Source organism: Vulpes lagopus, chromosome 8 (assembly GCF_018345385.1).
Source record: "Vulpes lagopus strain Blue_001 chromosome 8, ASM1834538v1, whole genome shotgun sequence".
In the NCBI taxonomy this organism is placed as follows: domain Eukaryota; kingdom Metazoa; phylum Chordata; class Mammalia; order Carnivora; family Canidae; genus Vulpes; species Vulpes lagopus.
In genome coordinates this window covers 41,998,363-42,142,541 of record NC_054831.1, presented here as the reverse complement: position 1 = coordinate 42,142,541, position 144,179 = coordinate 41,998,363, and the positions used below count along the sequence as shown (strand labels likewise).

General features: G+C 42.6%; 2 protein-coding genes and 1 long non-coding RNA gene across 3 annotated transcripts; all 3 read right to left on the bottom strand.

The window, feature by feature from the left end:
- Window positions 1–47,276: 47,276 nt before the first annotated feature.
- TEX26 (testis expressed 26) lies at window positions 47,277–78,575 on the bottom strand. Its single transcript, XM_041767444.1, has 7 exons — window positions 78,515–78,575; window positions 72,523–72,604; window positions 67,588–67,753; window positions 61,695–61,851; window positions 54,649–54,825; window positions 52,566–52,727; window positions 47,277–47,353 (listed from the first exon to the last, which is right to left on the bottom strand). The coding sequence occupies exons 1-7, from the start codon at window positions 78,573–78,575 to the stop codon at window positions 47,277–47,279; spliced, it is 882 nt and encodes a 293-aa protein (XP_041623378.1).
- Window positions 78,576–84,261: 5,686 nt separating this feature from the next.
- MEDAG (mesenteric estrogen dependent adipogenesis) lies at window positions 84,262–102,032 on the bottom strand. The gene is made up of 5 exons (XM_041767941.1): window positions 101,283–102,032; window positions 91,187–91,296; window positions 87,937–88,049; window positions 87,254–87,539; window positions 84,262–85,459 (listed from the first exon to the last, which is right to left on the bottom strand). Exons 1-5 carry the CDS (start codon window positions 101,804–101,806, stop codon window positions 85,335–85,337), a joined length of 1,158 nt encoding a protein of 385 aa, XP_041623875.1. The 5' UTR covers window positions 101,807–102,032; the 3' UTR covers window positions 84,262–85,334.
- An 18,929-nt stretch (window positions 102,033–120,961) lies between these two features.
- LOC121498186 lies at window positions 120,962–131,468 on the bottom strand. The gene is made up of 3 exons (XR_005989631.1): window positions 131,355–131,468; window positions 129,625–129,778; window positions 120,962–121,809 (listed from the first exon to the last, which is right to left on the bottom strand). It is a non-coding gene; the product is annotated as an uncharacterized LOC121498186 (long non-coding RNA).
- Between the last annotated feature and the right edge of the window lie 12,711 nt (window positions 131,469–144,179).

The window sequence follows — 144,179 nt, the reverse complement described above, 5'->3', positions numbered from 1 at the left end:
CTCGTAACTAGCTTTCATTGTACTTACCAGAACGCTACTCTCCCAGGATATTATGATAAATACCATGTTGGTTCTAATATTGCTTGAAGCGATTAGGTCTGGGTGTGAGGGGGTGGTGAAATGAAATGGAGATAAAATGTTTATGTTCTGGTTGCTTAGCAAGAAATCTGCAAGGAATCAAGCCAGCAACTCTTAAGTGAGGTTTTAGGGTAACATAGGGTCATTTCCCTCCAATACCCAGTCTGTGGAGGTTATAATGAGTTACAAGTGCTATTGCATATTGGCTTTCTGTTGGGTGTGTCCGGAAGCTAAACATAATAAGATGAAATAAAGAAAGGGAAAACTAGTCTCCATATCACAGGAGCAAAGAAGTATCTGAAACACCTATCTCACCCCTACTCTCCTAGGATAGCCCTTCAACAGAGGAGGGGCTCTAAGAGAATGACATCATCAACAGAAAACCCCATTAGTTGATGGGATGGGTGTGTGGCCAATACTGCTGACTCTATCCTAGATAAACAACTCAGTAAGGAACAGATAACATGATTAGAGAGCACCACCTATGTCAGTAAATATTCACTGTTGTTGGCTGCATGTTTATGTCTCCCAGAATTCATATGGTGAAGCCCTAACTCCCAGTGTGATGGTATTTGGGGGCAAGACTTTTAGGAGTTAATTAGAATAGGTGAAATTAGGATGGTAGGATTCTCATGATAGGATTAGTGCTCTTATAAGAAGAGACACTAGACAGCACTTGCTCTGTCTTGCTCTCTCTCTCTCTCTCTCCATGTATACATATCATGGGAAGGTCACTTGAGGACACCGTGAGAATGCAGCCATCTGTGAGCCAGGAAGGCAGGCATCACCAGAAACAGAACAGACCCACATCTTGATCTTGGATTTCCCATCCTCTAGAACTGTGAGAAGATTAGTTTCTGTTGTCTAAGCCACCCAGTCTATGATATTTCATTATGGCAGCCCAAGCAGACTAATATATTCACAGCTACCAGACTGTATTCCTCTTGAGGACTAGGTGTCCTGTGTGTTAAATTCCTGAACCTCTAGCCCATAGCAAAGGACTCCCTTCACACACACACACACACAAACACACACACTCACACAGAAGATAAAGGAAAAGTGGGGAGAGAAAGACAAAATAAAACTAGAGCCTCCTTTTGTCCACTTACCTAAGATTTTTCTGACTTGGCCATTCAACAAACATTTCTTGAGAGCCTGAATGAGCCTGCCAGTCAGTATGCAGGAACTCACAGCATAGACTAAGGCACCGGTGCTGCCTGTGAGTTACTCAGGACCTGAATCCTATGATATGCAGGACCACCAATGAATGCCAAAGGTTGGGGAAGCTTCTAGGAGACATTGACTTTTGGGTATGGAGGAGATTCAGAGGAAACCACGGAAGTTTGGGCCATGAAGAATGTCAGGATTTCAGCATGAAGCACCCACTCTGTAGGACTGTGAGAGCCCCTAGGAATCTTGTCTCATTCATGCATATGTCCCACATCCAACAATGAGGGTGCATCTACGTGCTCAAGAAACATGGTGGGGTGGATGGTTGGGGAAGGGGGCAACATTGGGAACAGCATGGTGGTGACAATGCCTGATCCAAGTTGGGAGTCTCTGTTCAGCTATGTTGGTGCTTGGGAGGCCTGAAGGCTCAGAGGGGATTAAAGCTGAAGAGACAGAGAGGGGTTTGGATGTTCTCTGAAGGTGTGAAAATTTTGGGAGCAGGAACCATTAAAAGCAGAGTAACATGATCAAAGTCAAGTTTCAAGAAAATTAATCCAGTTGCATTTAAAACAGATGAATTCATAATTGCATGACTCCAAAAATCATTTCATCTCTCTGGGCTTCCCTTTCATTATCAGATGTAGGAAGGTCCCCTCCATTCTGGGTAGTACTATGATGCGTGGCATGGTCATGACAGGCTGCATGAAGCCCTGACATTTACTGATTGAACACAACTGAATGTAACTGCCCAAGGAGAGAGGAGAGAAGGCCCCAGTGCCCTGGAAAGAGTGTACCCCCATGAGGCCCTGCTGGTCCTGGAGATGCTCTTACCAGTAGTCCAGTTTCAGAGGAACACCTTCTAAGCCACTGATCTGACAGTAAGGCTCCAGTTTGGAGAATTCATATAGCTGGATTTCACGGTTTCTGTTCAAAGATCAAGCACAATTGTAGTAAACTTAAATTCCCCACTTCACTTTTATAGAATATTTTTTATATTTCACGGACTCCACCAAGTAGAGACACCTAGTCAGTGGAAACACCTGCCTTACTGAGCAGCCCTTTTGGCTGAACCTAAGTTCTTCCTCCCTTGTTATACCATTTGGGGATGTTTCTTCTGCCTGTTTCTAAACCAGCCTGGCCTATCCTTCTCCATCAGGAGGCTGGCACAGCTTTCAACAATATGAGCTCTGGATGTTAGTAGTTGAGGTGTCAGATCCCAGTTCATTGCTCGGTCCCCTCATCTGTTGAATGTGGATCTCCTATCACTAGGAGAGTTATGAGGATTGAATGAAAGGATGTGTGGGAAAGTCATTAGTCCAGGATGTAGGACTTGCTAAGGGCTCAAAACTGTGAGCTGTTGTTTATTGCAGATACTAAAGATGGTAAGATCTGCAAAATGAAGAGCTGAGACCTCTTTTAGAAACTAAGGGGTTAACTCAGTGCCCCCTAATTTCCCACCTTTCCAACCTGCACTTTTGACCCCATTCTCCTGTGTTATCTTGTCTACCTTGGAGCTGACTGAGAGAAGAACAAGTTTGTGGGTATAAGAAACACAACTTACTGCTTTGATCTGTTGGCATAGAACAAATAGGGGTCACTCTCTAAATTCCAAGACTTGGGATCCCTGGGTGGCGCAGCGGTTTGGCGCCTGCCTTTGGCCCAGGGCGCGATCCTGGAGACCCGGGATCCAATCCCACGTCGGGCTCCTGGTGCATGGAGCCTGCTTCTCCCTCTGCCTGTGTCTCTGCCTCTCTCTCTCTCTCTCACTGTGTGCCTATCATAAATAAATAAAAATTAAAAAAAAAATTAAAAAAAAATAAAAAAAATAAATAAATAAATTCCAAGACTTGTCTTTTCTTCAGTGTGAATGTCTTTTTTTCTATCTCCTTTTCACCTGTCATACAGCACGAGTGGTTCTCTGCCTCTAGGTGTCATAAATCTTGCCTCATCTTCTGATTTGTCATCTCAGGGAGTCTCTAGTAGGTTACTGTGCAATCTCTGAACTGCTATGTATGCAAAATACACAATAATTAAATTCTTGAGCATGGTGTTTAAAACCATACTGGGCTGAAGGTATATACCCAAGCTTGTTCCTTTTTAGTAGCTAATATTAATTATAATAATACATTTTAATATATTAACAAATATGTTTTAATTATTAGATTCAATCTTAAACTGCATTGTATTTAATAGCCTCGATTATTTGAGGTTGTATTAACCATTGATTCATTAAAGTGGTTGAAGCCTAGGGAACCAGAGGCCTCTGGATGAGGCCAGGTAGAGAAACCTCTAGCTTGGGGGTAGCCAGGGGGAGCCCCAGTAGGCAGGGTCATGGGAATCCCCTACAAGCTCTGCCCCTTCCCTTAGCCATGCCTCCAGAGCCCTGTGGTTTGCAGCTTGACTCCTCAGTCTCCCAGCCCTGAATCACAATTCACACCTCTGCCCTCACACTTCCTCCTCTCCCCCACCCACCCACCCACCCTGTCTCATGTTGAACTTTTTGCTTTGCCCTTGACTTAAAATTTTCCAAATTTCCCACACATCAAGCCGCACCCTCTTCTCCGTGGCCCATTAGTGAGGTTAACCAAGCAGCCTAGGATGGTGCCTGTTCATTTTCGTTGTGCTACCAAGATCAGAATCTTCAGGATCTTTCTTCCCAGGCTCAGGATCATTTTTCTGAGGTTCTTCAGCAGTGCGGATTACCTTTTTACTGTGGATTTTATTTTTTGAACAAAGATCTTTGGATTGAATTTTGGTGGATAATAAAATAGGAATATTATTTTGAATCTAAAATAAAATGTGCTAAAAGGTCACAAGACTGATCCTTTCCCCATCTGGCCCATACTTTCATTCTGGAAGTATTCCAAAACAGGGCCTCTGTTGGTGTTTGAGGCAATGACATCATTGCAATGAACCAAACAAGGCCAGAACTTTGCAAAATAGTTTTGATTGTTATTAGGAGTTCTAGTATTTTTTTAAAAAGGCTTCATGACTTTTAAATACAACAAATGCATATGTGTCTGTGTAAGCTCACACATGGAAATGAATTTCATAACACAATGCCTGTTTACTTCCAATTGACGAGCTGCAGGCACTTACCCAGTCCCTATGATCAGTTTGTTGTACTGTGGCATGCCGATGACATCTGTCATCCACCTGGGCTTCCGACTCATGGACTTGTCCTAACATGTTAAAGAGTGGAAATAAACAAAAATATGCCTTTTTAATTATAAGGCAGTTTGACAATGGGTATGCTTAAAATTATAGCTTTTTAAAAATTAATATTCTTAAAGTTATAGTTTTTAAAAATTAATATGCTCCTTCAAGTATAAAGAACTTGCTACATAGACTAGAAGAGCCACCTTTATTCCCTCTCTCTAGGGAAGGTTTATTTGGCAGCCTGAGGGATTTAGGATAGCTGTAACTTCTAGTATAGATGATAAGTTTCTGGAATGCTGAGATGGGTTTCTATGTCTGCAGTACCTAGCAGAGAGCCTCGGCTATGTCAGGGGCTCAACTATTGTTGAATGAGATAATAATAAAAAAATGACTTTAAAGACAGGATATATTCTGGAATCAGTCAGGCATTTTTATTCCTAAGTCTACTTCCCAAATGCCTTTTGCCTTCTGAATTTCTGATTGAAGAAGACAAACCTAGCATGGCTGCCTAAATTGAAATAATTATTAACAGGAAAAAAAAACAACAGAAAATTCTCTTCCATTTGTCATTCATTAAGACATATGATAAATTACATGATAGAGTCATATGTAGTTCATTACTCCATCTGATTTGAGGAGCAAAATGAAGCATTATCTTGTACTACATATAGAGATCATATTTTATTTGCATTCTATAGACTAGCAAAAGGCAACATGAATATATTACATTCAAGGACACAATTTCTGTAATCATGCCACTTGAAGAGCAGTTTAAAATAGCAAATAAAATCAAACTGGAGCACTCAGCATCCTTATCAAATGAAAATCACATACAAAAACTCTCTTTCTTCTTTTCAACTTCAGCTGCAGGGACCAGAAATAAATCGCTCCATCTTCTCTGATCATGATTACGGTGTCGTCAGGCATAGAGAGAATGCGCAGCACGGGACCCCCATATGACAGCCCTTGCGGCGCAGCAAGCAGCTGGAAGGAAACCTCTTTCTCTTGGGCCAAAGCATCCACTTGCTCTGAATACTCTAGCTGCAAATACGTGCAGAAGCCGTCCTGCAGGATAAAGGAAAATTCATTAAACATCTACTATGTTCCTTTCTTTGAAAATTTCTCTCTACCATCGGAGTGTATGGATAATTCCTTCCCTGGACATGACATAATTATTAGTACTCACTAGTTCATTAGTATGCCAAAAGTGCAAGGGTCATAACTGGGATGTGCCTGTTCAGCTGGGGTTGGAAGTCTCTTACCCAGCTTGGGCTCCCTTCCCCGTGCTCAGTCTCTCTCTCTCTCTAAAGAAGATGGTGGTAATCATGATGATGACGGTGGTGGCGGTGGTGGTGGTGGTGGTGGTGGTGGTTGTGATTGACGGTATATTATGTTCCATGCAACATAGACCTTCCTTTCCATTCTCATGATAACTGAATGAGAAAGATGCTATTGTTCTTCCCTTTAACAAGTTTGAAAATCCAAGTTTTGAAAGATTGCATTGCTTGCCTAAGATCAAAAAACTAGCAAGTGGCTGGCCTGAGTCCTTATTGGTCAGACTGCACAGTTCTCACCCACCAGGATACATGCCTCATTTAAAATCTCAGCAGTATACCTAGGGAAAAGAAGCCTGAGATCAGAGGGATGGGGTGGGGGTACTACAGAGTCTGGGAACATCTCTTCTCTCCACTTTCCCCAAAGCCCCACTTCATTAGAGCTTCCCCTTCTCTTCTCTGGAATCCTGATTTCCTATTCAAGTCAGATGACAATGTAAACACTTGCGTTTGATTTGGTTAGGGAATTGGCCCAGGGTCTGAAAAGAGGTGCCTTATTGCTCAAGTTGTCGTTTTAGAACTTAATTCATCCTGGAACAATAGAAGGGCACTGACAGACACAATGGCAGAGAATGTTTAAAGCCGATCTTTCAACTCCTTATTATTCTACAGCTCAAATTGGGTAATATTAATAATGATGATGGTGATAATATTTGTTGAGAATTTACTTTGTGACTGACCCTGTTCTAAATACTTTACATGTGTTAACTGATCAGATTTTCATCGGGTGTTTTTTGCTCACAGAATTTCTTGCTCACTGGTGTTTGTTTCACTTTTGCTTTGGGATAAGGTGACAAACGCATCCTTTATTACCTGGTTTTAGGAAACCCTTCTTGGAACTTGCCTTAGCTATTGAAATCCCTCGTGAAACCATTCCAAGTATAATCTGCCATTACAAAATTTGAAAATTGTGAACATGCATATCTCCTTGGTTCAGTTTCAAGTTGACAAAAGCACTGAGGGCCATAGCGTACCCCACAAAGGAAGAGGCCCAGAAGTAACATTTTATGTGTTTTCCTCACTAATTTCAAATTTGATTTAAAAAACATAAACCAACTTACCCATTGAATTCTGCCCATTGATTCATAGTCTATTTTCATGAAAAGTTGTTCTATTTGTTCAGTATTCTGGAAAGAAAAAAAATAAATCTACATATAGACTGCACAAGAGTAAACTCTTCACTAGGTTGTTAGGGGAGAAGATGCAAAAGGAGGGGAAATCTTAATTTTTCCAATTTATCAATTTCATATAAAAATGCATAATACTCAAAGATGTCTGGAATGCCTGCCCCAAAACATTAAGAGGACTAGGGCTGTTAGTTGGAAGTCAGTATGCTGACCCTAAAACTCTTCCCCCATGAGAGACTAGGGCTTCTAGAACTTCTGATTTTGAAATGAAGCCCTAATTAGCATGAAGGGCTTTGTGTCTCTCAGTCTATGTGCTCCTAAGAGGTCTCACTCCACCCTAGTCAGTTCCAGCCAAAAGACTGGACTGTGTTTAGGGACCCCACTTTAGAAAACAGCAAAACATGTTCTGAGTACAATGGCTGAGTGGTAAGGATGTGCCCTTAGGTGTATCTTAAAACAAGAGGACATGCAAGTCGTGAAAATTATTTTTGAGTTTCTTAGAAAGATTATTCTATGAGAGGGAGAGTAAATTTCTTCTGTGTGTCTGTAGTAAGCAGATTATAAAATGGACTCAATGATCCCTGCCTCTTGGTATTCATGGCCTATGTAATCATCCCTTGAGTAACTTAGCTTGCTTGTTGCCAATAGAATACCTAATGCAGAGGGTAATGCCATTTCTGTGATTACATTACATGAGATCCTAACTTTGGCCTTGCTTCACAGACTCTCTCTCTGTCTGGCTTTGATGAGACAAGCTGCTCTGTTGTGAGCTGCCCTAAAGAGAGACCCACATGGCAAGGAATGGAGGGCAGCCTCTGGCCAACAGTCAGCAAGGAACTGAACCCTGGCACCAACAGTATGTGCTTGGAAGTAGATCCTTCCCCCAGTCAAGCCTTCAGATGATACCCCAGTCAAAGCTACCACCTTTTTGCAGCCTCATGAGACACCCTAAAACAGAGAACCCACCTAAGCCTTGACTGGATTCCTAACTTATAAAAACAGTGAGAAATTAATATGTATTTGTTTTAAGCTACTAAGTTTGTGGTAATTTGTTTTAGTGGTAATTGTTATGGTAATTTCTTATTTCAAAACAATAGAAATTGAGCTAATGGGTAGAATGTCAGGAAAGATCAATTTCAGCTCATTAAAGGGAGAAAAAGTGTCTAAGGTCAGAAGCTCTGTAGCCTTGAAATAAGCTGCCTTGTAAGACATTCTGTTTTCTTTAGCTGAGGGTATTCAAGCATATGTTGACTCATGGCTTGGCAGAGAAGAAAATTTGAACATTAAGGGGCTATATACTAAGTGACCTCTAAGGCCCTTTCAAACCCCAAGATTCCATAATCTAAGAAATATATGTAGAAGGTACCTTCAGAAATAGTAAGGTTATATGTCTCTTTGAGGGAGTGAGATGTTGGGTTTTCTAAGTCCCAGGTGTGTTTGCCATTCTGTAGTAATGGCAGTAAAAGGGAGAAAATAAAATGATGCCTGGTGTTCAAAACACCAAGGCTTTGCTGTTTGTGAATCAACACTCAGTGCCAGTGTAGAAGTTGTGAGGAAAGGCCCTGGCTGTGGGTCTCAGCTCAGCTCCACTTCTCTCTAAGTCACGCTCAGATGGAGACATATCACATTCCTGTGTGTGGCTGACAGTGCAGATTTCACCATGGCAACTAGACAATACCATGCACATAATACAAAACAAATGTCTTTGAAATGAATGTCCAAACAAACCAAAACACTCAGAGGGATGGCCTCAAGAAAATCATAGGGCCACAGATGGAACTAGAAATAGAAAGGCTCACCTTGTCACCATAAAGCAGAGCATGGGAAAGCTGTGGGTATGCCTTGGCATCTTGGAGCTCCAGACAAAGTGCATCAGGCAAGGGTTATGCAGTGTCCTAAGCCATGACAAGACTTGACCCTCAGGCAGGGAGGGCATGGGCCATCAGATGGTCTCTCTTGGGTTGGGAGTGTCTATACATAAAAGGCTCTGCTCAAGGCACTGCCTTCTCAGTGTGATTATGTGGAATCCTGAAGGACATTGGACAACTTGCTCCACACATTGATTTACTCATGGAAGAAATACAGGTTGAGCACCAGTGGTATTCCAAGTCCTATGGTGACGCTGAGACCTCAGAGCTAAAAGATGTATTACTTGCCCTCACAGTGTTCACCATATCTTGGGGTCACAAACAAGCAAAGTGTGTAATGCAAAATGATTAGTTCTATTCTACAGGTAACTACAGACCACTCTCAGGTTAAAAGGAGAAGCCTATATTAATTTCTAGGAAAGTTAGGACAGACCCCTTTGATTCCATGATGGCTGCACTGCCTTAAACTCATTCATTCATTCAATATCTATTGGGGAGCTGCATGTGCCACACATGCTGCTAGATTCTGGGAATATAAAAAAAAAAATTTGAATTCAGAGAGAGTCATTACTTAAGCAAAATGGGGGAGGAGAGCATTCTAGGCAGAGGGAACAATACATATAAAGGTACAAAATAAGAAAATAGGGCATTACTTTCTCTGCTCCTCCCCAAGATCAAGGGTTTGGTGGACTTTGGGACTAAGACTCCTGTTCCTTTAGATGCCACCTCTGTCTAAAGTGCTCACCCTATACGTTGCCCTCTTCCTAAATGTTCTTTTTAGTGCCTCCTCCCCTTGTTAGCATTGAATTTTGAATAAGTCAACATTTCCTAGAAAGAGAGATACTTACTGGTTTTTAGCCAGTACTAGAATATGAAACCCTAGAATAGTGGAGAAGACACAGGTTGTTCCTCTTAGCCATTCTTCCTTACTAAAGAACACACAGCTTCTAACTAGATATATGCTGTCTCAGAAGAAAAGACTACATTTACCTGTCAACCTTTGCAACTAGGTATGACACATGACTAATTTCTGACCAAAAAGTTAAAAATGTCACAAGCAGCTTCTGGGAATTATCCTTGAAAGGAAAGAGTGGATCTGTTTGCCCTTTATCCCTTCCTGCTGCCTGGAATGAGAACATGTTGGCTAAAGTCCAAGTAGTCATCTTGAACCATGAAGAGGAATCGTGTGCTGAAGGTAGGAGAGCAGCAAAGCAGGATAAGTCTATCCTGATAATTTCATGTAGCCCTTTGACCACCTGACTTTCTACATGAGAGAGAAAAAAACTTTATCTTGCTTCAGTCTTGGTGGCTTAGCATTTTCTGTCCATTTGTAGGTGTACTTAATCTTAACTGACTTATTAAGCATTAGTTCCAATCCAGATTTTGAATCCCACATGCTTTCCCTAGTAGCTGAGGGGCTTCAGGCAAGTTATTCAGACTCTCTAAACTTCTGTCTGTTCAGCTACAAAATAAGAATAAAAATGCCTTCAAAATGAAGCCATTCTGATATTGTGGAAGCTAATGAAATAAAATATGTAAAGAACCTAAGAAAGTGTGGTCACATTATCAAAAATCTATTGTTTGCTGAATAAGTGAAGAAAGACATGGTTTCATGGTTCCTCAGTGATATACTGGATGAAATTAAGCTTACTACAAATGGTCACAAATAATCTGATCCTTTTCCTACATTCCTTTGCATGCATTCCCCTAGATGTATATAACAGGCATCACGTTGGCTCTTGCTTTTGTGCTTCTAGGAAGGCTGTTCCCTCTTCTCAAAGGCCTGCCTATCTGTCCCTCCTTTATGGAGCGATTCCCTTCGTCCCTCAAAACTCAGGTCAAGATTTATCTCCTTCAGGCCTGACTTCCTGGTCTAGTTGACCTGCCCCCATGGCACCCATGTTTAATTCTAGAGTGGCTCTAGTCCATATCTTGACTGACTGTGTGCCGCAGGGGCTAAAACAAAGCCCCTTAGTAAATAGATACTAAGTGAATATTTCCCCAGTAAAGATGTATTGAATGAATGTATGAGTGAGTGAGTGAATGAATGAATGAATGAGAGGATATGAGTGAATATGAATAAGAGGATATAAGAGAAATGAGTGGTTAACTAGGCAGACAAGTATTCTAAAAATATAAATAATTAGACTGCTTTGGTTAAAAAGATCTAGTATGTTGGTAAAACACCCAATAATTTATCCATTTAAAACACCCCTCTCTCTTCCCAACAGAAGTTCTTTGTATAGTATTGCACAAATAGAGGAAAACTGTTTAAAAATAGGTTCCATTTAATGATCATTTCTCATTGTAGAAGAAATTTTAAACACATCTAAACTTCTACTGTTGCCATTGAAACTCTGGGCTTTGCACTTAGAAGGAGTATGTTTTTGTTCAAATTCCAGATCAAAGATATTTACCTCAATTGTTTTTATATAATTTAAGATGTAATCAGGAAACTTTAGCAAGTAGTGCTTTCAGAACTTCTCCTTTTATATGTATTTTATCAAGGAATATAACCTTATTTATTACTGTGGACTGAATGTATCCCCCACACCCAATTCATATGTTGAAGTCTTAATGCCTGATGTGATGATATTAGGAGGTGGGGCCTGTGGGAGGTGCTTAGGTCATGAGGATGGAGACTTTGTGAATGATATCTGTGCTCTTATGAAAGAGATCCCACAGAGCTCCCAAGATTCCTTCTGCCACATGAGAACACAAGAAGATGTCTATAACCTGGAAGACAGCCCTCATCTGACCCTGATCTCAGACTTCCAGCCTCTAGAACTGTGAGGAATAAATGTTTGTTATTTATAAGCCACCCAGTTTGTGGTATTTTGTTATAGGAGCCTGAATGGCCATTCATTAAGATTTCATATTCTGAGCTAACAACTGGGCTAACCAATACAGCAGAGGGAATGTTTAAATTCAGCATATTGGGTGTGGAAAGGATGTCTACACTCTTTGGAAACAACAGATATGCAGATCTTCCTCAACTTTTGATGTGGTATTTCCTGACAATCCCATCATAAATTGAAAATAACATAAGTGGAAAATGCATTTAATACACCTAACCAACCAAACATCATAGCTTAGCCTAGCCCACCTTAAACGTGAACACTTTTATATTAGTCACCAGTTGGGCAAAATTATCTAACACAAAGTCTATTTTATAATAAAATGTTGAATACTATACTGAAAGTGACAAACAGAATGGTTGCCTATGTAGAGAATGGTTGTCAGTGTATTGTCAGCTGTTGACCCTTGTGAAACATGGTTGACTGGGTGCTGTAGCTGCTGCCTAGCCTCATGAGAGAGGATCAGACTGCATATTGCTAGCTCTGGAGAAAAAATAAAGTCAAAGTATGGTTTCTACTAACCATCTAACACCATCTTAAAGTCAAACCATCATAAGTTGAGGACTGTCTAAGAAATAATTAGTGACGGAACAAGAGCCTTTCTCTTCTTTTCAATACAAGTCTCTAAATATCTTGTTGGTCTAGGATCTTTTAAGTAATTTAAAAACATTTTCCCAAATAAACTGTTCTTTGAATTAGGTAGACATTAGCAGAAATCACAGTTCAGAACTGAGAGTGATCTTACTGATAGGACATCAAGCTTAACTAGTTCATTCAGGTAAAGTTTTAACTTGGTTGGTTTCAATGATCCAACATTTATAAAATCCATTTACTTTATTTTGTGACCTCATACTCTGCTGCATTATGCATTTAAAAGTTTCCATGTCCAGCAGCTGTCTTCCTCTCTTTTCATACTCCTAAGAGGAAAAAAGAATAATTAATGATGAACATAGCTGCATTTTGTTTAGTCTAGGAGCAAGAGCCCAAAGGATTGAATGTCTAATTACACTTACTTAAACCCTGTCAACTTCTAACATGGTATCCCTTTTGTTCATTTCTCTGATGCATTCACAATTTGTTTCTAATTCCATTAAGAAATTACAATTAAAGTGAATTTATTCTTCATTGCTATTTTATAGGAATTAAAAGGGTTGTACTTTTCCCTGAAAAATCAACTATTAAAGAGAGACTTAAATTACCCAGATGAATATTTAGAAAGCTCACCTGGTCAATTCCTACCTGAAAGAGTACACTTAAGTTTTGTAGCTCTTCTAGGGTCACTTGATGTTCGATCTCATAAAAAATTTTTTTTAAACATATAGTACTAATGATAATGTCCATAAAATGCAAGTTCTGGAAACCCATAATTTCTCTCTTTATGAGAGGCCAGTGAAATTGCTAAGCCTCTGAGTATAACACTTAGGATATTCCAACCCTCATTTTCCTCATTTCTATTCCAATTCAACTGACTCCTCAGTCCTCAAGTCTGGAGAAAGGTTGGTTGGATGAGCCTGGAAGGAAGGAAGAGGTGGTGAGGTAGTAGAGGGAAAGGAAAAGATAAGCACAGACTTACAAGGACTAGACGGAAATGGGAAAAGGGAGACTGAAAATATTTTGCTACATCATATCCCAAATATCCTCTCTTTCCTGTCAGGCAACCTGTGCATTAGACTTATCTTCTGCCAAATCCTCTGCATCTCTCCCCCACCCCACCCTCATCCCATTCCATCTCATACCAGGCTGAATCAGGAGGAGGTCTAGTGAGAGGTAGTCTGGGATCTCTCTTTCTAGGCTACATTTTCTGAAGCTATGCTTGAAGTTCTTGGTATTAGGGAAATGAGCTTTTAGTCACCTGTCCTTATCTCAATAAATAGAGACTATAGGATGCCTCCTCTTACCTCCATCTCTGAGCTACTATCTCAACAATTTGGCTTTCTTTCATTGTTGAAAATCTTTAAACTTTTGGCTTGGAATGAATGAATAAATGCTGACCAGTGGGTAAAGCCAAGTTAAGCTCTGGGTTCTTGCACCATCTCATAAGGCTTAAGGAAGATAGCAAAGGATGGAACTGGCTATTTCCCCAATAGGATCATTCTCTGAAATCACTACGACCAGTCTCCAAGCTTCCAAGATGTTGTCCTTTACTATAAAACTCAGACACCAAAGCCATTGAGAGACCCATCATTTTATAAAATTGAAGTACCTTTCAAAAGACAGAATTTGTCTTGAATGATCCCATAATTATTTTTTATTTGCTTTCATCAAAAAACAAAATTGGAAACCTAGCTCTAGAATGGGAAAACACTCCACCTGAAGATTCTAGTTAAAATTTCCCTGTAGGGCTTTTCTGGCAAGGCCTGAACCCAAAAGGTGATATCAAACAGCTGACTGAGGTAATGATCTCAATAGTATGAAAGATGATTCCATCACACTGAGGGAACCATTTCACTTACCCAACAAAAGTTATGACCCCTGAATGAATTCCAAATCAGCTTGGACCAAACCTCCAGATCCAAAAAAGTAGATGAGAGTTTACCAGGCTTACACAAAATGTATATGAGAAAAATGTACACGAATCTGAGGCCTAACAAGGTGGCATCTCTAAGAGTATGTGACTTCTCTTCCTGCACCCTAGATGTGAATTCCAGGGGGGTGAAACAATTTTTTAAAGAATTTGAAAATTATTTTCCTTAAGACTGAAAAATTATAAGGAAGACATGCTATTATTTTTTCCATTTTTTCCATTGCATTTATCTGAGCCTTATGATTTTATCTTATTATTTTTAAAGATTTTTTTTTTTTTTTTTTTTTATTCATGAGAGACACAGAGCGAGAGCAAAAGGCAGAGACACAGGCAGAGGAGAAGCAGGCTCCATGCAGGGAGCCCGATGTGGGACTCTATCCAGGGTCTCCAGGATCACGCCCTGCGCCACTGGGGCTGCCCTAAGCCTTGTGATTTTAAATATAAATACTTTAGGAGCCTATATGTTACATAAAATATTTATATTCCTCAACCAACAAAATGACTTTAGATTTGTACAAGGCAATCACAACATTGCATATATCTTATCCTTCTGTCTGTCTTTCCACTGCCCCGATACCTCTTCCTCTTAGCTTCAAAATTTCCAAAAATCTATACTGTGTAATTATTTGTCCACTAACCCCCTTATTACGTGGCCTTTGACCTTTCTCTACTTCCATTACTGAAAGAGAATAAACAACAAAAAAATTGCCCTACCTCCCAGGAGGGGGCTCCCCAATCCAGAAAGAGACTAGCTCATCTCTCAATAAATTTACTAGAAATGCTGCTGAGAGAATAGCGTGAACGCCATCATTAATAGTAGTAATGAAGGGCATGAAATCTACAGCTGGAGTGATTATACAATTTATAAAGGGCTTTATGGCCATTTTTATTTAAGTATAAAATGTAACCAAAAAACCTCGCATTCTCCCCAGAGCCATCCCTCTATCCCCAGCAAATATTCTATCCCTCCCTGCTTCATCCTACACTCATGACACTCATACAGCCTTCCGATCTTATGAGGTTTACTCTTTGTTATCCTGGTCATTCTATTCCATTCTAGCTACAAACGCAGATTTTCCTGGATCCCCTTCTCCCACTTCCCACAAAAATAAGGAAAGGTATGAAAGGTAAGTATTTTTCAGCACTGCAGTACAAAACTATGTTAACTAAATCTCCATTGCACTTAAGAAAACAGTTCTTAAATCTCACAGACCTCATCAAATTTTCATATGTCATGACGGAAATTGAAAATCCAATGATCATTAGCCAACTTCTTTTGAAAAGGCGCAATATAAATACATTTTGGAAAAACACGGCTACAAAACAGAGCCATTATTGTGCTTTTCCTTGAAAATATAAATCAGGCCTTCACATAATTGCATGTTTTTAAGGCAAATTTGGAACACAAAGCAGAGAAAACATATGTCCCTTCTGGGTACTCCTGTGCTTGGCAGAGCTTGAAAATTCGTAACTGCCATCGACAGCAAGTCACATTGTATCACTAAAAAGCTTGAATGACTTGTTTTCCTACAAATAAAAACAGGGAAAAAAAGCCTATTTTATTTCCAAACTATCATAGCTATAGTGACAACCGTAAATAATTCAGTCTACAATTGTGGAGTCAAATTTTAAAGATATTATCTATTGCCCAGCAATGCATTTTGCTTCACTCAAATGCAATTTCATAGAAAATTACCTGGATAATTCTCTAATATCCTATATTAGAGGGGATTCATGGAGCTATGATTTTGCTTGTCCTTACATTGCAGTCTCCCCAAAGCAAGTGGTTTTTATGATTAGAGTGGTTTTCCCATAAGGATTCATTTGCCTGCTGGTTGCTGATTTGCATTGCAGATGAGGTCTCCTATTGTTACAGCCCAACATCTCTTCTTCTCACTGTAAGAGTCTCCTCAGTCAGGATGGTTTAGAGGTAATTTTACATCTACGACAAGGGAATTGACTAATTAATCGAATAAAGTATCCTTTTGAAAAATCTGTTCCTTGAGCGGCTGCCTCTATAGCTTCAGAAAATAGATATGATCCTGTGGTCTTAAGATTCTAAAAGAGAAAATAACTCCAGAGGCTCTGGGGAGTTCCACGGGTTGAAATTTAGGAGATCCCATGGCAGATTGTCCTGATGAAGAGGAAAAGGGGCAGGCTACAGGGAGTTCTGCAGTGAACCGAGATGGTGAAAACATTTGTGTGCAAAAGAATCATAGCATAACCTAGGAAGAAGAGAAAAAAAGGGGAGGGGAGGGGGGCCTGGGTGACTATCCCAGGAACTCTCAGACTCACCCTTAGCCACTGCTTTAAAATAAATGGTCTTTTTAGCGATATTAGAAGCAGGAAGATTAAAAGAGTAGCTTCAATTTTTAAATAATTATTGCAGCCTTAGGCAGCACTGCCACTACCATCCAACCTTTATGGAGTGTATCATGAGCTGACCACTGGGTATTTTATCTGCATGTTTCCATTAATCTTCACAACTCTGTAAATGAAATATTATTATGATCCCTATCTTAAATATCAGGAAACTGAGGCACAGAGAGGTCAATGAACTTTCCCAGCTTTGCACAACTAGCAACCGCTGGAACTAGGATCCTAACACAGGCTCTCTGTGCTGCTGACCAGGTCACCTACTGTCCAGCTCAGTGTTTTGCTGCCCAGTCTCTGCCTGAGGTCCTGACCGGCTCCTGAGAGAACACAAATGTGGAGGCACGTGGACTTCAAAACCTTCTCCTGGGGCACCTTGGTGGCTCAGTCAGTTGGGCATCTGCCTTCTGCTTGGGTCGTGGTCCCAGGATCCTGGGATGGAGTCCCACATTAGGCTTCCTGCTCAGTGGGGAGTCTGCTTCTTCCTCTCCCTCTGCACCTCCCCACTACTCATGAAGTCTTTGTAGATCTCTCTCTTTCAAATAAATGAATAAATAAAATATTTTTAAAAATAAAAGACCTATACTGTTCACTATCATTCCTGTCCCTCCTCTGGAGAGTCTAAAAATCACAGTGGATTATTTCAGTGCAAGTTGCTAGTACCTTAAATATGATCCTCAAATTCCCCTTCACTTGGAGGTATTCTTAGTTTCTTATTTTGGTTATGGTTAGATGTTACATGGTCAAAAGTATGGTGACATTGGAAGAGTCAACTCCTCTCCCTTCCCTCAGTGACTATTAAAGACTTCCCACCATGGGCAGATTTTACAGCTTATGTAAGCTTTTAAAAGGATCCAAATTTGTTGCAAGGAGCATCCCAAGCATTTCCCAGCGTGCTTCTCTAAATTAATCTAAAATGAGTACATTGCTGCTTTTCCAGCTGCTTGGGTAGATTCTATGGCCTCCTAGTAGTTTAGAGAGAGGGGAGAGAGAAAGAGAAACACTTCTTTCAGTCTTCCCAGGTAAGTAGGACAAAGCTGACCTTGCATATGTATTCTGATCAATAATAGTAATCAAGTCCTGTGTTAAGGAGAATTCTGAGGCAATATTCACTCTTGGCACAGAGAAGCCAGGATGCATTCACCATGGATCCATCTGCCATGAGTACTGGAGGGAAGAGTGAGAACTGAAGGAACACATCTGTACCATGAGCAGGACAACCAGGGGAAGAGACCACGAAGGACTGAGCTTGAAGGCATCTGAGTACCCATGTGGTCATACCTCTTCCTTTACAGTCGGGGAACTGAGGACCAGAGAAGATAAGTAACTTACCCAAGGCCACATCAGTATCAAGACTGGAAGTCTGGTTTCCTTCTACAATGCACATGGGATAACCCTTCCCGCTGCTGGAACAAGGTGAGTGGAAGTTTCTCCTTGAACCAAGTGCAGAGTTAGAAGGACAGGGATGTTCCCACTTGTCATCAGAGCCTCTCTGGAGCTTTCCTCATGCCATCTCTCCTCACTGTCCTTCACTGCAGCTCTGCCTTACCAGGAGATGCCAGGTCCTTAACTCATACCATATGCCCCCTTTTAGTCTGTCTCCTGAGGGCACTTCCTTGCCTACCACCTGTAACTCTTCTACCTGTTAGCCTGCAAAGGGAAGAGAGGCTCCTGCCATGCCCTCTGGAGTTCTAGACACTGACAGTTGAGAACCAAGATCAGAAAAGGAATGACCTATAATCTGGGATAGAATCAATCAAAGCAAATCCAACTTTTTGGATTCACTCATTGTTGTGTTCACTCATTGTTGTGGCAAACTATAAAAATGGCCCATGTTCTTTGCCAAGTTACAATTCCTTCTCATTTTGGCTCAGTGACTTGTTTTAGTCAATGGAAAATTAGAAAACATGATACAAATGGAGGCTTAAAAAGTGTTTGCACAAGTCCTTTGGTTCCTGCCATCAACATGAGGACATGCCAAGTCTAATCTGTTAGAAGATGAGACACACTCATCTCAAATTGCCCCAGTCATCCCAGCCACTCAGATCTTAGATCAGCTGATAACCTACTGGTTTCCAAACATGTGAGCCAGCCAGTCACGATGAACAGAGCTGTCTAGCTAACTCTGTGAGTATGTGAGAAACCAATGCTTGGTGTTGGATGCCACTGAGATTTTGTGTTGTTTGCTATGCAATCTCATTATGGCAACAGATGACTGATGTACTGTCACTTACGTATTGGTTGGGGTTCTACCACAGGCAAGTATGCCTGAAATATCAGCCCTTCCAATGTTAGATACTGTACATCATAACTTTTAAACTTATTTTGATATAGCATATATGCCATAAATTATATGTGTATATATATACACACACTCACAATTTTGTGAAATTTTATATTTTTATATATAATTTATAGCATGCATGTATGTATATGTATGTTTAACAGATTCTCACTGAGGACTGTGATATCAAAGAAAGTTTGAAAATCATGATTTTGTGAAATTACATTTAAAAATATATATTTAATTTATTTGACAGGGAAATAGAGAGAGAAAGAGAGCGTGAGAGTGGGGAGAGGCAGAGGGAGAGAGAAAGAGAAGCAGAGCTTGATCCCAGGACCCTGGGATCATGACCTGAGCCCAAGGCAGACACTTAACCGACTAAGCTGCCCAGGAGCCCCTACCTTTAATATATGTGATATACTCTACTTCTTATTCTATTCTATTTCCCTTTTTTCTCCCCCTAAATTGTGCTTATCATCTGCCAAACTGATTTCATGACCCACTAGAAGGCAGGGCCTGCAGTCTGAAAACCTTGACCTTCTGTGCCACAAACTTTCTCATGTTAACAAATGGGATTCATTCATTTTTGTGTTCTCATATCCTTCTTGGGAATGGGCACAAACAAGCACTCAACAAATGTTTGTTGAATTCGATTAAATTGAGGGAAGCTTACAGCTACAATATTCATGGTTTGCATTTTTAATCCCTGTCTGCTGATTTTATCTTATCTCCCAAGATTTCAGGGACATGACAATTACTGTTCCCCCAGCTCCACTTCTAGATTCAGTGGAAACCAATTATGAGTCACTATTCACACACAGCTCCACCAAGTTAAAGAATCTTTTCTAATGGGGTGCATCCCAGTGCCCTGTCTACCTACTTTCAGTAACAGGCCAGTCTGTGGAAGTGATGATCCCACCCTGAGCCTGTGCGGATGGACACGTGATGTTGGGAAGGTGAGGGATGGGTACTACATCATATCTATCATCGCTTCCCTGCATCAAGCATGGTGTCTGGTAGAGTAGGTGCTCAAAAAATACCTATTCAGCTGAACCTAATTTACCTCATCCCTCTGAGGCCTGGTTTCTTTCTGTATAAAGGAAGGAAAATTGATCAGGTTCTTTCCAGGCTTAAAAGCCAGGTTCTAAGTAGTGCTGACCAAATCTGAGTGTATACATAGGTGGAACGAGCAACTACCTATATACTGTGCCTTAACTGTGTCAAGAAGAGCCCTACCACCCTGACAGATGCTCTACTTCCTGAATAATGTTGGAATCCAGCCAGAGCTTTCTTTTCCACATTAAGTTACTCAGCCTAACTAAAGTACAAAAACTTCTGCAACGGTAAATCTAAGCTATTATCAGGCTAAAAGACCAAATAAGAAAGAAATTACTAGGTCTTTCCCCGAGAGCAGGCCTTGAGAGAAGGATGAGTATTATATGAAGCAGTGGACCTAGGGTTGTACAGGAACAGGGCTGGAGCCCTCTAAGATTAAATAAGTCTGGAGATAGTGATGATAAACTTGAACTAGCCCACAATGGGCCGGCCCTGTTGCCTACTGTCTTCCCTCGGCTCTTTCTCACTGGCTGTCAGCACGGAAGTTAGTGGCAGTGCTGAAAAAGTCTTCATCTCCTATATCCAAAGCCAGTATTCTACTCTATGAGCAACTCTCGCTCTTGCAGTTTCTGACACAAACTAAAAATAGCTGCTGTGTGCTTGTTTTCCCACAGCTGATTCAAATATGTGCCACTTAGACCAGCCCTTTTTTACTTTGAAGTGGCTTCAACCCACACCCTCCTGCATAGCCTTGATTCTGCACCATCCCACACATACTTCATGCCAGGAGTTTCAGATCCTGTCACTATTCTGAGATGGCAACTGGAGCCTCAGGCCTTAGAGATCCCCTGCCAAACACAGTCCAGTCACAAACAGTGTAGCCAGTGTAACTGAAGTGTCCAAACTGGTTAACTCAATTAGGAAAGGATGAAAACCCAGGCTGGCCACAATCAGTAAAAAATTCACCCTCAGAGTGCACAGGTGGTTCAGTTGGGTTGAGTGTCCAATTCTTTATTTTGACTCGAGTCATGATATCAGGATCATGAGATGGAGTGCCAGCCACATCCAGGAAGAAGCCTGCTTAAGATTCTCTCTCTCCCTGTGGCCTGCCCTCTCCTCCAAAACCAGCTCACCCTCAACCACAACATGCCCCACACAGCTCTGCCATTCTCTGACAATGACCAAAACCTCCCTTAACCATGGTTGACTGAACAAGAGTCTGATGGGCAAAGTAAAGGTAGGAGTAGAACCTACACAGGAGCCACCAGTTTCAGACTTTTAGAACTGCCACTCATTTTCCATCACGAGTCAATGCACACTCAGAAAACGAAGGTTCCACAAAACACTACTTGTACTTGTTCTGGTACACTCTGGTATACCTCCTGTCTCTCTCTCTCTCTCTCTCTCTCTCTTTTTTTTTTTTAGTTTCCAGTCATATTCCAGTAAATTACTCTCCTGCCCTTGGCAGCCCCTGCTCCGGTGAAGACTGAGGTCCAGTAGGGCAAGTCTGGGCTCGGAGCATTACTGGCTCTCCCAGGATGGCTGCTGCATCCAGGATGCTGTCCAGACCCCACCCCAGAACACAGTCATGTTAGGGGTCCCAGTAAGGAGACCGGGTCTCACTCCATCTCCATTGCCCATGACCCCACATGCAGTTGTATTGTGAGCCGTCTAATCTAGGAGGGGACACCAAAAGTAGGAAATGACTTTGGGGGGTCGAGGGGTGGAGGCAGGATCTCTACTTTGACTGACCAAGATGGAAGCGGATATTGGAGCCCTTCCCACTCTGCTTTAAGGAAGAAAGAATAAAAAAGAAAAGAAAAGAAAGAAAAGAAAAGAAAAGAAAAGAAAAGAAAAGAAAAGAAAAGAAAAAAAGGAGATCCTGATCTAAGCCTAGAACTATTAGTTTCTTAAATATTTTCAGTTCTGAACAGACAATATAACAAGTAAGCAGTAAACTATTAAGACAAAATCCATAGAAGTAAGGATTATAATTAAATAAAGCCTACAACAAAGTGAATCTGTCATGATAATTTTCATTGTAGTGGGTGGTAATTAGATAAAAATGACAAGTTGTTTAAGCAATAATCCTAATTACTATTAATTTTACAAGTGTTATGGGGGCTGCTCAAGAAAACCCCCAAGGGTGCCTGAGATTGCTGCTTTTTTAAGTATTTCCATCTTAAGGAAACGGAGGCAATAATAGATCCTAGACTTTTTTTCATAAGTACTGTGCCCTTTTGTATTTATACTTGGAGAGAGTAGCACTTACTAGTCCCTTACTTAAACTCCCTATTTAAAGTTCCTGCTTACAGGATCTTTTTGAAATATAGAAATTTTAAGAAACTCATCTCTTTGGTTGCCAAGTAAGGCAAAAGAAGTTTGTAATCTTATTTCATTTTATTGGGCTCATAATTTGGGCTCTGGGAAAAAGAACAAAAAGGTAGACCAGTTATCCTACCAAGAGGCTCAACTATAAGCTTTAGGACAGACAGACTGTGGGTCCTCCTGGAGGTTCAGAATTATTGAGAGATATAAGGCGCCCCCTTTGGAGCATCCTGCGTGTTGCTCAGATGCCAGTTGTAGAAACTGAGCCTAGAGTCTATGAAAATCTTTGAAGAGTCTCCTACTCTTGGTGCCCTGGAATTTTATTCCATGTGACCAAAAGAACCCAGAGTCTATCCTGGAGTAAAACCTCCCCAATAATGGGGGAGTGCAAACAACAAACCAACAACCAAACCAGGTTTTTGGGGGTGATAAAAGGAGGGAAGGGGAAGAGAGTCAGGTAAACTGAGCAGAGTAGGATTTGGCTGAGTAATGGAGAGGAGGAGTAGGGATGACATGGGAGCATGGGCATTTAAATGAAGTACCTTGAACAGCTACAGTGAGGGCACTGGACCTCTACAGGAAGGGAGCTATGGGGAAAGAGGAGGATAGGAAATGGAAGCACTGCAAAAGCACACCCCCCCCCCCACTTTTTTAGGGTGGTAGGGTATAGAAATACAGCTACATGGCTTATGAAGCTCAATTTCCCCAACTGTGAAATGATCATAATCACAGTACCTAACTCACAGGGTAGAAAAGTAAATGTGATCATGTGTGTCAAGTATTTAGAGCAGTGCAAAGCATATAGTATGTTCTCCATGCATTTTAGCTGTTATTACCATTGCTGTTAATATTGTTATTAAGATTCACCCTGCCTCCTCCTTTCCTACATCAGGTAGGCCAAGTGCCCCTGACTGTCCTGCCCATGACTGATTGGGTGAGGTATAAAAGATGTCCAACAAGCTGAGGACTATTGAAGAAATAAGCTGGGCCAGTACAAGTCTCTTTCTCAGTGTTTAAACTAGGCTTTTGAAAAGCGTTCAGGAAATTGTAGCAGATTGGAAAGAAGCAGATATGTGGTGTAAACCGACTTATGTGAACAGTAGGGCTCCACAGGAAAGATTCTGAGCTACTGCTACTTGGCTCCCAGATATCCTCTGAATCCAAATCTACTCACTCCTGTCCTATCAAGGTCCTGGGCAGAGACAGCATCCTGCTCTGAGATTTTCATGAGAATCCCTGTGATCCCATGTGGCTGCCCACCACAAAATCCCTTGTCTTGAGCCACCTTGAGGAAATTTCTTTCCCTTGCAATGCAAAAAGCCAAATTAAAAGAGCAAATTGTCTCTATGGAAGGTTGACACATGGTTTCTAATTTATTTTGTTTTTCTCTCTCTTCTATATGTCCTACAATGAGCCTATACAATCAATTTATAATATCCTCTAATCAACACTTACTTTGCAACCAGAAAAAAAAAACTTTTAAAATAAAAGAATTGGTTCACTTATTTGTAGCAAGCAGAAAATTTGTATGAGAAAGACTAAGTCTAAGTCAGGTCTATCTTCAATGGCTTTCTCATTATCCAGTCATGTCCCTAAAATGAGAAAGTGGACTAAGGAATCTCTAGATTCCATTTTGGTTCTAAACACATTGTTATTCCACTTATTATCCAGCTTAGCAGAATCTATAACTCCCCACAAAACCTGCAGCTAGCTCCTGAGTTCTGGAAGCCGTAACCCTTCAGAATGAGGGTGGACATGGTGGCATAACATTGCTGAAATTCTCTCTTCATTACTTCATTCATTCTCTTACTTGGATCAGCATTTATTAAGTACATGACCTATAGACATTGTGTTAGATCCTGACATTAGAAAGACAAAACAGAGTACAGATAGGTGAGCCAATAATTTTAACACTGCACCGAGTGCCATGTCAGTAGGTATCTATTGGGGCCCTATTACAACAGAGGAGAAGCACTTAAATCTGGCTGGACAGGTCAGGGCAGGGAAGTGCTTCCCAAAGGAGAAGCCATAGGAGAGATAAGAATTAGTTTTCCAGGAAGACTAGAGGGGTCGTGCCTTCCAGGAAGACAGAGTAAGTAAAACAGTGCAAAGGCAAGAATGAGCTGGATGTTGGATGCAGTCGTGGAGCTGCAAGCAGCTGAGCAGGGAGACATAAGGTAAATTATGCAGAAAAATTAGTGGGGGTCAGGTCTTGAAGGAGCAGGTGTGTCATACTAAGAAGATTTCATCCTTAAACAAAGGAGAGCCACCTCAGCAAGACATTTTAAAAAGGTAGTTCTTTCTGAAGCAATAGGGAAAGATTAGAAGAGACAGAACCTGTTCGGAGCAGTCTAAGAGAGAATTGCAGAGGGCCTGAACCTCAGCAGTAGTGGAAATGGAGAAGAGATGTGGGTGGATGTATGAAGTAATAGGCTTCCGTGACTTTGTTGCTGGGCAGGTGAAGAATGGCTCCAGGCCTCTGGATGACATAAATGGAGAGAGGCTATAAGAAAACCATAGGGGAAGACAAAAGATGTGCCACTTAAGATCATATTGAATTGAAGCTATTGTTGAGATAGCCAGGGACAGGGGTCCACCAGGCAATCAGAAGTAGAGGTCTAGAGTGCAGGGGGACCAGTGTGGGAGACTTCCCTACAGAGGTCATTGTAGCAGAAAGGGAGGCAGGAAAGGAAGGCTGTGTGGAGAGTATCTTGTTCTCAGAAATGTCAATGTCGCTGACATGCCTATGCACAAGGAGCCAAGCACCTAATGGTGATGCTCAAGGTCAGCAATGCGGAGGACAAACTGGACGTGGGTTAATAAAAAAGGATTGGGTCTTGGGGCAGATATTGAGAAATATGAAGCCAGAAGACTTGAGAACAAGGGAGAGAAGAGCCAGAGGCAAACTCTGAAGCCAGAGACACTGGTTTTTACCCTAGCATGAGGTTTAGGAGGTGGGGGTGGGGGTGAGGGTGTTCCACTGTTCCTGAAATCCAGGGCAGCCTTTACTGGCTGCAGGATCTCTCCTTTTGGTCCTTATGGTTCCTGGATCCCAGCATACTGAAAGTCTCATCTCCCTGGAAATGACCTCACTGTTGAACCAGGTGCCTAGTCCCAGAGACTGAGACCTTCTTAATTCTTTCTTCTCTCCACTTTCCTGGAAGCAGAACCACCTTTTGAACAGCCGCTCAAACTCAAAAGTGTGGTCATCATGTTCCTCTTTCTCGTTCTCCATCCTCTTGACCCACCGAGTCCCCGAGACATTCCATACTATTATCCTCTGTTCCTATGACCCTCAACCTGGATAGTTTCTGGATCTCCCTGACTTTTGAAACTGTCATCTCTGATTCTTCTTACCCCAGATCTGCTTTCCTGAAGACCCTTTCCTCACACCACCCCTCTAATTAAAGCCCAGAAGCTCCCCACTGTCCTACAGTCTGTACACACCAGACGCTCTTCAGTTTTCTGACCTTGGGCAAATAGTTTAACTTTTGTGACCTTAATTTTCTTGTCTGTTAAGTGAGGTGGTTGGATCAGCTGATCTCCCAAGGGCTTCTTATGATTTCTCAGCTGCACTTTAAAGACTTCACCTCATACCGTTAGGATGTCTTATTATTAAGAGACAAGGGGTAATAAATGCAGGCAAGAATGTGGAGAAAAGGGGAGCCTTGTGCACTGCTGGTGGGAATGTAAATTGGCATGGCCATTGTGGAAAACAATATGGAGGTTCCTCAAAAAATTAAAAATAAAAATACTGTATGATCCCACAATCCCGCTTCTGGGTGTTTATGCAAAAGAAAAAAAAAGTAAATCCTGTCTTTTGCAATAACATGGATGAACCTGGAAAACATTATGCTAAGTGAAATAGACCAGACAGAGAAAGACAAATACTGCATGGTATCAATTATATGTGGATCTAACAAAAGTCAAACTTATGAAACTTATGGAGAAGAAAGTGGTGGTTGTCAGGATCTGGGGGTGGGGAAAATAGGGAGAGGTTGATAAAAGGGTACCAACTTTCAGTTAAAAGGTTAATAAAGTCTGAAGATCTAATGTATAACATAGTGACTACAGGTGGTAATACTGTAATATATCATTGAAATTTCCTTAGGGAGTAGAACTTAAATGTTCTCACTTAAAGAAAGGTAGGGGGATAAAAGGACTCCCCTGATGGGTCTCCACCCCAACTCACATAAACCCTTAGGCTTACAGGTCTCCTCCCCAACCTAGAAGTGAACTGTGCTAGTCTCACTTAAGACTTTCTGCTCATGTTTGTTCCCTGAGACACCTCCCAGCTGTAGCAGGTGTATAAATGGAGGTAGAAGCCTCAATCACAAGTTAAGACATGTTGATGTTCAGTGGCAGGTGTGAGATATAGCCTATGTCTCTCTGTCAGTCTGCTCTTCTTTGAATCTGACCAAGAGAAGGGCCAGTGAGGGGGGACAGGTCATGTTATAGCATCATAAAACATCACCTAATTCTAAGTGCTTTCATGATTTTTGTGAGTATCAGTGGCTCTTTTACCTGGAACATCTCAAAATTCAGTTTGTGGCTCCACTCAATACATATGCTGAATCCCTGATCCCCAGTGTTATAGTACTTGGAGACTGGGCCTCTGGGAGGTAATAAAGCCATGAGGGTAGAACCTTTGTGAATGAGATTAGTGCCCTTATAAAAAAAAAAACCACAAGATGGATGATATGTTTTTCAATAATGTGAGGACACAAGAAGTTGACTGTTTTTAAACTGGAAAGACAGGCCTCAGCAAGACTCCCTCTGTGCCCACTATGCCAGCACCCTGGAGGCTTTTGGCCTCCAGAACTGCGAGAAATAAATGTCTACCGCTTAGGTCACCCAGTCTGTGGTATTTTGTTATGGCCACCCAAACTGACTAAGACAGACTTCTTTGACAGTGAATTTTGGTTTGTGTTGACATATTTATTTATTTATTTATTTATTTTTTTTTTTTTGTGTTGACATATTTAAATGGAACCATCATGGGCCATTCCTGTACGCCCTCCCTCCCTCTCTGCAGCCCTTTTCATGAGACCTGCCTGCCTCTCACTCCATTCCCCGTGTTGACATTTTCCTGACCACCTCCTTCTTCCCCTTCAAATCTTTTTCTTTCTCTTCTTTTCTCAACCAACATGGGTAAGTGCCTAATATGTGATCAGGCCCTCTATAGGAGAAGATCCATGGGGTCCACTCTCCTAGTTCACTCACTAGCCTGCCTGCTCCCTCACTTCCAACCTGAACACCATCCCTTGAGGTCTTGATCTTCAGCTATGGCAGAGTTTTCTATCTCCTGCTCTAGGCCACACAGCTCCTTCCATGCTCCCCACTTCATCCCCCACCCCCGCGGCCTCCCCACCCCGCTTTGAAGAAGTCCTGTGCAAATAGGAGTTTAAAAAAGCTGAGCAGTTCAATCAAGAACTAATCCAAACCATCACAGGGGTGCGTTTGTGCAGTGGCCAGATCAGAGCCAACACTAACATCCTTGGCTCCCTTGGATTCTGTCTGCAGAATGTGCTTACCAGGCTGGGAGACATGGGCATGTTTCAGATCACGAGCTGGCATGCCCTGGTTGCCCATGGCAACCCAGCTGCGCTGGAGTGTTAGCATTTGTAAATGTGTGTGGGCTTAAAATTATATTATTGATTCTGTCTGGAAGACGATAGTCTGATTTGTATATAGCTCTGAATAAATTACTCATTATCCTTTGCAGCCATCAGAGTATGAGTCGCACTCTCTTTCTCCTTTAAAAAAAAATTAGAGAGACAGCAAATTGTGTCAGCAGATGTGAAATGAAATGTTTCCCATAACAACCATACTACAGGAACCAACATCTAGGGCACCAGCCTGGGAAATCATCTGGGTATTCCTGAATAGATAACTAATGGAATGCCTTTAGGAAGGATGGAAACTATATCAGGTAGTTTATTCCAAAGGGACTCCTTAAGGTGTAGTTTGAATTAGAGTGACAAGCAGATGGGAACAGAGGAGATGCAGCCCTGCCCTCCCCGGGCTTGATCAATTCAAGCTGAACCCAAGCTTTCTCTTCTTTTTTCTTTAATGTATAGTATATACTTGGGCAGATAGAAGTATTGCTCTGATTCATCACCCCTCCCCATATCCATGCAATTTGCCCTGTAACTCAGTAGATGTTCCCACAAAAGGCATCACGTACTGTTCTTGGTCTTGTAGCTTGCTTTGACTAGTTGACCAAGGTGGCAGTGTGCCAGTTCTGAGCCTGGGCTCTAGGAGACTTCGAGTGTTTCCATTGCCCTCCTGTGCCTTTACTATCACCACTATGAGAAGAACTTCCTTTGGGAAGCTGCTGCCCCTTCGGTTGGGACCCAACATGATTACAAGCGGAACAAAGTCACCTCTGTCAAACGCAGCTTCAAAAACTACCTCAGCAATGCCCAACCTAGATGAGCCACTTCAGCCAAGCTGAAGATGCATGGGAAATAAATGATTATTGTTGTATGTTATCAAGATTTTCTAGGTGCTTGTTGTGCAGCAGTAGCTGACTGATGTAATGCTCCCTCTTTTCAACATCATGATTTATCAGCCTTATTGATGATGGAAAAGACAGCTTTCCATTTCATTAGTCACTGATCACAAGCCTTACTGAGGGAAAATGCAGGTCATGTGTTACGACTTCAATTCACACTGGGATGTCATCATATACTGCATCATCAAACATGGCATTGCTACCAAGAGCATTATGGAGGCCAATGTTTCTGAGAGAAATCCAAGTAAATTATAAAATTTCATCTCCACCACTCCTTTAGTGCTCATGGAAGTCTTGTCAAAAGATTGGTGGGATTATGTTTGAATTGGGGAGGAAGAATGGCACTACACCTCTCAGAAAGCACTGTGAATGTTTCTTTTAATTTATCCCAGAATGAACATCTTTATTAGAATGCCACCCATTGTTACCATCGAGCTCTTTCTAACCTCCATCCTCCAATCAAAGTATATACCACACAAGCACACAAGCATTCAATCAATTTTCAACAAGTATTTATTGAGCACTTACTGTGGGCTGGACCCCTGGAGTGGCATGCTAGATGCCATGTTGAACAAAAGAAAAGTGGTTGTGATGGTTAGTTAGGGAAGGCCTAAATGTCAAGACTGACTCCCACACATCTGTTATGAAACACTGGACAGATGGAGGTGCTGTTTACTAGGATGAGAAAGCCTGCAAAGGAGCTGGTTTGGGGGAAAATTAAAAGTTCAGTTTTGGATGTACATGTTTGAGATCTTCTGAGACACAAAAGCGAGCTGTCAAGTGTGTAGTTAGATGCCAAATGTGGAGCTCAGAAGAGACTTATGGGCTGAAGATATCAATTTGGAGAGTTGCCAGCATGTAAATGGCATTTAAAACCACAGGACTGGATGAGATTTTCTAAGCACAGAGTACACATAGAGAAGGAAAGAAGGCACAGGCTGAGTTCTGAGGAATCCTAATTCAAGGACAGGCAGAGGAAGGGAAGTAAGAGGACCACAAATGAGCAGCTAAAAAGATAAGAAGAAAACCAGAGAGTGCGCATGCATTTCTACCCAGCAGCATTTGTCTCCCACCCTTCCTTTCATGACAGAACTCTACCTCTGTGTAGGTGTTGGGGGCCATGCCCTTCATGAAAAGCAGGACTCCTCCCCAGTCTCAGGAGGTGAATCATGGGATCTAAGACAACAAAGGTAACCCACTGTCCTTGCTGGTTTGGGCTTAGTAATGAGCACATGACACAACTTGGCCAATCAAACGTGAGTGGAAATCCACTGGGTGGCTATTGGGAAAGGTTTTCATGCTTTTAAAAAAGTGAAGAAAAGGAAACCAAGTTCTTCTGTCTAAGATGTGGACTCTGGTTGGAGATGCTGTAACCACACGCAACACAGATAACTGTGAGACCAAAAGCCTGAACAAAGAAGGTAGTAATGATATTTATGTTAAATAACACTTTTGAGATGTTCAATTAACCAGCTTCAGAGAACTCGCTGCCAACAAAATTATGTTGTAAGGTAATGAATTTTCTAAATGCGTAGGTGTTGTGGGTCTCCCATGACCTGTAGCACTAAGCCTTCTAGACGGTACCTGTGGTTTCACGAGACAGAGAGCAGTCGCTCATATTCACTGGTAATATGATTATGCCAAGGACTGGAAGGTGATGCTTTGCCCATAACTTAACAGTTTCTTTTGACTTATTTGGAGAACTAGCAATTAACCAATTTTTAAGTGTATTCTTTGCCAATATAAATATTACTTTAATACTTTGTCTACAGTATTTCTTTCCATAGCCAAAAAAACACACTCTTCTGTCAAGCTAAAAGCACATATTATCTTAGCCACCTCAGAAATGGATCATTTTTAATTAAGATACTTCATCAACACGTAGCATTAAGAGGGATGGGTTGAAAGACTGAGTTGGAAATATTTTAGGGCTTCTCTTTCTGCCAACATGACTGGGCAATGTGAGAAAAAAAATACCTACTGGTCAAGACAACAAGAAAATTAGATAGAAACAAATATAAAATAAAGTATCCCAAAGTCAAAATGTTTGATGACACTTTAATTAACCAGATTTTAAGATAATGACTGTAAAATCTGTATCTTCAAATGGTTTGGGATGTCCTTAAAGCTCTTTGATAGTGTTCTTTTTATTCAATTAATGCTTCTGAAAGAGCTTTAATTTTGCATTAATCAAAAGCCCTCTCATGATGTTCTCAGGATTTACTCAAATTCGTTTTTTTTTTTTTAAGTGCAATTAAATTATCAAGGCAGAGGCTCTGATTACAAAATTCCATAGCAACAGCCAGTTAAGTAAGCACACTGAGCCCAATCCAGTGCTGCACACTGATGTTCATGCTAGGCCAGGAGGTGTGGTCAGGCTTCACGATGAATGTGACAAACTTCCCTTTACTTTCTTCTTGAAGAGCAAAACCTGCTTCCCTGATGTCAACAGTTTTCTGATAATATCCACTGTTACAGCAAATAGCTCTCTGTACTCACGCAGAATTCTAGAAAATTCTATGAGATTAAAAAAAAAGCAAATGATAAAGATAACTTTTCTTACCTTTTAACATGAGGTGTTTCTAACATCCCCAAAGCAGAGCCTGCTCTTCTTTCTCTCCAGTTCATGATATCAGACAGCGAAATCTGCCAACTACTCCTTTACTGATTAGAATTGTGTCCTCTCCGTCCCATAGAGCAATTACTAATGATCAGAGAATTGTCAGCTGAAGAAAATCTTGCTGATTTTTTGCTGGGAACAGCCAATGCTGATGAGCTCTGCTCTGCCCACAATGGTGGCATGCCCCCTCACTACCAAGGTTTGTAACTGGAGTACCAGGGTAGCTTCTGCCTCTTTCTGTTCCTCCCCAGGTACATTAATCCCATCACCTGAGAAGGTAATTGATGCTTTCATGAAGTTGGGGGTGGGGCAAGGAGGAAATGCCAGGGAGTGAACAAAAAGGAAATTAACTCTGGTGTTAAAAGTACTCTTATTACTCTTATTAGGCAGCCAGGGTAGCTCAGAGATTTAGCGCTGCCTTCGGCCCTGGGTGTGATCCTACGGACCCAGGGTTCCAGTCCCACATCAGGATCTCTGCATGGAGCCTGCTTTTCCCTCTGCCTCTCTGTGTGTGTGTGTGTCTCTCATGAATAAATAAATAAAATCTTTAAAAAAAAAAAAGTACTCTTATAACTTTGCCCTGCCAGGGTGCAATTAATGATATTGGAGTGCTACCCACTGTCTCAGACTAAACCCTTGATTACCCAGCCCCACTTTCCCACCCCTAACTCACATAGCAACTCCATTTTTCCAATTGCTTATGGAAAAACTCTTGGAGCTATCTCCTTCTCTTTCCCTCCCAAACACATATTTGGTTCACCAACAAATTCTATGGGTTCTACCTTTGAAATATCTCCAGAATCCAACCATTCCTCACTTTTCCCAGCAATACCTCCTAGTCTGAGCTACTCATGTCTCTTGCCTCGACATTGACACTAGCCTCATGTTGGTCTTCCTGGTTTAATATCTGCCCTTTTACTATACATTCTGTGTAGCGAGCCCTCTTTGAAAAGTGGAAGTTGGATAATGTCAATCCTCTATTCAAAACCCTGCCATGACTCTCATCACATTCAGGTAAAATCCAATGGAAAATCCATAGCTTTGGAGGCTCTTATAATCTGCCTGCCCTTCTACCTGCCTGGCCTTATCTCCTACCATTCTCCTCTGGCTTCTCTAGGACCACACTGATCTTCTCTTGGAACACGCAGGGCTTCTATGTGGAAGGCCCTTCCTCCAGATATCCACAAGGTTTTCCCCTTCTCTCTGATTTCTGTCAGGAATAAGCTCCATGCCCCCTTATAAAGGTCTTCCTGACCACCCCACCTAAACTAGCAATCCCTCATGCCTCTCTGTCACTAGTCAGCTGTATTTTCCTTCATACTCCTGAATTTCACATTGCATCATGTATTTGCATGGTATGTTATATGTGAACTGCGTATTTATATTATATGTTTAGGTTTTTATTCATATTGCTGTAACTGTCATTATATCGTGCATTTGTTTATTAGTTTGTTATCAATTTTCTACCTTCAGAATATCAGCTCCACGGAGGTAAATTTATCTCGTTCCCCAGAGCCTAGAAATTTGCCTAGTATAGGAGAAGCATGAACCAATAGCACTTCACACCTGGGCAGTCGCTCCTAAAATTCTATTTACTTTTTTCTTTGGGACAAACTCCTGTAGTGTTGTGATCTTTATTTATACATAGGATGTGACTCATCTGAGATTTCATGTCAGTACATAATAGACCCATTTCTGCTGCGAGATTGCTAGCTTGGCTCTCTGTCCTCAAGTGTGGGGTTCTCTGAACTTCACTACAGCTGTATCACATTTGGTCTCTCTTGACGTTTTATAAAAAATGTGGAGATGCTCTGACTTTTTAAAAAACATTTTATTTGTTTGAGATACAGAGAGAGAGAGAGAGAGAGCACAAATAGGGGAAGGGTCAGAGGGAGAAGCAGGCTCCCTGTTGAGCAGGGAGCCCCCAGTATGGGGCTTGATCCCAGGACCCTGGGATCATGATCTGATCCAAAGGCAGATGCTTAACCGACTGAACGACCCAGGTGCCTCTGGAGATGCTCTGACTTTACAAACTACGCATGAGATAACCAGCAGCACTCTGATATCTATTCCACTAGATAAAGTGCATTGTGGTAGACATCAGTGTTTTTTGTTTTATTTTACATTAATGTGAAGTTGTACATTTGTTTTACATTAATGTGAAGTTTATAGAAAAGGCATCATATCATTTTGTAATCTACTTTTTTCACTTAGCAAGATATCTAGACTGTTTCTTTATCAATAAATAGAACTTAAGAGTGTGCGTGGTGTTCCATTCTGAATTTACTTCACATTCCCCTATTAATGGAAATAAAAGTTGTTGACATATTTCTTGTTTTAGAGAGAGCTTTGATTTAGAAACAAACTAGGCATGTAACTTTTCCCATTTGTGCAAAGATCTCATTATGGTAAACTCATGAAAGAGGAACTCTGAAATATATTGCCAAACTGAGGTCATACTGCATAGGGTGGGCCCTTGTCCAATTTGACCAATGTCCTTATGAGAAGAGGGACATTTGGACAGAGACACAGAGGTAAGAGGGTCTTGTGAAGGCACAAAGACACAGAGGAAATGCCTGTGACATTGGAGGCAGAGGTTGAAGTGATGCTTCTGTAGATCAGGAAATGCCTAGGTAACCAGAAGCTGGGGAAGCCAGGAAGGATTCTACCCTGAAGGCTTTGGAGGGAGCAGGCCCCTGCCAACATCTTAATTTCTGACTTCTAGCCTCCCCACCTGTGAGACAATAATTTCTGTTGTCTCAAGCCACCTAGTTTGTGGTACTTTGTTACAGTAGCCCTAGCAAACTATGCATTAGCACAGTCCAACCATACATGAGAGCATCCTTTGCTACCCTTGCCAACACTATTTGGTTCATCTTTGCCAGTATGGCAATCCTTTGTCCATCTTTTCATTAAGGCATTTGGTAATTTCTGATTCATTTATAAAAACTATTCAAACCTACTATTGCTACTTTGTTATATATGATACTAATACTTTTTCAGTTGTCTCTCATTTTTATGGCAGAGGTTCTTTGGAAGGGGTGCTGTATGGCCATACTAAAGGTTTTAATTTTTAGGTGGACAAACTTAGTAGTCTCTTTATTTAAGAATCTGGATTTTTTACCCTAGCTAGGAAAAAAAAATTCTAGTGTCTGGATGATTTCATTTTTTACATTTTACATTTATTTGTTTTATCCATCTGCAATTTATTAATAGAGTGATGTACAAATACCTTTTTTGCCCCAATGGTTGGTTTTCAATGACATTTATTTGATAAGCCATTTCCTTCCTACAGTTTTGTACTGGCACCTTTATTATATACCAAATTCCCATTATACTTTAGTCTTTTCCTAGCTTATTTTTATTCCATTAATCTCATTTCCCCCTGCACCTGTGACAGAGTGTAGTATGGTAACTTTATGACACATTTTAATATTTGTAAGGGACTTTTTCACCTAATTATTTTCTCCAATTGTCTTCTGGATTAAAATTTTCATGGTTATTCTTGACATTTATTCTTTCCAAATGAAGTTTAGAATACTTTTGTCAAGTTACAAACGCACCTACACATACTCATGAAAATATAGTCAAAAATTCTATTAGTATTAAATTTATAAGTCAATTTAGGAAAAAGTGGCATTTTTACAGTATTGGATCTTCTGTATGAAACTGCACTGCCTCTTTATTTATTGAAAACTTATTTCATGTTCCTTAGAGAATTTATAAGTTTTCTTCATGTGGGTCCTGTGCATTTTTAATTAAATATTACCCAAAGTATTTTATGGGAGTTTATAGTTACTATCAAAATAAGAAAAATTGGGCAGCCCCTGTGGCACAGCGGTTTAGTGCTGCCTGCAGCCCAGGGTGTGATCCTGGAGACCCGGGATCTAGTCCCACATCAGGCTCCCTGCATGGGCCTGCTTATCCCTCTGCCTATGTCTCTGCATGTCTCTCTCTCTCTCTCTCTGTCTCTCATAAATAAATAAATAAAATCTTAAAAAAAATAAAATAAAATAAGAAAAATTAAATAAAACTAAGGAAATAATAAAATTAGTTAATAACTGACTGATTAATTATACCCACCAATTAATTATAAAAAGCTCATCAATAGGATTTTTTAAAACACTTTATGATTTTTTGATATAATTAATATGTCAAAAAATTCACCCCTTATTTTTTTTTAGTTTTATTGAGATACAATTGGTATATACCATCATATAAGTTTAAGGTATATGATAAAATGATTTGATACATGTTGATATTGTGAAATATTCACCATAATAAGTTTGGTTAACATCCATCACCTCATATAGTTACATATTTTTTCTTGTGATGAGAACATTTAAGATCTATTGTCTTAGCAACTTTCAAATATACAATACAGCATTGCAAATTATAGTTATCATGCTGTACGTTGCATCCCCAGGACTTATTTATCTTATAACTGAAAGTTGGAAACTGTTAAAAGACAAATAAAAACCTTATTTCTGACTTTCAGTTTCTTCTCAGGATCTGGAGGCCTAAAAACGGTAGAATTTCCACCCTTTTAAGAACAGCAGCAACAGAAAGCTGGACAGACTGCAAGTTTGCAAAGTTTTTTGTGTTGAGGTCACAGGGCAACCTACTAGCCCTAAGTCTAAGAAGACATGGTCATCTACAAGTGAGATGAGGACTAGTATTTGCTTACCTGGGATAGAAGCAGCTGGATACCAGAAAGTATTCAGCAAGGACAGTTAGTGATTTGATGGAGACTGAATACTGGCTGGCAAGAGACTGTGGAGCTCGGTGAGGCAGTAGATACAGGGGGAGTTCCCACCCCCTTGCAGACTTCTCTGTGAACCCCACCAAGAGTTTCACGGAAGGGACTGGTGACTCTCCAGAGAAAACATAGTGCAGGCCTTCCTTACAGAGAGCAGCTACCACAGGAGGAGCATGAAACCCTACCCAGACTCCTTTCTCCCCAGTGGAATAAAAGCTTTAATCTGTAGGAGAAAAGAAAATAACATTGCCCTTAAGGTACAGGTGAAAACCCATTGCTGCTGGGGGAAGGGAAATGAAACTATCCTCTGCTCATATGAGAGGCACAGGAACAAGGACTGGGCTCAGAACTATAGCTGGGGTCAGGAGGGGAGGGGGGCAGGAGTCCCAAGAAGGCCGCATCCCAAGACCCAGGAACACAGTATCTGCCTAAGAATAAGGCTTAACCAGAACAGCAAAGAACACCTCCCACCATAAGGTAATAAGCTCTGAGTAATGAGTAACAGTAGAATACTGCTGGGAGAATCACAAGTGCATTCTTAGGAGGTGCATTACACAGGAAAGACCTAAAGTTGAGGATGGAACAGGAATTGAAAACACCCTCTGGAAAACCGGCTGCTACCCTACAAGGTACTGTTACATTACAAGGTATTGTAAGAGGAATCTGAAGCCTGTGGTGTACTGAGGGTAACCATAGCAACAACAAACCTCAACCCCAGGCCCACTCTGGACGGTCTTAACACTAACTTCCATACAAAAAGGTCTACTAGAAGAAAAAACACACCAACTCCCAGTCACAAAAACTATTTCCTCCAGTTTCTACTATTGTACACAAGATGTTCAGCATTCAACAAAAAGTTATGAAGCATATATAAGGACAATTTTTAAAAATTAGTACGCTGCCAAGAGACAAAGCAATCAACAGAAAAAGACTCAGGTATGGCACAGATGTTGGAACTATATGATGGGAAATTTTAAACTATGATTAATATATTAAAGTCTAAAGGGAATACAGACAATATGTAATATCAAATAGATAATGTCAGCACAGAGATGGAAACCATAAGAAAGAATCAAATGGAAATGCTAGAAATGAGAAATGTAGAAATAGAGATGAAGACCCCCCTTTGACGGATGCATCAGTAGACTTGACACAATCAAGAAAAGAATCAATGAACTTGATGACAGGCCGATAGAAATTAGCCATTTAAAGTAAAACACAAAGAAAAAATAGACCAGAAAAAAAATGAACAAAACAGAATATCCAAGAGCTGTCTGACAATGTCCAATAAGAAATGTGTACCTGGAATCACAGAAACAGAAGAGGAGAGAACAGGGCAGAAGAAATATTGAAGAAATAATGGCTAAGAATTTCCCAAAGTTGATGCTAGACATCAAACTGTAGATTTAAGAAGCTCAGAGAACATTGGGCAGGATAAATATCAAAATCAAACAAAAGAACACATAAAAACCTCAGTATTATACTCAAACTCCTGGGCAAAAAAAAAAAAAGAGAAAATTTTGAAGGCAGCCACAGGGGGAAAAAAAACATACTGCAGAGGAATAAGAATAAAAATTACAGCATTCCTTGTTAGAAACAATGCAAGCAGTAAGGCAATGGAATAACACCTTTAAAATGTTGAAAACAAAAAAAAAATCTAACAAACAAAAATTCTGTACCTAGCAAAAATATCTTGATAAATTAAAGAGAAATAAGCATTCTCCAACAAAAACTGAGAATTCAAAGGTTTTATTGTACTGAGAATAACCCTACCAACAACAAACCCCAAAGCCAGCCCATCTAATGACAAGATTAACATTAACCCTTACACTAAAGTCTACCAGAAGGAAAAGCTTTGGAAATATTAAAGGAATATAGCATCAGACAGAAACTCAGACCTGCACTAAGAAATGAGGAATTCTGGGAATACAATAAGTAAAGATAACATAAAATTTGATTTTTTTAAAAGAAAACTACTTGAAAAATAATAGCAATGTATTGTATATGTATAGTGTAGGTAAAAATAAAATGTATAATAATAATAGCACAAAAGAAAGAAGGCAGGAGTTAGGCATATACAATTATAAGATCTTTTTGTTTTTGTTTTGTTTTGTTTTTCAATTATAAGATCTTTAAACTACATAGGACATAGTAAAATATTTGATGGTGGATGTATGTTAATTAAAGATATATATTGGAGAAACTAAGGCAAGCAAGCACTACAAAATATTTGGAAAAGCAGCATAAATAATAATAGTGAGGACAAAGATGTCATAATAAAAATATGTCGTATTAATCGGCAAGAGAAGATGAAAAAAGAGGAAAAGAGGGAAAAAAGAATATACAAAATAAAATGGAAAACATATCAGAATGGTAAGTTTTAATTGGATCATATAGAAAATCACACTGTGAATGACAGGAGCACACCAATTGAGAAAGAGACTAGCAGATTGGACAAAAAGCAAGTCCAACTATTTGCTATCTACAAGAAACCCATTTTATTTTCTTAATTTTTTAAAGGTTTTTATTTAAATTCCAGTTAGTTAACATACAGTGTACAATACAAGGATTCAATATTTCATGTAACACCCGGTGCTCAACACAGCAAGTGCACTCCTTAATACCCATCCCTTATTTCCCCATCCTCCCCGCCCACAAAATACTAATTCAAAGGGACACATGCTACCTGTTGTTTACAGCAGCACTATCTACAACAGGCAAACTATGGAAACAGCCCAAGCGCCCACTGACTGACAAATGGATAAAGAAGATGTGGTATATACACACACACACACACACACACACACACACACACACACACAAAGTAACCCACTTTGAATGAAAAGACAAAAGTAAAAGGATGGGAAAATACATACCACATAGAAACTAACCAAAAGAAATCCAAAATAGCTACACTAATTTAGACAAGACTTTGGAATATGGAATATTATCAGAATTAAGGAGGGCCAATAAATATATAATGAAAAAAGGGTCAGTTCTTCAGGAGACATAAAAATATATTTGCACTTAACAATACAGCTTCAAAATACAGGATGGGAATGGATTTATGGGACCAAAATGATAAATAAACAGATCCACAGTTACAGTTGGAGACTTGAACATTCCTCTCTCAAATAGAAAATAAGTTAAGATATAGAAGATTTGAACTACAAAAAGGACATAATTGACATTTGAAGTACATACACATGGTTTCCAGTGTTTGATTTCTGTATCTAGCATGGCAAGGTGTCTGGCACAAAAGACTCTTAAAACAGTTTTCTGAAGTTTAAACTGTAGTAATCATATACCTTAGATTTTCTGGAACAACCCCAATTCACGAAATGTGATTATTTTTTAAGACGATTCTTTAAATGATAACTTCACTTTGTTTTTTAAAGCATTTTATAATATTACATTTAGAAATCACTTTCAGGGGCACCTGGGTGGCTCAGTGGTTGAGTGTCTGCTTTTGGCTCAGGTTGTGATCGCGGGGTCCTGAGATCAAGTCCTGTGTTGGGCTCCCTGCAAGGATCCTGCTTCTCCCTCTGCCTATGTCTCTGCCTCTCTGTCTCTCATGAATAAATAAATAAAATATTTAAAAAAAGAAATATTTCATACTTGGCCACACAATCTGCTTTTGGTTTTGGTTTTGGTTCAAAAAGCCTGGCTGGTTGCATTGGTTGTATTCTGTTTGGTCCCCAAAGCCCCTTTAATGCCCTTCTCTAGCCTGCTCTGTGCCACTGGAGGCTGACCCTTTGGACTGTATCTCCCTCAATACCTTTCTGGTGGGAGTCCATTGGACTTGTCAATGGGACCCATTGACAGGGGGTCAAATTCCATTAGAGGGCAGGAGAAAAAGAGAGCAGAGTATTTCTTGCCCCATCTTTCCCTGCTGCATGTCTCTGGCAGTGGCTCTATCCCTCCCTGACTACAATCCCCATGACCCAGGGGCTTCTTCAAGCATCTGAGTCTCACTGGGCTCTGGTCACATTGTCCATCAAGCCTAGAGATGGTAATAGCTTCCTTCCAATGCTAATCCATTTAAATAGCACTCCATTTAAGCTTTATCATACGAAACAAATGGGGTGTATTCTCTTTCCTACCCAGACCTTGACTGAATTAGCCACTTAACCTTAATAGGTGCAACTTGCCAGCTAGGTCACTTCTTTAGGTAAGTGGCTCTTCGTCTTTGCTCAACATTAGAATCCCCTGGGGAAATTTAGAACCAAGTGCTGCTGACTCTCACCCCCAGAATTTCTGATATAATTAGTCCAGGTAGTGGCTTGGACATCAAGATTTTAAAAATCTCTCCAGGTCGTTCTGTTGTGCAGCCAAGGTTGAGCATTGCTCTGGCTCAGAGGCTTCCCCTCTGAGCCAGAGAGATTTTTAGCACGTAATGAAAACTCAACCATAAATGCCCCACTGTGATTTTTCTTTTTTCTATTTCTTTCATATTTTAATAAATTACTGCAGCCTTTAATTTCAAGCGATGTTATTTTTCTACTCTTCCGTTCGTGACAGCACTTTTTAAACAAAATAGAAAAAATTTAAATGTATTTATATCATCGTTTCCTCAGGAGGTTAAAAACAAAGAACAGATGTTTCTGGAAAGCATAGAAACCTGTTATATGTACTTATTTTTTATTAGGTGTGTGTGCAGGGGTGAGATTTCCAAGAGAGTAGAAAGGGAATCAAAAAAGCCATCAGGGTACTCCGCAAGAGAAACAATTTCAGAATCATTATCTGTGTTGAAACACTATTCTCTTTGAAATATAATAATAGAGGTACTAGTACTACATAATTATCTCATGTCGGATGCATTGATTGATCTGGTCTTGACAATCCGCTCTGAGAAGGAACCATATTAAAGCAATCATTCATATCCTTTGGCACGTTAAAATAAGCAGTGGCTACTGGCTTCATGAGAACCTTTGAAGCTTTCAATGTTTAAAATGCCTTCACCATTTGGCAGGCTTTAAAATACTAAGGAACCACAACCACACTCTCCTATGTTAAAAGACACTCACTTTTTAAACACTACCCATTTTTAGTGGTGATCAGACTTAATATTTTTAAGAGGGTATACTGATTCTACCAAGCCTTTCATTTCATTTTGAGATTTCCCAAGATGTCTCATCTAAATAAATACTGTGCCTAAATCACTTAGCTATGGCTACATTAATCTCAGTGGCTTGCAACAAAAAACATTTATTTCTCACTAGGATAGGTCAGCTGAGGTAGCTGTATGAGTCCATTTGGGCAGCTATAACAAAATATCATCAACTAGGTAGTACATAAGCAAGAATTATTTATTTCTCAAAGTTCTGGAGGAGATAATTCCAAGATCATGGCACCAGCAGATTAGGTATCTGGTAACAGCTTCCTGGTTCAGATGGCTGTCTTTGTGTCCTCAAAGGCAGAAGGGGCTTGGGGGCTCTGTAGGTCCTGTTTTATGAGAGCACTAATCGTAATCATGAGGGCTTTGCTTTCCAAATGCCCCACCTGCTAATAATCACTTCAAGGATTAGGATCTCAATATATGAATCTGGGGACACACAAACATTCAGACTATAGCAGTAGATCTCTTCCCCATGTCTCTCACCCTCCTCCTGGGAGCAGTGGGCAGTTCAGGCTTATGTCTGCTACCATCCTAGTGGCTGAAGCAAGTCATATGGCCAAGCTCACCATCAAAGGCTGAGAAATACATTCCATCCTTGGTAGGAGAGACTACAAAGCTGCACAGGTAAGGGTGTGGATACATACAGAAAGAGATAAAGAATTAGAGACAATAAATACCACAGTTACCACAATGACTAAAGAATAAGTCAGTTAAATGGCACATTTCAAGACTGTATTTACAGGCAGAATTTCTGGCTGTAGAGTGGCAGCCACTTACCTGTTCTACAACTCTGTATGTAGCAAAGTGTCCAGTCTTACGGATAATACGCATCTGTAGGTTGTCTCCCACAAGGCAATAGATTTGGGGTTGGCTTTTCTTGGCCCTCCTGCCCTTGGAACACCAAAATCATTTCCAAAACAAGTAATGAGAGGTTTGGGAAGGGCAAGGAAGGGTTCAATAGGTGAAGCCTAGGTGATGTTTCCAGGTGGTGAAACTATTCTGTATTATACTGTAATGACACTATGCTTTTGTTGAAGTTCATAGAACTTCACAGAACCAAGAGTAAACTTTCTAAACATTAAAAAAATCATTTAAGAGGGAAGTCAGGGATCCCATTTGGGACTCCCAGAGTGTGGAGCCTGCTCCTTTTGGAGATAGGTGGAAAGCTTAAGATGTATCTACAATGTGGTGTGCAGTAGCTGAGAAACCTAGTCCTTGACAAAGCTTTATCAGCACAGTTTGAAGAGGAGGATCAGCCTTCAACCAAGCCATGGTCATGGGTGATCCATAACTTGAATCAACAGAAATGTATTAAGTAATCTGGAGCACAGAAACAAAAACAAGAGTCTATGCTATGAGGAATCAGTGGCACTCAGGCCATGCATGACCTGAGCCCTGCCCCCTCAGCCTCCTTTTCTATGACTGTCCCTCTGCGCCCTGTGCCCAGCCAACTCCCCATACTTTAGTCACTCTGCATTCTGCCAGTTTCTAGAACACTTCAAGGTTTTTCCTATCTTCATCTCCTTGCCTTGCTATTTCCCAAGCCTGGAAAGCTATTGCCTCATCTCTTCACCTTACTTGCTATTTCTCCTCTTTTTAAAGATTTATTATTTTAGAGAGATAGAGATTGGGACAGGAGCAGAGGGACAAAGAGAGAATCTCAGGCAGACTCTGCAATGAGCACAGAGCCCAGTGTGGGGCTTGATCTCACATTCCTGAGATCCTAACCTGAGTGGAAATCAAGAGTCTGACACTTCATCAACTGAGGCAACCAGGTGCCCCACTTTTTCTCCTCTTAAAGGCTCAGCATAAATGATCCTTCCTCATCGAAGCCTCTCACTCTTCTCTATCACAGCACAATTTATATTGTGTGTAGCATTTATATTCCAGAATTATAATGTTCATTTTTACTTGTTTATGATCTGTCCCTCCCTCTATAATGTATGCTCCATATCTTTCTTTTCATCACTAATGTATTCCTATTACCTAAAGCACTGCTTTGGCATATAATAGATGCTCAAAAAATATTAACTGAAGTGGCTACCCATTGTTTAGTATTTGACTGAAGATCCCAATGGAGTGTGGGCCATGCCTTGGACTGAGTGTCATGAGGATAGTAGGGAAGTCCCACACTGCACACCCTAAACTAAGTGAGAACCTCTAAAGAGTTTCAGACACACTCTAATGCCTCGCTACAACCAAACTGCACACTACTGAGAGGGGCCTAGGCTATGTATGAAGCCCCAAATTCTTCAGAGATTTGGGGTAGATATATATCTTTATTTTCCTTGAACCCTATGCCATGATAGAGCAGTAGGCACAGAGCCATGGGAGAAGGCACACTGCTGGAGCCAATGGTGAGGATCTGAGACTTCAAGTTTCTCAGATAGGCCCTAGATGGATAGATATGGGATTATGCCTTCTAGAATGGCCATACCTGTCCCCTTGCTCTTATGGTTCTTAGACAAGCTGCCCAAGCCTGATAACCATATAAAACCTGGAAGGGTTTGTAGCAGTGGGATAAATATTTCCCAGCCTGTGCAGGTGAGAAAGAGCTGTCTATCCCCTTCTTGGAGGACCCCAGAGGGAGCAGGGGACACTTGTGTGCACGTCAGCAACAAGTGAACCCCATCTCTGTTAGCTCCTTCACAGCTCATCCAGGAATCATATATTGACCAGCCTTCCCATTGACCAGCTCATTTTTCTTGGCTAAGAGGCCTCAGTGGACTGACCTAACCTGAGGGTACAGACAACCCATGATATCCTCTTTGAGCACTCCATATGTTAAGGGAGAAGACGAGACCCAATGATTAGAAAAGGTTGTTCCAGTGAATACAGAGTCAATGGAGAAGGGAAGGATAATTTTAACAAAACAGAAGTAAATTCTCAAGGAAATTCAATCATAGAGGAAAAAAAGGACTTTCTAAGATTTATGATAAAATAAAATTTGATGCCTCGATATTAAAATAGGATAAACAGACCATTTATTGCTAAGAACCAAACTGATATTCTGAGTGGACAAAAGGAAGAAATATACAACAGAGTCAAAACATTTTTTTTGAGTCAAAACATTTTTTTAAATGGAAACTATATACAAAAAGTAAAAGAGACTCCAAGAACAGATCCAGGAGGCCTCTGCTGCAAATATTATATTCAGAAGGAGAAAAAGTCTCATAGAGAGTAACATAGTGAAGAAAGGCCATAATAAAAAATATGAAATAAAAGAAATTACCTGAAGTTAAAGAAAATGAAACAGCATAGCCTCGAAAAGTTACTGAAATATTCCAAAGGTAAAGAAACAATCTTATAAGCTTCCAGAAAAGCAAAACCAAAAACTCAGATAACTTATGGCAGTAATTGAACCAGACTAATATCTGACTTACAAATTATACTCTCAACCAAAAGACAATGGAATGACTGTGGACTATTGAGAAAATCAAAGTTCCAAGAATTCTACACACACACAAGATATCATTTAATGCAAAAGAATGACATTTGGGGACAAGTAAGGATTCAATGTGTTGCCACCCTTGCAACCCATGTGAGGAAATACATAGAAGCTATTCTATCCAAATAAAAATCAGATCATGGATCTGATCATTTGGGAAATGCATGAACAAGTGATAGTTAAGTATAAATGGATGATACTAACATAAATATGTGACCCAAAGTTTATATCTTAAGTCTTCTTTAAATAGGACAAGAAATTGTAAGGAAATCCCTAAGAAAAGCTTGAAGCAAAAATTTCCAAACTATCTGAGCCATGAAGTGAATATGAATGTATGTGTCCATGAGTGTGCAGGGATGGAGTAGGATGTACAATATGGGATGGAAAATTAAAGATCTCCTCTCAGCAAAGAAGGGAGGGACTATGAAGGTAAATATACTGGAAGCATAGGAATTGTGTAATCTTTATATATTAATAGAAAAATCCAAATTTAGCAATGGTCATATGTGATTTTTTAAAAATTGCTAGTATAGAAATAGAATAATTTAAAAATTGACAGTGTAAGGGCCATCTCAGTGGCTTAGTCAGCTACGCATCTAACTCTTGATTTTGGTTCAGGTCATGATCTCAGGGTCATGTAATTGAGCCCCAAGTTGGGCTCTACACTCAGCAGGGAGTTTGTTTGAGATTCTCTCCCTCTGTCCCTCCACCGACTCACATTCTTGTGCTTGCTGTCTCTCTCTCTCGCTCAAAAAAAAAAAAAATATTAACAGTGTAAGAAAAAATAAGGAAAATTAGGAAAGAGTAAAAAGAACAACAAAGAATAACCAAAAAATGTAAATCATAAAAACAAGTATGTCAAGCACTGTAATTATTGAGTACAGGCTAAATTCTCATATCAGTTATAATATAAAACCCAAAAATAATATATTTCTGGAAGCACACTGAAAGAAAGTTACAAAAAAAGATTGGAAATTAAGGGAAGGCAAATATATACCAAGGAAAGATAAGGAGGAGCACCTAGGTGGCTCAGTGGTTGAGCATCTGCCTTTGGCTCAGATCATCATCCTGGGGACCTGGGATCAAGTCCCACATTAGGCTTGCCATAGGGAGCCTGCTTCTCCCTCTGCCTATGTCTCTGCCTCTCTCTGTGTCTCTTAATTATTTATGAATAAATAAATAAAATATTTTTTTAATAAAGAAAAGGTAAAGAAAAAAACCCAGTATGAATGGCAACCTTAATTAAAATCAGTTAAAACGTAATTCTTGGTCAAAATTATTAATGAAGCCAGAGAGAAATAGCACATAATGAGGAAAAATTAATCAGTGATAAAGCTCTATGCGAATCATAAGCATTGATAAACATAGCAGCCATATATACTATATATATTTACATATATAGATATAAATATATACATAATATATATTGTATAAATACATATGAAATCCTCAAAATACAGAAAAAATTGGTGAAAACATTTTTACTGTGGGATGTTTTTAATATTATGCTTTCAGAAAAAAAAATATTATGCTTTCAGAATTTGACAGTTCAAGTATACAATTAAAGTGAAGTATCATATAAGAGATTTGAGAAATAGCATAAACTATATTTTTTTCGCTTCTTTTTTTTTTTTTTAGAATCAACTATTTTATTTTATTTTTTTTTAATTTTAATTAATTTTTATTGGTGTTCAATTTACCAACATACAGAAAAACACCCAGTGCTCATCCCGTCAAGTGTCCACCTCAGTGCCCGTCACCCATTCCCCTCCAACACCCGCCCTCCTCTCCTTCCACCACCCCTAGTTCGTTTCCCCGAGTTAGGAGTCTTTATGTTCTGTCTCCCTTCCTGATATTTCCCAACATTTCTTTTCCCTTCCTTTATATTCCCTTTCACTATTATTTATATTCCCCAAATGAATGAGAACATACACTGTTTGTCCTTCTCCAATTGACTTATTTCACTCAGCATAATACCCTCCAGTTCCATGCACGTTGAAGCAAATGGTGGGTATTTGTCGTTTCTAATGGCTGAGTAATATTCCATTGTATACATAAACCACATCTTCTTTATCCATTCATCTTTCGATGGACACCGAGGCTCCTTCCACAGTTTGGCTATTGTGGCCATTGCTGATAGAAACATCGGGGTGCAGGTGTCCCGACGTTTCATTGCATCTGAATCTTTGGGGTAAATCCCCAACAGTGCAATTGCTTCTTGTATTCATGTAATATACAAATTAATCACACACTTGCATAAAAGAAAACTTTGCTAAATATCCCAAAACAAAGATTTGTTTTAAAACTTTTGAACAGAAGATCAATAATAAAAAGTTCTTTAAAAATCTTCTAATTATTGGAAAATTAAGAAGCCTTTTCCACATAATTTCTGGGTCAAAGAAGAAATCAATATTGAAACTATAAATCAAGTATCCAGAGAATAGGAAAAAACATTATAGCAAAGCCTATTGGATACATTGGGGGTGAGAGGGGAAGGATTTATGGCCTTAAATGATTTTATTGTTTAAAAACAAAATAAAGCAAAACAAGATTAAACAAACCCAGGAATAGATTATTTGGAACAATTTAGATCTTTTTTTTTCATTATTGAGAAAATGATCCAGTGTTTTCACCGATTTTCAATTTTCTTCATTTCAACAGTTTCCTTTATTTTTCTGCTCCAAACCAAAGTCACAGTGAGAGCGGATAAAGCGATCAAGAATTTGTCTGTCTGAAAAACAGGATGAAATTTTCCATTTAACTATCTAAGTACTAAATAGAGAAATTCTAGAAAGGAGGCAAGTATCAGATAATAGTACTCTATATACAAATTTGATGAGACAAAAATAATCAATGGGCATATGTCTAACACATAAAATGCACAATTGTGTAATTATTGATTTAAAACAGTAAACTTAGTATTCAAAGGATCAGCAGGGCTTCTTGGAAAGAGCAGAGCGTTTTGAATGAAACTGACTTAGCTTTTCCATTCTGCACTGGCAAGCTTTAGCAAGTCATGTGACCTCTCCATTTCTTCATTTCCTCTTCTTTGAATATATTCAAGAGGACTTACCTTGCACACCTACTGGATTGGATTAGGAATGCTATGTGTTAAGCACATAGATAGGACCTGGTCCATAAGAGATAATAAATAGGACAGCATTACCCTTTTTTATTGAGAACACAGTCATAAATAGTGATGACAAAAAAACAACACAGGCTATCTTTCCCAGGGCTTCATCGAAGCTGGCGCTGTTTTGCTGCTCACCAATGTTGGTGTGCTTTGCTATCTTTGACTGATAACTGACCATAAGAGGGCCCTTCAACTCCCTGGCCTCCATTTCCTCATCTGGAAAGTAAAGGAGCTTGTCTGGTTCTGAATATCTACAGGTCCCTGATTCTCATGACGTATATGTACTAACATTACAGAGTGAAGCTGTAGAATTTTTCTCACTCTTAGAATTGTCATCTGTGCAGCAAAAACCATAAGAGAGGAAGATTGTAAGTGGTACCTTGTTATCATGTTCAATGTCTGTGTTACCATACTCAGTGTTACAAATGTCAGCTGAGGTCTAAAGATCAGGAGTGTGTGTGTGTGTGTGTGTGTGTGTGTGTGTGCGCGCGTGGTCTTGGTTTACTCTCCAGTCCTTCGTGGTTCTTTGTTTTTGTGACCTAACATCCCCACCCTACTCTATATCTTTTATAACCTCTGTATTTTTAAAAATTGAGGTATATTTTTCATGAAGTGAAACACACTGATCTTTCATGTGCGGTTCAATGGCTTACACTTCCATGCGTGTAACCCATACCCATATAATAAGCTCATTGCCACCACTCCAGAAAAACCTATCCTGCTCCTTCCCAGTCAACATCTCCTACCTCAAGAAAGTCAGTGTTCTGATTCCCTTCATCACAGAGATGTGTTGCTTGTTGTAGCCCTTTGAATAAATGCAACCACACAAAATGTAAGATTTTATGTCTGGCTTCGTACACTTAGCATGTTTTTGAAGTTCATGTTGTTGAATGCAACAATAGCTGGTTCTTTTTTATTACCTAGTAGTATTTCATTTTGTGAATAAACCAGGTTGTTTATATTCTGCTGGAAAGTCAGGTAGTATCCAGTTTGGGACTCCTAAGAAAACAATGGCTGTGGACATTTTTGTATAAGTCCTTCAGTGGACACATGTTTTCTTTTCTCCTGGTAAATACCCAGAAATAGAATTTTTGGGTCATGGAGTAGGTATAGGTTTAACTTTATGGGAAACTGCCAGAAATGTTACAGTGATACTACTACTATTTGATACGCCTACCAGCAACATATTGTTTCATATTCTCAACATTTAAATCTTACAACAAAGAGTTAATTTTAAATAAGCAAGTAAACAAATTTAAAAAATCCTTCTTATGTCAAAGATAAGCATACAAGATGAATCAAGTTCCCCACGAATGAATAAAAAAGATGAGATTGTATCAAATTTAATATCAACTGAAATAACTGTTCAAAAAGTCTACCAGTTGTCATTCAAATGCTACTTGTATTTATTATGTGTAGATGCAGATTCATGTTCCAGTGATTTTGTTTATGCTGCTCCCTTTGCTCCCTCTAAATGGCCCTGCTTCTTCTGTCATGCTGAATCATCCTCAACCCCTAAAAGAAACCTCTAAGCAGTCTTGCTTAATGCCCTGTCAATCCACAGGGCTGGGAGTACCCCTCGCAGGCTTCTAATATACCCAAAGACTACTTGGATTATGGAGCCTATGACATTATACCTATGTGTCTCTCCCACACCTGACAATGAGTTCTTTGAAAAGAAGGATTTGTGTTTTATTTATCTTTGTATCAAGTGAGCATTACAGGTATTCAATCAATGAAGTTTCTTGAGCCAGTGAACATATATATCCTTAACAACACTGATTCATACCCTAGGAAGAAATACCCTTGGATAGTCATATCCATGGGAGTTTTGACTGGAAGAATTGGGGAGGGAGTAATAGCTGAAAGATTCTGAAAACCAGGTTTCAGGTAATTTTGTCTTTTAAGGGAGGAATAAGTAGGGAGATGACAGTCTATAGCAATAGATAACAGAGGTACAAAGAGTAAGCTGTTGGTTGGACTGAATCACTCAGAGATTAAAACAGTTACAAAAACAGAATGGCCACCAAAAACATTTAGTTCAAATACCTCATGTTATAATGGAGGAACTCAATACCAAATAGTGATACACAGAATTATTAGAAACAAAAGGTTTGTCTTCAGTTGCTCCTCCTTTCTTACTTCCCCAGCTTCATTTTGTCTTCCTGGAGTCTTCTCTATCCCACATCACTCCACCATCTCCCTAGCCATCTGGCTCAGGCCATGATGTTCATCTTTCCTCTTCCTCTCTCTCTTTCAAAATGTACCTGTTCTGGGCCCCAGGACTGTCTAAGATGGATAACCTAGTAAAATACTTTAAGCAAGATGGTAATAATTCATTCAGCCTAGTATATCTGCCAAGTTTTTTATTCTCTTGCATACTGGCTCAGCCCTACCACAAATGAGCTCTGCTGAGGCACTCGCCATCTGAAAAGTATTAGTGTCATCCCAAACACTAATGACAATTAAATGACAAGAAAATGACAAGAGTTTTTGGACATAAGAATTCAAAGGGAATCTCCTACTTGCTTGTCAGACTCTAGCATAGCTGGCTGATGCTTAGGTCATTCTAAAGCAAAACTAGGAAAAAGAAACTAAAACCCACAATAAGCAGATCCTACAAACACCCAAGTCAGTGCAAAATGGCAAAGCTCTGGAGCCTGAGCATCCGGGTACCTGCCCCCAGTGCCATCCTGAGTTCACCAGAAAAGCAGGATACCTGAAAAGCAACCAAGGCCTAGATTGGCTCTAAAGATACCTTGTTGGTAACAGATCATGTCTCACTTGTTTGAGGAGAAAACCCAGTTCGAAAAACCCAATTGAATCAGCTTATGCTAGGAATCCTGGAGAAGGTAGATGAGTCGAGCAGAGGCTGTCAAAGCACCTGCGGAGTCCTTAGTTCACCCTTGAAAGATACCACTAAGGCTCAATTACAAATCACACACACACACACACACACACACACACACACACACACACATACACACACACAATAAAGAAAAGAGGTGCCAGCAGCCACCATGGTTTTTCCAGGCAGGCAGAGAAGCAGCAACTCTGCCTATATTTCCAGTCCCTGGGCAGATGGGAGCACCTGCTTTGGGAGCACTCTGTAGAGTCAAACAGATGTGGCTCTAAAGGTAAAAATGCAGACTATGGTTTTATATATATGAACCTAAGTTGGGAAAAAGAATTGAATGCAGGCTGCTGCTTGATAGGTAGCTTCTGCTCTGCCTCCCTGAAAGATCTGAGCTGCCAACCTCAAGGAGCCTCTTGGTTTTCTTCGGAAGTATCAAACTGGCCCAGAAGCATCTGTCAAGAGGAATGAGGTACTCTCCCAAAGGCAAATACGGCTTCTGCTTGTTCTTTAGATTGAGGTAAAACATCTGCTTCTGGTACTTTGTGAAACCCAACATTCAAGCTCTTTTAAGGGCCTTTGGGCCATCAACCTTCAGTCTGTAATAATGGAAAGTATCCTCTTTCCCTCCTTGCACACACATACACACAACATGCACACCCCCTTTCCAGTCTTGCCCACAGTAGGGTTTCAGTTTTGTGTGGGGCACAAGATCCTAGCATAAAAGAGTTTCAGTGAGGATTTCAGAGGGTCAAGCTCTTCTCATTGTAGCTGGGGACAGAAAAAGGACAGAGATGGGGGACCAAAGGCAGGGAGGAGGCAGGGAGCAGTTGGAGGGTTACCAAGCAGCTGGTGGAAGTTCTAAATTAAGCCTGACCACAGGGCACAAAACAAGGCAGTGATCACCACATAGCCCACAGCCCCAATGGCATGTAGAAGATGATCCATTGTGTGCATATTTATGTTATATAAGATTATATTGTATCACTATTTAGTTTATTTGGCATTTAGTATGTTTTATAACTTACATAATACATTAGCTTAGTGGAGTATGAATATACTTTATAGAAATAAATATGTCTGCATTGAGGCATGTGCTAAAAAATGCAGAGCAATGGAGTGTGATGACCAGCAACGGATGCTGAGGGCAGCCATTGGAAGAATTTAGTACCCTCTCCTCCAACTTCTATTCTCTGAGTTGACATTTTACACATACACAGACTGACCAGTTGCCCCTGAGATGCTCCCAAGCAGATACCAATGTTGGTGTCCCTGACCCCAGCGCTGGGATAAGTCTTTGTTAAACAGAATTAACTAACACTGTCCTGAGAATGGAGGATATTATACACAGAGATTCTCATGTACCTAAAAAGCCTGTCACAAAAAGTACCATCAAACAGGAAATAAAGATTATGTAAGATAAAACTGTGAGACGGTATAAACACCCACAGAAGAAATCACTTAACGGCAATAAATATTGAAGTCATCCCAGAGCAATTCAACCATGGTCTGAATGAGTGAAAAGCTAGATGTTTCTTTTTTAATAAGTAGGGATACAGTCACTAGTGCGGCCTCTTTTAGGAAAAATTTATTTTCATTGGGGTTGAGGTTTGCCCAAAACTATGGCATTTCTTTGAGGCAATGTTTATCTTTTTTTGTGAACATTTTTTTTAAAAGATTTGGTTTATTTATTCATGAGAGACAGAGAGAGAGGCAGAGACACAAGCAGAGTTCTAGAAGCAGGCTCCATGCAGGGAGCCTGAAGTGGGACTTGATCCTGGGTCTCTAGGATCAGGCCCTGGGCTGAAGGTGGCGCTAAACCACTGAGCCACCCGGGCTGCCCTTTTGTGAACATTTAACTCCAGTGGCTAAAAGTTGGAACATTTTCTATTTGGCATAAAGCAATGTGTTGCGATCTGTAAATTCATTCAATAGTGTCTCAAAGCCTCCTCTTACCTTTGTAGGAAACATTCTGAAGGTACTCTGTGACTTGAGAAGGAGTAAATGAGTTTAAAATCATTAAGAAATCCAGGTAGGCTTTCCCGTAATCACTTTGGTAAATAGTCTGCTTCTTTGTACGCTCTTGATTCCTCATGTGGCTGAACAGCACGGAAGGGACTAGGAGGGACAGAAGAGAAGGAAAGACATGGAGGCTCTTGCTGAGCAAAGAATTCCTGTCCTTTGTCAAACAAGCCCCCAACAAGCCCCCAACCCTGAGCCCAACTTGGAGCTTAGTCAGGATCCTGAAGGTACTAGAAAGTGAGGCACTGTAGGAGTGACTCCTCCTATGATTCGAGCTATGCAGAGCTTCTGGGACTCAGGACTGTAGTTGCTAGCAGTGGGGGTGGTTGGGGTTGATGGCCAGAAACTCAGGTTTGACTACCATTTTCAGAAAAGTTCTCCCTGAAATTGACTCTTCTACAGGTCAGCATGTTGGGATGGTAGCAGTCACTATCTCCTTAGTAAACAAATGCCTTCATAGAAGCTTCTTTCCCTTTTGTGCAATCTCTTGTGCAGACGTGGGCTCACACACTAAGAGCAGTCCCTTAGGGATCCAGATGTGTTCAGATGAGCAGTGATGATATGTCCAGCCAGCACTTATTACATTTTCAGGCTAATAGAAGTATCAGGTGCAAGAAAACCAAAATCATTTATGTCTGATTCTGAGTATTGTTCATTTAATGTGGGTTCTGATAGTGATGGAATTATCATGACCAAAAAAAGCAATGAAAATATGATGTGAGAACCTAATTTCCAAAACATGCCCAAACTTTGTAAATCTTAAGGACATCTTAAATACTACTTTCAGCCCCAGGTGTCTCCTTTACAGGGACCACTGGCCAGTGGGAAGAAGCAGGCTGACGAGGGGATTTTGATGCTACGTCCTGAGAATAGTGTTATTATAAGGTCTGGAAATGCATTAAGTAGAGAATATGGAAAGTATATAGTAAAATTTTTGTATATAGTAAGAATAATTTATATTAGTTAACCTCTGTAGGAAGAAGTAGAACCAAAGACAAAGTTTAGCAAGGAAGGTTCTAGCTGTTGGGAACTTTCAAACAATATCTAAGAATGAAAAAGCTGCCTTGGGGTAATGCACTGCCCCAAAGAGTGATGACATCATCCCTTAGCAAAGGGGATGGGATAGAGGGGATTCCCACATCGTGTGAGGGTCTAGATGAGGTAACTTCTAGACTGTCTTCTAACCTCTAGATGCTAAGCTTCTATCCTGTGGTTTGTTTGTTTGTTTCACTACAGCACTACTCGATTCCAACTCCTTGCCAGGAATCTATCACTAATCCCAGACTGATACTAAATTATATTCTTTTTTTTTTTAATTTTTATTTATTTATGATAGTCACACACAGAGAGAGAGAGAGAGGCAGAGACACAGGCAGAGGGAGAAGCAGGCTCCATGCACCGGGAGCCCGACGTGGGATTGGATCCCGGGCCTCCAGGATCGCGCCCTGGGCCAAAGGCAGGCGCTAAACTGCTGCGCCACCCAAGGATCCCCCTAAATTATATTCTTGACCAGTAGCTTCAAGGTGGCTTGATCACGAAACTTTTAAAAACCTTTCTGTGAAAGCAACAGGAATCAGGATCATAAAAGAACACTTGAATAGAATGGTTGTCAAATCTAAAGATGCTTACCATGCGGTTAAGCTCCAGTGGATAATTGACAACTCTACTTTGAGTCCTACCCAGTCTCTTTTTTGGTCAATTTATAACAACTAAATCCTTCCTTTTTGTTTTATAAGGGGGAAGCATCTTCTAATCCCAACAACTGCTCCTCCCTGACCCCACCCTCAGAAAGAGCAGGTATTCATTTCATAAGCATAAACAATCAGTTCTTTTCAAAGACTTACTCATTCCCTGGGTTTGAAGCTAGGCATAGTTTTGATTCCTTGCAGGGATGCAGGGATCACTGGCATTCTTCATGATTGTTACCAAGATTACCTGCAAGGGCCCTGTGCGCCAAAGAATCTTAGAACAAGGACAGAATCTATGGTATCACTTTAAAAGCTACAGGTGTACTTACCTAGACCCTGAGAAGCAACTGGTAGGCTTGAGTAGCATCCGTATTTGAAACTAAAATCCCGTAGCTCAGGAATTTTAGCTGGAACTTGGTAATTCCTTCGAAATTCAGTGTCTGCAGGTCGAGGAAGTAACTTTTTCCGTTCCAGAGGCACCTGAGAACTTTCCTTAATCTTCTGAGCTGGGGTGGGGGTACAAATGCAAAAGTTCTTGTAAGCTATTTAAAATAGCATCGTACTTTCATTCCATTTTGCTTCTGGCAGTAGAATCCAATTTATCACACTAAACCTGCTCTTCTTGTGTTAAGAAGTACAATCAATGTAGTTTTTATGGATATTTCAACCAAGAAATAATTTTCTGCTTTATCAGGCACAGGAAGTATATGCTCCAATGATTAAAAGCAGCTTCTAATGAAGATATTGTATGTCAGTTTGGAGTACTGTTTTGCTCTGCTGGGTAGACACAGAGGCATTCCTCATTCCAGTAGGCCTGCCTACTACCTAGGACAGAGGTGGGGAGCAGAGTGAGAGATTTTTAGGTAAGGCCAGGGTTGACATATAAAACATAAGATACCAGTTAAATTTGAATTTCAGATAAATAATGAATAATTTCTTAGTTTAAGTGTATATAAGTGCTCATTGTTTATCTACTCTATATCTTTAGTCAAATTTAACAGATCATCCTATGTTTTATGTTTGTTAAATCTGGTAGCCCCAGATGGGCAGTACATATCATTCCCATTACCTGGAAAAGAACCACTTGAAGCTTATCCCTTACCGATGAAGGGGTAAGTAGCATTGTCCTCATTGGTGGACAATAGCACTATCATTTCTTTGAAATCACTCTGCTAACAAATATTAATTAAACAAAAAATCATTAAATAGCTATGAAGCACTAAATGTCAGGTTCCACAAGCACTACCAGATTATAGAGGAGTCACATGCCATCTCCCTTAGAATGACTTCATCCTTAATTCTTGCTACTAAGTGTTGGTTCAGAGGCACATTATGTAACACCAACTTTATTCAGAACAAAAATGTTAAGACCATGGATATCATGCACAGTATCCAAATAGTGCCAATTACTATTAAAACTAAACTCGAATCTTGTTCTGAATTCATTTTTCAATAGGTCTTTTCAAAATAAATTCAGATATGTATCAAACAATATGTGACATCATCCACTGGCATCCAAGAGCATTTTAATATTGATTTTTAAAAGATGATCTCTGTCTAGACCAGCACAGTGAGAGAAAGTTTCACTATATGCTGCCTCTTTATTTAGATGACTCAGGAAAAGAGGACGTGGGTACTCAAAGGGCCTTATAATGACCTCATAAACTGCCCAAGGAGAAGACAAGGTTATAGAGAAGAGGCAACTCTGTGGCTTAAAATTAGGACATCTCTTAAGATTTAAAAAAAAAAAAAAAGATATTTTGGAAAATCATCCGGTATTGTTCCTGGTAAGCACCATCTATAACTTGGCTTTTTGTACATTACTAATAGCTTTATAGGAAGAAAACAAATTCCTGTTGAAGTACGTGCTACATATGCTTATCCTTCTTCCCTAGAGCTACCACTCATTAGCAAATGTCTTCAGTTCCTAATTGTGCTCTGTGCCAAAATTAAAAATAATGTAGTCACTGTTCTGCCTTGAGACAACCTCAAACTAGTGTGATTAGAAAGATATACACAGGAGAAACAGACATGGAATATGATGTCTTGTACTTGGAACCATGGTACTCATAAGGAGATAATACATCAGACTTACCTGGGAAGGTTTTTCCAAACCATATTTGCTGAACCTCATCCCAGACATTGAGAATATCTAGAAGTAGGGCTGAGGCACTTAAACTGTGAACAAACTTCCTATGTGCTTAAGAATCACTCCCTCAGAGGCTTTGATAGGTGCTATAGAAGCCCAGAAAGTGTACAATGAGCTCAGTGAGGGGAAGGGAAGGAAAGACAAGAATTAAAAGGATATGCTTTGATGATGAGTCAACACTAAAGCAAAAGGTACATAGTGTGTTTGTGAAGTATGGTCTGGCTGGCAGAAGTATAAGGTATGCAGGGCAGGGAGAAATAGCTGAGGGTAAAGCAGGAGAGGTGAGGAACCAGTTGGCAAAGGGTCCTGAGGGGCTAGTTCACATAGACCATAATGAATCAGTACAGTGGAGCATTTGGGGATGAAGACCCAGAAAAGGCAAAAATCGGGGCCTAGACCTACTGAGTTCCTTTGAAGATAAAGATTAAGCCTTACTCTTCATTGATACCTTAGCACTTATCACAGTAACAGACTTCATTAAATGTTTATTAAATTAATGAGGGAATTTAAGAAAAAAATCAGAAACAATCTGAACCACATGCTAGTGACTACGTGATATATGCTTACAGTAATCTGTAGTTCTTCTCAACTAATGCGTTTATTGCCTTTATAAAATTTCATGTTAATGAGTTTCTTCAGCATTATTAAGAAGAGAAATTCTTTATACAAAGGGACCCAACAACCCCTGAAGTCCCCATAGTGGTATCGAAGTTTGGACAGGTGGATAACCATGACTCAGAGCTAACCAGACCCAATAGTAATCACACCTCCAGGCCCTGGACTCCTCCCAGGGAGCCATCCCTGTTCCTCAGGAGCTCAGTTCCCACTGTTTCTTTTCCTCTTGATAACAGAGATACTACACTAATGTAGCTATAGCCCAAAGAGAGAAACTGGCCCATTGAAGATTAGTATGGCATTTGCAGAAAGACCCAATTCAAAAGTATATCTGCAGCAAGGACTATTCAAAACCACTGGGACTACTGAGAACTAGTTCTGCTGTCTTTGTCTGCTGTTCCAATTCATCAGAGCCAAATTCTCCAAGCCTGAATGTGAAAACAAATACCTTTTAGTGCTTTTCACTCATTTGCCTTACTACAATAATGAAGATACAAAGATAAGATATGGCCTCTGCATTTCAGAAGCTTAAAGCTTTAGAGAAACAGATAGAAAAAATGAGAATTACAATATTAGGTGATAAACACTGCAAAAGAGATAAGAATAAGATCTATAAAAACATATGAAAGGGCCACCAATCCAAACTGGGGGATCAGAGAAGACTCCCAGGAGAGAAATGAAGTTAATGGATAGACATAGGCTAAAAGAAGGGAGGGACAGGTGTTCCACAGGAAGGAAGCAATGTGTGCAAAAGGCACAAGGCTGCTGGGGGCATGGTGAGTCTGAGGAAGGAAGGCAGTCGGTGTCACAGAGAGCGTGGAGAGTGGTGAGGGAGAATGCTGGTACAGTGGGAAGGGACCAGATTGTACAGGCTCACATTGCAGCATTTAGCTTCTATCCTGTGGACAATAGGGAGTCACTGAAGGGTTTTCATCTGGAAGGTGACATCATTTTGCACATCTGGAAACTTGCAATGACTATAGTATGGGCTGTGGGTTGGAGGCAACAAAAGTGGAAAAAGGAGCTGGATTAGAGGTCATCTAAGGAGGAGACATGATAGCAGTGGCTTTGGGGAGGAAGAGAAGCAGATGGAGCTAAAAGATTTAGGAGAGACTTTTGGCAGGTCTTGGGTATTTATCTACACATGGGGAAATGGTAATTTGTGCACATTGAAAGGACTTTGATTAGAAGCTTGAAGACATCTTTTAAGAATGCTGACATTTCAAATGTCTTCCCATCACCCTTAATGTTTATCTGAAGTATGGAGGTCTTTTGATTCTATACTCATCTAACTTCAGAAAGTGCACTTCCCATATATTTTTTTCCATCATTCAGCAAATATTTACAGAGCATCTCCTATACAGCAAGATTAGACTCTATATACTGAGCTAGATTCTGAGCCAAACAAAGGCATTTGGGGAACCCGCTGAAGAGTGGAGGAGGAGCAAAACAAAAACAACAAAAAACAAGACTCAGTAAACAAATGACTGGAAAATGCAAGGTACTAGAATGAGGTGATGGCACAGCTCTTTAGACAAAATAGTAAGAAAAGCTCTCACAGGCAAGGTGACATTTAAGCTGGAGTCTATAGATGACACAGCCAAATCACAGAAGAAGCTTGGAGAAGAGCAATGCAGGCAAAGGGGACAGCCTGCACACTGGCTGAAGGTGGGGGAAAATTAGCATCTTACAGGAATTTTTAAAAGGCCATGTGGCTGGAGCCTGGTGAATGAGAGGGAGAAGGAACAGTTAGGAGGGAAGCAAAGTCCAGGCCAGCCTTGCAGGATGTGATGAACAAAGAGAAAGAACTGAAAAACTGAAACTTGGATTCAAACTGCAATGCAAACCCAGTGAAATAAAGCAATAGAATAATATGATCCAGTTTAGATTCATAAAAGATCATCTATATCATATTTGACTACTCCTTCCCCAAACTCCACTAAAATGATAGATTAGAAGTTAACACATTTTTAGAAGATGGAAATCAAATACAGATGTGCCAACTGAATTAGCAAAATAGAGGAAGCTAAAACGAAATGACTGTCAAAAGGGATAACAAAACCGTGAGCTATTATACACAATAGAACCCCAATAAGTTTCTGTAACAGGTACTGGAAAAGGTAAGTACTGTAGCTCAGACTGAAAACAAGAGGCTTGGGTGAAAGCTTATATACAGAGTGGATAGAGTTTCTGCACCATCTTCTTAAGCTTATGCAGTTATTTGATTGTCCTTTCTTAACCAGAAGTGTATTAGGTACAAAACTGTACCAAAGAAGCTCTGGATGCCAGCACATGAGGCAGAGTGAAATGTGGGCATAGTGTGATGCTGAACAAAAAAAAGAGAGGGGTTCAGTGAGAATTTGCACAGCAAGCAGGAAGATCCCAGTTTCCTCCCTTATCCTGCTCTCAAAATGCCAATAGCCAAATGTTTATCTCCCTGGAGAAACTGACCTATAAATAGAAGCATTTAGGGGTTTCCTAACAAAAAGAGAGCTTATGACCTAACCACCTAAATCAAGCACCAGCTAACAAGCCCCATCTCTGTATGTAGTTTCCAATAGTATTTTAGTATCTCCCTTGTAAGTTTGTGAAACTTAGAGATTAATATTTTGCATACACTCACTTCAAGAAAAAGAAGAGTCTGTGGAATGAGACAATTTTATTAGCATCATAGTAAATCTGTCTCTACTATCTTGTAAATATGAATAGAAGATCAAATTTTCATTAGACCATTAAAACTCTCAAAGAAAATGGAGACAACACAATAGATGAAAATGTTGAAGATTAGGTCTATCATAAATATACTAAATTTTGTAAGAGAATTACTACATGTATAAAACAAGAACAGAAGACTTTTAAAAAATAATCATGTTGAAGGCAGGAGTCTATATATTGCAGTAAGTAAACTTATTAATTTTATTCTGCAAACAAAAAATTGGCAAGAGGAGGAACAAGAGCTTGGAAATTAAAATTCAATAGAAGATCTACATTAAAAGGTAAAGAATTTTTCAAGTTAGCAGAACAAAAATATAAAGAGAAAGATACTAGCAGAGAAAAGGTAAGAAAATTGGAGGGCCAATCCAACTAATCTAGGAGTCCTAGAAGAGAATAGAGAAAAGAAATGGGAGAAAAGTAAGAAAGGACTATGCAGGAAACAATGCCAAGAATTGAAGGACATGACTCTAGCCTCTATAGCTCCTGATTATCCAGCATAATCAAAGACAAAAGATTATTACTAATGTATACAATTGTGAAATTTGGAATGTCAGGAATAAAGAAAGGATCTTAAGAGCTTCCAGAAGAATAAAATACAAAAGGGTCAGGAATCAAAATGGCATCAGTTTTCTACAAAGAAATTCTGGATGCTAGAAGACATTGGGAGGAATGCATTCTGAGGGGAAGTGATTATCATCCTAGAATTTTATATCCAGCCAAACTATCAGACAAGTGTAAGGAATTAAGAAGGACATTTCCAAATTGGGAAGAATACACTCAGAAAAGTTCTTCCTGTGCACTCTTGCTTAGGAAACTGCTGGAGATGGGCTTCAGCAAAACTGAGGAAGAGGAAACAAGATCCAATGCAGGCAGAGGCCAAAGCAATTCCCAGAATGATAAGAAAGGAAGTCCCAGGGCACGGTTGGGCTGCAAACCCACAGAATAACTAGTCTAGATTAGAGGATAATGATGGAGGGTGTCAGAAACATCTCTGGGAAAAATACTAGAAGTGGTAGAGTGTTTGAAACTGTGTTTTGAAAAAAATCTTGGTAAGTATGTGACAAAGTATTTGGAAAAGATTAGTGACAGGTACATCAAAAACTAAGGATGTGAAACAAAGTCAATTATTAACTCTGATAAGTACAAAACAAAAAAAAAAAAAGAAAAGGAAAGGAAAAGAAAAGAAAAGGAAACAATCATAAAATACCACCTGGCTCAGCAGTGAATATTTACATAATCATATCATCACAATATAAACATTAGCAACTGAATTGAACAGAAATTGTAATATAATTATTGAGTGAATGGATGGAAGGGGTATAAGAAAGAGTTTCAGGAGAGCCAAATCCTCAACCACCATAATAGGAAATCAATAATAATACCTAAAATTGATGAATCAAAAGTAGTAGTTATATGCATATTATTTTAAAATATGGAGGATTACATAAGAAACAGATGAAAGGATTGAATTGACTGCTAGTGGGGAGTAGGGTTAAAGAACTGCTGTTATTTTGAAATAAGCCTTTATTTGATTTCTGTGTATGCATGCATTCGTTTAATGAAAGTTTTAATTTTTTAAAATAGCAATAATTGGAAACAGCATGTTTAACTTTAACTCTTCATCTTTGCCAGGCTCTTTTATATTCATTCTTCATACCCAGGAAGCCTTTCCTGGTCCTTCCCCTCACTTTAGGTTACATGTTCTTCTGTGCGCACCCACAGCATTACCCACACGCTGCACCTTTTTATACTTGACTATTTTTGTTTGCTAAATTGCCTTTTTCTGAGTCTATACTGTGAGTTCCCTGATGGAAGAGACTGAATCTGTGCTGTTCACCACTACAACTCCAGTGCACAACATATAACCAGAGAAAGGAGAAATATGAACACATTTACCTTTTGCTCTGTCCACAAAGTCTCTTCTAGTATTGGAAATAAACTGATTTGATATTGCCTTCTTAACCTCTTCTTCTGTAGCAGCGATTTTCCAAGGGAGGTAGCTCTTTATTGATGCTGCTGATTGACCTTGAGGTAGTGTCCAGAGAAAGAGGTCCTATCAATACAGACACAATTTTCAGGAAAATCCATATGGGTTCACCTAATGCAATGAAGAGTATGTGTGCTTGTGTGTACATATTCTTCTGTATCCTTTACATCCAGATATCACACTGCAGTGTATACAGGAGCCATACACTGTTGGAATACCAACAGGAGCCATCAGTTTACCCAGCTGTAACACAGGTACTTCATAATTTCTTTGATTTTTCTTATGGAGACAAGAAAAAGTGATTGCAAAGTCCAAAGAGTTATACCTGCAACCAGAAATCTCCAGCTGAAACCAGAGAAGACCCATGTGAGTGCTAGCTCTAGCTGTAAGTGCCCAAGAAGCAGACAGCCACTGCTTCCCCTCAGAGCCCCAGGCTTCAAGAGATACCCTGCCTCCCATGGAAAGGCCTCAGAATCAGCCTATAGGAGGCAGGAGGGCAGGTCCTCTCTCCTGCAAAGAAATGTTATGATTATGACGCTTGAAACCTCCAGCATCTCTCTCCATCTTTTCACTCTCTCATGACCTTATTTCCTATTTCCCTGAGAAAATTGAAGCCATCTGATGAGAACCTCCACACACACACAACCCACCATGCCACCAGCTACCATACCCACACTCCCTTATGCTGTGATGGGAGTGGAGCAGCAGGTGCTCCTAGCAGGGCCCATGGGCCCTGGTGTGCCACAGGCCACACATTTAGTCTACTCTGGCACATGACCCCTACAATTTTCACTTCTCTCTTACAACTTCAATTTCTCCCTCTCTTTGGGATCATGGCCGTCAATATCCAAGCTTGCCTTCACTTCTCTTAAAAAGAAAACTCCCTCTTCACCCTACTTTCCCCTCTAATTATTAAGATATGTCTCAATTTGCCTTTATATTGAAATTCCCCAAAATAGTTACATATATTCCTTGTCCCCAAAATGTGTCTTTTAAGTGTCTTTAATCTTCAGGGTCCCTCTCCATCCTCTTCTTTCCCTTTAAATCCCTCTATTGAAGAAACCAAGACATTCAATGTGTAGAGGTTCCCACACTCTGGATTTTGTGGAATGCATACTCATTGTGTAGTTTAGCAAGTTTCTCTATTCCCTGTATTTCCTGCAATTGACAACTAGATCCGGAGACTGACTTACACTCAGAATACATCCGTCTGGCAAGACTATTTGGCAAGGAGGATTATAACATACAGCTGTTTCTCTTTGTGTGCTGTTACCAGCTGTTAATGCTTAATGCCTAGATTAATAGATGCAAAGGGGTGATATTCCAACTTTTTTTCATTTATTTGCTAGAATATGTTTATAAAGACACATTTTCCCTCATCTATCATTTAGTTTACACACAAATGTGTTTATAAAGACACATTTTCCCTCATCTATCATTTAGTTTACCAGTGGCATAGTTCATAAAAGGCAAGGGATAAAAGCTTGATCTTTTCCCCATTGTCAGTTTTTAAGATAATGAATTGGTTTCTTATCCTCTGAAAGTGTCCCCAATTTTTTAACAGAACTCACAGATTTAAGCATGTTTGATGTACTTCAATCTATTGCATATATTATCCTTATAGAAACTCAAATTCTGGGCAGCCCGGGTGACTCAGCGGTTTAGCACCACCTTTAGCCCAGGGCATGATCCTGAAGACCTGGGATCGAGTCCCACGTCGGGCTCCCTGCATGGAGCCTGCTTCTCCCTCTGCCTGTGTCTCTGCCTCTCTCTCTCTCTCCCTGTCTCTCATGAATAAATAAATAAAATCTTTAAAAAAATACCCTCAAATTCTTTTTGGCCTGTGAGCAAAATTTCATTATAACTCTAGTAGTTTTTTTATGGATATTTTGCTCTGTGGCATGACAAGATGTTCCAGACTCATTTTGCACATTTCCCACCCCAGATCTGGAATTTAGCCAGTTCTCCAAGAAGCCCTCCATCTCACACTAATCAAGCATTCTTCCACCACAACAGCTCTTTCCAAGGCAACCAATGACCTCCATTCTGCTAAAGCCAATGGCCAATCTATCCTCATCTTCTTAAACCTAGCAGCATTTCACACAATGGTCAGTCCTTTCTCTTCATTTTCTTCACTTAGCTTCCAGTACAACACACTCAGTTAGATTTTCTCCTTTACAACTGACTGCCCCTTCTCAGTCCATTTTGCTACTTCTTCCACTGGCCTCTTAATAGTTAAGTGCCCCAAGGTTCATTCCTTGAACCTCCTCTGTTTTCTAGCTTGATGACCTCATCCAGTCTCATTTTATTTCGAATACATGAATAACTCCTATACATCTTCGGCTTAGACGTCTCCCTCAACTCAGATCCCTATATCCAATGTCCTCCTGTAGATCTCCTGTTGGAATTTTACCAAGACACCTCTAACTTCACATTCCCACACCTGAACTCCTGAGTGTCCTCTTCAGTCTTAAATATTCTACATTTCGTTAATGACCACTCTATCCTTACCACTGTTTAGACCTAAATCCCTGGAGTCATTCTTGGCCCATCTCTCTGCTCCCCATCTCACATTTTTTACATCAGAAAATCTTATTTACCTATAAAATATATTTAGAATCCGACCATTTCTCCCAACCATGCCTACCACCCTAGTCTGAGCCATCAGTGTTTATCTCCTGTACTATTGCAATAGCTTCCTAACCAGTATCTCGCCTTCCACCTCTACTCTCTTATACTCTACTCCTGACCAGAGCGATCCTGTTAAAGCATAATCATGCAACCCCTCTTCTCAAAATCCTGCAGTGGCTCCTCATATCTTTCAAAATAATAGTCACAGTCCATACAATGGCCTATAGTGCTCTACATGATTTATTCCCCCCACTTCGGCACACATCTATCCCTCACCCCCTCCCAACCCTCCTCCTCTTTGTTTTCTGTTCTCACCTCCTCCTCCTTCTCACTGAACTCCAGCTACCAGAACTTCCTTGCAATTCCTTAAACATAGGACACACTTCTGCCTAAAGGCTTTGCCTTTGAAAGGATGAGAAGTTCTCACCAGAAATATCAGCATGGCTTTCTCTCTCGCCTCCTTCAAATCTTAGTTTGAAGGTCACCATCTAAATGACTCCTCCCTAAATTATCCCACATAAAATTGCAGACCCTTACCCCATCCACTCCACTCTGGATCCCCCTTTCCCTGATCATTTTTCCCCCATAAAACTAACACTTTCTAACCTTTTATGGCACATTAAAGTTTGCCTGTGTGTTTTATTTATTATCAGTTGTCTGTCTCCCCCTACAAACGTGTAAGCTCCACAAAGATAAGGGTTTTTTCCTGTTTTGTTCACTGCTACATCCCCAGGCTCAGAAGAGGGCCTGGCACATGCTGGGCACTCAATAAATATTGGCTGCTTAAACAAGTAAATAAAAAGGTAGTACAGATAACCAGCCACTGCCTGAAGGTTTTGCCCTCCCAGAACACTGCTAGGCCCAGGTAAATTGTTTTTTTTTTTTTTTTCTAGTATCCTGAACAGGAATTGCAGTCACCAGTGACCTCTGGTGGGATACTCCATGGATAGCAGAGATAATTTACATGATGATAGATCACTCTATATCTCTTTCCCAGGCATTTCAGATACCACATCCTTCAGGCTTTCCTCTAGGAATGCTCCTTTGTCTCCATTTACTGCTTCCTTCTTCACCCTACACCTCAAACCTACGGATTCCCCAGGACTTCATCAGGCACACATCTTTATCCTCTACATGCTCTCCCTGGTAGTGCTAGTCTTCTGAGGGCCCTCCTATATATGTAAGCCTTGCAAGCAAAAGGTGCCAGTGAACAGAAGCAGCTGCAGAGTCCTGTGGTCACTGATTAAACACTGACCCACCTCCAGCCCATTTTCCACCTGACTGTCCACACTGGGATATATCACAATTGCCACCCATATATATCAGCCAGCCCGTTGTTTCCCACCACCCTTTCCTTGAAGGAGCTCCAAACCACTAGTCTACACTTTAACTCCCAGGACAACTGTTCTTTAGAGGCAGATCCTCTCTCTTAGCAAAGAAGGCGCACCTTGCTAGCCTCATCCTAGGTCAGGCCCTGAGCCACAGCCAAAACCATTCAACAAAAACAAATAAGTAGCAGGTAGAGAGGGTGCAGCAGAGTAAACACGGCAGCACACGCTCAACGCAGGTCGAGGGGAAGGGCATTTAGGTGCTGGAGCTGCCGCCACCTGGTGTGTAACCCTCATTGGTTGAAAGTGCACAAGGCAGTCTGCCCCGCTACCACTCATTGGCTGAGAATGCACAGGACGCCCTACCACTCGAGCTCTCATTGGCTGAGAGCCTTCACCAACACCTAAATGGAAAATAAATGCTTTGTGTGTATGTGTGGATATAACACATACATAGTATAATATTGTAACTGACTCCTTTACATAATTTTAAAATCTTAAGGCAAATATTTAAGAGGTAAACTCATTAAAATAAATGGTAGCATGAGGAACCAAATTAAATCGGGTATGTGTTTATGCTCTAATTACTCCCAAGTCTACATCTATAGCTCTCCTCTTCCACACAAACTCCAGACCTACATACTCAACTGCCTGTTGGACATATTTTCAACCAACATGTCTTTAACTGAACTCACATTTCCCCCATGCCCTTTCACACCAAACCTGGTCCTAACCCATGTTCCAGCTCAGCAAACAGCTGCAGCATACACCCAGCCATCCAAGTCAAAAACAGAAACTCCATCCTTCATTCTTTCCTCTTCCTGTCTTTTATTTCTTTTCAGTCACCAAATCCTGCCCATTCTACCACTTAAATGTCTACTGAATGCATCCAGGTGGCTCCATCCCACATGGCACCATACCAAGGGGGTAGCCAAGTAAATGAAACCCTTTACTATAACTGAATATTGCTTTCTATGGTAGGAGAAGGGTATACGGAAGTCAGAGGGAATATTAGTTGCTTCCATCTGGAGGAGAAGGGAATTAGAGATAGCTGCACCTTGAGGAATGTCTGAATTTCCTTGGTGGACAGGAGAAGGGATTCCAGACAGAGTAAACAAAATGACAAAAGACCTGGTAGCTGGAGAACACATAATACCAAACACAAATATTTGTGAGCGCCAGCATTATTGACAATATAGCCAAAAGCTGGAAACAGCCCAAATGTCCACCAATAGATAAATGAAGGAACAAAATGTGGTATACACACACAATAGAATATTCTTCAACCATAAAAGGGAGCCATAAAAAGAAATGAAGTACTGATAGATACTACAATGTGAATGAACATTGAAAGGATTATACTAAGTGAAGAAGCCAGACACGAAAGGTCATATATTGTATGATTCCTCATAAAAAAATATCCAGAATAGGTAATCCATAGAGCTAGAAAGCAGATTGGTAATTATCAGAGGCTAAGGAAGAGGAAAGCTGGATGTAATTTCTTAATGGGTGTGGAGTTTCCTTTTGGGATGATGAAAATGTTTTGGGATGAGATAAAGGTGGTCGTTCCAGAACATTATGAATGTACTAATTGTCAATGAATTCTGTATGTTAAAATGGCTAATGTTTTGCCCCATGAATTTAATTTCAATTTTTAAAAGTCTTTTTAAAATTTTGGAGGATACGGGAGAAGTGGTTACAAATAAATGTGAAAAGGTGGGCAAAAGTAGTATAAGAAGGACCATAAGTATAGATGAAAGAATTGGGGACATATTCAAATTCTCATTCTGTATGGATTACTGATACTGTATTAAATTCAATGGATATGTAGATATTATCTTACTTGACTGGGGTGAAATTTGTGGCTCCTGGTTCTTCTTGAAGTCCCTGTTTTGATCAAATCTTCTTTAGAAGGTGATTTCCAAACATACTCATCATTGTACTGTGTCTGATTGGGAATAGGATCACTAAGGGAATATGTATATCCTAGTCTTCTGATACTTTTTTGGCTATAAGAAAAGACAGTGAAAATCAGAATGAGGGGTTAAATACCAAATCTTACAGCAGTACACATGTCAAATAGTTTTCTTGTTACATTTTTTTTTTTAAGATTGGTTAGTTTAAGACTTTATGCCAGAAATCACTTAACTTCCAGATTCCCTTGAAAAGAAACAATTGTGTCTCTTAGGATGGCTCTTCACAAAAAATATGGGAGACCTAAAATGGAATTTAAAAGAACAACCATCTGAAGTTCATTAATTCACTTAATTTTTTAAAGAGCTTGTACTCTCCTGTATAAACAGTATTTCAATGTAATCAAATACTTGGTGAAGAAATGTTTCTCTCTATGGAAGTATTCCAGTTAATAAAAGGAAGATACATAAGAACTGAGATACCACTGGTTTGCAAGGCCCTAATAAAACCATCCATCCAGGCAATGATCACCAGTTCCTACTCACAGTCCAAGAAGAGAGTCCACCAGCTACTATGTGCCCTGGATGGACATACACAAAACCTATTAAATATTTTTGTCAAAATACCCAACTTGAATCACATGAATTTGGAATATTAGATTACAGGAAATACAGGAAAAGAGAAATATTATTTAAAATATATATGGAAAAAAAATAAATAAATAAAAAATAAAATATATATGGAAATATATGGGAATGAAATATATATGGGAATGAAATCGGAAAAATCCAGAACAATTATCTGTTTCAAGAAAGAAATTCTTAGGGGGAAAAAAGGGGAGAACCTATAGATTAAATGAGGTTAAAAAATATAATGACCAAGTGCAATGTGTAGAATTTATTTGGATTTAATTTCTATCTGACTAATTATTTCTTTTTAATTATGAGACATTAGTGGGAAAGTTGATTGCTGACTGACCATTTGATATTAAGAAACTATTCCTTTTTTAGCTGAGACAGTAGTATTGTTGCATATTTTTAAAGAGTCCTTTTCTTTTAGAGACACATAAAAATAATATTTAGAATTAAAATGATATGATGCCTGGAATTTGCTTCAACATTACCCAGCGGGAAGACTGGGTGGAAGATATATATAAAAAGTGTCCATGTGTTGATTATTGCAGCTGGATAATAGCTAGGGATTCATTGCATATTCTTTTGTGTATGTCTAAAATATTTCATACTGGCTTTTTTTTTAAAGAAGGCTGAGTTGAACTCAGGTACTGTCTATAAGAAACCAAACATCTGGAAAGTGGGATACATCTGGATGATGGACTATTTTACTTGTCATTCAGATGTGTAGGTTCAGCTAAAGTAATCAAAGGGACATGAAGATTTTCCAAAGGCAACACAGTACAAATAAAATCGCTTTAAGGGAATTGATTTTCAGATCTCCACCCCTCAATGTACTCTTTCTTAATGCGCCTCTGCCTGAGAACAAACCTCCAGATCTCCACAGGTGTTTTCTATCCCACACCTTTCACCCTTCTGCACATCATGATAGGATCTGATCTTACATCAGTGCAAGACACCTCTGGGTATAAGCCTCTGAAGTCAAGAAGGTTGCCTCATGAAGAGAAACTTTGTTAGTGGTTCCAAGGAGTTGAACCTTGTAATCCGAATTCCATACCCCTATCTCCTGCTTGCCTTTGGAGGTCTGAGAGGGTGAGGAGGGGTGGGTAAGAGGGAGGGGGATGCCATATTCTAACCAGGGCATGTGGTCTATGTGGGATGTCCTGAATTTAGGTATGCTGTAGAGTGCTATAGCTAAGAGCAATGTCTAGTTTTTCATTTCCTAACAATTACAGAATGTTCAGCTCCCTTTAGGGAGAAGCATCTGAGAAGAGAACAGGGAATATAGAGTGCTTCAAAATGGCCCTTTCCCCCACATATTTAAAATTAAACATTTTTCCAGCTTAAAAAAAAAAATCCCTAGGACATGTCATTCACTAGAAAGAAAAGCATCTCTGAATAGGTAAAGCAGTACAGGGTGGTAATGCTGATTCTTTTGAACACAACCAGAATCTTTTCTGGGACCAGAAAAAGACTACCAGATTCATAAAGACTCACTGGATAAAACTGGTACATAAAAATGTTATTTTTTTCCTTCAGATTTTGTATTCATCATTCAATAAGGTACTTAAGTCTCATTTTTTAACCCAAACATATTATGAAATATTTACTCTAATACAGCCAGTCCTCATTTTATTTTATATTGTAAAATATGTAACAATACATGGAAGTAATATGCTGGCTTGCCAGACCAATTCATTTTCAGCATGTAGAACTTTCTCTTTCATTAAGTGCATAATAAATGTTTGATTTGTATCTATAAGGGAATATAGATGTTACCTGAATCTATTGTGGCAATCATTTCATAATGTATGTAAACCAAACATCATACCATATGCCTTAAACTTATATGTAGTGATGCACGTTAATTATTCCTTAATAAAACTGGGAAAAAATATTAAACAAGTTTCTTCCAAGTGAAAGAGTAACTGATGTAATTTAATAGTCATTTGTTAAGACGTAGCTTTTCAGTATACTTCTCAGAAAATGAGTTAGCAAATAACTCAGTAACTGGATGACATATCATCTAATTATTTGCTTTCAATAAAATCGAAAGAGTACCCAACCAAGTTGTCAGCTGCTCAATCATAAAAATCACCTTGTAATTTTTGGCATATAACTCAGAAAGAGTTCAAAGTCTTGAATGACAATCCCACACTTAACTCCTTTCATTCACAGTTCCTCATGTGAACAAGATTGTTCAACAGTAGCATCTATAAATTGAAAAATAAACACCAGAAGCAGAAAAAAAATTGATGCTGCATGCAGTCTCGTTCCAAAAATAATAACACTTAAAACTGGATACATAAATTAATTTCAAACAGAACAGTCACATTTATCTCATTAAGATACAATTTCAAAAAATTTACTTTCTGTGTTTAGTAATTATTAACATTTGTAATGTATTTATTGCTTTGAGCAATCATGTACTAAAAATAATTGTGATAACTCAATACTTAGGGTCACGTAACATGTTTAAAAATTAATTTCAATTAATATACTAAAAGAATTTCAATGAAGTATAATGGAGTGATCAATAAATTGCTTTCAAACAAAATATATTACAGCAGATTAAAATTCTTTGGAGGAAGTGGAGTGGAATAAGAGAGTTCAAGAAGCAAAGGGAATGAAATAAATGGCCTATTAAAGAAGGTGTGTATTTTTCAAAAAGATCATACCAACTATCAATTTGTTAAAGTGTTTAGATTACCCATTGGCTATATTTTGTTTCTGCTGACTTCATAGTTTCATTTTAAAATGTCAATCTTTTAGGATGGGCTATGCATTTTCTCTCTCACAATTATTTTACAATGAAAACTTTTCTGTGAACTTAAAAAAATATGCGAATTTGAAGACCACTGACCTAGACTCCATTAGGACCCATTTGTTTTTGGAATTTTTCCCAAATGTTTCTTCTTGAGACAACTGTTCCTGACTGGGAAGCTGGCATGATCATTCCCGTCAGATGATAAATCTCCCAGTTAGGGGACATAATGTAACTCAGTGGGATAGACAGTAACTCAGATATCAAGAGTCTTGCAGGCTTGTCATTTCTGAAAGTCTATCAGATATATACTGAGAAAAAAATTAATGAAAAATTCGGAGTAATTTCTTAGTGCTAGTCACTGTACTAGTGCTTTTATTCCATCCTTAGAAAAACCCCTAAGGCAGGGATCATCATTCCCACTTCGCCAACCATAAAACTGAGCCACGGATGGCTTGTAACCTGCTGAAGGTAGCAGCGATCATAGCAGGTAGAGCAGGGGAGCAGAGGGTAAAATCGACTTCTGCCGTACTCTTTAGCCGTGCTCTCGCCCTTACGACATTTGGCTTCTCAATAATTTGGACTTTTTTTTAAAAAGATTTTTTATTTATGTATTCATGAGAAAACGCACAGAGAGACAGACAGATGGAAGAGACATAGGCAAGAGAGAAGCAGGGAGCCCTATGCAGAACTCGATCCCGGCACTCTGGGGTCAGCCCTGAGCAGAAGGCAGATGCTCAACCACTGAGCCATCCAAGCGTCCCAGCAACTTGAACTTTTAAGGTGAAAAGATTCTCTTTGTGGGAAACACTTCACAGAGGAAACACAGGCAGGCAGAAGGCTCTCCATGCTAGTTTCCCACCCACCACAGATGCAATGAACGATGACAGGGCTTTCCTGATCTCACTCTTCCTCACCCACCAATGAGTTTAAAGAGGCGGCTGATGGATAGAAATTCTCAACATTCACAATTCAGGTGGAAATGGAGCTGTTGCAAGCCATTTTAGGAAACAGTAAGTGGAGCAGTGAAGGTAAGGGTGAGTACTGGTGGCCCTCCAGCTTCCAAGACCAATGTTGGTGATGGAAGTGCTAACAATTCTTCATTCAGCCACTTATTCAATTGTCATTGCCTGCCTACTCTATACCAGATAATGGATTTGATTCCTACTCCATGTTCAGGTAGCACAATTCAGTGAACCCATATACTGGCTCTATCATAAAGCATGACCTGCATCAACTTTGTGAAGGATCCACGTGTTCCCTTCCTTAGTTCTCCTTTCAGAGGTCTGGATACTGTCTTAAGAGGGGAAGCCTGTCTGGTGCTTGGAGAAGCACTGTGCACTGTACCTGGGTGCATTTTCATAAGCCTTCTCTGATTACTCTTTGTCTTGGTTTTAGACTCTGAATAATAGAATACAGGTGAACAGTTTAAGGTGTGCACATCAACCTGACATAAATCAAGATCTACCGAATTAGAGCAGGCACCGCTCCTGTCTTGGGCGTGAATGCAGTCCTCATAGTGGTGGCATAGGAATCCCAGATGGCATCACCTGTCAAAAGTACGACAAAACAGTTTGAAATGTGTCAGACCAGAAAAGTTCCATCATATGTTGTTTTAATAATTAAAATAATTTGGAACGCCTGGGTGGCTCAGCGGTTTAGCGTCTGCCTTCCGCCCAGGGCGTGATCCTGGAGTCCCGGGATCGAGTCCCAAATCGGGCTCCCTCAAGGAGCCTGCTTCTCCCTCTGCCAGTGTGTCTGCCTCTCTCTCTCTCTGTGTCTCTCATAAATAAATAAAATGTTTAAAATAATAATAATAATAATAATTAAAATAACTTTTCAAGAGAAAAATATTTCTTGATAATAATTTAAAGTCTAAAGGAATAAAGACCAATTTGCAGCCTCTTGTAGGAAAGAGGAAAGCTCAAGTGAATTATCTAAATAAAAATAGGTCCATTGTTTTTCCTGAGAATTCATACAGGCTATTTTAAAGAGTTCACACAACACATAAAAATATGAAACAGAAAAGTCTGAGGTGCTATCACCTTAAGATGTCCACTATGACTTTAGTGACCAACCTCTCATGTATCATAGTAGATAAACCTATACACACATGAAACAACTTCACATAAAGTTTACATATTCCATTTTATCCCAAGCACCTTTTCTCTCCTTCCTCCCTCAGCTCATCATTACTCCCCTCCCCAACCCCCCCCCCCCACGTTAATAACTGTGCTGGTTTCTTTCCATGCTTAAACAACTGCAGATACAATAATCTAGAGACTTACATATACAAGTATGTTGACATTGGGTTTTAGTTTTCACCATCTTGTTTTACAAAAATGGGCTCATAATTCACGAAGTGTCTTTTCTTCTGTCACTGAACAGGGTCCTATAGGAAAGCCTTCCAACTCATCTGGGGCAGCTCTAATGTGTTTTTCGTCACAATTGCTCATGATTCTGTAGCTTAGGTGAGATTTACATTACGAGAGCGAGTGGGATCCATAAGAGGAGTATAGCTAGAGGAGACCAGTCCAAAGGTCGAAGCCTCTGGCGTGCCAATGTCAAGAGCCTGGGGAAAAGGGGAGTCCGGGGAGGAGACCAAGAAGAGCAGTCAGCAAGGGCAGGGAAACACCAGGGGCATGTGTGACTGGAAGGCCACACGAAGGAGGGGTTTCCAGGAAGCAAGTGGGAGGGATGGCCTATGGCAATGCTGGCCAGGTCCAGGAGGATGAAGACAGAGAAGTAACCATCAGGCACACACTCACAACAGCAGCATTTATCTGCCCAACCTCCCATTGTCCACAGAGGACCACCAAAGTTCTTGCGAGTAAAGATTTTAAATGTAACTGAGTCATTCTCTCATTATTCTTTTCTGGGCCATTAACCTGTTTACATTTCACTACAACCTGGGTTAAAACGGTCCCCTTTCACGTATGAACACTGCCGGCTGGGGGAAAGCACCTCACTGCTAGATACCTGTAGCCACCTCATTGCCTGTGACATTCCTGCTTGTGCATCAAATACAAGTGCTGGAAAATACTTTCCTCAAATATGTCTACAATTTCCAAATAGTCTTAAACTCTATATGCACTGCCCAGCCTATAGGGCCCTGACCAAACATTGAATTTTTGCTGTCTACCCACTTCTTCCTATTTCATCTCCACATCTCCCAACCAGGTCTTGTTTCTGATTTAACAGGCCCTTGGGTGCAGCCTGGCAGCTGGACCTGCTCATCCATGACTGTCTCCCCACGGCCTTTTCACTGGTTGAGATTCACTCCATTAGCTTCCCCAGTCTAACAAAAGTCTAGCCCCTGAATGCTACACTCGGGACCTCTGCTTACACACACTTCGGGGGCCCACGCCCTGATCCCATTCTGTGAGAAATGACATCATGCTCTGATGCCACTGCTTTTAGTGGGAGTCACTTCATGCTTTCAAGCATTTTGTTCCAATGGCAGAATTAAATGTTCTTTGTTCAGAGAATTCCAAGTATGGACAAGTAAGTGGGAAGAAATTGGGAGGCAGTGCTGCTCTTAAAAGAAACCTTCACTTAACCTGATTTGAACCTCGGAATATGTCTCTTACAAGGATCAGGAAGGATCCTCTGCATAGACACCACACATCATTTCAGCCTCTTCTTCCTAAAGCAAAGGATACTAACCCCGTCCAGATCAATGTCCTGTAAGGCCCAAATATGCCTAAAAAACCCTGGCAACACAGCTTCCAGGTAACATCTCCCAATCCATCACATGGACAAGCCAGACTATGGCTTGGGTGTCCCTCCTCTGGATGTCCCTGCCTACGGCCTTTCCCCTTTCTGAGGACAGTCTGGGGGCTGGCAGCTGGCAGCCTCTTTTTGCTGAGATCCTATTCCAGAAGGCATCAGGTGCAGGAGGGGCCATGCCTAGCTGCTTCTAGGATCTGAGACCAGGTGTACCTCCTTCTCCCTAACTCTAACCCACTTGGATGACTAAAATGATTACATGTGCAATTTCCAGTAGTTCTTTCTACAATTTTTTGTTTAATGACTTTTCTTACTAGATGTCAGGTCAGTGTCTATGCTTCATATTTCCATTGACAAAGCTTCTGAAAATAAAATGTTATTTGAATTAATCCTCTTTCAGATGCCTGGGTGGCTCAGTCAGTTAAGCACCTGCCTTCAGTTCAGGTTATGATGCCGCGGTCTTAGGATCAAGCCCTGCGTGGGGCTCCCTGCTCAACGGTGAGTCTACTTGTCCCTCTTCCTCTGCCCCTCCCCACATTTGTACTCTCTCTCTCTCAAATAAATAAATAAATAAATGAATAAATAAATAAATAAAGTCTTTTTAAAAAGTAGAACAAATCCTCTTCATTAACAGAAATAATAACTTAAAAATCTATAATCATAATATTTTAAACATCTATTGCCAGCATGTCCCCCTGCTCCCTTTTGTATTCATTCCTGGTAAGTATCTCAGTGTTTCTCCCTATAACTCTGTGTCCACCTCTCCTAGGATTCTGTCTTCCTATTTCTACCTTCTCTCATTTTCTGTCCATTCTATAGTCAAGTCCTACATCACTCCCATGGATGAACCCCTCTGCTAGGCCTTAGGACATACAGACCCTGTTCTGGACTTAGGGAACTCACAGGTGAGTAGAGGAGATGACAAATATCCAATGAGCACAAGCTTATAGATGTACTGCTGTGCTGTGTGCCATAGGAGATTTCTAAGCAGGGTGTAATTCTTTCTGGTTGGATGAGAGAAAAGACACTGAGGGTGGGTCCAGGAGGTACTTCATAGAATAGGTGGCGTCTGAGCCAGGACTTAAAGTGGGAGTGTGAGGGATGCTTGGGTGGCTCAGCGGTTGAGCGTCTGCCGTTGCCTCAGGTCATCAACCTGGGATCCTGAGATTGAGTCCTGCATTGGGTTTCCTGCAGGGAGCCTGCTTCTCCCTCTGCCTGTGTCTCTCATGAATAAAGAAATAAATAAAATCTTGAAAAAAAAAAGTGGGAGTTTGACAGTAACCACAGGAGGACACAGAGTGAAACATTTTTCAGACAAAGTGCCATGACGTATAAAAGTCTGAGATACAACAAATGGTCCAGGTGAGGAAGGCAGAGGAAGTGGCCAATGACAGGTCAGTGATGCCTGGTTAGCCCTGCTATACCCTTGTGCTTTATCACCCCTGGAGGTATTCACAATTATGAAAACTTATTATGAGGTTTTGAAAATATTATAAAACAGTAGCTAGCATGTGCATATTACATTACACTTTACAAAGTGTTTCCATGTATGGAATTTCATTTTAGCTTCACAACAGCCCAATAGATGGGCAGGTATAAACAGTACCTGATAGTTCTAAGTTTGCCTTGTATTTGGGAGGACTAAAGGGGATGGTAAATTCAAGCATTTTTAGTAGGTTGAAAGGGGACCCAAAAGATAAATCTACATCCAAACCCCAGAGCCTGTGAATGGTACCAAATAAGGGGCCGTTGCAGATACAGTTAAGGATCTTGAGATAAGGAGATCATGCTGGATTATCAGTGGGGCCCAAATGCAATTTCACCCCCCTTAGGAGAGGCAGAGGGAGATTTCACACAGAAGAGCAGGTGTTGTGACCACAGAGACCCAGGCTGCAGTGATGGGCCCCAGGTCAGGAACGCTGACAGCTCCCAGAAGTTGCAAGAGGCAAGGAAGGATCCTGCCCCAGAACTACCGCTGAGAGTGCAGCCACGCCAGCACCTTGATTTTGACCTTTTGGTCCCAGAATGTGAGATAATAAATGTCCTTTGTTTCAAGCCACCAGTTCACGGTTATTTATGATGGTCCTTCAAACTGACACGGCAATTATAAGCCCATATACAATAATAGTTCGATTACTATATAGCAAGTACCCCAGGATAGTCATTGTCAACCTCACCTTATTTTTGGACCAAAGCTGGGCAGTGGCACATCAGTCCCACCTTTTGGAGCATGACATTTCTAGCAGTGGAAGAGAGAGTGGCACTCTATTAGAGCCCCAAGACTAGGCATGGAGAGTCAAACTTCCCCACTAGAAGAGGAACTTTGGGGGCAAAATCAATGAGTCTTACTAATCAAAGTGGGGCATCAGTGTAGCTGCTCTCCTTTTTACCTTGAGGAGCTGGCATCTTCCTAACTGATCCTGCAAAGTCTAGGAGAACAAGGGGTGGAACTTTGTATATATTAGCCCTCTGTGACATCCAAATGAACTATCTGGTAGGCAGTTGGATACTTCGGTATGAAAATGAAGAAGAGAGAGTGTGACATAAGATTAGGAAGCCATTGGCACGTTTCAGAAGACTCGAAGCCCTTGGTAGGACATGGCCACTGCACAGAAGATGTAAATCAAAAAGGATAGATCTTGGAGGACTCACATTCCCCAGACAAGGCAGAGAGGAGACAGTGAAAGGCACCAAGACAGGTGGCTGGAAAGAGAGGAGGAGATTCAAACAGAATGCAGTGGGGAAACCCTGGGGAGGAGGTTCTCCCTATCTCTCTTCTTTGCCTTGTCGTCATACAGAAACAGTGTTTTCAATATTTTTTGTACGAATTAAGTATTTTAATTTTCCATCTTTAATTTACAAAGAGGTAAACAGAATGAAAATATGCATTTCATTCTGGTGGGTCTGCAATTCTAGAGACTTTGCAGTTGAACGGTTCCCACTGCTCTGTAGCCACCACAGAACCACAATTACCCAGCTGGAGGGCTGCGGTGGGTTATTACTGCCATGAGAAAGGCCAGGATGGAGCTGACTACACAGTAATCATGCCACTAGCATCACAGTTAGAATGGCTCTCCCTCCACTAACACAAAAAGCTGACTTTGTAAACCTGCTGCATTTGCATGCAAAATTAGCATTAAAAGCTCTACCTCAGTTAAATACAAAATCACTTTGAAAAAAATCAGCAAAGGTTGGATAGAAGTGGCAGCTGAATGCCTAGTTTCCAGCCTCTGCTACAGCTACGTGGGGGGATGCTACTTCCGCAGATCCGCTTAGGAGCCCCTGCATTCTGCATCTCCAGTTTTCTGGGCTGTTCTCTAAATCCTGGATGGGGATCAGATCTCTGCTGGATCTGCTGTCTTCAGAGCATCTGACCTCTCTGTACCTGGTTTGTCTTTGACCTTGTTCTCCTGGAAATGCACTATTCCCTCCTTTCTCCTATCCCTTCCTAGGCACGTTGCGGGGTGTTTAAAAACACCTGAGCGGTTCAGGGAGAGGTTCTGCAGAAATGCAGCGAAGGGCTGTAAAGGACAAGTCATGAGCACCTCATGCTCTCTGACTCCCAGACTCTCCATGAATTGAGTCCCGCCCATAAGAGGGAGGCAAAGAGCCTTGCAGACCAAAGCAGCCGTTGCTCTAGGGCACCCCCTTCCCAGGAAAAAGCCCGCCGGCCCCCACCCGTCCCCCGCCGCTCCCCCGCCGCTCGCAGCCCGCAGGGTCCGCAGCCTTACTTGGCTGCCTCTTGAAGCGGTCTTGAGAGGCGCTCGCGGCCTCGGGCCCGGGCAATGCCATTCTTGCTCAAAAGAAGCCCTAGCGGTGCCCTCTGCCCCTGCTGGACTGGGTGCTCTGGGCAGCAGCTCGGGGCTGCTTTGTGACGCGTCGCTATGGAGACGCGGGTCGCTCTCCGCAGCTCAGCGGGGGGCCGACAGGTGCGGGAGGCGCCGGCGCGCTCCACCAGGCAGGCTGGAGACCGGGTGCGGAAAGCAGAGTTGTGCTTCCAGGAATATGGATCCTTCCTTCCTTCCGTGTATTCCTGTAGTTCTTGCAACGAGCTTTCCTGTGCATTGTCTTGTATATCTGGGGAGAAGAGCATAAAGACAAGTGTTGAAGAGAAAGTCATATTGTCAGATTTGCAATTGCAAATTTTCATCTGTTCCTAACTTTCAACTTAAGTGACTGTGGGCAGAGTTGTCTAGATCTTTGCATTAAGTAGGAAACAAGAGTGGGCAGGGTTGTGTGTGACACCTTTCCCCTCACCAGGGGAGGTTTCTGGCACAAACCGTTGTGTTTTGTGATTGTCAATTTAATTGTTCAATTCCCACAGACTGAACTGTCTCTCACCGCCCCTCCCCCTCCGCCTCTGAGTGTATCATAGTTTTTCCAGAATGTGGAGGGTTTCTATCTTCGTATTCTTGACAAGAATCTTGGTAGTTTGACACATAGTAGGTGCTTAGTAAAATTGAATGCCTCTAGGCTAGGACATAGCTATTAGCCACTTACCTGCGTGCAAAGAAAAGAGAGGAAGTACTCATTAGAGACGTTGGCAATATATTTAGAAAGCAATTTACAACCATTCCTTCTCTGCAAAGGGGTTATTCCAAAGTAGGACCTAAGGTGAAGGTGTGACATTTTAAAAAAGGAGTTTATCAAAGGTCACAGAATACATATCAAAGTAAGCATCCCACGTGTGTATGCAGGGCATTGCTTAAAAATTAAAAACTAAAGTAGAATTTTCTGAGAGGAGTCCTATCCATATAGTGGAACACATATAATGCATTTTTTGGACTCTCTAATTTTATAGTTATGAATGATAGTGGAACACTTAGAAGGTTTAGAGTTCTGTCAATGTTATTAAAAGGAATGAGTTTAAACGAGGATTTAGTAGTGGCATCTAAATGGGAGAAATAACACCCAATAACAGATTATGGTCTGAAAATGGCAGAGCTCATTAGGATAACATAAGTTAAGAAAAAAAAATTTTTTTAATGAAACAGTGAGTCTTTAGAATGTTGAGAGTGAATTCTTATTAATATCTTATATTTGTCTCTTCTTAGGCAAGCTGAAAAGTTGTGGTCCCACGCACCCAATCGGGAGTTGGGAGATCTCTTTGTACTTTCTACCTGGGGGCCCTTGGGATCAAGCAGATACTTTTCTGAGCCCCAATTTATCTATAAAACGAGTATACCAGTGCCCACCTCACCGGGCTGTAAAGATGAATAATTCTAACAATAATTTATAAATTATAAATCCACATAAACCTAAGGTATTACTCTATTGTCTTATTTATTATTTTTATAGGCTTTCCTTTCTGTTTCACAATGGATTTTTGGTACAAGTCCATTTTATTGTGAGCAGTATAGCACTATTCCTGCCTCTGAATTTGGGTTGCTTGAGGCAACCCCTTTCAATGATTAAGTTGATTTTTTTTCCTTTCTTCTTCCTCTCAACAAACACTGCACTGAAAATGAGCTGCATGATGACATTGAGGGCAATGCCCTGGATATTGATGGGAGCTTGGGGAGCTGGTCCTAGCTCCTCCTAGTGCCTGTGCTGAGTTCTCAAGGATGCCTAAGAGGAAACCAAGAGAGGGAGAGCTGCCACCAGGTGGAGCAAAGGCCCAGGAGGCAGGGAACATGGGATTGCCACACTGGAAAGAGTGAAAGCAGAGCCTAGGAAACTGCAGCAAAAGGCCCTGCAGGCTGTGCTAGGAAGTTGGGCCTCTCCTGAGCAGTGGAGTGGGTTAAAGCAACAGAGTGAAGGGATCAGGTCAGAAGTTTATACAGATCCCAGCCTCTTTTTCCAGGGAAAAGAGAAGCACAGTTATCCATACCACCTACCGGTGAAGGTTAATCATTCAGAAATTAAGACGTCTAGGTTACTAATATATGCCTTTTACAAGGTCTTGAATCGATCATCAAACAATTGAAAGTAGTCATAGTGAACGGGCTAAATGTTAAATGGTCGTCTCCAATTTAAAGTATTATAATAAATTTCTTTCTGTGTACATACTCGCACAAACACATGCATGCTGCAGGGATGTGATGTGAAGGAGTAGCGACAGGTGGGTGGGAGATGGAGGGGACGGCAAGGATAGATCTACCTAGCTTTTGGCTGTGAAGGAGAAGGGAGTCTCCAGCTGGAGGAGAGAGAATGGGTCAGGAGAGGGAGTGGGTCAGGTTAATACCCAAACAAGAGAGAAGTAACCAAGTTCACAGGCCATGGCGGATGAAGCAGGGAGAGAGATGGGGCTTGCCGCCGTGTAAAAAGCTGATGGGACCTACACTTGGAGAAGACAGACATGCTTCTCCTCAAACTGGGCATGCCCACCAACACCTGGGCATCTCGAGAGCATAGATTCTGACTCAACTGGTCTGGAAGGGCCTGAGATTCTCCTTTTCTAACAAGATGCCTACGAGATTCATAAAGTTTGAGATGGACAGATCCAGAGCCTTGTCCTAGGATGAGCAGAATCTGCATCACCCAGATTATTAGAACACAGGCCTGATGACTCAGAGTCTGCAGCTTTAGCAAGACCTCCAAGAGGGTCCTAGACATAATCAAGTTGGCAAAGCTCTGCTCCAGGAACTACCATAGGCCAAGGTGTCTCCTGAATGAGAAGGAATATGAAAAGTTAGTTGATGGGAGAATTCAAAGAGCAAGCCAACAAAGGATGTGTAAAAGATTCAGCAGCAGGAGACTGCTTTCAAGAGCCCTGGAGAGGGCTCATGAGTGGCTCAGTGGTTGAGCATCTGCCTTTGGCTCAGGTTGTGAGCCTGGGGTCCTGGATCCAGTCCCATATCAGGTTCCCCAGAGGGAGCCTGCTTCTCCCCCTGCCTATGTCTCTGCCTCTTTCTGTGCATCTCTCATGAATAAATAAAATCTTTAAAGAAAAAAAAAAAGCCCACGAGAGGCCACAGGTGATCTCCTGTGTACTTTGGATATGGGTGTACTGAATGAAGTTTCTCCAGCTTACTGCATTTGGGCAAAAGTTTTTCTATTACTAAGTGTATGCAGTGCTTTTATTTAATTATCTTCATGTTAAAAAAAAAAAAAAAAGGAACCAAAAAAAGCATGTTGCTTCTTCTCCTTTGTTTTAGCTGATTGATTAATTCATTAAACATTTTCTCAATTTCTGTGATGGAATCTGTATTATTCGGGGTTCTCTAGGGAGACACACAATAGAGTCTGTGTATATGTATGTAGAGGGAGAGTGAGAGGAGAGACTTATTTCATTTTAAGGAGTTGGCTCGCACAGTTGTGTAGCCTGACAAGTCCAAAATCTGCAAAGGAAGCCAGTATGTAGGAGGCCAGGGCAGGATGGACATTGCAGTTCATTTTTGAAGGCCACCTGTGCAGAATCCTCTCTTGCTCAGAGGAAGTCAGTCTTTTGTTCTATTCAGGCCTTCAATTGATCTAAGAGGCCCTCTGACATTGTAGAGGACAGTTCTTCTCTTCTTAAAGCCCACCAATTTAAATATTGGACTCATCCAAAAATACTCTCCTAGAAATACCAAGAGTAATGTTTGGACACCATGGCCCAGACACATTGGTACATAAAATTAGTCATGACGGACCCAGATCTTTTTGAAGTCAACTAATTCATATCTGCCACTCAGAGGGGTTGTTGTTACGTAGTCAAGAATGATTGCCATCCTTTTATTGAAAGCTCAAGAAAAGAAAATTCTACAATGTTCTCTATTGTATTAGGACAGTCCAATCCAATGGGGCAGATTCTAAGTACTGCTTCTAATATGCCACTCACTAAATTTACTTGCATTTTATCCAAACAAAGCCATAGCAGCAAGTTCAGACTGCTGATTCCGTCATAACCTTGTCAATCCAGTACAAATGTCACTTTACTTCTGAGCCAGCTCTGCCCTCCCTGGTTTTTCTGTGTTCCTCTTCTCTGAACTCTTGAGAGGTTAAGTGGGCCAGGCCAGCCATTGGGTAATTACTAATGCTTTACACTGTCTGTTCTTTCAAGTGTATTCAAGTAGTGAATATCAAGTGTGAACACTCCTTTTAAATCTGTTATACCAGCATTTACCCATCCAAATGAATGTTCTCTTCTTCAAAGTAATAATTTATTCTAATGACACTGCCATTGCTTAAAGCATTTTCGAAATTCTTTAAAAACTCCCTTCAGAACTAGATGCATATTCTTTTGAATTTCTTAAATAGGGGCATAACTTGGCTCTTTGAAGATAGATTGGGAATTTGAAACAGTAAAATGACATTCACATTCGAGCTGATAATTAAGGTAGGCAATCAAGTTGGGCAATGTTATCCTTTAGCCAAAAATCAAACTATAACCATGAGGTAATGAGAAAAAAAAAATCTCCTCATTCTATAGATGTCTGGATTTGCATTCTTGTTGGAATAAATTAATAGCCTCCAAGGTGACTCTTGTACTGAGGGCTTCAATAAATCAATCACTTGAATAAATCAATCCTCATATATTGGTTTTAAAACTAAGTTTTATAGTTTGTTATTAATTTTACATCCAAAACTGTATCCTAAGTGTTTTAGATGTTCTCTTTTTGGAACTTCTCTCCTAGCACTCATTTTATAATTATTCTTAGCTTGCACACCTATCTTCTAAGACTAGATGCTCCTTGAAAGCAGGGGCCATACTTTAAATATCTTTCTGTTCCAGACCCACCTGAGTGCACTGCACAGAGCAGGCACTCAATCATTCTGCTGAATGAGTTGAATGAATGGATGAACTGAATAAATGAATGAATTGTTTAGATCATTGTTGTCCCATAGATTTGCATGGATCTTCAATCTTCAAAATATCTGAATTGGGCTGCAATTATACCCAGATTGAAGCCTCCTTTACCCAGAAAGATCTGTCCCCATATACTTTTCACCAATTTTAAAGATTGCTCAGTATCACTTCCTTGTGACACATGTTAACAAATACATCAGCACAGTGTATATTCCCTTAGAAGCAGTTCATAAAACTGCTGAGTGAATACTGAATGAGTGAATGTATTCAGTGAAAATTGCTTTTAATTCAATGAAAAAAAGTTTTTAATTATGAAAGTAACCTTCCAGATCTTTAGTCCATTCCGGAGTGATTACTGACATTTTTTCCTCAGTTCAACTACTTTCAAAAAAATCTTCTTTGTGATCAGAGTCTCTATTTCCTTGGGGAAGCATTTAATATTTGATATCCACCTAAGGTTTGTTTGCACTGTTATAAAACTTATTTTATTGTGAATACCTTTCATTTTGCACTAAGTTGAATAACAAATGCTTAGCCTCTTCTTTATTAAGGAACTTTTTTCCTTTTGTGAAAGATCATGATCGAATTATTTTTCTTTTCTCCAAACGCTTCTTAGACCCATTCTTCAAAAAGCTCTTCTGGAGAAAGTAGCTGTGAAAACCCAATTCTTATTATAATTTGGTAAGTTATAAGGCAAATATACCACCTGCAAAGCACAATGGAAAGATCACACATACACAAATTTAATTGATTCCATGTTGAATGCTAAGAAAAGTTTTAATTGCACAAATACAGTACCCAACATATCAATATAAATGAAGGGACAATCAGTAGTGCTATCAAAATGTATAATACAGGAAGTTGTTTAGAAAAGATAGGAAAATTATACTCGGACCCATAAATCTTCCTCATTATAAGGATATGTAGTGATTTGTTCATGCAAGTTTTTATATGTAAACAGGATTTTTTTTTTCTTTTTGAAGAACTCCATTGTACCTATGAGATGAAAAATGTATTGATGTAACAATGTATTGTGGTAATGTTATAGCTTTCTTCTATTTTGCTTTTAGTGTTAAGATTGCTAAAAGCTTATTTAAAATACCCAACTGACATAATGTGCTTCCAGTAGAGGACACTGCCATGTACATTATCCTTCCCCTGTCACTGGTACCACATCATCTGGCCTTTTTCTATGCAGGCCACTCTGATGAGAGAGAGACAGCAAGAGAGCTCAAATTTCAGGCAGTGGGTGGCAAGGTTACCGTCCTCTCAACCTGGCCAATCCTCCACTCCCCTTACCTAGAATGTTTCTCCTAAGAACGAAACATATCTTTCAGTGAAAGATGTTCTAGGCTTTTCTGTCCAGCCATGTTCACAAGAAAATAGCACTGCTAACCACCTGCTTTATGGGTTTGGGTTCAGACAAGGAGGTCCCAAGCAGAGGGCCAGTGATTTACATGGTATTGAGAGTCAACACCCAAGTCAGACTGGTCCCTCAAAGGGAGCTTTCCTGGATGCCAGGATACTAAGCAAAGCATTCACGGAGGCAGGACTCTGCTGTTCCCTCTGCCTCTTTGGAGGAATGTTAAAAAGAAAGGCTACCCCTCCAGGCCATCGGACCAAAGCCCTCCCTTCCTGAAGCCAGCTGCATCAGGTCTGCCGGGGCATCACTCCGGAAATGGAAGACAGGAACCTTCTGTGGGAGTAGAGGGGTTGACTGACAGGTTGGAGTGCCTGCCTCCCACCGCGTCTCACGTCCCCTCAGCCTCCTGTCCTCACATGCCTGGCAGGTAGCAGTGACCACAGAATGTTCAAGCCCATCACATAAATTGGTTAGGTGTCTCTTCAGATTCCAGGACACTTGCAACTGGCAATTCTGCCAAAAGAGCCTCCGTCAGAGATGATCTGGGTGACAGACTGCAGTTGAAAACTTCATCTATTGAACCTGAGAAAAGTAACAGGCACATTATTATCGTCACTGGAAAAACAAAAACAAAAGCAAAACAACAATGACTTAAAACTCACACAACATACAATGTAACCATTTCAATAATTAGTAGAGAATCCTGACTTCCTCAGAAAAACTCAAAACGCTAAACAGTTTTTTGTGTGTCTGTCTACTAGCAGGACGTGGACCAGGTGCTTTTCCGTGGGCCAGAGCAGATGTGCAGACAGTTTTCTCACTTGTGGCAAAAGGCCCACAGTTGAGGAGCAGAGGCCTAGGACAAAGGTAAATTTAGGCAAAGTAGATAGAGCTGAGGTGATTCACCAGGACAGAGCCAGTAGAGGCCAGGCCTGGCCTGCCTGCCAGGGCAGCTCATGCATCTTGGCTGTTCCACTTGTGGTGCATAATGAAGGCTCAGGAGGTCTTGCTGTGGAGTGCAAGTGGCCCCGGGCATGGCTTCTAGTAAACTTGCAAGCAAGCACTGCCCAACTTCACATCCTTCTTGGTTTCCCCTGGATGGCAGTGGACATCTCAGGCAGCCACACGCAGAGCAGGGAGGAGGACGGATGTACAACTGTACCCCACCCCACACCCACACAGGCTGCCAAGTCCAGTGGGTGGGGCTGGAGGGACCAGGCAAACCAGCAAGTTAATCTTTCCCCAAAAGAATCAGTGTATGATCCCCCGCATGCTCCAATGGAGCAAAGCACAAAGTATCTTTGTAAGAAACACCCCCAGACAGAGAAAACTAAAGCGACAGGGAGGGGGAGAAAGAGAGAGGGTGTTAGAAAGGGGGAGAACAAGAGGGAAAGACAGAAAGGGTGGCAGGTGGAGGAGCAAGGAAGGAGGGAGAAAGAGACTGAGGAGTCAGGGAGAAAAGGGGAAAGAAAAAGGAGTAGGAGGGTGAGGGAGTGCATGTGCGCATGCACAGGAGTAGGGGCTACTTCCAGGAAAAGAAATTCTTAGGAGTAAGCATTTTTGCTATAAATATTGGAAGGAAGCAACTCTCATTAAATATAACTAATGAAGACTCTGTTTTTTTACATCTGAGCATTTTTTATACTGCAGGTTCATAGAGGTTGGTGTGTTTTTGTTTGTTTCTTTTCTTCTTGTGATTAACCTCAAGAGTCCTGGTTCAGGGAAGTGGCTTTCGGCAGAGACTAGCACGGGACAGAAGAATGGGCTCAGCAGAAGACAAACCCAGACAAGACTTAATTGATGTCATCTGCCTTGGCCACAAAGCAGACTGCAAAGTCTCACGCACTGCTGGGGAGGAGGCCCTGAATATTAGCATCTAGATTAAAATCTGTTAGGTAAAGCGTTCTCAAGAGTTATTATTTTGTGGTCTTACAAACTCTGGAGAACCCTTTCAAATATTCTTAAAGATAGATACCTTGACCATGTACAACCCTCCCCCAGCTGACGCTATTAACATTCTGTTGCCTTGAATATGCACATCAGCAAAGGATCATTCTTTTATAATATTTACATTATTAATATTTAAATGAGTAGTGATATGTATTTGAACTAATAATATATTTTGAAATTATATTCTGGGTATGCTGCATGCTGTAAGTGCTCCGTCACAAAACTTTAAGGAACCTCACAAGAAAAGTCACTGTATTTCTTGGTAGCATACACTTCTTGCTTTTTACGTTCTGAATTATGTGATGTTATATTCCCCCTTTATCAAGAGACCTTTCTTTTTCATTTAATTGACTCTCCACTCCTGTGATATTATTCTACCCTTTCATTTAACTGCCCTCCTCGAGTACTTGAGAATTTTTAACACACCTCTAGAAGTTACACTGAATTTCCGGTCAGAGAAACTGCTCCTTCGGATTAAAGGTTCACTCATTTTTTCCAGGAATAGTTTAATTGTCTCCTTCTTTTCTGGACTTGTACTTGACAAATTCAGAACTTTTCCTTTCACCTTTACAGTAGAATTGCTGAGCCCAAACCAATAGAAGAAATCAAATAATGCATCAGCTTTGAATTCATACGCAAAGCTCAAATTTTCTCCATTAACCACCTCATTTCCTGGCGGGAAAAAGTTTTTTACTGCCTCTTGAAAATCAAACTGAAAGAGAGAGAAGCATTTCATTAATGCCATGGAAATAACTATAATGGTATATTACAGAATTATATATTACTATAGAATTATATCATTGAATTAACAACGGCCCCAGTATCCAAAATATCACACCCTTTATTTCTTTTTCATTCAGACAGGTATTTTTGAACAGTTGGCTCTCATTTTTTAAAACAGACCTTTGCTTTTGCATCCTAGCCATTTGAAGCCCTTGAACTGCTTGGTTAAATTGACATTTATTGTTTCTAGATTAGTTGCTAGAAACCAAGTTTATTTTCTTGAAATAATAAAACAATTAAGCTCTAGGGACTCAGCCTTGCACAAGATGCGCAGACCCCTTTCTGTGTGGTTAACCATCCCTGGATTCAGATTGATGGAAGCTTACCTGAAGCCGGTAGCTTTCCCCAATCACCGAGGAGATGATCATGTCCATCCCTTGCTCTATCTGTCTTCTTATTTTGGGGTGCCTTGTGTTCACAAGAAATGCATATGTTCTTTCTAAAAATTAGGAAGCAGAATTCAGATAGAAGTGTGCATGTGTGACATAAATACACTTCTCAGCATTTGATAAAGCAGTGATTCCTACCTTATTCGGAGATTTTATTCATTTACAACTTCCCTCATGGGCCCCTCAGACTCTCACTGCACAGCTGAACCAGATTTCTAGAAACATTCCTGAGAACTTTGTAGATGTGAAGGAAGCTCTGAGATACTGCAACAGCCAGTTAGAAAGTCAGCTCCCCCAAGTGCACTCTGTCACTCTAATGGTCACAGATGAGAACAGAGTACCATGGCATGCACCCAGTATGGGGTGGCGGGGGCTAAAGCCAAAACAGTCTTACTGGGTATTTAAACAGCAACTTGGTTCTCACCAGCATTTCCTCATTTGCAAAGCAGAAAATCAGCCAAGTCCAGGGAAGGAGGCTACCCCATGCCTTCTCCTCCTATCACCCATCTCTCCCCATCCTCCCTCCCCCAAAGACCTGGCATGCATTCTGCAAAAGGCTAGTCTAGTGTTTTAAAGATCAAGGCAATCTGAGACTGAGTCTCCTTTACACTCCACCCCAATACAATCCCCGGCAGAGGAGCAGTCCTTCGCATTGTTTAAATAATACTATTGCCTCTGCCCTAGCAAACAGTTGTCTTGTTGTTGGTGGTGGTTTGATTTGGGGTTTCTTTCTTTTCCTTTTTTTTTTTTTTTTTAAGATTTTATTTATTTATTTATTTATTTGAGACAGATATATATATATATATATATATATATATAGAGAGAGAGAGAGAGGGAGAGAGAGAGAGAGAGAGAGGGAGGGAGAGAGAGAGAGAGGCAGAAACACAGGCAGAGGGAGAAGCAGGCTCCATGCAGGGAGCCCGATGTGGGACTCTATCCGGGGTCTCCAGGATCACACCCTGGGCCGAAGGCAGGTGCCAAACCGCTGAGCCACCATGGCTGCCCTCTTTCTTTTTTTTAATTCCTTATGTCCAATTCTATCTAATTCTATACAATCTAGGCAAAGATGAGATTCTTTGCTCATTAGGAAATTCGAAATACTATAAGCCAACAATTTCTTACTTTCTTACCTTTTCCAGTCCCCAGAATCAAGCTCCATGGACTTAATTAGTCAAGTGTTTTTTTCTAGACAGACACATAACATAGATGGGCACTCTCTGTTTAAAGGCTACAGACCTGCCATAATGTGATTTTGAGAACTGAACATTTTGCTTTGGCTTTGAGAGCCAAACCTGTGGTCCACCAATAATGAATCTTACATCCCTGAAGATTATATTTTGAGCTAACTTTTCCACTAGCCTTATTCATCTCATTTTTCCTACCCTTGCTTCCCTTCTCTCAAATTACCATTTCTGGGCAGGGGGGGGGGGTATTTTAAATATAAATTTCTTATATCCTCTTTGAGATAAGAGATAAACAAAGCAAGCAAGCTATTTGGTACCTTGAGTTAACTTTCACACAAACCAAACTAAGATCTTTAGGTTCATTAGATACCAAGGACTACCACCCTCCACACTGTGCTGGTTGGGCAGGTTGTGCACTGCACAACTCTAGAGGTACCACTGACATTCATAGACATTGTCTATTTGCATAGTTACTAGGACAGACCTCTGCGAAGGATTAGTAGATTGTGTTAAGTTACTGGTGGCTTTTTCTAATTTGCACAAAAGTGCAGTTTAGCAGCAAGGTTGGATGCGTTACCTCACTTATAATTCTCATAATCTAAATTTGACCATTTTAAGCTTCTGTGTCATAGAAGCTCTTAGTTTCACGGCTCTGTTCACAATTGCACAGCACAAGGTCTCTGTACCTCCCTCCATGATAGTTGTCATACAACTGTGTACCTTTTGTAGGCCACCCACAAATCCACAAATACCTCCTGTACCATTCCCTGCACTTTCATTAAAATGCTAAAATGGAGAGGCTCTTATTCTTTCCTCAGATTCCTCCTGAGAGATCGACGCAGGAGGTGTACTTGATATGTCTGTGAATTACATTGCTGGAGAACTCTCTGGCTTTCTGGTCATCATCAGCCAAATAACATCAGGGGCTCAGATGCTCTAACAAGCACCGCTTGTTACCTTGTGTTCTGTTCCCAGCCCCTCCTGCCGAGAGAGCATTGTGACTGAATTACCAAGTGAGCAGAGAATCTGAATGATTCTGAATGAAATGAACAGAGAATCAACTCCACCGAATCTGAATGAGAATGAATGTTTGAGAAAGTCTATTTGGAATTTGTAGATGGTTTCTTATTACCTTGGACTCATTTTAAGAATGCTATTTAGAAGTAGAATTATGAAATTCTGTCTCTATCACAGAGCAATATGCCCATGACTTCCCCCACATAACACTAAGCAGGAAGAAGGAAAAATGGAGGCATTTCCATATTGGAACTGGAGTTAGAGTTGTTAGCAGTTATTCTGATTTCTTGGAAGAAACAATGAAGAGGTACCCCTAAAATTAGAATTTGAAGACCACAGCATGAAACATAAAAGCATCTACAACTCCTATTTATTTCTTTACCTTAGTTTCCTTATCTATAAAATGGGTATAAGCACCTCATAGGTAGGATGACTGCATCATAGTGCCCTTGGGTCAGTGCCATTTTATACCTCAGTCCCAGCATAATTATTAATAGTAATAATTAATGAAACTATTATATACAAAAATAATAATAATGAAATCATGTGATAATAATGAAAGTAGTTTCATGCTCGAGAATGTTCCCCCTTGGATGAAAGCCCTGCAGGGCTGCTGTGTCAATTAATGACCTGAGAGTACACCTCACAAACAAAAGTGTTTGTTACGTGGTGCAAAGTATTATATATCACCATCATTCCAGTCATTTTGGCAACCCCTGCAGACTCGGAACATGATAGCACTTCCTGCCTAGACGGGGAATATAAGACAAAACCCAGAGACAGATGGCTTTTGCCCTCAAATCATTTAAAGGTTCTGCAAGCTTGTGCTGTGCTTCAGATGGTCTAACGCTCCAGGCTTCTCGCTCCCAGCCTATTCACAGCTGACATCCACCCTGCTCACTCCATGCACAACTTCTACCTCATTAGCCTGCCATAGTCCACAGCCCCAAGAGGCAGAATCAAGCCAAAAATATTTATATACCTACCTCTCGAGGTGTCTTTTTTGGTCTGTACGTTAACAAAGAAGAGCATTGGTTTGCTCAGTATAGTTTCCCTGTAGTCTTTATAATCGCAGTAGTTGGTCAGTTCCACATATCTATGAAAAAAGCAGAGATCATTGTAAACGTAATACACCCTCCCATCTAGGTCAGGAAGGGATGTACTGGACAGGGGCCTGCCATATCCACAGATCTCACAAGGGAGGCTCCCTAAAATGTGTCCCATGGAGGCGGTCATATTTTGTACCATATAAATAATTCCCCTCCCTGGTCAGATGAGAGATCAGGATACAAGCCGAAGGTGGCCATGGTCTTTAGGGTAGCCTGGCACCAATGCTTGGCTCTCAGGGGCAGCCCTCATTAGATGATGGCCAGTACCATCTATCTTTTGGGCTATAAGAGTTTATTTGAAGCAATAAGAGCTCTCTGTCTCTCCAGATTGAGAATAAATTACGCTCTACAAGTGGCATAAGTTAGGTCTTCTCCGAAGAAAATTTCCCTTTTCTTCTCCTCCCCTCTTCCGTCCTCTAATCCTGAGATAAGGCCCCAGCCCCTCTATAAATTACACAATCAACCAATATTCATATGAACTAATTCATATCTCCCTGATCCTGAGATTTGTGCGACGAAGAAAAAAGAAAGAAAAGAAAAGAAAAGAAAAGAAAAGAAAAGAAAAGAAAAGAAAAGAAAAGAAAAGAAAAGAAAAAAAGAAAAGAAAAGAAAAGAAAAATACCAGACTAATTTTGGACTTTTGCCCATGATCCTATTCAATTTCACCTCTTTGGTTTTCATTCATTATTCCACCCTGGGAAGTTCTTTTTTTTTGCATTTTGACTCTGTCATTCAGCATGTCAGCTATCTCCTCCTAGTTTATGAATATTCCAAGTAGTCTTTCTACCTGCATTGTTGATAAAAAGAGAGATCTGAGTACAAACCGGCTTCCCTCGAGAAGATGGCTTATTTCTGATCCACACCCAAGCTCAGACACCACACGGACGCAGGCAGGCTGAATGGCACCCAGCAAGCTGGAGAATGTGTCTGCCACCGTCCCTCTTCAACACAGGACTGGTTCCCCACGGACAGGCACAGCTGTGCACATCTGCATAGAGTGAATGGCTGGCCTGGCTGACAGCACAGGCTGTTTTGCTGTGCTGTGGTGTGTTTGCTTCTTACATCTAGTCACGGGCAGAGACAGCTCAAGAGTCGCTTTCTGGTTTGTTATCTGCCCGGTGCCTGACATGAAAATCACAGCCTTGGAGGGAGCCCTGCTGCAGGGAGCTGTGACCACACAGGCCTCCCACCCGCCCCGTCCCACTTCCCACAACCCGCTCAGAGGGCCCAGCAAACAAGACCCGGACCCCAGCGTGGGGCGGGAGCACGTGGGAGACTACGTACCCCTCCAAGGCAGAAAACCACAGCTTCGGCTTGTCTGTCTCCCAGCTTGGTTTCTTAGTAATCTGTATCATTATCTTTTCTCAGGGATTGTCAAACCTGATTTCGAGAGCTTTTAAAACCTGACCCCTGGTGGGGCCTCAAAAACACTTCCTGCCTTGTCTTTCACCAGGCTTTTAATATAGCCTCTGCCTCCCACGCCAGGGGCACTGAGGGTGGTCAGGGGGCTCATCCTGGGGTGGGGAAGGGGATACAGGGCTCGTGTATTCCAGAGGAGGGCAGGGGATGCGGTTGTTCATGTTCAGGGGTGAGGTGAGGAGGGCAGGTGTTAGGAAGAAGGGTTGGGGGGGACCAGCAGAGATAACAAGGAAACGGACTGTGGAAGACAATGCAGACCAGGGATTCTGTATGGTTCTTCCGATGTCCACTCCTGCCCTCATCCTCACCTAAGCACAGGGCCCAGTGAGAATGGGGAGAGGTGGGACACCTGAAGGGGACTAGTCCTCATGTTCCACATCAGCAGGGAGAGAACGTTCCTGTTCCTTTTTGTCCTAACTGGCCACCTGCCAAAAGGCGCTGAAGAAAGGAAGCAAAAGAGAAGGGCGGAGAAAGAGGATCATCATGTTTGGAGTTTATTTGCTCCCATTCATTCATTCATTCATTCATTCAACAGCATTCGCTGGGTCCTGATTATGGGCTGGGCACCAGGTAGGCACCAAACATGCTTTATCACAGTGGAGGGGCTCAGGGCCTGTGAAATGGGGCTGGGGTAGAAGGTGGCAGCACAGGGGTTCCCTGTGTCCCCCCAGCCCCTCTGCCATCACATCTCTTCAACTGTCCAGGACCTCGCACGGGCAGACAAGAGTGGCCCGGGAGAGGCCGCACAGAACCAGTGAGGTCTGTGATAGCAGGGGGTACAGGAAGAGGCACAGAGGAAGAAAAAAGGAAGAAAAGTCTTATAGCCATGGAAGAAGAAAAGGATGAGTCGGGATGCAGTAAACACCAACAAGATAGACGCATGATGCTGGGGCAGAGTCACGTACCACCTGTGTCCCATCCAAGGCAGATTTTCATATTCTCCTGCCTTGTTCACCATGGAGTTAATTTATAGTCACTTAAACATTTTCCTCAGGCTGACTCCTCTGCTCTCTCAATATCCATGGTCTGAGTGTCATTCTCTAGGGTGCACACACAGCATTGGTGTACAGCCTGTCTGGAAAATCTGCCATTCCAATTACTATTCTGATGTTGCAAATGACAGCGCAGTACTTGCCTGTGCCTGTGAGACCAATCAACATCCAATCAGAGGGACCATCGATTTTATTCTGATGAATCCACAGCTTATAGGAAAAGATGAAAATCTCAATTTAACAATGACCACTGGTTGGGAAAATAATCAGTTTTCCCCAGAATTCTGTGGCGGGTTTTGTGGAATGCTTTGAGGCTCCAAGAGCTGTTGTTTCTCATGATCAGAGTAGGGGTATCAGGCCAGGGGTGGCGAGGGGCTTCCAGATAGTCACGCAATTAGTTTAATATATAGCCTATACATGAGTCATCCTTTTCGGAGTCTGAATTTAATAAGATGCCCTGAATATTAAAACTATGCTCGACATAATTTAATCTTTCTTTGATGATTTAGAGGCACTTTTAGGATCTTAACAGGGCTGTAAACATCGCCACAGAGCATGTCAGTTATCAGGATGCCACAGATGTGTGAAAATGCTATTTATACAAGATCTCCGTAACAGAATTTACAGACAAGATATTGTGGCAAGATCCCTACTTAATGAACTCTCTATTTAAACCAGGTTACAAATAAGAAATACCTTCCTAATTCATCATTCCCAGCCTCCCAGTACAATTGTTTAACACCTGGAAATTCCAGTGAAATTAATAAACATGAGCATTCTTTGGAATTCACTGTTAAAAAATTTGTGTATGTAAGTCACTAAAATACAAAAAGACTGAGGACCTGTTGTGAAGTCTCACAGGTATTTAAGTATCTGACATTGAATCACTGGCTTTGTTTTAAGATGAACCTTACTAGATGACATTAGAGACTAGTTATTTCATCTTTAATCATGCATACTTCTGAATTCTAATGCAAGTACTGCTTCTTGTGTGCTGGATGTTTATTATATTTGCCGAAGTTATTAAGGATGAAAAGCAAAGGGTTTAAGAGAGCTCTTTTAAACTCTCATCTCTTCATTGCTTTTACCCTGGCCTCAAGATGCTTCTAGGCTGAAACTTTGGCTTCAAACCAAAGATTGAAAGGCAGATACAGTGTGACACAATGGATAGTGATTCGAAATATGAAGATATAATTGATTCCCTAATTGGCTGACTGTATGAACTCAGCTGCAGAGCCACAGCTCACTGTGACCTTGAGTGAGTTACTTAACCCATCTGAACCTGTGCCCTCATCTGTAGAAGGGATAATAACAATATCTCCTGTGAGAGGACTCAACGCAGTGCAAGTAATAGAGACGTGTTCTTGAGCCCATGTAGATGTTCAACAAACATGGTTAGTATATTCAAACCTGGCCAACTCTGCTGGCCATACGGTGAAGTTCTATAAACTTGCAAAACACAATCAGGACTGTGTTCATGTGAGTGACCAGGAAAAAAGACAACATGAGCATCTGAAAAATACACGAGCAAGAGTTTCTCCGTCCTTGCTCCAATTTCTTTCCTCCATTTTTCAGTGTGGAAGGCTAAAGCAAAGCTTAATGAAGGTGATACCTGGAAGAGGAGACCAAGAAAGAACACTATATTTTTGCTTCTAGCAAATCTAGAGTGGCTGAGAGATCATTCCCCTCTGAGATGCCTACCTTTCTCTGGAGGTTCCTTTAGGTTTCACATCATTTCTGGCACAATTCTTGAAAAGTTGCCCCAAATTTCCCTTGGCTCTGGTGATTTAACGCTCAGAGGCAAATAAGAATGCAAACCTACAGCTTCCATCTGAGGGTGTATGTGTGTGCGCGTATGTGTCTCTGTGTGTGTGTTGATTTAAAAAAATATGGAGCGTGGAGCACAGAAAAAAAGAGGAACACATAGGAAACTGTCCTTGTATAGAAGGTCCAGAAATTGCTTATAGCTCATAATCCTTTGCTGTGACAGTAAGCAAAAGCATTCTGCCCTTGGGAGCGAGCAGGATGGCCCTGCTGTGTTTCCAGTGTTAACTTGACAGCTTTATGTGAGGCCTCAGCCTGAGCTGTCAGATGGTTCCTTTTCTTTCACTTCCTCTCTTCCCTCTGCCCCTACTTGAGGGAAATTAAACAAAATTTTCTGATTTCTCACTCTACTGTCTGGTGACTGGAATCAAGGACACACATGTTTATCTACTCATTCATTCACTCATTCATTATTGATGCTCAGTACATGCCCCCACCCCCACTGCCACCCCGGGTCTTGGGGCAGAAACGATGCGTTCAAGCATACATTTACTCATAAGCACTAAGCATAGGCGCTGAGCTCCAGGGACATAAAAAAAGCAAAAAGAAATAGTGTTGCTTTCAAGAAGCATCTACTCTATTAAAAAGACACTACAAAATGCACCACTTCGATATAAAATGATAGGCAAAACCTTGTTGCTCAAAGCATGGTCACTGGACTATCCGAATTGGTATCAACTAGGAACTGGTAGAACTGCTGAGTCCTGGGCTTCCCTCAGTTTTATTCAACTTAAAAACTGTGTTTTAATAAGATCCCCAGGGGATCTGCATGCTTATTTCAAGTTTGAGAAGCACTGATCTAAGACATGGTCCTTCTCTGCCATTAAGAGGCTTACAAACTAGTTAATGATTCAAACGTGCAAATGCCAAAGAAATGCATAGCTCTCTGCCTTCCTGTGTTCCAGCTCCAGTTATTTAAATAAGAAAGAGCAAGACAGGAGGGGTCTGGAGTTAGAACCATTTACTGAGCTGAGACAGACAAAAGGAATTGTTCTGTTGGGCCAAATGTCCCATCACTGAGTGGGCCAAAGCCAGAAGGAGGCGTCCCCAGCAGAAGTCACGTCATGGGTTAGCCAAGCCTTGGGGACTGTCAAGTGGCTGCATTGGGGCCTGCAGGCGGGCATTTGGCAAGGACCAGGTGAGCTGAGGGTAAGGAATGGCTGGAAGTCCAGAGCAAGGCTCCTAAAGAAGGCAGTAATGGCACGTGGCTTTTGAATCATCAGATCTGGGTTACATTTCTATCTCTGTGACCTCAGCGAGCTTTTTTTGGTTTTGCTGAGATTAATTTCCACACCTGTAAAATCTGGCTAACAAAAGGTACCTCATCAGGTGGCTGGCTAACAGATTAAATCATGTGTGTGAGCCACTTGGCTTACGGGGCTGCTTAATAATATTATAGGCTAACATTTGTCAAGTGATTCATTCATGCCAGCAACTGCTTTAAGGACCTTATAAATTTGAATTCTGAACAAGAACCCTGTAAGGTTGTCGGTGCTATTATTTCCATTATACACGGAGGATACTGAGTCACAGAGATTAAGAAATCTCCCGAAGCCCTCAGCTAGTAAGCGGTAGGACTAGAATTCAAACCAAGGCAGTCTGGTCCCGGCCCCCATGCTGCTCCGCACTAACTCTAGGCTGCATCTCATGCACACCATAGCTCCACACGTAAATGATGATTACTACACCGTTATTGTTACACGTCCCAGTAAGGGGCTGCTGTCCCAGGCAGGTCACCAGATCTGAGACTCAGACACCAGGATCAAGGCAGAGGACCAGTCAGAAGGACTGTATGGGAGCCACCCAGTACTACACATTGCAAATGGGGCTGCAATTGCTTCTCTGCCTCCCATCAGCAATCAGGGTCACCTCAGAAAGGTGAGCTAGGGGTCAGCAGACATAGCCCAACACTTCCCCTGGTGGGTGGGAGCAAGGCCTCCCCAGGCTCCAGCCCTGACTCCTCCTCACCTGCCCCCTGTGTCTCCCCATTGCCCCCTGCACCCCCTGCCCTGGGTGACTGAGCTCCAGGCAGGTGTCCCTGTCACCAGCTAACAGCTGGGTCGGATATGGGAAGGAGCAGCTCACACCTCTGCTTTTGGTGGCTTCCTCAAGGCTACTGGATTTACCCTCCCCTTTCACCTAAATATGTAAGATGCCTTCTGTCTGCTGTAATTCCAGGTATTTAGGTGTTGATTTGGGAGAAGTGTGAGAAAGCTGCCTCTGTCTACACTAAGCCAGAATCCTTTCAGCCTCGAGGCAGCTGGCTGCAAGCACAGGCCTACAGTTAGCCAAGGCCACACAGAAGACCTGGTTCTACCACTACTACTCACCAGCATCTTGCTTAGGTAAGTTATTTAATCTGAGTCCTAATTTCCTCACCTATAAAAAGAAGGGAAATACCACGAGTGCCAACTTTGTGAGCTCTTGTGAAGTAACAGCTGTGGAATACTTTGTGCCATTCTTGGTACTCGAGTAAACAGGAGCTGGCACCACTATTATGGTGTACTTGTGTTTATCACCCCAACAGCCTCCGTCATGCTCAGGGGACCCCTGAAAGGAAGGCTGGTGCACCTGTTTGCCAAGCACGTGCCACTATATCTCACTAAGCAGCTGTATCGCATCACAGGGAAAAATGTGTGTGCGTTATTAGTTATTTACACCGGGTGTTCCATGTAGGTTTTGTTTGTGACACAGATGGAAATTATGAGCTTGAAAGAAAAAAGGAACAATAAAGATCTTGCCATTCACTCTCCCCAAGTTAGGACAAACTTTTCAAGAAGTCTCCCAGGAGCTCTATAGCCCTGGTGGCCATCCCTAAACCTCCCGGCCACCCCAGGTTCCCTTAGGTTTATTTAATAGAGATGAAGTTCCAAAATGTTCAAGTATCAGAAGACATATCAGCATAACTTAAGCCATCCTCCCATCATCCTCTTATTGTCTGAATGAGTGAATCATACGAATGTCAGGGGCAACAGTCCTAAGCCTTTTCCTGAGGAAAGGACCTCATGAAAGACACAGCACACATTTTTGAGGCTGCAAAAAGGAAATGCTGTTTACACTGTAAGCTTACCCACACCAAGAAATAATTGTTGAATGAAAAAAAAAAAGAACTAAATTAATTAATTGAACAAGGATCTTCAAGCTGGATCCAAATAGCTCACTCATAAACTACCTGGACAGTTAGCAACGTCAGCACACATATACGCCTCTGGGAGAGATGGCCTACATAAATTCTGAAAAGCTCTGTAGTCTAAAATGATTAAGAATCATTACTTGCCTCTCTCATGCCCTGGCTATCTTGACAGCTGTTCTTAGTAGGAGACCATTCCACACCTAAAGTAGGAAAGCGGTGGCTGCAGAAAAGATGAAAAAGTTGCTGGAGTCCATCAACTCTAGGTCCTAACTGGACATGAAAAGTGGGAAGTACGTGCTGGAGTTCAAGCTGATGGTGATGTTTTACAAGGCAAAGCAGAACTGGTCATCCTCAACAACTGCCCAATCTTGAGGAAGTCTGAAATAGAGTACTATGCCCTGTTGGCCAAAACTGCTGTCCAGCAGGACAGTGGCAGTAATGTTGAATTGGGCATAGATGCAGAAAATAAATATGCACCCTGGCTCTCATTGATCCAAGCGAATGAATCACTGCTTTGGAGTAATGTTCTGAGAGAGAAAGCTGGATGTTATCCCCAAAGCCAAAGACAGCTGGGTAAATTTGGCAGATCTGAGAGGCAACTCTGATGTCTGCATTCTGACTATGTGCCCACCTTCTGATACATGAAGACCAAACCTCTCGCTGTTGCCCACAACCCAGTCTTCCCTTCTTTTCTAGAATGCTCTCTCCATCTAGATCAGGTTCCTTCAGGACTGCACACACACCTATAAAAGCCTACTTCCCACATGCCACAGCACGTCCCCTGAGAGAAAGACAGATCATTCCTTCTACCACCCTAATTATTCTCAGATGTTCCTCGCTATGTCTCAGGGTCCAAAGGCCCTCACTCAACTGCTTTGACAATGAGAACCTTGTGGTTGCATCCTCACTGCATTCTGCTGTGTGTCACCTGGTCATTGTTTATTTTATTTCTTCTTCACTGCCAGGGGACCACTGCTATTTAATAGTATTTTGTGTAGGAGGTGTTCAAAGCAAGAGTTTAATGACCAGACTTCGACATCATTCTAAATTCTGCTGCACTGGTTGCTAAGATTGAGGAAGCTGGCTCTGTCAAAAGCCTAACCTATGGCTTCAATTAATCCTGGATATTTAGGGATCCCTGGGTGGCACAGCAGTTTGGTGCCTGCCTTTGGCCCAGGGCGTGATCCTGGAGATCTGGGATCAAGTCCCACATCGGGCTCCTGGTGCATGGAGCCTGCTTCTCCCTCTGCCTATGTCTCTGCCTCTCTCTCTCTCTCTGTGACTATCATAAATAAATAAAAAATTTTTTAAAAATCCTGGACATTTGAATTTTTCATACTCTGTTCTCAAATACAATGGTTACCTTTTCTTTTTTTAAAAAAAATCTTCACAAATAATGATTTCTAACTCCGTTCCTCCCATCATCCCCTGATGCGGGTTAGAATATTCAATCCAATGAAAAAGGAAGAAATTCTTGCTGCAGAATGGTTTTTCAAGCATTGGAAGCCCTCACTCTCTCTGTGTGGAAAAGCAGCTTTGAAGAAGGCATTTTAAATATCTCATTTTGTTTGCTTGCCCTCCTTGGATCCATCCCACTTACAGGATACCACAGTGCTGCTGTCCTTCCCAGTAGCAAAGGCTTTATATCCTCCTAGCTGGCCAGCTTACTTATCTCTGATTCAAACTCTAGACTGCGCTGTCCATTTCCCGACACTGTTCGGCAGCACAAGTATAAGACACCCCCCTCCACACACAAGTACAAGGTGACCTCTGGAAGGCATGAGGCCGTGTAAAATCCAGCATGAGGCTTCCTCTTCCTTCATCCCGTGATGATCAAAGCCTGCTTCAGATGGACTACAGCCTGCTGGCTGCAAGTTTGCTACCAAGTGCCTCAGACACTTTGGCCACAACAGCTAAGCATATCCTGGGCACTCGCCATCAAATGAGGTTTGGGCCCAGCTCTGTGCAAGAATCCTGGAAGCTACACTCATTGCACCTATTTCCCAGAACTTACCTGCCCACATCACAGCCCACATGGCCCCGGGTTGGATTTCACGGGGCTTCGTTTGTTTCTCAGGCATGGTTTTTATTTCTCTATTTTTTGAAAACAAAGGCAGGCCAAAGATGGGAAACTTTGAACCTTTGCACGCTTTTTCACTGAGTCTCCTCACTGGATCAGGCCAACAATACCCAGAATTGAGCATCCTCTCCCCTCCCCACAGATCCAAAGCCAGGGCATGAATCTCTCCTCTGCAAACATCCCCTGAAGGGTGTGTCCCGATTTGAGCTCATCTGACCCAGTTAAGGAGCCAGAAAGGGAAAACCACCCCCCAGTTCAGCTCCCCACCCAGCCCTAAGCCACGCGCCTGCCCTGATGCCCTCCCGGGCGGCTTCAAGCGGCAGCTGCAAGGTGCCATGCACAGGGCGGAAAAGGCCAGGCTGCAGGAGCCACGCACCCTCAGGTGCCGTCTGCAATGAGGCGAGCCTAGAAGTGGCACGAAAAGGGGGGGTCCCCCTGGGGAGGGGTGGCGGGAAGCCGGCCAGCCCGGTCCCGGGGACGACAGCCTGGTGGAGGCCTCCGCGGGGACCCGGCGAGGCCACCCACCTCTTGATGTAGCTGCTGAGGCGGTAGAGCTGCCCGTCGAGGCGCACGCGGCCATCGCCGAAGACGTTGAAGCCGCCGCGCGCCGCCGCGGGGCCCCCGGGCCCGGGCAGCACGAGCTGGTCGCCGCGCAGCTGGAAGGCGCCGGGCTGCAGGCGCAGCAGCTGAGCCAGGGGCAGCAGGGCCAGCTCGCAGTCGCACGTCCACAGGCTGCGCAGCTCCCCCGACGAAATGGAGGTCAGGCTGGGCCGCGCGCACGCCGCCCCCGCCGCCCCCGCCATGCCCGCTCCCGCTCCCGCTCCCGCTCCCGCTCCCGCGTCGGGCCCGCCCGCGAGCAGCGCCGCACGCCCGGCCCGGCGCGGAGAAAGCGGGTCCCGGGCCGCGCCGCCTTTTATCCGCCGCGGGTGCGGCCGCCCGCCCCTCCCCGGCCTCGGGCGCGACCCCGGACGCTCCGGCCCCGCGCGCCCCGGGCTGGAACTTGGCACGCTCCGGGGCGCCGCGCCTGCTCGCCGCCGAGGGTTACTCATCCCCCTCGGGCCCGCGGCTCCACGCCCCGGGCCGGGCCGCCCCCGCCTGGCCGACACCACCGGGCCCGGGGTGGGGGTGGGGGGGCCTCGGGGCAGACGGGAGCAGGACCCGCACCGCCGCGGACCCAGGGCAGGGAGCGCCCCTCCCCGCGCTCTCCCCGAGGGCGCCCAGGGGTGCGCGGGCGGTGCCCACCCCGGCCTCCGCCCCCAGGCGGCCGAGGAGCAGTCCCTTACCCACCGGCCTCCCAGCTTGTTAACTTTCTTCTTTTTTCCTCCACGCCATACCCTGCACTTTTGCTCCGCTCACTGATTCCCTCCCCCCGGATCCCGTTTCATGTGCCAAGTCCACTGATCTTCACGTCACTTCTCCGTAAGGCCTCCCTGAGTCCACCGCGGGTTTTGTCTCTGCTTCGGCACGTGGACCACCGGCCCCGGGGCGCAGAGTCGTGCACTCCCGCCGCCTCCACCGCCTCCACCGCCTCCACCGCCTCCACCTCGGCCTCCGCAGAGGCCCGGAGTCTGTCGGTTGAGTCAGTCTGTAGAAGTTGGAGCGAACATACTGACCGAATGTGCTGGGTCGCCCGAGGTACGAAAGGACTGCTCCACTCAATTAAACAACTGTTTCCGAAACACCCACTAGGAGCCCCACACTAGGTACATTCTGAGCACACTAGGATGAATAAGCACAAGCCCTGTCTCCACCTAACTTACACTGTGCTTACAGATGGTACACGACATTTCAGCAGCCGCCATGCACTGAATACAGAGCCCTGCTGAGGACAACCTTGAACTTATGGGGGTACAAGTCAGCCCAGTTTTGGGAAGCTGGGATGGCTTCCTGAAGTATTGTAATTTAGGACACTGAACTAGATCCTGAAAGTTGACTAGAACTTAGAAAATATTTTTAATTCGTCTTCATGCACACCTGGCATAGGTTTAATCAAGTTGAATGCAGAGCCTTTCTGTCATATCTTTTGGCAATCCCAGAATATAAATGAACTCCATTCGCTCCCTTCTCCAGACCCAGGTCCATTTGCCCCACGATCAATTCCCATTGCTGACTGTCTCTGAACAATCACCCAAGATGCATTGACTACTACTGAACCAATATTTTGTGGGAAGGAAGGGGGAATGTGCCCATGAAATAAGCACTCAGGGGGCGGTTCTCTCACAAAGTGAAATCTGAGGAGCACTGCCCAGAGAAGAGGTGTGGAGTGGCTGAGGCTCTAGGCAATACTCAGAGGCTGGGGTTGTGTTCACAGGGACAGATATGGCACCAGGTGTAGACCTATCACACTCCAGTGAGGCATTCATCCTTGCCCCCAAAGAGATCAAGATGAATGCTATAATAGATATATCGACTAAGTACTGCGAGAGCAGGGTCAAGGGAGTGGTTGGAAGGCCCCAGGAAGGGTTTTCAGAAGAGGGGACAAGTGGGTTGGACTTTGAATACAGAATAGGAACTTCCAGGTGAAGGAGCACCATGGACAAGAAGTTGGGAGAGAAGATCCTGGACTGACCTATGCAAAGAGAGAAAGTATGGTTTATTGGGGGAAGAATGGGAATTCTGTATGGCTAAAACAGACAAGGCCCATTTAGGGTGAGAGGGGTGAGTTTTATAGGAGATGAGGCCAAAAAGGGAAGTTGGAGCCAGATTATGATAGGCTCTCTGAGTTGTCTAAGAATTTAGATCCTTAAGGCAATGTGGAGCCTTTGAAGGTTTTGAAGGAAGGAAGTGGTATAATTATGCCTGATCTTGGATAGACACCTTTGATTATGGCCACATAGAAGGGGTTTTAAAACAGGAAGATTGAAGGCAAAGAAACTAGGTAGGAGACTGATGTAACAATCCAGGTAAGATATAATGAGAGTCTGAACTAATTCACACAGCAGCTATGGCGATGGAGATGACAGGATGAATTGGGGACATTTCTGAACTAAAATCCAGCAGGACTTTATGAGCAAAAAATGGAAGAGGGAAGAGAAAGACAAAGCAGTAGAGTGAGACATTTAGTCTCTCACTGGGGTACCTACAAAGATGGTATAGATTTTGAGCCATTTATGGTACATCCAAGTGCAAAAGTGCAGAAGACAGCTTATTAGCTGGGTCTGGAGTTTTGGACAGAAGATGAGGCTAAAAATTGAAATTTGAAACCAATTAGCTCAAAGACAGGAGCTAAAACCAAAGAAATGGATGGGAGCATCTAGCTGATAAGTGATTGGTAGGAATTTGAGCCCAAGCCTTTAGTTTACTTCCACAAATGTTTATGGAGCACCTGCTATACTCTAGGGCCAGCAGTGTGCTGAAGATGAAGCGGGGAACAGACTGCAAATGAATAAAGGAAAATGAGGTCAGGAAGACTGGCAGGGGGAGCTTTTATACAGGTATCACTTATACCATTCATTACTTTATACCCCATCAGGAAGACACTTACTTTCCGTACCCTGGCAGGAGGAACATTTTCTCCTGACCTAGCAACAAACCCAGCCAATGAGAAACCGCCACAACGCAGCCAATGAGAGGACACCACAACCCCATTGGAGGAGAGTTTAGGACTCTCACTCTCCTCCAATGAACTTTTTTTATTTCCTAAATGACCTTTCATTCAAAAACAGCCCTCCCAACTCCCTCCTTTCCTCTATGATAGCAAATCCCTCTCCTTTGTTCTCTGTACATGCACACAGTTTGCCATAGTTTGGTTATCCCAAAGTGCAATTCCTCTACTATTCCAGAATAAAGTCATCTGCTACTTGATAACTTTCCTAGTTTAATTTTTAAGGTTTACAGGAGGCTGGTTCTGACCTCAAGTAACAGGGGAAAATGCAGGAAACAGCCTGGCTAGTTTTCTGACACCACGCCCAGAAGTATTAATGAATTCTAGCTGTATTTTGCTTATTGCCTGTCTCTGATCTCTGATCTACTCAACAAGAGTAACAGCTACAAAAGTTGCTTTTGTAAGGTCAATGAGAGCAGGTCCAGTGCAGAACCCCACCCGGATTCACATAGACTGAGCTCAACCTTGTTGATCACCCTTAAACCTGCACTGTCTGTGGATGATTTGGCTTTATTGGGGGGTAAAATGTAGCATAAGAGTTTTATGTCACAATTATATGCAATTGGTTAAGATGAGCATAGCAGTTTCTCCCACCAAGATATGTTTCCTTTACAGTAAAGTATCAAAATTTATTATTGAAATAGAAGGATTAAATGAAATTCTTCTTTGCTTCTCTGTACTTTGATTTACAATTTTTCTACATTTTCCAAATGAGTGTGTATTGTTTTGTACAGAAAAATGGTGTAGAGCATAATAAAAACATTATAAAGTTGCTTTCTTGGTGTGTTATCTAGAGGTTTCATTTGATGTGTTTTCAGTAAAACACCTGCATTTCTTTATGGATAATTTATGCACTACCAAAATGCCAGAGAATGGTATCAAAAAGTGAACTGAAAAAAAAAAAAAAGCATTCCTTGTAATGTCAGCCATTGCTAATCAGTGGAGAGCTATAGAGATCTTTTCTTGGTTAGTATCTTTCTTATTATCAGAGAACCAAGCAAGCAAGCATAATCACTGCAAGTGAAGATCTTTTTGGTCTTTTTTTATACTGGTGGCTTATTTACACAGTTGTGTTCATATTGTAGAATTGTTATTCGGCTTATCTCGCTTACCACCATATATATATCAAGTATCAAAAACTGTCTTTGTAAGTAGCATTCGAAGCCACTTTGTTGGCTTCAAGAGAATTTACTATTGTTTGTGGGGACATGTGTTTACTCATGACTACTCAAACCATTTCCAGTTTTTCCTTATTATAAACGATGCTTCAATGAACTTCTTTGCACTTTAGCTTGTTTATGTATCCTGAACTCTGGGAAATGGAGTTACTGAGACAAGTGATATGACAATGTTTAAGGTTATTGAAACATGCACCATTATTTTCCAAAAGAATTTTACCAAGTTGTCTTTTCACCAGCAGGGAATTCTCATGGTTTTAAATCTTTGGTATTGGTTGTATGGTAACCTCGTGGCTATTTACATTTGTATGTTTCAGATTACAAGTGAAATTAACAGTTTAGCTGTGATGTTACTGTTCAGATTTAGAGACTGTTTATAGCAGAACAATCACCCCATTGATGAGTCAGTGGCTATGTCTGCAGTTAAAGCTAGGCAAAGGAAAGATGGGGGCCATCCCCATGTGCCCCCATTGGGGTGACTGTGCTTTGGCAACTTCACCAGCTTATAGACTCAGTCTCTCAGTGGAAGTCCAAAGTTAGAGACCCTGGTTCAAATGAACCAAACTCACAGCAAACTGAAAACCAGAGCTTCACCATCTCTACCACCATTCTTGGATTTCCTGTCAGCATACAAGTATCTGCAGGTTTCTCCCTCTTAACCAAAAAATAATTTTTAAACATTTTACATCCCACTTTTCTAGTTAGCTACTTTCCCATCCCCATTCTTTTTTTAACAGTTTTTTTTTAAAAGATTTTATTTATTTATTCATGAGAGACAGAGAGAGAGAGAGAGAGAGAGAGAGGCAGAGACACAGGCAGAGGGAGAAGCAGGCTCCATGCAGGGACTCGATCCCGGGTCCCCAGGATCACACCCTGGGCCAAAGACAGCGCTAAACCACTGTGCCACCAGGGCTGTCCCCGCATCTCCATTCTTATGTTGATTGTCAAACTTCCTGAAAGAACAATCTACATCACTCACCTGTCATCACTCACCTGTCATTCACTCAAGACTTTACAACCTAACTTCTGCCCTTCACACCACTGAAACTGACCCCCCCGACCCCCGCCCCGTGCCTCCATGTGGCCAGATGTAAGACACTTTCTGTTCCAATCTCACTAGATACCACCTGTCCTTGCAGTCCACTCTTCCTTAGGTTGTGAAGTAGGTGCACAGCACGGCAGAAAGTGCAAACATTTTAGTTTGAAACCCAACCCTGACACCTACTAGCCATGTCATCTTGAGCAAATTTCTTAACCTCTCTGATCCTGACTTTCTCATCTTTAAAATTAGTGCAGTATAGGGTGAGGTGGACTAGCGCCACGGCTGGGAGCTCAGACTTGGGTGCCTTATCAGCTGCATCGAGTTCCAGTCTGCTCTGTGATCTTGAGCACATCCCTCCTCCGTGCTCCAGTGTCCTCGTGTATAAATAGCAGGGCTTTGTGAGGATTTAATGAGCTACTGCAAAGTACTCCAAGGGTGCCTGGCACATAGTATATGCTATTTAAGTTTCTGTTTTATGCCCACATCAGGGGACTTCTGTATGAGTAGAATGAGACACTAGTGAAGCATCTAGTACAGCAGCGGGCACATAGGCCCCCACTAAATCCATGCCAGCTCTGTCTTCTCCTGGTTTTCCCCCATTTCAGAGTCCCAGAGTTCTGTCCTTGATTATTTTCCCTTTCCCTGGGTGACTTTGTTTAAATCCTTGGCTCCCATGACCTCAAATCTCTAGCTCCAGGTCAGACTTATTCTCTGATTCCCAGACCAACGTACCCAGTGGCCTGCTGACCGCTGTGATTTTCCATTGGCATCTTTCCCTCACCGTCTTCTTCCACCTCCAGATGTGCTCCTCCTCCCCTGTTCCTCATTCCAGGGAGGCATCTCCATCCTTCTGTTCAGAATTTTGACGTCATCCTGGACTCACCCTCTCACTTCCTCCCTCCACCCACGCCCTCCCCCACTGTCCCTCCAGCCCAGCCAGCTGGCATCTCCACATGCAGGGGTGCCTTCCACAAACCTCAGGGATCTCTTGCTCTTTTCCCATCCTCATGCCTGTTGTTTGTTTTGCCTTCCATTGCTTTTTTTCTGGAAGATTCCAGCAGATGCCATGTCAGCCTCAGCCCCCTCTATCCCACCTCATGATTTATGGATGAATTATGTCTCCCCCTGCCCAAATTCACGTGTTGAAGCCTTAACCTCCAGAACCACAGAATGTGACTATATTTGGAGACAGGACCTTTAAAGAGGTGAATAAGTTACCATGAGACCATCAGGGTGGGCCCTAATCCAGTATGACTGATGTGCCTATAAGTAGAGGAAGAGACACCAGGAAAAGGAAGACCATGTGGGGAACATGGCTAGAAGACAGCCATCTATAAGCCAAAGGGACAGGAGAAACCTAGACTGCTCACACCCTGATCTTGGGCTTCCAGGCTCCAGAGCTATGAGAAATTCCCTTTCTCTTTAAGCCTCCAGTCTGTGGTATCCTGGTATGGCAAGTGGAGCAGACTGAGAGCCCTCTTCAGCCTCAGATACTTGGCTCTAAGCTTGTGGAACATGGCTCACAGCTCCCTCAAAGCTGTGCGTAGGCTGTTTCTGCTCCATGGCCCCCTCCCCACCTCACAGAGCCTCACCCACCTTTGAAGACACAGTTTAAACATCACCTCCTTGGGGCTAAGTTACATGCCCTTCCTCCTGGTCCCCAGGACAAATGATAGCTGCCATGCCTGCCCTGATGACAGGCGTTGTGCTATTGACTTAGGTGTTGGTCTCTCCCATTAAAACCAAGGGGGGAGAAAAAAACTGTATCTTGTGCCTTTTTCTTCCTAGCACAGTGTGCCTCCACAGCATATATCCAATTTATTTTTATGGAAGAATGAATAAATGAATGAAAGGCAGCATCGTGTCGCGGTTATATATAAAGTTCTTAGAATGGTACCTGACACATAATCCGTACTATTGAGTGTTTGTTAAATAAATGAACAGAAATATACTGAACATGCTTCAGATCATTTTTTTCTGCGATTATGTCTGCTAAAGTCTTATGAAAGCTAAAGGAGGAACATATGGGAAAATAAAAGCCCAGATTTGCAAAGAGATTTACCCATGCAAATCAGTTCAAATTCGTCGTTATTGCACTGATTCCTGACAACTTTAGTCATGGCTGAACTAGAATGGAAATTTTTACTTCTTTCCCTCTGTGCTTACCTCATTGGGCTCTGGCTGTGTTATCCTCTGAGTTCACTGCTTCCTGCCTGCCCAAATAAACACTCCCTCTTGGTAGCAGAGTTCACATGGAAGCCTCCCTAGGCCAGTCCTGCTACATTCTTTGGCCCTTTGGTTCAAGCTTTTTGACTGCTAGCAGGGCACTGAGGAGAATGTGGGTTACGATGTTGCAGCAGCTGGAAGCATCTAGCACATGGAGAGTTTAGTGCAAATGACTGGAGTAAAGCAAGTGTACTGAGAACCATGTATGAGAACAAAGATTCAACGCCGTTCTATGAAAGCTAATCGGAAGCTTGCGTGGCCTGGGTGCCTGGGACGTGAAGATGCTGAAGACCTGGTCCCTGCCTCCAGGAACCTCAAATTTAGTTGGCTGCAAGTGTTCAATAACTATTGAGAGAGAGGATGGAAGAAGACACAGAGAAGGAAGAAGGGGGAGATAAAGACAACCACATATGGGGGACAGTATCAGGAGGGAAAGTCTTAAAGCCCAGGAACAGAAGGGTTCATTAGACACAGGAAGCAACCAAGGGCATCTCCAGAACCTTGAACAGGGTTGGACACAGTGGAAATCTCATTTGAGGGGACTGAACCTCTAATGGTGGTTGGAGATAAGATTCCCACCTTGGACGGGAGGTTGTGCTAGGAGGCCTGAGAGCCCACCCAACTCGGAACACTTCTACTCTGAAGTGAGCAGACTGAGAGGGCCAGGAGATGGACCCAGGGCATTCTGTAATACCCTCCAAACCACTTCTGCGCCCTGGAAGAAGCAAATGTGCCAAGCCATTGTTGAGATTTCACATCTGCCTGCATCCATTATAGCATCAGCCGTGACATTAACCATCATGATGATGGCCAGGAGTCAGTGAGGACTTCTCTGTTCTAAGTGCCTTCAATGGATTATATCATTTAATCCTCCAAGCTAGGGATTACTCATATCCTCTATTCATATTCCACATTCGTATTTTATGGAAAGAGAAATAGCAACACACAAAGAGATCTAGTTGTTTGCCCCAAGTTCCACAGGTGGTAGAACAGAGAAGCACTTTTCATAAACCCATCCTAGGCTGAGCTCACATCCCAGATGGAAAGGTTCACTCCTCCCATTCATCTTGACTCCAGAGTAAATGGGCAGGCTTTGGCCCACAGGCCAAGTCCTGGCTCCCCCATCTCTGTACACTTGTGATTAAGAATATTTTTCAAGATGCCTGGGTACCTCAGTGGTTGAGCATCTGCCTTTGGCTCAGGAGATGATCCCAGAGTCCTGAGATCGAGTTCCACACCAGGCTTCCCCCAAGGGAGCCTGCTTCTCCTTCTGCCTATGTCTCTGCCTCTCTCTGTGTGTCTCTCATGAATAAATAAATACTTTTAAAAAGAATATTTTTCAAAATAATTGGAAAAAATCATAAAAAATGTAATATTTCATGACATGTACAAATTATATGAAGTTCAAAGTTCAGTGTCTGTAAGTAAAGTTTTACTGAATACAACCACACTCATTTGTTGACCTACCACTGTATGTGCGCTGTGGCAGCAGAACTGAACAATTAGCCTTAAACCTAAAATATTTACTGTCTAGCTCTTGACAGAGAAACAGTGCCAGTCCTTGCTCTATGGTCCGGCTCGTGTCTAGAGTCAGGAGTCCCTCTTCAGTGTGCCGCCCTCTTCTCTAGGCAATGCTGGGCCCCTCTACCTCTCCAGAGCTTAGAGAACTGCCCACCCCCATGTACAAGACTCCAGACCACAAGAGAATAAAAGCTGACCCCCAAGCCCAGATCCTCAATCCCTCAAGTCCCTCTCTCAAATTAAAAAAAAAAAAAAAAAGTAACCACTTAATGGCCATTTTTCACATTCTTTGGCAAGAGGGTGGTGGCTCTATTCATGCATTTATTCACCCAGTCATCTATCCATTCATTCCATGAACATTGGGTGAGCCTTGTGGCCTTGGTGCTTTCTGTGGTGGATGAGGGGATGGGAAGTAGACCCTCAATCTCACACAGGCAACAGTTACCTCGAGTCTTAGACCCTTAACTCGATGGTCAGGTATAGACCTTGAACTTGGACAGACCAGGGTTAAGATCCTGGTTCTTCCACTTCTGAGCTCTGACTGCACAGGAGGGACTAAACCACCGAACCCTGTGCAAGAAGTGGGGGTGTTCTTACCTCCCTATCATTCCTGTTAGGAGTGGTCAGTAGAATAGTGTGGGCAAAGCACTTTGCACAAAGTGGAGCACTGGATCAAGCCCAGAAAACTGTATCCACCCTCAGAATCACCATCAACATCCCTGTTGTTATTGGGAGAATCTGATCAGGCCCACCTTCATGTTGATAAAGCTGACACAGATTTAGAAAAAGCCACCCCTAGTGTGTTCCCTCTTTTTTAAAGACTTAATACCAGGAAACACTGTACTTTTTTCTAGGCCCCTTGATATTTGTTACAATCTCAAAAGCCAAAATTATTTGAATCAGAAAAGAAAAAAAGCAGAGAGAGAGAGAGACTTTTCCTTTCACCAAGATCCTCTGAGATTGTGAGAAAACACAGAGCAGAAATAACAAGGATCTTGGCAGTGCTAGGCTGACAGCAGTGGGAAGAGGGGCCGAACCCCTGGCCTGGACGTCAGGACATTGGAATGCTGGGCCTAGCTCAGTAATCCTTTTAGAAGAAAAAAAATGACAGGCACAGAACGTTCAGAAAGAAATAAAATTAAAAACAACAATAATACGCGCACATACACCACATCTTGTGCCTTTGTGAGGCTTTACAATCAAGGGCTTAGCAGATATGGGGGTAGGGGGGTGGGGGGGTGGATAGATGGGGGTGCAGTTAGGGAAGCTGAGCTGGTTCTCCTTAATCCTATTTTGGCCTGTAAATTACCAAAGCAGAGAAACAAGGAGAAAAAATGAGTATTTTTTCACCATTTCTGACAACTTTGCAACTTTGAAAACCTTGTAATTAATTACCACTCAGTGATATCGCGTGGAGTAGAAAAATCAGAATATATCGGATTTAATAGTTTTTAATTAATAAACAAGTTTTTTCTTTTCATAATTCTCCCAACTGGAGATAAACACTGAAAAGTTGGTCAATGTGCATCCGCCCCCTGCTCTGGCGCCCCAGTCTTTCTCTCACCATATAAAGTGAGCACACAAAGTGTACTTTCTCACCTCGTGTAGCAGAGTTAATAGTTAAGACCAGGCAGTCTGAAGCCTCAGGGCCTGGCTTTCAATCCAGGCTCTGCCTTGCCAGCTGTGTGACTTTCGACAAGGTCTTCCCTCCTTCTGCCTGCATTTGTGTCTTCTTCTGTGAAATAGGGCTCTTTTTTTCTCTTTTTAAAGATTTTATTTATTTATTTGAGGGAGAAAGAGAGAGAGAGAGAGAGAGGGAGTACAGGTGTGTGTGTGTGTGTGTGTGTGTGTGTGATTGGGGGTGGGGGGAGACAGAGAAACAGACTCCCCACTGAACAGGGAGCCCAATGTGGGGCTTGATCCCAGGACTCTGAGATCATGACCTGAGCCAAAGGCAGACGCTTAACCCACTGAGCCACCCAGGTGCCCCTTCTTTTCTTTTCTTTTAAATATTTATTTACTTATTTACTTATTTATTTAAGAGAGAGAGAGTGCAACAAGTGTGCAAGGGTGGGGAGGGGCAGAGAGAGAGACTCTCCAGCAGACTCCCCACTGAGCACAGAGCCCAGATATGGGGCTTGATTTCATGACCCATGAGACTGTGACTTGAACTTAAATCACGAGTCGGACACTTAATTGACTGAGCCACCCAGGGGCCTCTGCATGTGTATGTTTTTAAGTACTCAAACCTAGCAATATACTCCATTATCACTTTTGTCCTGGAAGTCATAAAGTCCTTCTCTATACTGATAACAGTATACTTTTTCATTTTCTTCCATAACATTTATAATTTTATTTTTCACATTTAAAAATCAGATTTATATCAAACTTGCTTTGCAACTTGTATCTAATATGTGTGGTCTCACCTCTGGACTCAACAATTCTATAAACTGATCATTAACCAAGTTGGTTAATTTCTTTGAACATCGATACTTTCCCTCCAAAAAGTGAAAATAAGGAAGTTCTTCTGCTTGTTATGTTGTAAATAAGCACGTGTTGAGAAGTGTTGAATGGCATAGCCATGTACACAATTACTGCCAGATTCAGGACGTGAAAGGAGCGGACACAGAAATGCAAGGTTTTCCGAGTTCTTCTAAGACCGTGAAAAGAAGCGAGAATTCCCAACTGTCAGCTTCCCTGATTCTGAGGGGCCCGCACGTTCATTCAAGTTTCCGAAGCTGGGTTCAGGGAGGCATTTGGGATTATTCAAGTGTGTCAATGACACTTTATCCTTTAGAATATCACAGAATTGACTTCGGGTGCTGTCCAAAGGAAAAAAAAGAAAAGAAAAGAAACTCGAATTCTAGGACTTAAAAAACTGGAAGTTAACCACTATGATCACACATTTCAGTTCTTTTCAGAACTTCGATTTCCTAAATGGCTCTGATTCTCCGGAAGCCCCGCACCAAATGTATCAGTATCACGCAGGATTGCCACTTCTATTGCACAATATTTGCAAACTTTCGCCTTGTTCTTTTCTGTAAGGAGAACGGCGCTAGGAACAGGCCGGAGGCGGTCAGCAGGGCCGCTGCCCGGCCCTTGGGGTCCCGGGTCGGCTCGGAGCGGCCTGGGCCTCTACCCTAGTGCTGCGCCCCCGCGGTGCTCGGTGCTCGGGATCCATCACCCCAGGGGGCGACGGCAAGAGCCAACAAGCACCCACCATTTTGCTTCCTCCTTTGGTCCTTAATAGAGATAAATCGTGCCTCTGACAGCTGTCATGGACTCAACTTCAAAGACAGAGACATTACTTAAGGGGAAACAGCACCAAGTTTATGAGCGAACAGTTAAGAAGCTGCTTTTAAAGTTTCTGAAAGGATGCGGAGAACCTGCTGAATAATCCAGTCATCCATCTCTTTTATTGTTCGTTTGCTCAAGGTCCTGCAGGACATTATCAGAAACATGAGACATCTCGAATGGTATTCAAGGATGTGAACTAAAGGCTCCCTCATTCTTTCAGATGAGTGTTAGTAAATTTAGCAATGAGAGATACAAGAGGGCAGTGTTCCACCCTCATTATGCAGCCACGACTGAATTTTGAGTAAGAAATGTTGATTCTCTGGTGTACCATGTGTTCTTTCATTTCATGCTTTTTCCTTTCTGTGCTATTGGACACTTTCGAAGATACGTCTTTTTTTTTTCTTTTAAGAAAAGCAAGAAATAAGTGTGACAACACTTTTTTAATGAATCCGAGTTTGTCCTACTTATATAAAAAGTACAAAATAACAGCTGCCACTTCCTATGTGCCTGGTATATGCCAGGCGCTTTATACGTGAATCTAATTGCTGTAACCCCCTGTTAAGGTCAATATTATTACTGTTTTCCTGGTGAGGAAAGGCATCTCAGAAGAATTAAGTGACTTGCCTGAATTGTCGGAGATGGGATTTGAACTGTGCGCAGTCTCAGTCCAGAACCTTTGCTCTTTACACTCCCCAGGGCTGACTTTTCCCGAACCTGACCTTCAAAAAGCAACTAACAGGCATTTCTCTCTTTTTCTCTTTCATGCAGGACACGAGAAGAGGAAACAGACCCTTGCCGAGTTTTTAAATCGTGAAAACATCTTCAGCCATCGATTCTATGAGTTTGGGTTTGTTTGAGGTTTCTATAAGATAGAAGCAGTTGCACTGCTTGGTCACATCTTCTTCTCGTTTACATTCTATCCCTGGAGAATTACAATTCTATTTTCCTGATCACTTGGTTGGTGTCTCATCCCCACCGGGCGATCTTCCTTCTGCTTTCTTATTACTCTAAACTCTGGCAGGGTCTCGAATCTATATATTGCTTTTGCCTGTAAAGTATGGATTTTTGATCTACTGTGATACAAACTAAAATTGTGCAATTCAATCTTAATGGTCCCCCAGAGACTTGAATGAGTGGACATCCTATGTGCTGCCAGAGAGGGACTCAACATTAAGAAGACCATAGTTCAATATTTGTGAGTTATTCAGACGGCACAGAGCACTTACAACTGTTGACATGGCTTTCTACCCAATGAGTCCGTTCTCAAAGTGAACGAGGCAGAAACCATACATACATGCAACAGAAAAGAGAAGATTTAAAACACAGGGATCCTTCCTAGCAAATCATTGCAGGACTTTAAATATATATTATCTTTCAACTGTTTGAAACTTTTCAAAGAGCACAACACTATTAAAGACATCAACAGTTTTCTTCTTTTTCTATTTTCTATTGCACTAGAGGTGCAAATACAAATTACATACAAAATATAGTAAGCATTTGGTAAGTATCTGTTGGAAAAATTAATGAATACTTAAAACAATAATTTAAACAAAGAATATATTCAGCTCTGCCCTTCAGTTTATTATTAATTCACCTAATATTATATCCAGTTGAAAAGTATGGAAAAGACACTGAGAATATAACGTTAAAATACACACGTAATTCCTATCCTCATGTAACTTTTCTATGTAACCGACTGTGTAATCTAGGGCAATGCCTTCATAGTCCTTTTCTTCATCTAAAATGAGAGGAATAACAGCCTTTTTGAATATCCCTGAGGTGATGTTGTGAAAATGAAGTAACATAATGTGATTTGTAAACTGTCGAGTTATATACTAATATATCATCTATAAACTATATGAGCAAGTTACAGAAAGCCTCACTCAAAATGTCTTAAACCACTAAGTGAATTTGTTAGCTCAAGTTTAACTGAAAATGGTAGAGGTCAGTAATATTGCCTTCCAGCAAGGCTTGATCCAGTAGCTCAACAATGTCACCAAGAATCTGATTTCTTCCCAGCTTTTCACTTTGCCCTTTTGGGGGTCAAATTCTCAGGCTTACTTCCTTTCGGTCCCCTGTGGCTTCCAGCAACTCTCAGAGGTGGTACTTCCTCATTCTAATCCACAAGGGAAGAGAGAGCCCCCCTGCCCAAGCTTTCCAAGGAAAATTTGAAGATTTATTCTGATTGGGCCTCCTAAGGTCACATGCCCACCCTGTGACCAGTGTTTATGCCCAGAGAAATGAAAGGGACTTATTGGCTTAGCTTACACTACATGCCCGACCCCTGGAGATGGGGGTGAAATCAGATTCCCCCCAGCTTCATGAATTCCCAGTGGAAAGTGGTTGGCTGCTGGGTAGAGAATGAGGATGGAGATGGATGGATGATGAATGTGTAACTAACAACCTGTTCAGTTAGCTGGATTTGAAACTTGAGTTAACCAGTAATACTGCCAGAAATCCATTTTATGGTCCCAGGTGAACTGAAAAAAATCTCAATCTTTGGAAAAATTAGAGACTAGAATAGACATACCATGATGCATATCAATGTTATTTACATATACATCCTCTAAAAAGTAAGATAGTAAGTAGAATCATTTACACAATCCACTATTTTACTCTAAATCCTGGTCATATAGTTTAAGGGAATTTTTGACACTTATTAAAATTAGTAGAAAAAAAAGAAGGACCTGCCTGTCTGATCATAGATACGTCCAAGGATTTTTTTTTAAAGATTTTCCTGTTTAAACCCCTTATTCAAATCACTGGTTAGTCAGATATGATGATTCTCATTTCCTTAGAGAGAGAAAATACCGTTCACCTCTGAATAATCTGGATAAGGTTTTGCCACCCCTAGGTCAGCCTTATATAGGCATATATACATCCCAAAGAAAAGAAAGTCTAAATCTATAAAACTTGTGAAGTGATATACATCTTCACTGAACGTATTGCAAAGGCCCTAAGAAAGCCTTACACAGAGTAACACAAAAAGACAAACAAGCCTTTGTACTCAACCATTGCCCACTACATGGGCAGGGGACAAGTGGCGTCCCTTGCCTGATATGCCTCTTGCATCAGGGCCATAACCACAGCCAGGAGAGATACACAGACAGTAACTATAAAGCATCTCTTCGTAGGTGGAACTCAGAGCCACTATACTCACTACATGTTTGAAATACTTTAGTTTGAAGTATGATACCCACCTTACCAAGTCATCAGAGAAAACTTGGGGAAGTAGATGGGCTTCCCCTGAGCAGAGCCAGTAATGAATGGCATAATAACTTCCTGAGCTCAGAAAACGTCAGTTCTCTGCATATGAATTGAGATCTTTTTTTTTCCCAGAGCCAAAAATAGAAATTTCAAGGAAGGTCCAAAAGAGGTTCCAAGTTTCTCAATGGGAAAAAAGTGATCTGTCACTGCTGGAGGCAACAGGCTATTGGGATCGTGGTGCCAACTGTCAAGGCATCTGGCTGCTGCTGACTCTAAGCCATGATATAAATGTTGGTGAGTGGTTTTCACACCACACTCCTCAGAGTCCTGGACACTCCCTGCAGCCTTCCCACAGGCCATTGTGAGAGAGAAGGGAAGCTGACTTGTGGAGTCTCCACCCTTGCTTCAGCCACAGTGCCTCGTTTTATCTTTTACGCCCCAAACTTCTATCAAGGTTTTATGTGAAGCCTTGCTTTTTCAAGATCATGGCAAAAATACATACAATGACCTATCCTCCAGCATCAGGTTTTCAGAGATGATAGAAAATGTATGTAATGGAACAATACTCAGAAAACTAGAAGGGGAATTTTTGGTGAACCAGAAACTGTGAAAATCCCTAAAAGAAGAATGGATCAGATGGACGGGAAAAAGAACAGCCTAAGATGTGTGCGAAGGGTCCTGCACCAAGTAGAGGCAGCACCAAGTATCTGTCCCATGTGAGAGGTGGAAGCCAGGAGCCAAGGTGGCTCAGACACAAGGGCATGGTTGCTTATTTGGGAAAGGAGGACCAGAGCCACCCTGGCTGGACCCCTTTCTCCTCACACCGTGAAGAGAAGTAGAGCACAGTAGGAGGCGGCCACTCCCACATCTCCTGTCAGCCATCTGGGCAGACAGCCTTCGGATATATCCTTGTTGATAAATAAAACCCAGCAGCTGGGGGATCCCTGGGAGGCGCAGCGGTCTGGCGCCTGCCTTTGGCCCAGGGCATGATCCTGGAGATCCAGGATTGAATCCCACATCAGGCTCCCGGTGCATGGAGCCTGCTTCTCTCTCTCTCTCTCTCTCTCTCTGTGACTATCATAAATAAAAATTTTAAAAATTAAAAAAAATTTAAAAACCCAGCAGCTGGGCCAAATATCCAAATGGATGCAGGTGAATGATGGAGGAAAATCCTCCAGAAAGCAACACAAAGGGATAAAGAAATGGAATACAAAAAATGAAGAGTAATCTTTTAAGATTAAGTAATCTTTTAAGAGTTCCAAGGAGGAAAAAAGGAGGAAAAAAGGAGGAAAAAAGGAGGAAAAAAATTGAGAGAAGGGAGCAGAGGTAACATTTAAAGAAATGAGAGAGAGGAATTTCTGGAAACTGAAGTCCTCAAATTGAATATATCTGGAAGGACAAAACAAGATACATTTAAAAACAAAATGAGGGATGCCTGGGTGGCTCAGCAGTTGAGCATCTGCCTTTGGCTCAGGGCATGATCCTGGAGTCCTAGGACTGAGTCCCACATCAGGCTTCCTGCATGGAGCCCGCTTCTCCCTCTATGTCTCTGCCTCCCTCTCTCTGTGTCTCTTGTGAGTAACTAAATAAAATCTTTTAAAAAAAATGAGGCAAATTCACCCCTAATGACACTGGAATCAGAATGTAAGGGATAAATAAAAATTTCTAGAATCTTCCAGAGAAGTAGGTCATCTATTGCAGAATGTGAAACAGTCTGACATAGTTCATCAGCAGCACCCAGAGCAAGGATGCAATGGGGTAGCAACTTTCTGAAATGCTGAGGAAAGTGACTTTGTTCTAGAATTCTCCATGCAACCACACTATCAAACTATCTTTCTAGTGTGAGGGCAAAAACTAAGGTACTTTTGAACATGTCAGAGCTGAGAAAATGTTCCATCCACAGACTTACCTGAAAGGATTGCCAGAAGATCTAATCCAACAAGAAGGAAAATCAACCAGAAGAGAGTTTTTAAAAATAAAGATGGGGACAAGCTTCTGCTGTATGTCACCTCTGGGCCAGTGGCCCTGCTGCCAACTCTGTCCACGGGATGTGTTTTCACTTATCCTCGGGGTGGCAGGGGGAGGACAAAGTGAATCAGCGGAGTTGCCTTGACCATCCCCAATAAGCATTACCTGTCCCCTCTGTCCTCCAAGATGGGACAGGAGAGACTATCCATCAGATAGATAGATGGTCACGAGGAAGGGGCCAGGCAACCCCTCCTTGACCTCTTCAGACCAAGTACCTGCTGGGAGGGAGTCCTAAAATGGTCCTCACACATTGCAGACATGAAGAACTCTCCTTCTCTCCTCCAGCTCTTGACTCAACATTTCCCTCGAAGTCCTCGTTCTCTCTCTACATTAACTTTTTAAAAACTTTTACAAAATTGCAGTGAAATACACATAACTTAAAATTTCCATTTTAACCATTTGAATTTTTTTGAATTTCAAAAAAATACAAGTAACATAAAATTTATCATCTTCACCATTTTTAAGTGTACAATTCAGTGGCGTTCGGTACGTTCTTGCTGTTGTGCAACCGTCGCCACCACCCATCTCCAGAGCTCTGCCACCATCCCGAGCTGAAACCCTGTCTCCATTAAACAACAACTCCCCACCCACCCCACCAAGTCCCTGGCAACCACCATTCTACTTTCCATCTGTATGAATCTGACTACTCTAGCTCCCTCCTAAGATTGGAATCCTAGAGTATTTGACTTTCTGCATCTGGCTTATCTCACTTGGCCTATGTTTGTAAGATTGATCTATGTTGCAGCATCTGCCAGAATTTCCTTCCTTTTTAAGGATGGATAATATTCCATTGTGTGGATAGACCACATTTTATTTACCCATTCATCATCAATGGACATTTGGGTTGTGTCCATCTTTTAGCTACTGTGAGTCATGCTGCTAAGAACATTGGTATCTGAGTATCTAGTTGAGTTCTTGCTTTCAATCCTTCTGTGTATATACCCAGAAGTGGAATTGCTGGATCATGATTTTCTGTTTGACTTCTGAAGGAACTGCCATCTTGTTTTCCACAGCAGTTGGACCATTTGACAGCCCCAGAATCAGTGTGCACAGGTTCTAATTCTTCCACCTCCTTCCCAACACTTGTTACTTTCTGGTTTAGGTGAGGTGGGTTTTTTTTATAATAGTCACAGGAATGGGTGTGAAGTGGTATCTCACAGTGGTTTTGATTTGTATTTCCCTAATGATGAGTGATGTTGAGCACATTTTCATATGCTTGTTGGCCATCTATATATCTTTTTTTTTTTAAAGATTTATTTATTTATTCATTCAGAGAGAGCGAGAGAGAGGCAGAGACACAGGCAGAGAGAGAAGCAGGCTCCATGCAGGAAGCCCAATGTGGGACTCGATCCCGGGTCTCCAGGATCACACCCCAGGCTGCAGGTGGCGCTAAACTGCTGCGCCACAGGGGCTGCCCTCCAAATATCTTTTTTGAAGCAATTTCTATTCAACTCTTGCCCATTTTTTTATCGAGGTTTTTTTTTTTTTCTGTTGCTGTTGAGTTGTAAGAGCTCTTTTTATATCCCAGATATGAATTCCTTAGTAGATATATTATTTGCAAATATTTTCTCTGAACCCATGGGTTGCCTTTTCACTCTTTTGATTGTGTCCTTTGATGCATACAAAACCCTCCCTACCTGCACCCAGCTCCTTCTCTCAAGCTGCCTGGCACCCCCCACAGGGTTAGCTGGTGTATCCTCCTACCTCTCAGGGTGGGCTCAAGGATGGGTGCTTCAGTTCCATTCACTGTGATTTCAGCCCCCCAGTGGGGCTGCCTCAGGGCAACTTCCAACACTTAAACATCAAGACAATAGCCTACCATCAGGACTTACTAACAGCTTCTTAAAAATATGAAAATGGGTTGTGAGCTTATTTTAGGAACGTTTTTTTTTTTTAAGATTTTATTTATTTATTCATGAGAGACACAGAGAAAGAGAGAGAGAGAGAGAGAGGCGGAGACACAGGAAGAGGAAGAAGCAGGCTCCATGCAGGGAGCCTGATGTGACTCAATCCCAGGACCCCAAGATTAGACCCTTAGCTGAAGGCAGGTGCCAAACTGCTGAGCCACCCAGCGTTTTTGGTTTCTTTTCTTTTCTTTTCTTTTCTTTTCTTTTCTTTTCTTTTTTTTTTTTTTTAAAGCAACCTGTGTTTTTGAAAATCGAGGGAATGTAACAACTCCTCTGCCCCAGCCTGAGGGAGAGCGCTCTGCTGAAAAGTGAGTGGCAGCAACTGAACAAGATAAAAAGGCAAATGTCTGCCTGAAGACTATGAGGGAGACAGTGAGGATGGCTTGAGGAAACCCAGGTCAGGAGACACACCTGTGGGTTCCACTCCAGCCTCCCACCACCACCAACACCCCTGGGAAGCCTCTGGTGCCGGTCCAAGGTAGTCCTTGGCCACCTCTGGGTGAGGCCACCTGATGCAGATGAGAGAGCCCAGGAGTGAGGAAACAGACCACTCTGTGGGTCCAGCTTAACTGTCATGATTTGGAGCTGTGTACACTGTACCCTCCCTGAGCCTCAGTTTCTTACAAGGAAAATCAAATCAATAATCATTATAAATCTCATTCCTTTGATACATGATACAATTTACACAGTGCTTTGTATGCATTATCCAATTTAAGAAAATACTACAGAGCGAAGCACTTTGAAAATAATAAAATGCTTAACATATGTAAGAAATTCTTTTCTTTCTTTGAAAACTGCTCTGGGTGGTTCCGCTATTGTTTAGTTAAGAGAATTATACAATTTTGAGACATGGTTCCTTATCTTGTGTAGACTGAAAGGCAATTAAACAATTATTCATGTCAGAATGTGAGGTAAGGAGAAGGCTGCTTCAAAGGGTCCACTTGACAAAGTGAAAAGCAGTTGAGTAGAAACAGAGAGCAGTATATAATTTCCTTCTGGAATATCCACTCCATATGGCCCAGAGCAAGAATTTCAAACTCATCTGTGGGGAGAAAGAGACAGAAATAAAAACATCAAATTTTTTGCTCTGATTTCTCTCAGCCATTTTCTGAATAGGCTATGAAAACCACCCATTCCTGTACACAGAAACCCACTGAGAGACTGCACGGATGTTTTTTTCTCTACGTGTAGGGATTGTTCAGTCATGAATTAATGTCTTTTTCCAAACAAAGGTGCAAACAACAAAAGTTGATCATACAGAGGGTGTTAAACTCTAGTATTCTCTTCATTGGCCTCTCCCACTTCCAACTGCCAAGAACAGAGGCAACCAGAGGACACAGTGTATTGAAGGCACCTACCCCATAGCCCACTGGCCGGGTAATGGGGACCCCAGCTCCCCTGGCAGAAGAATATTAAGTTTATGGCAAACACATTTGCACATATACCAATGCCAGCCCTCACTAGCACTGTTGCCTATTCACCCCAAGTCCCCATGTCCCCCTCAGCCTTTTACTTTTCTTCCATTAGGTGCTCTTGTACTCGGGTGCCCAGGGCATACAGAACCTTCTGCAGGCGTGCCCTGTTGAGACGAGTGGGTCCATTATCCATTCCCACATGTGTTCTTCACCCAACCTGGACCCTCATGGAGAAGCCAAACACAGTCCTCCATCCCAAAGTAATTTCAAAATAACTCCAATTTTTTACTCATTTTCCTAAAAACCAAAGGGGATCCACAGACATCGTCCATAGTATACTTTAAGGCAGTATCCTCTTCCATATATATATTTCCAGCCCACACCAAAGTTTCTCACTCCACAACTACACCCAAACCTCATCCAAACACCTGGCCCCCTGCCTCTTTTCTCTCCTCTCCCTGCACCTGGTTCCCACCCTATTCTATTTCTATAGCTTGACCCAATGTCTACCCCTGGAGGTTTTTTACTCTTTGGAAGAGGGTGTGGGTAACCACAGGGCGTGGCTGGGACAAGAGTGTCTGATGAGTTGAGTGGGTGAGTGGCTGAGTAGGGCTCGGAATACCACCCCCGCATAAGTGACTGTACCAGCCTCGAGTGCTTTAGTTCCTTGGACTCCTCCAAGCCATCCACCTGGGAGTGGTAACAACTTCAAAGCCTGAGCTCCTGCCTGGACTTCTGGGGGAATGGCAGCTCCAAGTAAAGCTCAGTTTGAAAGATCTGGAGACCTCTAAAGAAAGTTCTCCTTACTGCCCCCCTCCTCATCCCCACTGCAGCCCCTTCCCATTCTCCCTTTGGAAATCTACTTTTCCTGGCAGGAAAATGTGACGTAGATGGGCTTCCACTAGTGAGGAGTTTATTGTAAGCCCACCCCAAGGTCATGCCCCTCACGGAGCCCCACTGGGTAGAACTGCCCCTGGATGGAGCTGAGATTCACCATTGTGCTCACTTCTAGAATCTTTCTCATTACAGCCTCTGGGAGGTAGAGGGCACAGAATTGGAGAGAGGTGGGGGAAAGCTGGGACTTCTTTTTAACTAAATGTAACCTTGGCTACAAGGACAGCTGTTCCCGTTTGAAAGAATGTATCAAATGAGCATTTGGTGTGCCTAGTAAACCTTGCTGTAATACAGGCTTTTTAGCATTAGTCATCCTGCTGGGAAAGAAGTTAGAAGTTCAGAAATAAGGATATTGCAGAATGGGAGAATGGGACCGTGTGGTTCACGAAACCACAGGGGAAAGGGTGGAGAAGCAGCCGGTGCCGGCTTAAAGGTCACAAAGCATTATTTCTGCTTGCTATCCAGAGTCCAAGTGAAGTAAACTGAGAAGGTTAAGATCTAAGTGAAAATTAACTGTGAGGGTAACTGTACCATTCTGACTCTGAGAACACGTGTGCAGACCACCTCCCTCTCTTTCCATGAGCAGAGCTGAAGAAGGACTAGGTATTAACAAGGAGAGATATAAAGGGAAAAAATATTGGACACCTGGGTTGTTCAGTGGTTGAGCATCTGCCCTTGGCTCTGGTCGTGATCCCGGGGTCCTGGGATCGAGTCCTGTGTCGGGCTCCCCACAGGGAGCCTGCTTCTCCCTCTGCCTGTGTCTCTGTCTCTCTCTGTGTGTCTCTCATGAATAAGTAAATAAAATCTTTAAAAAAGAAGAAAAGGAAAGGAAAGGAAAAATGCTAATTATTGGTACAAAATGGCAAGAAAATCTGTAGAATTCATTTCCTTGCAGATTCTTGGAACAAGACAGATGTGTGAGTTAGGTACCGATGCTGCCTGGGAATGAACCAACTTCTTTCCCCAGGACTAGGAACTGTGCTGCGTGTAAGCCTGAGTTCTCAAGGTGGCCCTGGCCTGGGTGAGTCATTCTAGCAGTGCAGGGTGCCATAGGCTAATGCAAACCCATTGGCTCCGAGCCGCCCACACCTGGAAGGGCTGTGGGTGCTCTGACCTCCTTTTTCCTGGCAGAGTCTCTGGGAGGTCATATCCTCTTCTTGGTGATTAATAAAGATTTCTTGTCTCTCTCCAGCCTATGACTTAATGGCCTTAATTTGCCACCATTTCTGTTGCAGATGGTCAGGCTTGCATCTGTATCAGTCCAATCGTTCTTCCAGCTGTTGAGTTGGCTTTCCTGCACTGGATGTTCACAGAGAAGGGGGTAAGGAGCTCTCCTCACCAGTGCTTCTAATAAAAAGAGGGTCCCCTGCATTCTTAGCTTGTTGCTGCATTTCTGCTGTTGGAGCTAATCATACGTTTTCTGGCAACTGAAGGAAATACGTGGGCATCTTCCCGAGGACACCCAACACACCTCTCTCAACAACACTCAATTCGCACTCCAGGACAGATGTGATGAACAAGAAATCTATACCAAGGACTTTTCACATACAAGACACAATACTAAATGCTCTACAAGTATTAACTCGTTTGCTCTTTGCTTCAACCTATAATCATCATTATTCCTCTTCCAAAGATGAGGACACAGTTGGGCAGAGACTGGAAGCAGCCTGTCCTTCATGTTCAAGAGGAATTTTCACTGTGTCGCAGTACACAGTGCTCATTGTCATCATTCTGCCTGTCAAGTGTCCCTTGGGTCGTCAAGGCAGTAGGTTTCAGGGGATGTCACTGGTGTGCCTGGTGTGTAGGTGGACATTAGGCTCACTACATTACATGCACTGATAACTCTTGATTTTCCTTTGGTTACAGTGCAATTCAAAAATGCAGATAGGGGATCCCTGGGTGGCGCAGTGGTTTGGCGCCTGCCTTTGGCCCAGGGCGCGATCCTGGAGACCCGGGATCGAATCCCATGTCGGGTTCCCGGTGCATGGAGCCTGCTTCTCCCTCTGCCTTTGTCTCTGCCTCTCTCCCTCTCTCTCTGTATGACTATCATAAATAAATAAAAATTAAAAAAAAATGCAGATAAAAACTCAAGAATAGGAAAGGTAGCCCGAAGAACAACAAAGGCCAGGATCCCAAGTATTTAATATTCATGTTCTGTTCCGTGAGGACTCAGTCTTCTTAACAACCCTAGGAAGTGGGGACTATTACTGTCAGGAGTTACTTAGACAATTAGGTAATCAGGGTCAGGGTCCTCAACAAGAAGATATGGAGTCAGGACAGCTCAAATAAAAAGTACTACCACCCACTTTGCAGCTTAGACAGGACCCCACTGGCATTCTGCTTTGCAGCCTTTGTAGAAGTGACTTCCGGAAAAGGTCCTAAATAAGACAATTAACCACAAGGCATTTGTCCTTACTGCAGCCAAGGGGCAGTTAAGCCCCCAGACACCAGGAAAAAAAAAAAAAAAAAAAAAGGACCATCAGCATGTTGACATTAACCTAATAAGTAGACAGATCCATGACCCAAGCCCTGATCGGCACAACTCAGCACACCCTGCTTGTTTAAGATTGTTCCACAAAAGAGCTCATAAAACCCCTAAACTTAGGAACTCTGAGGGCAACTCTCTCGGGTCCCCCTCCCTCTCCAAGAGCTTTATACTGTTGCTTAATAAACTTTGCTTTACTGACCCAAAGTCAGATTCCCCCAGCAGAAATTCATCTGGTCTACCTTTTCATTCTCTGAAGGGTGTTACCAGAACCCCGGGCACTAAAGGCAGAGAAATCCTGCAATATTGCTATCCCCATTTTATAGGCACAGAGAAGTTAAGTAACTTGCACAAGATTGCACAGCTCTTAAGTGGAGAGGCCAGCATTCAAACCCAGCAATGTGAGCCTGTTCCTTGCAAATGCCAAATACAGTAAATCTTTCAATCTTCTTGTTTCTTATCACACTTCAGAAAAGAATACACTGAAAACATCAGAATTAAAATAGGATGTGAGAAGTAGCTAAAACAAGGGCTCCAGTCCAAGGAGTAGTGTGGGGAGACCAGGCTTGGTCCCTTCTCTCCGTTCAACAAGAACATGATACTAGATATAAAAGTGTAACCAAAGTTACACCAAAAGTGTAACTTGCCTCTTGCAAAGAGGCAAGCCGGCAAGTGCCCTGAGAAGGACACACATACAGCCATGTAGGAGCTTAGGTAACAAAAGACTCCCCCGACCCATTCCTTAACAGAAGAGGCACCTTTAAATTAGGTCTCGAGGGCAGCTCAACGGTTTAGCACCACCTTCAGCCCAGGGCCTGATCCTGGAGACCAGGGATGGAGTCCCATGTCAGTCTCCCTGCATGGAGCCTGCTTCTCCCTCTGCCTGTGTCTCTGCCTGTCTCTCTGTGTGTGTATCTCTCATGAATAAATTTAAAAAATAAAATAAAATAAAAATCTTTAAAAAAAAAATTAGGTCTTGAACAATCACTAGCATCTCCATGGGTGGACACGAGCGTTGAAAGCTGAAAAACAACTTTGTGGCAGCAGTATTCTGGGGTCCAGAAATAGTTACTGGGATTCCTCCAAGGAGGACAGAAGAGATGATTCCAACAAGAAAAGATGCCAGGATTTACAAGAATGCAGGTGAAGTTAGCAACATTTCCAGCATACACAGGGCCTCCAAAAAGCCTTCAGTAATGAATGGCCCAGGGGACAGAAGAACTACATCTGTCTGGGGGAAACCTAGGTGGCTATTTGCCATGATGTCCTGATTTACACCTGCTATCCTGGCATCCCATCCAGTGAGTAGCCCTGTCCACCCTCAAAAGAGACCTTGCATGGACAGTAAATTATGTGTCTACCCTGTACCTGGCAAACTGAAAAAGTCAAGAGGTAGGGCCCAATATTTAGGCGTATGAAAAATGCTTAGGAGGTTATGTCTTCAAAAGTCTGTGACACAATGCTAGCTAAGCGTTATAAGGAAGATAGGGTCATTGGCATTTGTACTTGTAAGCAATTGTAACCACAGTTAGTTTTGACAGCCAGGACCAGTTATTCTTCCCCCCACCTTATTTGGTCTGGGCCCAATTTTACACAAAATAACCCCAGCCAGTACCTATCACAAAGATATACAGGAAGGGCCAGCTCTTTGATAAATATCCCATCTATCCACAGCCAGTTATAGCAAGGAGAAAGCTTACAGCAGGTTTAAAACACACTCTGACACAAACTGATAATGCTAATTTTTATCCAGCCACACTTTTGAGTTTAAAATAACTGAATTCAAAGAAGTTAATTAAAACCAGATAGAGTTGTCAGGGAGTTTAAAAATCAAACACTGAGGACTTTGAAACAATGAGACTTACTACCTCTGTGGTAGACAAGTGAGCTAGTTTTTGCAGAGGAGCCAGCCTATTTGTATAGGGGCTAAAATACTTTCAGAAAAGAAAGAAAATTGCAAAGTGTTTGCAGAGCAGAGAGCTCCACAAGGAGGAGGCGTTTCTAACCATCCTTTCAACTTGGAAGTAGAATCTGTCTGCAGGGCTCCCCCAGGGGTGAGTGCAGACTCCTTTAGTGAAGTCTTATTTAGTTGATTGATGCTACGTTGCTGCTGGGTTTTATTACTATGTGAAGTTGAAGGCATCTGATATTAAGGCATCTTAAACTTCAAGCCTGGCCATGCATGCTCGCACTTACACTTGCCTGTGTTGGTCAGCTACTCTATTGATATTTAGCTTGTGTGTTTGTGCCATCCTCCAATATGTGAGGTGTGCTTTGAGCATTGAGACAGGGAACCTGCTCTTTCTCGGACTCTCTTCTGATTCTTCTGTTGTTTGTTCATTGGAAAAAAATAACAAATAATGATAAAAGTTATTAATAAATTGTCCTCCCCCCCCACCCCTCCCCACCCCACCCCCCGCCAAAGCCTTATATTTAAAAGAATGTGGAATGAAAGCAATGAAAATAAAGCAACTTGAACTAATTTACGCTATGAATAGGGAATATGGACTTTGGACCTTCCTTAATTTTGGATTCCAGATTCCAAACATTTCATAAATAAAATATGACTAGCTGCATGAAATTGCAAGGTATGTACCCTGTGAATTATATACACAGAGAGAGGTTGTTTTAAAAAGTTCCTGCTGGCAAAGTCAGACTTCTCATTGCCACTTTTAACCTTGTCAAATAAAATCATTCCAGATCGGGAGGTTGGAGAGACTTCATGGTACATTTTAATATGAAAGCTTAAAATTTGCACTCTAGAGTAGGAGAAAATCTGATTACATTCATTTACTCTCTATTAGGGTCATCACACCTAGCTATATTTTTAAAGCAAAAAAAGCATGTCATTTCCTTTGTACATGTATCATATAAATGAACATTTGGAAGTTGGTATCAGGTGTCAGTAAAATGCCATAGGACAGAAATAAGATCACCTATATAAAATATACCTATATATAAATTGCACTTTTATAAATGCACATCTTTTTATCCTAATAAATATTATGAAATTTACACATAAAAGGTTATCTCATAAATAAAATCCAAGTTAGTTTCAGATGCTGAGGGTCTGAGAAGACCTCACTCTGGGGAAGAAAAAAAGCCTTCAAACATATTTGTTTTATTCCTAGATAATTCCTGCATACTTAAAATGGGGTAAGTTGGGAAAATGGCATAAAATGCTATAACAGAAATCCCTGAGGGAAAGCATGAAACTATTTAATTAGTCGGGTAGCTATTTTCATAGTCAAGGGATGCTGAAAACATTGAGCTTATTGCAAACACATATCAACCTTTCTTCAGAATCAAGTGGATAGAGAGTGCTTGAGTGAAAGGTTCAGTTCCAAATCCTCAGATACAAGTTACATGAACACGAACACCCACTGAACTCTGACTGTGTGCCAAGTACTGTTAGCTCCTGAGAGATAAATGAACAATACTGTAGAGGGCTAAGGGGTGACCCCCCAAAAGAAAGATACAACTATAGCCTAATCCCTAGAAACTGTGACTGGGATCTTATTTGGAAAAAGAGTCTTTGCAAATGTAATAAGTGAAGGACTTTTTAGAAGAGCTCATGCTGGATAGCTGTGTGGTCCCTAAATTCAATGACAAGCATTGTCCTAAGAGATGCACAGGAAGGAGGAGACAAAGAGACAGGAGTGGTACAGCCACAGGTCATGGAATATCTGGAGTGAGTCACCAGAAGCTGGAAGGAGTAGGAAGGCTTCTCCCCTAAAGCCTTCAGAGGGAGTCACAACTGAGCTAATGCCTTCACTCTGGATCTCTGGCCTCCAGAACTGTGAGAGAATAAATTTCTATTGTTTTTAAGCCACCAAGTCTGTATCCGTTTGTTACCAGCTCCAGGAGACTAATACAAACACCATCTCAACATCCAGGAGCTTAAAGACAATATTCAGGGCAGGGAAAGGTCCGATAAAATTTACTTTATAAGTAGCTTCTTCAGAACAAAGAAAACAATAGGCAGAAAAAAAATTTTTTTTTTGATTAATGGTATGTGTGATTTTTTTGAAAATTCAAGCTAGATGGGGCTCCCACATCCAACCTTGAGCGCTGGAGTCCTGGGCTGCCTGGAGTTGGGTCCGAGATCACGGCACAGTGTCTTTCCCAGCAAAGCTGGAGTGGTCTTTGCAAGGGGCCCCGAGGAACAGGCTTGAGGAGGAAATACTTTCTTGCACGTGCTTATTGGTATACAGCCTCTGCAGAATAAGGGATATGACGGTTGTTGTGCACGCTGGGGTGGGCCTGGGCTACACCCACTGCATGCACGCGGGCTTCAGGCCAGGACTGGGTGTGTCCGGCACACTGGTGAATTGGACTGGATCCAACAGTTAAGAAAGCAGGACTAAGAAAATTCTTGCAAGACAATTCTTTCCTGGGAGGATTCTTCCTCAGAGGCCCAGGCATGGACTTCTGAAGTCTGTAAACATCTGTCTCTGAAGTGCTGGCATGTGTGCCTGTGCTCTTCTGGGACCTCACCTTTTCCAAAGGCTCTATACCCTTCCCTCACCTCGCCCCCATAGTAGTTAGGGTTTGTGTCCTCAGAACCCAGAGGAACTCAGAGAGCATGATGCCTCAGGACAGCCTCCATTGTCAGAGAAGAGCAGGCTTTCCAGGTACAAAGATGCAGCTTTGACCCAGAGGGGCAGGGCTGGGTCCAAGGTGATGAGAGAAGACCTAAGCAATAATCGAAAGGCTGAGAAATGAGAGCCCAAACAGCCTGGCTTCGGGGGTCCCATGAGGGCCTAAGGAATTCTCCATCCCTCCACCTTGCACCCAGGAAAGGGTGAGCACACTGAGCCTTCTGGAGCCACCAGTGGAGAATGCCTGCACCTGCAGCACAGCATGCTCGTGAGATGCCCCTGGAGACACCCAGAAACCTGCAGGTAAAGCTGAGCACCCTGCTGCAGGAGGTAATGGGGTCAAGCAGAATTCAGGTCGTAATGTTTTATAAACCCCTTTCCTCCCACAGACATGGGAACATTTGGGTGACACACCACTATGTCACAGGATCTGTACCCCCCAAAAGACTACACAAATGTACCTATGTCAATCGGTGCTCATTACATTGGTGACACATTTTAATATTCAACCCCATTTGCAAAAATCCCTGCTCAGATTCTCGTGACCGACACAAGAACGGTAATGCTCATTCCCTAACGTGCCCAGAGGACTAGAATATTCCCTGAACACTACAGAATGAATGAAGAACCGCTCTGTGCATGTGGAGAGCCCAGGGGTTATGAGAACTCGCGCATCCCCAGGGACCGTGATTGCACGGCATCTCCAGAGTGCTGGTCTGGGAGACCTGCTGTGTGGACGGTAGGCAGGCCAGGCCCTCCGCCCTCCAGGGCTGCGCCCGGTGCTCTGCTCCACAACCCAGAGCCTTTGCCTCGAGGTAAACTAGAAAGTAGGCTCTTTTCTCAAAACACTTACAAAAAACCCCAAACCCAAACCCCAAATGCCAAGTTGCCGTTTTTTGCTTTTTTTTTTTTTTTTTTACGCTCCCATGAGAGCCAGGTAAGGGCTAGAATTTACATTTACACAGGATGGTTTTTTGATAAAATAGAAAAGGAGCTTAGGGAGTTTCCATTTTGTGATTTGTTTAAAAAACAAAAAAGCTAAAGCCTCAGCCCTAGTCTCTATTGAAAAGGGGCGGAAAAACCGGCAGAAAAGAGGAACTTGTTGCAAAGTGGAGTGAATGCTGGCTTCTTCCCTCCGGCCCACTCCAGCCCGTCACCATGGAGATTCCTGAAGGTTCCAGGAATGACTCACGCGATTCGCTGGCGAAGCCTTTGAAATGGAAGCAGCACCGCGGCACAAAGACGAAGTTAGATGCAGCCCTTGAAGAATGAGCCTTTGACTTCTGACTGACTGACGCCGGGATGTGGCCTCAGCGCTGCAGACAGCTCGGCCTTCCCTCGGCCCCGGCCTCTTACCAGGGCACTTGCTCACCAGAGCAAAGATCACAAAACACTTTAGCCTCGGATGAGGCTGTCCCCACTGTGGGAGAAACAGGGGTGTCAGCCCCACCTGGGAGGGCAAAGGCTTGAAAGGGGAGGTGGCCTGGAGGCTGGGGTGGGAGTGGGGTGGGAGGCCTGGCTCAGAGCCTAGGGAAGGCCGGTTCCAGAAGCACAGGGCCGGGAGTCCACACAGGAGAATGGGGTGATCAGCATCTTCCCGAGGAGACTCCCCTGCCACGTACCCGGGGGCTTCTTTCTTCAGGACCTCACTGACACAGCAGGGCCTCTTTCCCCAGGGCACCATGTCAGCGCCCCACCTCAGGGGTGACCCCGGGTGCCACTGGCTGCTGCCTGTGCCCTAGGTGCCCCGGGGCGCTCCCTGCCAGGGGACTTGTCTGAGGCGTTGGGGCTCCCTTGGGCAGCTGTCATGACCAGCTGGGCTGTCCCCGGCTAACGGCTCCAACGCCTGCCAGCCACAGGGGAAAACCTAAGGACACGGAGAAATTTCTGGCCTTGTCTCAGACTGAACAAAAGCACTAGTCTGAGACCCCGAGCGAACACACCAGGTTTGCCTCCACCACACTTTTCCAAGACAGAAGCTCACCAGAATTCGAGTCCAAGAGGCAGGAAACTGCCCCCTTTCTTCCCTCGAAGGGGAGAACCAAGGGGGAAGACGTGTGCTCTTTCCTCCTCGCCCCTAAATCTACATGCTGGTGACTGCAGACCTGCTTAAGCAGGCAAACAAATAAGAAATAAAGGTCTGAGCAGAAGCCCCAGACGTCTCCTCTCAACTATTTATTCTGATTTCTCGACAAGTGAGTTAATTGGATGGGCCCCCGTGACAGACATTCCATACTAAAATTCATAGCTTTCTGCCAAAACAACATATTGTGTGCTGCTATATTTTCCACGTTGGAACTTGGAACTGACGTGGATCCTGAGCAGTTTTATGTGGGAAAAGGGAGACCGAAGGCGTAGAAACGCAGGCGGCAGCTCCAGAGGTTCCAGGCCAGCCTGGGAAGGGCAGCAGCCTGTCCCCTGCCCTCGGCCACAGCACCTGCTTCTTTGCTATTTCCTCACTGCTGGGGCTTTACAGGGTTGCGGTTCAAAGGAAGCCACAGGGAGTGAAGAGCAGATGCATCCCCAGCTGGGGCCTCCCTGAAGCCTGGGAAGGCCTCCATGGGCCTGGCCGTGCCTGGCACATTCAAGTCCCTGCCATGAGACCCTGTCCCTTGTCCCCAGCCCTGTGCTCAGGGCCCAGAAACAGGCACCTGGATTTGGGGGGACAGTATGGTGCCTGCTGACTGCTTCCCCATGGAGGCAGGGCTGGTCCTGGCTGCCCAGAGGGAAAGGCATGGGCAGGAGCAGGCTCAGGGCTCCAGGCAGGTGCTGGCCAACCTTCAGTGACCCATCTGCAGCCCCCAGTGCTGTCTGGTGGCTTCCCTTCCCTTTCATACTCCCATAATCCAGCGATGTTTCCCCTCTGAAATATATCTCTCTTCATTTTCCAGGATTTTCTATCTCAGCATCCTGCCATCCATCTGCCAGGGTCCCTTAGTGTCCACCATCCTCTTGCCTCCTGGGCCCTTTCTCTGGTCCCCTCACATTCAAGGAGCACCATGTAGTGATGCCAGGGCCGTGGCTCTCCTCCCAATACTTGGGGCTGCCCCCGCCCCCACTTCTCCACCCTCTGTAGCATGTGCTCTCAGCACTAAACAGGCAGAGACAGGCCGCAGCCTCCCTGGGAGGCAGCAGCCTTGAGCTTTGCTTCCCACTGCAGGCCCCAGAACACTGAGCAGCGAGCAAGCAGATGCCAGCCTGGAGTGTACTTGCCAGAGACAAAAAGCAAGCCCCTGACTCCGCAGAGCTGCAGAGCCCCACCCGCTTACCCCGGTGTGCACCACTGAGCATTGTGGGTTTTCCAGACCTCTGCTGTCACTCTTTCCCTGCTCCCAAAGGGGTTCACCTATATGACTCCATACAGCGTTCTTCTCCACGAACTCAAGGAACACCTAAGAGCATCCTCCTCATTCTAGAGTGAACTCCTTGGTGTGGGGTCCTCCCTCCAGCTCTCTTGATGCACCATCTCACTTTTCTCCCTGGCTCACCTCACCCCTGAGCCTCCGGTTTGGAGTCTCGGTCCTCTTGTGGTCCCTTCTCCCCTAAAGCTACCCTATCTCTGGGCAACCTCACCCGCGTTTGGCTGCCACTGCTGCTTCCATGTGGAGACTCTCCAACCAAGAATCCAAACCCACACATCAATGTCCGGCTGGACCTCTACCTCAAAGTTCTGAGGTCACTTAAATTCAGTGTGTAATGAATTAAACAGAGCACCTATCTCTCAACCCTGTTCTTTCTCTGGTGTCACCTGTCTTGATGAACTGCCCCACTATGCACCAGTCACCCAGACACTGGAGCCACCCCAGATCCTCCTTCCCATCATCACCACCATGCCTGGTCTGTCACCTGAAGTGGACCTGCCGAACTACCACATGCCAGGGCCTGAGCTGAGCACTTAGAGCATTCCACTCACTTCCCACCACACTCGAGAGGAAACACTATCTTAATCCCTATCTTAAAGATGAGAACGTCAAGATTTAGAAAGACTAACAAACGAGCCCCAAAGCTCACAAGTGGGGAGCAGTGGCATTGAGAACCACACTCGGATGAGCTGAACCCAGAAGAGATGCACGGTTGTCCCTGCACTCAGCCAGAGCCTGCTCTGCACAGGAGAGGACCCGCGAGCTAGAGAGAAGCCATCTCATAAGGGAGAAAACCAAGGTTCAAAGCCATTGGAGACCTGCCCTGGGCCCGCCAGAGCTACAACTCTTCTCAAGCCTTTGAGGGAATGCTTCCAGAGCATTCAACCCTGCTTTCTGCTGTTAAATGCCAACTGAGTTTAACATTCTTGTGTGAGTGATGGTTATTCCCGCGATGGTGAACAGTTGTTCTGAATTTCCACTGACAGAGAATAAAAAGATATAGTATAAGTTGCAGCATGAAAGATCTCCGTTAGACTGTACTCCCTTGCTAAGAGTGTCTAGGAAACCTCTCTCATACTCTTGTGGGAAATCCTTACAAATGGCTCAGAGACCTGGTATAGGAATGAGTTTGGAAGAATCCACAATGAAGGTAGCTCCACCACTATTTACCACAGGCCTTTGGCCTGTACACACATTTGATTTGGCACCTCTAGTGTTTCATGAAAATCCCAATTTCTGGCTTCTCTTGAAAGATCAGTTGGTATGACCACCCTGGGCTCTCTGTCCCAGTTGGCAACAGCTCCTGGTAGAGCAGGGGCAGCCCGGCTCCTTGGACAGGGCCCGCTCACTCCAGCTGCTCAGCCGCTCCAGCCAGCTTAGCTACTGATGTTACCTTCCTGGCCTCTTTAGCATGGTGAGGTGGTGACATCAGACGACACTAGGAAGGGTCAGTCTTTCATATGTAGACAAAATCTGACCTGTGCCAAACTTTGTTAGACAGCATTAGCGCACAGACTGCAAGTTGCTTTGCTTTTGGATTAGAGGGCCTGATTGCCACACTCCCATTTTATTTCTCCATGAAAATACAGCTGAATCCAGTTATCTTCCTGCTTACCTTCTGAGTAAAATCAGAAGTATTTGCCAGGTGTGGAAATACAAACGTATTTCTCAGAATTGCCAACTTCACTGCATTGAGTCACATGTTGATCTCTGCCTAATGAAAAATCCAGAGCAGGCTGGAGTCTGATAGATAGAGCCCAATCGGCTGTTTACTCTGGTGCTAATCACAATCATGTTTACAGGAAAATGCCCTCATCTGCTTCCAGCAGCTCCAGCCACTCAGCCATGTGAGAGCTGTCTTCAAAGTCAATTGCCTGTCATTTTGCTGATTTATGTTGAGCAACTGCAAGGACCCCTCGAGGTATTTGTAGCTAGCTTGATGATTCCCGGCTTATAAAGTGGCAGTGGGCAGAGTATTTCAGTTCAAATTCCCATCAAGACAGAATTTAAATCCCTAGCTCTGCTGCTCATATTTGCAATGTGAGCACTTCAGATAAGCAGAAACCATCATACCCTAAATGCTGGGGGATGTACAACCTGGGTTTCTTCAAATGGAGAAGCCTGAACCCAAATCTTCTAGACCGTGGCTAGCAAAGTGATTCTAACAGTCTTTAAAATCGTGATCACATATGCTGTTTCCCAAGAAATACTGATGATGGAGGCAGGATGGAGACTATCAGGTAAGATTGGAGAAGCATTCTCTTACTGCCTGCCTGGATTCTAACATTTCTGCTGGCAAAATCTAATTTCTGTGGAATAACTCGCCTCTTTTAAAAATGAAAATATTACTGGAAAGGGTGACCTATTTGATTACTAACCCATTAGCTTCTGGTTTAACTTCATTTTTAATGGGGCACAACCTCCCTTCTATGGCGATGCCGTCTCAACACCTACCCTCCTCCCCCACCCCGCCCCCCGGGGTTCCCCCCAGGAAAGTGCTGGAAGGTTCCAGATCCCAGGGAGCTGGCCCTTTTCTACTGATGCTGAAAGGTGAGACTGCAGGTTCTTTCTGAGAATCACCACATCCTGCGGGGATACTGTCCCAGCACCGAACCTCCAGAAGGTGAAAATGGATGCATCTTTTATGTCCTCCCTTACAGCATTTGAAAGTTGAACATGGATGATTTAAGATTGCCCACGGCTTACATTACCTGCATTTCTGCATTGCTTGCTCATTCAGCATCTCCGATAATAAAGCCGCACAATGTTAGGGCTGAAGGGAGATCCAGAGGTCTAGATCAGCCCCTTTGGGTCCAGTGACATCCCCCAAATAGGTAGAGCTCAGGGATCCTTAAGAACCCAGACATGTGAGAGACTGAGTCATCCAAATTGAGGCCAGCTCCAAAAAGAGTGCCATTGACTCATCCTCCCGTCATCGTTCTCCTACTCTCTCTTACAGAAAGTGTGTGTTTCTTCCATTTAGAAGAAGACTGCTCAGATGTACTATGCCATTACCTTCTTTACCCTTCTCTTTATAATTCAGCCACCTTTCTCCGGGTTTCTGTCACCTACCCTAATTAGCCAGCTCCAACCTAGCTATCTGTCTTCGTGCCACGCAGGGTGCTTTTCTGCAGCTGGCCTCATCGTCCTTGGACAGCTTTCACACATCTCTCCCTCTTCCCCTTCAGCTTACAAAACTGGGTTCCTGGCTCCCTTGCCGGTGTGCTGTGATGCCCGGGGCCTGCCACTGGGTGGCAGTGTTTCAGAGCAGTCCCCAGCCCTGCGACGTGGCCTTGGGCTGGGTTGGGCTGCTAAGGGTTTGTCTTTTCCAGCACAAACAGGGCTGTGGAAACAGGCAGAGCATAGGGAGCCGCTCCTGGTGCTGGGGGAAATCGAGTATTAGATATTATGGTAACGAGGGACAGAGGTCTGCGTACTGTCTGTGTATGCTCAGAGCTTGCTCTAGTCACAAAGCTGACATCTGCCATCATTCTAACAAAGGAATCTCAAATCCTAAGGCTGTTTGAGAGGTGTCCTTGGAGAGAATGGCCATAACCCTCTGCCCTCCTCGTTTTGATTTTTTAACCCACCATTGGGCCCCGACTCATCCATAAAAACAACAACCAAAGGGAAAAAAGGCAATCCTCGTGAGCATTATGTGTTTGCTGGACAGGATAGTAATGGCCTAATCCTTCTAATGGCTTTGGTCACTGCAGGATATTAGCTATTAGAAGGGTCTGTTTACAGGGGGGCAGTGGGGGAAGGTAGGGCCATCTGCTGATTACAGCATGCATGAGGAATGGAAAGAACATTTAAAGAGACACTGTCCATCTCCTTGGACACAAATAATCTCCCTGTCATTTAAAAGGTTTATTTAGGGCTTGGATTTTAGTATCTGAATTATTTGCATGGCCCAAACTCTAAGTGCAGTGTTTCAGACTGGAGACGGTCCCAGGAACTATTTGTTTCCACCCTCATGCTTTCTGAAAAGAACTTCTCTGGGGACTAAAAGGAATGTGGCCTAAACACTTGAGCATTTACATCATGGGCTGATTTCTGGGGAAGTCAAACCAAATGTTTGTATTATAAACAAGTCAGCCCAAGACCAAACCGTGAAGCACCGGTTTGATTTCCAAGCTTCCCACCCCAGCGCCAGCCTCCACACAGGAAACAGTCCTCTGTGTCCCACCAGGGGCCAGGACCCCTCTCCAGCTCCTCTCTCATTGCTTGCAAGCTGTATACCTTCCCCTCCAGGTCTGACAGGCAACTGAAGTGAAATCTTCCTGACTATCAGGAGGGACAAGTGTCTCTCGCTTTTTGAAAGTTCATGTCAAGCTACTTGGCTTTCATGAAAGATCTGCCTGAGTACCTGTTTTCATTAACCATAAGACATCAGAATTGGGTTTTTCGCTTTTACGCAAAAAGGTGAAAAGAGAAAATAGCGTTGAGCGTATGTTTGCAGTGAGCAAGATAGAGGCAGCTCGGACTCCAAGAGGCGAGAGTGGCACAGCCAACCTCCTTCCCCTGGAGCATCTCCGCATCAAGCTGCCACCGCTTTGAACTGTTTCTGTGAGCATCTGTGCTTTATCTCAAGAAATCTTATGCCTCCACTAGCAAGATGTGTCCTAAGATATCAGAAAAGCCTAAGAGAGGTTATTTGGGGGGACTGAGAGTGCTCAAAATTTTTTCCAGAGAAACTAATGGTGATTGCTTCTTTGCTTTACATCGTTTCAGCTTACAAAAGATTTCATAGGAACGCTCTACTTCCCAATAGCAAGGGAAGCCTGTATCAGGAAATGAATGTAGGTACCCATTCAGAAAAGCTAGAGGCAGGCAGACTTCACATCCCAGAAGGGGTTAAGCCTAGACAGAGAAGTGAGCAGATCCCCAGCTTTCCCTCCTGGCCAGGCCCTGGCTCAGTAAGGCAACAACTGTTGTCTCATCTGCAGGTTTTATATCCCAGCTCAATGAAGAGGAAGATGTCAAGGATATATTTGGTATCATTTCATCCCATCATCACACAAAATCAAATGTTTGGTCCCTGAACCAAGAGAATGTAAAGGCTCGGGGAGAGAGAGCTCCCGAATACTGAGAGGTGAATGCTGAGTAATGGAAGGTGGCAGACACTGTCCCATAAACAGCCCAGGTGGGAGTTGATGCCAGTATCCAGAGAAAGGCCTCGCTGCTATGATAGTGACATCAGGTAAGCCTCAAAGGAGAGGTGAGACTCAAACTGGATCTTGGGGGAAGGGTAGATTAGCCAACAATGCTACAGTGGAGGGAGGAGGAGGGCATTCCTGCAGGTAGAGCTTGGATTAACAAGATTCAGAAGACAGGCACATTTCTGGATAAAAAGACATCCTGTGTGGTTGAGGCTGAAGGGTCTGAGAAGCACAGTCAGAGAAAAGGCAGGAAAAGTCGGTACAGGTCACATCTGCAATCCTGTAGCTGGCTTTTTTAGATGGCGAGAAAGAGCCACTCAAATTACCTTAAGTGAAGGGCGGTGAATCCAAGACAGGAGAGGTGAGGAAGAGCACAGAGATAAAGCAGGGATAGCCACACTGCCGAGCTCCCTAGACATCGGAGTGTGGTGTGGGAATGGAATGTTTGAAAGTATAGCATATTAATCGAAAACTTGAGGTTTGCTAGGCCAACAAATCAGAAGATGATTGCTACTGAAAAGACAGCTTGTTACTCAGAGTTCCCAAGAGAAGGGGACATAACACACCACACAGGGCCACACAGGAAAGCACAGGGCCAGTCAGCGGGCAGGAGGAGGAGGGGAGAACTGAGGGCAAGAGCCTTTATTGTGGTGCATGTGAGAAGGAAGGGGTGAGACCAAGGTAAGCCCGTTTAGGATGGGCTTATCTGAATAATTTCAGTAGGCTCTGGGGCACCAGGCTGTCTCGTTGTCTGGTACCTGGCCCTGGGGTGTTTAGTGCAGATGAACAGGGGCCCAGCGTGTGAGAACAGAGAGAGGAGGTGGTGGGGGTGTGGGTTCCAGACCAGTTGGTTTGTATTTGAAAAGCTCCCAGATGTGTACTAGCTCTTGGTCTTGGCTCACCCTGGGAAGGGCAGTCCCTTCAGGGTTTGCAAGGCCCTAGATGTCAAGGCATCAGACTACAGAAAAATAAAAGACCTGGTTTAGACACCAGGAGATCATTCAGGACACAGTGTGGTTCTAGCAATGCTGCCATCTTGTCCCTACGGCCGCCACTCTAGTGCAGATTGGGTGACTCATCCCCGCCCCTTGCTGACTCTCCTCTACTGTCCTGTCTGCAGTTGGACTCCCAGGAGAGGAGCAAATTGGCCAGTGGCCTCCATCCAGCACCAGCTGTTCCAGTGAGGCAGATCTTTAGGCCAGGCCACCTACACTGGCTGCCCATAAATCAAGTGCCCACTCATGGGCTAACCGATTAACTAGTGGATCTCACGGCTTGGCAAGCTATGCCTTGAGCCCACTGGGCAGGGAGATCTGGAGGGGGAGGTAGATTGTCATCCTGAGGATTCCCAGAAGGAGAAAACACAACCAGCCACCCCTCTCCCCCGCATAAAGCTTCTGAAAGCCAGAAATGAATCTGAGTTACAACTGCAGATACACCCAAGGAGTTCAAGCAGGATGGGACAAAAAAGACAAATCTGGCAAAAACATAATAAAAATGGATGGGAGAGGGCAGAGCCTGGAAACTGGAAAATGATGAGGATCCTATACTAGGTCCTCATGGCTCCAGGCACCTGGAGTGGATAGTGGCTATGGGGACAGGGAGGAAGGGGCAGTTCCCAGAAATAGGCTAAAGGAAGCATTGATGGAACTTAGTAGCTGAGTAGTCAAAGAAGAAAAGGGAGAAGGGTCCCCTAAGGTCAACATAGAAGCTTTGAAAGTGGGGGGAGGTGAGAACCTCATTAACAGAAATAGAAAATAGAAAGGGAACAGATCTGAGGGGAGCTTGCTTAGATATATGAACTCGCGTCTGGTGGTGCACACCAATAGCCCTCCAACAATTGCTGCATAGGAAACAGTGCGGCCCTAGCAGTGAGTCACCTTGCTGAGTAGACAGCTCAGTAATGCTCTGCTTTACTCACGAATCCAGGAACTCCAAGAACACAACTACCACTTTCTAGATTTTGCCCAGTTTTCTTAGATTCCTCAAAGGCTGGGACTGGGTCCCCAAGCAACTAAGTGCCAACCACACTTCTCTGATCTCCTCCACCCACCCCTGTCCAAGTGATTTTTTTTTTAATGATGTTTAAATCATTAAAAGCACAGCTCTCCTGCAAATATATACTGAGAGCATGCCGAAGAGTTCTTTTACACACTAATGAGGAAACCAGCAGGATGGTAAAACTGGTTCAAAGAGCATTTGTGGAACAGACATGTATATGCTCTCTCAGGAAAGGAATGTTGAAATAATTTTGCTAAGTTGGATCCAAAGCAAGTTAATGTCCTATAGAGCAATGCAGCTGTAACCTGTTAGGCTGTCTTTTCAACTGGACGGAACTGTTTGCAACTCTACTAGACAAAAGTCAGTTGCCACTTAACAACTGTCTACAAGATAACGTCTAATTTCACACAGCTTTGGCCTTGGTCAACAGTTAATAGTAGGTCAAGTTTGGTACATTCCTCTAAAGAGCTACACAGTTCTTGCGTGGACTTTTCCACAATGCTACAGTTTGGCACTGAAAGGTCATGCCATCACCCTCTTGCTTTATTTCCAAGTTTTGGATGATTCTTAACATTTGTCTTCCATCCTGCCTCAAGATGGAAGATCTTAGCTCAAGCATCATTTCCTCCCATAAGCCTTCCTTGACTTCCCCGATGAGATCAGATCCCCATATTTGTTTGCTTCCACAGCACGGAGCATTTCACCTTCACAGCAGTTAGGGTATAGAGAAATTCTTCTGATCCTCACTACAATGGTAATGAAGACTCACTCAGGACTATTGCAATAGGTGTCAAGACTATCATAGGGAAGAGAGATGAGGCTCAATGCTTAATATCAGGACAAGTGGGAGTTTACAGGCAATGAGCAGAGGCGGCAGGAGATGGAAAGTCACTAAGAGGATACATTAGGGGCAGGGGGATTCTTGCTAAACCCACTTAACTAGATTCAAGCTGAAGGCAGGCCAGGGAGATCAGATCTCAAGGAGAGTGGGGAGTGGGGGAGTTTTCCCTAAACTAATTTAGCAGGATTCTTGCTAAGACTGGACAATGAGGTCAGGTAGGTGGCATGGGCTGGGACTGACTAGAAACAGACACCAAGTAGAAATGGGAGGGGTTCAAAAACCATTTTGACATATTGCTCAGGAGGTCACTGGGGAGAGGATTGAGAATTGATACCCAAATCCTACTCCTGGTATTTTGTTCTTAAAGAAGTTGTTTCCTGAAAAGAGGATCCCTTTCTCAATCCTTGGTGCTCAGCAAACCTCCCTCTACCCTCCCTCTCGCAAGTAAATTAAATAATGGAACAATGAAATGGCCACTGGGTCCTCACTGGCCCCCTCTGCCCCTCGGCCCCCAACATAAGGCTGGCAGGGGATCCCAAAGCCCCTGGAAAATGAGGAAGGAACAAGAGGCAGAGGGCAGGCTGTACAAACCATCTGCACCACAGACTAAGGTTAGCTGCTTCCCAGTCTTTGATCAGTGTGTTTAGGCCTCAGCAGGCAGAGCTGGTTGAGTCAGCATCAGCAAGCTGCAGGAGCAAACAGTTTGACTTTGCTCCGAGTCCCCCTGGAGCTGAATTCCCAGCCAGGCAGTCAAATGAGAAAAGGTGCAATTAAGCAAATAGAAACAAAGAAGGGAAATAATGACAGCCAGGCAGAGAATTAGCTGCAGTGTGTGGACAACTGTTTCTTGCCTTCCAGGGCAATTCCCCTGCTGAGCATCCTGGGCATTCATTCATTCATTCATTCATGAAATAGTTACTGAGCACCTTCTATGCTTCAAGTCCAGTATAGGTGCTGGGATGGGACAGTGAACAGAAGCTGGCAATGGCCTTGTCCTCGGGGAGATTATCATCTAGAAGAGGAGGCAGATGCAAATGACATGGTTGCACAGATACATAAAAATTAGAGGAGTGGTAAAACTCTCTCCTTGACCCAATTTTAGATAGGCTCTCTGAGCCCTCTTCTTGACTCAGCCTCAACCTGGCTCTCATCCTGTCCTTGCTGGCCTGCATTGTCTAGTCTGTTTTTTTTTTTTTTTTTTAAGATTTTATTTACTTATTCATGAGAAACACAGAGGCAGAGACATCGGCAGAAGGAGAAACAGACTCCCCGTGGGAGCCTGATGCAAGACTCTATCCCAGGACCCAGGATCATGACCTGAGTGAAAGGCAGACGCTCAATCACTGAGCCACCCAGGTGCCCCAAGAAGCTGTGTTCTACCAGGGAAGACCCATTTCCAAGCTCACTCATGTGGCTGTTGGCAGGATTCAGTTCTTTGCAGCTATCATTGGACCAATGGCCTCAGATCCTCACTGGTTGCTGGCTAGAAGCAGCTCCCAGCTCCTGGCCATGTGGGCCTCCATAGGGTAGCTCACAGCACGGCAGCTGGCCTCCATCACGGTGAGCAGGTGAGAGACGAAGAGAGGGTCAGCAGGATGGAAGGCAAATCTTGGAGCAGCAACATCCCATCACTTTGGCGGTATCCTATTTGCTAGATTCAGCCTCCACTCAAAAGGAGTCATAAACACCAGGAGTGGGAATCACTGGGGTCACCCTAGAAGAGGCTGCCTTCCACAAGATGTGAGTTTGGTGTTCTGGGAAGAGGGCTGGGCTGCACACAGACATTCCTGAGCTGCCAGGCCAGTTAGAGGTGAGATAGCAGGGATCAAATGTCCAGACTGGAGAAGAGCTCTGAGCCCTCCAGCCTTTAGGAGTCGCCATCTGGGAAGGAACAGAAGGAACAGAAGACAGTTTCTTGATTACAGCCCTACAAAAGTCCCCAAACCCTGAATCAGAGGACCCAGCTAAGCCATACCCAGAGACCTGCCCCACAGAAACTGTGAGATACCGAATGTTGTTTTAAGCCAGTTAAGTTTAAGGATAATTCGTTACACAGCAATAAATAACTAATATTATATATAACTATCCACTGAGACATCAAAAGGACTTCTCAAATGTAATATCTAAACCAATCTTGATTTCCTATCCTCAGAGGAGAGAGAACAGAATATGTCAATCCTAAAACAGTACAGACAGGGCGGCGTGGAAGCACCATGCTGCAGATAGTGCTGAGGGTCAGGGGATGGACCTGTAGGAGAAATCTCACGGCAGGAAGTAGCATGCCAATGAGATGGGAAAATGACAGTTGGCTCACAGATGCAGGGTGGGCACCCCAACTCAGGGGGCACTCAACCAAACCTGTCGATTATCCCACTAAGTCATGTGGATTGGCTGAAGTGGCTCATTTAATGCTGACTGCACTGATACTGTCCAGTGGACAGACATACAGACCACAGAGCTGAGAAAGGACAGACTTCAGCACCGTGAGAAAACCCACAGACACTCAACACCAAGTGCGTGTCATTTAAACATTTCAAAAAATCTAACTGAGCACTAACTACGGAGAAGTGGAGAAATGCTTTCAGCTTCCTTCTTAAGTGAGCAATTTTTAAATTTTATTCCAAGTCTCCCTCAATAAAAATGGCAAAAAA

Coding starts and splice junctions, on each gene's coding strand:
- TEX26 (XM_041767444.1), bottom strand. CDS start 78,575: ATGGCATTGCCCGGGCCCGAGGCCGCGAGCGCCTCTCAAGACCGCTTC. Junction 72,605..78,514: donor CCGCTTCAAGAGGCAGCCAA/GTAAGGCTGCGG, acceptor TACTTTTGACAG/GTGATGCCATCTGGGATTCC. Junction 61,852..67,587: donor ACAAATTTCACCCCAGTCAA/GTAAGATAATAT, acceptor CTGTATTGATAG/GACCTCTTTCTCTGGACACT.
- MEDAG (XM_041767941.1), bottom strand. CDS start 101,806: ATGAGTAACCCTCGGCGGCGAGCAGGCGCGGCGCCCCGGAGCGTGCCA. Junction 91,297..101,282: donor CTCAGCAGCTACATCAAGAG/GTGGGTGGCCTC, acceptor CTTTTTTCATAG/ATATGTGGAACTGACCAACT. Junction 88,050..91,186: donor CAAAAAAGACACCTCGAGAG/GTAGGTATATAA, acceptor CCTAATTTTTAG/AAAGAACATATGCATTTCTT.